Source organism: Pteronotus mesoamericanus, unplaced genomic scaffold (genome assembly GCF_021234165.1).
Source record: "Pteronotus mesoamericanus isolate MK-2021 breed Mesoamerican mustached bat unplaced genomic scaffold, CSHL_Meso_final contig_202, whole genome shotgun sequence".
NCBI lineage: Eukaryota > Metazoa > Chordata > Mammalia > Chiroptera > Mormoopidae > Pteronotus > Pteronotus mesoamericanus.
In genome coordinates this window covers 6665696-6808166 of record NW_026555086.1, presented here as the reverse complement: position 1 = coordinate 6808166, position 142471 = coordinate 6665696, and the positions used below count along the sequence as shown (strand labels likewise).

The 142471-nt window shown below is 49.8% G+C and overlaps 1 protein-coding gene, 1 long non-coding RNA gene and 1 pseudogene across 6 annotated transcripts; 2 read left to right on the top strand and 1 right to left on the bottom strand.

Moving 5' to 3' along the window:
• Nucleotides 1–50205: 50205 nt before the first annotated feature.
• Nucleotides 50206–118605, bottom strand: IRX5 (iroquois homeobox 5). 3 transcript variants are annotated; one of them, XM_054570244.1, is made up of 4 exons: nucleotides 118357–118605; nucleotides 116893–117298; nucleotides 115941–116720; nucleotides 50206–50324 (listed from the first exon to the last, which is right to left on the bottom strand). In XM_054570244.1, exons 1-4 carry the CDS (start codon nucleotides 118603–118605, stop codon nucleotides 50236–50238), a joined length of 1524 nt encoding a protein of 507 aa, XP_054426219.1. In that variant the 3' UTR covers nucleotides 50206–50235. The 3 variants fall into 3 exon arrangements, with proteins under 3 accessions (XP_054426219.1, XP_054426218.1, XP_054426220.1); XM_054570243.1 differs by lacking the exon at nucleotides 50206–50324 and adding an exon at nucleotides 101156–101283; XM_054570245.1 differs by lacking the exon at nucleotides 50206–50324 and having other exon boundaries at nucleotides 115572–116717.
• Nucleotides 50417–50530, top strand: LOC129068239 (uncharacterized; annotated as a pseudogene).
• A 2320-nt stretch (nucleotides 118606–120925) lies between the features above and the next one.
• On the top strand, nucleotides 120926–132436 carry LOC129068218 (uncharacterized). 3 transcript variants are annotated; one of them, XR_008528916.1, is made up of 5 exons: nucleotides 120926–121036; nucleotides 124540–124662; nucleotides 126055–126120; nucleotides 130348–130562; nucleotides 130775–132436. It is a non-coding gene; the product is annotated as an uncharacterized LOC129068218 (long non-coding RNA). The 3 variants fall into 3 exon arrangements; XR_008528914.1 differs by lacking the exon at nucleotides 130348–130562; XR_008528915.1 differs by lacking the exons at nucleotides 120926–121036; nucleotides 130348–130562 and adding an exon at nucleotides 121081–121175.
• The last annotated feature ends 10035 nt before the right edge of the window (nucleotides 132437–142471 follow it).

Below are 142471 nucleotides of genomic sequence, written 5' to 3'. Positions count from 1 at the left end.
AGGGACCAATAATGCAATCTGCCCCTTTGGGATTCTGGCTCTGCTGCTTGCTAGCTGTGTGACCTTGAGCAAGTCCCTTACCCTCTCTGAGTCTCAGTTTTGCGTGGTTGTGAGCATCCATTTAGAGCAGGAGAGGTAGGTAAGTAATCATTCTGTGAGGCTGTCTCAGTACCAGCAAGTCCCATTGCCCTGAGGAAACCACGCCTGGGGCAGAGCCCACTCTGGAGCAAAAGAGCAGAGGCAAAGGAATCTAATCCTTGAAATCACAGAACTGCCGGACCAAGTGACCAAAGCCCCCAGCACTAGATTTCAGTAAACGCATAAATTCTCTTACTGTTTAGACCAGTGCGGGCTACATTTTCATTGTTTGTAGCCAAAGACTTCCTTCCTGACGTGGATGTCTTGGTCCATTTGGGCTGCTATGATAGAATACCACCGACTGGGCAGCTTATTATCAACAGACATGTTTTTCTTACAGCTCTGGAGGCTGGAAGTCCAAGATCAGGGTGTCAGCGTGCTCAGGCTACCGCCTGCTGACGTCTCACTGTGCCCGTACGTCATGGAAGGAGGGCGGGCGTTCTCTCAGGCCTCTGCTGTAAGGGCACTAATTCCATTCATGAGAGCTTCACCCTCACGACCCAATCACTCCCCTAAAGCCTCAACTCCTAATACTATCGCATACAAATTTGGGGGTGAGAGGCACATTCAGACCATAGCAGTAGACCTGCCATTCAACATTTTTACAATCTTTCATCCTTAAACTTTGATTCTTTTAGGAGGGAATAGCCCTTGAAACATTCAGCAATGTTTTTCGCTTCACAAGTTTATTTTTCTTCTATGACCTTTAAGTCAAACATATTCAACAGCTTTTTATTTTTTAAAGGAATGTGTATAATAGGAGCCCATTCGATACCTTGTTTCTGTTTTGCTCCATCTGTCCATCCACCTTTCCAGCGACCTACCTGTTGTCCCATCAGGTACATGTGATGGGGCAGCAGGAGAAATATGTGCTCATGTGAGCAATGACTATTTCTTCGTAGTAGGATTTAGAATGATTTCCCTTTTTGCTTTCATGTTGCATATTTTTAAAATTCCTTGTACCTTTTAAAATGAGCAGGCACCTTTTATTTTATGAAAGAATAAAGATATCACATATTTCCTTCACAAAACCGAAACTGCTGATTAAATAACAACAATGATCACCATTAAGCAAGTGCCTGCTACATTCTAGGTGAGTCTCTCTCAAGGCAGAATAAAGATTGCGTGTCTTCTGCCTTCTTCCGCTTCCTCTTCCGCTTCTGCTTCCTCTTCCTTCCCTTAAGACCAAGTTTATCTCCTCAAAGGCCTTTTGTATTCCTTGTCTTATGGTCTCAAGACTCGCCTGTGAGACAGCAGATCAGAGTGGTGTTCGCTGGTCCTATTCGGCAGAAGAGCAAGTGGATTCCAGGGGCCACGTGGCTTGGCCGAAATGCCCCAGCCAGAACCCACGCTGCAGGTTCCCAGCCGGGGGCCTCCTGCATTAGAGACTTTTGGGTGCAAGGCCAAGAATTCCACCTCCTCAGTCTAGGACTTGGCACGCTAGCTTTCTCTCTTCTGTTAGACTCTTGTTTGAGCTCAGCCTGATCTCTCCGGCCATCTAAATGAGACCCCCGTTCGAATGCCCAGAGAGCCTCTTATGAATAACAATCAGCATTGGAGACTTTTTTTTTTTTAAAGTTGCTAATATTAATTTTACAGAAATAAAGTCTAATTGAATCCCTCCTGGCTTTCCCCATTAACTTAATGTTATGGACTTTTAACGGATGTTTTAATTAGACGCTCCTAGTAATGGGAATAAGGCTCAATTTTCAAATGAGGGTCTAAGCTGCCAATATTCCCATTTGGACTTTTAATTGAGGGAAGAAAACATTAACCAATTACACTGGGTTATTGCCTGGGCTCTCTGTAGGATGGTGAGGTCACAGCAGATCCGGCTTGCAAGGGCCTGGGCCTGGGACACCGGTTACAGGGAGGATAAGAGGAGGTGGAGACAGCGGGGGAAGGCAAGCCAAGACCCCACACATTTGGAGAAGGGCGACCCCATATCAACTCTCTCCCCTTGTGAAGGCGCTGGTTCTGAACACTTATCCGCATTTCTCTCTGACTTCTCCAGGTTCATGGAATGCTCAGCTGGCAAGAATACTCAGTTCACTTTCGCTGTGCAACAAAACATCTCCAAATTTAATGACTTTATAAACCACCATTTACGATGTCACAATTCTGTGTGAGGATTTGGGCTGAGCTTAGCTGGGCATTTTGTCTTGGTCTAGGCTGCATTTGCCTCATCCTGGCTTGGCTTGTTTGTGTGCCTGGGGTCCACTAGCGGGCAGCTGGGGCTGGCTGGGTGACAATGGTCTCAGCTGGGGTACCTGGGATTGATGGGGCTCCTTGCCATCTGGCGCTCCGCTCCCGGGAGGCTAGCCCAAGGTTACAGGGTTTTAAGAACTGCAAGAGGGCAAGCCCTCATGCTCAAATGCTTTTAAAATCTCTGTTTACATCACATTTGCCACTGTCCCGTTGGCCAAACAAGTCCTGTGGAGGGCATTATGGAAGAATGAAGATACAGGAGGTGGCAACAAATTAGGCCATTCCTGCAATTAACCCACCATGGCGGGCTAGGTGAGAAGCAGGTGCAGCCCAGAGGTAGGCGTGGCTGATTCAGCCTGCAGGCTCTACATCAGAGGCCCCAATACAAAGGCCTGAGTGGCACAGCCCACGCGTGAATGGAGCAGGCCTGCCAGGGGGCACTGGGGAATGCTGATGGCCCACACCATGACAGAGGGACTCTCCACCCCTCAGCCCCAGCCAACTGGTCCACTGCGGGGACACCGGCCTTGGGTGGCCAGAGAGCCTATTTTCTCTGTCATAGCCAGATATCTGTATTTTAGTACAGCGTCTCACATTTTCTTTTAAAGCTTGGAAACAAATTAAAAGGTTTAAATACTATACAACTAGTAGAGAAATGGAAAGAAAGTTTGCATCGATATTTCACAGAAGAGGAAAGCCAAATGATCAATATACACTTGAAGAGATAAAAAGCAAACCCAAGACATGGTACCGTTCACACCACAATCTGACACTGTTCTGAGAACGAACGCTGGAGGAAGACACTCTCTCTCTAGAAGAGTTGAGGGTACAAAGAGACTGTGCACAGAAATTCTACTCCATGGCACATGCTAGGAATGTAGGCCCGTATCCACCAAGGGACACAGTCAAGAATAAGCATGGTGACATCGCCCAACCTTGGAAACCTCCCAAATGCCTGTTACCAAGAGAACTGATAAATACATGGTTGTGCTGCAATGCAATGGAATTCTATACCTCAATGAACATGACCCAAAATACCGATAGAGGCCACAACGCGAGTGAGCCTCTCAGATGTGATGCTGATCAAAAGAAGTAGGACACAAAAGAATGCATACTGTAGGGTTCTCTTTACAGAAAGTTCGAGAAAGTATTATACTAAGTGAAAGAAGTCAGATGGGAAAGGACAAGAACTGTATGATTTCACTCATGTCGGCTATAAAACAAAAAGCAACAAACCAACCAACTGACCAAACAATAAAACAAAATCATAGATACAGACAACAGAATGGTGGTTACCAGAAGAGAGGGGGGGTAGGGGAGGACAGAGAGGGTAAAGGGGGTCAAACAAATACAAGGAGGTGGAAGGAGACCAAGCTTTGAGTAGTGGGCACACAACGGAGTATACCGATGCTGTATTAGAAAGCTGTACACCTGAAATTTACATGTTAGTAATCAATGTTACCCCAATAGACTTAATAATAAAAAAGAAAAAAATCCACGCATAAGTGGACCCATGCAGTTCAAATCTGTGTTGTTCAAGGGTCAACTGTATACACACACGCACATTGTACAATGCTGAATAAAACACTTTTAGACTCTTGTCTGTACCTTGCTTTCTTGCTGTAACTCCGTGTGAAGATGTTTGGCAGCGTGCAGACTCGGGGGCAGAGCCCTAGTGCAGAAGTCCAGGACACTCTTGGTCCGTAGGGAGGAGGCCCGAGGAAGAGAATGCCCTTTAGGAGGTGTTGTTCAAATCCTTCCTACCAGGAAGGGAGTTCCTGGCCCTGCTATGGCCTCTAAATGTTTTGTCCCAAATCGCTGTATAGTTGCAGAAAGTCCCTTCCCTCCGGCCTCGGTTTTCTCATCTGTTAAGTGGGTACTGCACAAGGTTTGTCTCCAAGTCCTTCTGAAGCAGGACCCTCCACTAGAGCTTGGAAGATACAAGAGGGCTCCAGCCTCGGCCAGACCCAAGGCTTCAAGGTTCCAGCCTTCTGTTGCAGCTTAGGATTCCCCTGGCCCCATTGCACACAGGCTCTGGGGAGGGGCTGGGGGACTCGTGTCCCTGAGGACAGGGCAACAGGGCTAGAGCAGGAAGGAGGCAACTGTCCTGGGGCTGCCTGAACCGAACCCGGGGCGTCCGGAGACGCCAGGCGGGCAGCCTCGGTTTGTGTTGGACGCCACACAACCCGCCCGTGGTAACCGAACCGGCTTTTGTTTGTTTGTCTAAATAGGAAGACAGAGAGAGGCTCGGGGCTGCCTGGGATGGCTCCACAAACAGCCCCGCGGCAAGAGGAGGCGGTTGGGCCAAGTGGGCAGCCGGGAGGCCTCGGGGGTTGAGCATGAGGCACCAGGAGGCCAGAGTAACCCAGCCTGGAGGGGGACTGGACCCGTGCGGAGGGCGGGCAGGACTGGAGGCAGCTGGCGGTCCCCTTGAGCTCCCCTTGCAGAAGCAGGAGGACAGGAAGGGAGAGGCTGGACAGGCCGGAGCAGGCCCTGGAGTAGGTCTCCCACCCTCCGCCTGGACTCCGCCCTGGCTCTGCCCTGTAGCCAGTGACCTCACCGAAGGGGATGCGGCCCTGCGGCTCAGACCCTGTGCATGCCCACCTCTGCCCTGCCCATCAACAGCAGCTCAGCGTCAAACGGTCCATTGATCTCTCCCTCCTGGGGTGGAGGGGGCAGTGGTCAGTTAATTAGAGCCTTCCCGGCCAGCAGGGGCAGTGAAGGGAAACCCTTGACCCTAGGGTCCCCAAGGCCTTGCTTCCTCTCCATCTGAGGCCAGCCAGGCTGCTGCTGGGGTTAGGGATGGGGGCAGGGTGCCTCCCAGCTTCTTATTAGAAGTATCTGTTTTTTATGGAAGAATGGCGATACAGATATAGACAAGATATAGATTAGGTGTAATTATAGACATAGAGTGGAACCATTTGAAAGCCATTTTTATAGATCAGAAATGGTCTAAGACTGTCAATCTCAAGCAACTCAAACCAATAATTGTAGTTATAATGACGTAAGCGTCATGATGGCGTCCATACAGGTGTGAACACATATACACAGACATGTACATATGTGAACACATTTTTAAATGCTACACAAGTCATTGAATTTATCAGTTTTTCTGAACTGGCCCAGACTATTCTCAGTGACCTGTGCTCTGCCTCTGTGTCCCCCATCCCCACCCCGCAAGCACAGACACCTTGATACAGTCTAGGGGTCCCCATTGTGTCAGGGCGCCCCTCAACAGTGATCAGCCCCCTAGGGGGTTGTGATCAGAACGTCACCTCATTCACCTGCTGCAGAGCTGTGCAGCAGAAAGGACGCTTTGGCATCAGAAAACTCTGGAGTTGAATCCCCACCTTGCAATTTACTGCTGGCGTGACCTCGGTAAGATGTCATCTCCCAGAGCCTCCAGTGTCTCATCTGCGAACAAGGGGATATGGACAGGAGCTACTTGGCTGGGCCTTGTGAATATGAAATGAGACGAGGAACGCCAGGACGGGACAGAGTGGCACGCCGATGGCCTTCACAGGAGCCTGGTCTTCTCACCCCCTTACGTTTTTCTTACTGGGCCTGTCCTGGCTGTGAGGAGGGAAACATGGCTTTGGACCCTGTGCATGGCAGAGACACATGCATATTTTTCAAATTTTTATTACAAAGGTAACCCAAGTTTACATGATAAAATCCAGAGAAGTAAAAGAAAAGGAAAAACAAAGAGCCCTCTAACCTCACCCCCTGGGCCTCCCAGTGTTAATAGTTTATAGTTGTGGGAAATTCTTCATTCGCAATTTGCAAGTGGAGCTTGGCTCAACCCAGCTGAAGGCAAGAAGGAACTGATGAGCACCTATATCTGGAATGTTCAGGGGAAGCTTGTCAGGTGTCAGGCACAGCTGGCCCAGGTGGTGAGTGAGGTCATCCGGTGCATCAGTCAGCGCTGGCCACTACTACGAACAGCACGGACTGGGTGGCATACACAATAAACATTTATTTTCTTATAGCCCTGGAGTATGAAAGTCTAAGATCCAGGTGCTGGCAGAGTGGTGTCCCCTGAGCGGTCTCTCCCTGGCTTGCAGATGGCCAGGCCACCTTCCCTCTGTGCCCCGATGTGGCCTCGACCTCAGGGAATGCTCATTCCTGCTGTGTCTCCCTCTTCTTCTACGGATATTCCTGTCGGATTAGGGCCCCACCCTTAAGACTTCATTTAACTTTGCCTTTTTAAAGGTCCCTTCTCCAAATATAGTCATATTGGCGGTTAGGGCTTCAGCATAGGAATGTCAGGGGTCACAATTTAGTCCATAACATCAAGGACCTATCACTTTCCATCTTTAAATCAGCTTCCCTCTGCGTGGCTTTCTCCTCTGGCAGGAACAGTGACCACACGCAACACTTGGTTAACTCAGTCTCCTGAAGTCAACCTCCTGCCGTCCTTTGGAGAATGACCCCTCTCCCTCGTTTGGGTAGAATAACAAATGCAGGTGCAGGCCATGCTGCGTGGAAGCCGCCAGGACAAGAGCAGCGGGGGCCAGGGGTGGGACCGAGGTGGGCCCATCAGGCGCTCTCACTGCAACCAGTGACGCCAGGTTGAAGACATGGGTGAACTGCCACCTAGGCATTCAGAGCAGCCCCGTCATATCCCAAGCTGGTGATTCCTCAACATCCTGCCAATAAGGGAATTCCTAATAAAATTCTCTGTTGTTTACAGTCATGGGACATGAACCAATCAGTGCTGTCGGGGCTCTTTCAATTCTAAAGTTGTCTGAGAAAATAGCTATGAGAGACGCTGCTCCTGAACACGCATATCCTCCTGGTTGCACCACTAGACGGTATTTCCCAGCCTCCCTTGCAGCTAAATGGGATCATGTGACTAAGTTCTGGGCAATGGAATGTGGGTATTTCATGACATGTACCCTCAGACCTCAGTGCAGTTCTCTAGGAAAAGAATGCTGAGGTCCCAATGGCTGGCCGGGCCAAAAGACAATGAACATTTGCATTACGCTCATCCCCATCCCCACCTCCTGCGACCATTTTGGATTTCACATGAGTGAGAAATAGAGTTTCACTGCCTTAAGCCATAGAGACTTTGAGGTTTACTTGTCACGGCAGCAGGTGCTCTAGGCCCTATACATACAGTAATTCTCCCAGTAAAGGTCCCACGCCTTCGTGTTGGCAAAGAAGATGCCTATCAAAGCCACAGAGTGACCACCAGCTGCGGCTGCCCTTGTCAGCCAGAGGGGAGAGCTCCCGGACCGGGGGTTGACCACGCCTCCTGTAGCACAAAAGAGGCTTGATCATGAAGGAGGCACAGCTTGAGATGGGCCACGCTGGGACTGCTCCTTCATTGCTCCTTCTGGTATAACCTCCAATTACATGAAGAATGAATTTTCATCAGGAACCCAGGGGTTTTGAAGCGACTTTTGGATGTTCTGGAGCCTTCCCTTCAGAGTTGGCTGGGCTGGGCCCCTTTCCACAGAGCACTCTGGGAAGATCCTTCCCTGAGTAGAGGAGCAGATGTTGATTTGCATATATGCATGTTTCTGGCCTCTGATGAGATTAGGAGGTGCATTTTTAATCAAAGCCTCCAGCGAGGCTGGGCCCTAGGAGGCAGACTGGTGGGGGCCGGAGGCCGGGGAGGAAATGTCACAGCAAAGAGGGAGTGGGCCTGGGAGAAAGAGACTCTCCGAGCTGAGCCCTGTTTACAAAGTTGGAGTGGGGCTGGCGGGCTCTGTGGCTGGCAACCAGGGCTAATAAGTGGGGTGAACTGGGAAGTGAGGAGGGCTGAACTATCTGTTTACAAACACTTGGGCAGGTCCTGGCTTCTCCCTGCAGCTCAGTTACCCCTAATAAATGGACAGTTGGGGTGATGCCATTGGACCTGCTAACCTTTCCAGGTTATTATGAGATGAAAAGAAATATATGGTGGACATGGAAGCTTCGCACCTATTTGGCCCTCATTATGCAGGTGGAGAGGATTACCTCCTGGCAGGCTCATGAACACGAGGCCTACCCTCCCTCATCCTGGGCTCCTGGTCCTGCAGAAGGGGCTGCAGATCCACATCCAAGGGGTTGAGGGTCTGTCCTAGAAGAAGTACCCTCTTCCCGTCAAGCTGCCCGCTTGGAGGCAGGTGTGAATGGGCAGTCTTCCGCGGCCCTTCTGGTGAAGAGGGTCACCTTGATTTTTGGGGAAGAGGATGTTTAGCAATGACTTCAGAGTGAAATCCATGTCCCTTGAGGTCTCTAATTCCTAGACTGGAACACTCTGAGTCTTTAAAAAGGATGAGCTTTGTCTCCACGGATTCCTTGAACACATCGTACTTTGCCCCACTGGAACCTTTGCACTGGCTGTTCCTTGTGTCTCAAATGCTCTTCTTCATAGTTTGCCCCCACTTTCATTCACGTCTCTGCTGAAATGTTACCTCCTCGAATGGCCTTCCCTGACCATCCTGGCTTCGATAGCTCTTCTTCGTCAGGGTCACTGTTTTCCTTCTGCCCTAGAGCTTCTCAATCTTGGCCTGAGTGACATTTGGGGCCAGATAATTCTTTCTTTGGAGAGGATGCTGTTCTATGCATTGTAGGAGGTTTAGCAGTACATCTGGCCTCTACATACTGGATGCCAGCAGCACCCACCCTCCAAAGGTTATGATGATTAAAAATGTCTCCAAACATTGTCAATGTGACCTGGGGGTGAAGTCTTCCCATTTGAGAACCACCAGTCCGACCTGTTTTATTTTTCTGTACAGGACTTGGCACTGCCCGAAGTATATATCTACACGTTTTCCTGATCATTTGTTTACCCTCCGTTTTCCCCGTGGGAACGTGAGGCCTGCTCAGGCAGGCACCCGGTCTTGCCTCGCTCACCAGGGTGCCCCCAGGCCCAGAGAAGCACCTGACATGTCAAGGAGCCCAAGGAATGTTCATTGAATAAATAAGTGAGTGAGAGAAGGAGAGAGAGAGAGACAGAGAGAAAGAGAAAGCAGCTTTAGCAAGCATGTGTCCTATGATTCCTTTAACGCCTGTGTGCACATACATGCGACAAGATGCAGAGAAATGCAATATTGTGGCAGCTGGTGCAGTGAGCCTTTGAGAGGGTGGCCAGTCTCCAGCTGAGCAAGGCCATCCTGCACAAGGACACTTGGAGCAGGGCGCCCTGGTATCCTCACAAGGCCAGTTCCTCTCAGGCTTTTGAATGGGGTTGAAATTGCTCTGCACAAGACAGAGACACAGAACCCTCCACGGGTTCCCACTACACTCAGAATAAGAGCCACCATATGTACAGTGGAGCGGAGGGACACTGCAGAGCCCACATCCCGTAACTCTCTGGCCCTTGTCTCCTTATTCTCCCCCTTATACACTTGACCTCTGCCACAGGGGCCTCCTTGATAATCCTTGAACATTCCAAACATACCCTGAGTTGGGGCCTTTGCACTGGCTCTTGTCTCTCCCTGGAACACCCTTAATTTCTTACATGGGTTATTTTTATGGCTTGCACTCTCCGCAGCTTCTCCACAGTCTACTCAAAAGTCACCTTTTCAGGGGGGCCTTTTAGACCGCATCACTTTCATTTAATGTTTGCACTGTTTCTCTTTCTCATGAGCACATCAGCTCCTTAAGGCAGGGGGCTCTGGCGGTTTCATCCGCAGCTGCATCCCCAGCAACCAGATTATTGCTTGGCACATTCTTGGTGGCGTACGGGTGTGCGTGAGTGTGTGTCCGTGACTTACTGAGCACTGCACTGCCCAGGTGGAAGACAATGGCTGGCACACAGTGGGTGTTCAGGCTGGTTCCCCAAGGCAGATCTTGAGACAGAGTCAGGTGACAGCGATGCATTAGGAAGCATTTGTGGGAAATGCCCATGGGAGTGGGGAAGTGCAATGGAGGAGGGCGGGAGGTCAGAGGGTGCAGATCTAGCAAAGTCCTACAGAGGGCGCCTTGAGCGGGAGGTTGCATGAGTCACATGCCTGAGTTGTCCTGCTCAGGGGCAGGGGAGGTGAAGCGTTTATATCGCACACCCATCAAGATGCTCTAGAAGACTGTACATCCTCAGGCCCTTCCGTTCGCGGTGCATGCAGGTGAAACATGTTCCAGCAACTCAAGAGCAGCTGCTGACAAAAGACTCAGGTGCTGGCCTTTGGGAGAGACAGCTCACCCAGAACTGAGCCTGGTGTGCAGCAAGATAGGTCAGGGTCACGGGGTTTGCAGGGGGGACTCTGACAGTGTCGCCTACAGGAGGCATGCTCCGTATTTGTTGGATAAATAAATACTCCAGCCTAGCTCAGTGGCAACTGCAACATTCTTGTAGCTAAAGAAGTGACGTCATTTCATGCGACCCTGTTACCATCCCCCGCAACTCATGATTCCCACTGAAATGACACACTGGCACCTGCCTGGAGAGTTTGGCATGGGCTAAATGATGAGCGCATGCGGGTGCACCCCGATCCCTGTTCCCCTCAAGGCTCAGGCAGAGCTGCTCCAGCTCAAGGCTGGCTCATCTGCTTTGCATCCGGAGGTTGAGCCCGTGGGGACCCTTCACTGGAGCAGATCTCATTCTCAGCTGCTTCCTCTGCTGCAGCTCAAGTGGATTTTGGATTTGTCCTCTCGCATACCCAGCCCTTCGCAGAGGCTGTGCCCTGCTTACCACTCTTGACCTTGAAATACCTGGCCCATCCTCCCTCCCTCTCTCCCTCCCTCCCTCTCTCCCTCCTTTCCTTCTGCTCAGATTTTGCTTCTGGAGTGAAATCTCGCTCCAGCTTTTGTCACACGGGGCTGCTTCTTGCCGGTCTCCCCACTTGGGCAGCAACTCTGGCCCTGTGTCCCTCTGTCCGTCTGGTCTCCCAGTTGGTAGTAGGCATCTGGTTTCTAGGACATGTGCGTCCCATGCTTAATAAATGAGCCTGTCAACCAATCCCACAAAAAGGCAAGAGGAAGGAGGACGCCACTTTAAACGGGAAGGGGCTTCTCCGAGGCTTCTTCTCCCACCCTGCGTGGATCTGGGAAGGAGCATTCAAAGACTGTTCTGGCCTTTGAGGGCACCATCGGGGCTCTCCTTTCTCCTCCCTGCTTCTCCAGCGGCCCTGCCTTCCAGGCCTGGCTTCCCCCCAGTCCCTACGGCCTCAGTGACTTCTCCCCACTTGATTTCCTGCCCCAGAAACTTCTGGAGCCAGATCAGACTCCAGGGCCCCAAGAGTTAACCACTGCAACCTCAGCTCAAACTGTTCCTTGTCAAATGGATTTCTTGGACCAGCCCGAGTGCCGGGAGCCCAGGCCGAGCTGGGTTGAGGGGAGGTTTGTTTCTGCTGACTAGCATCTCCCAGTTGAGGATCTTTCCCAGGACAAATCTCCGGCCCCGTTTTCCCTGGCTCTCTCTCCCGTATAAAAACAACTTTATCTCTAAAGAGCAAATAACACCCAGCGCTCATAACAGATGCCAAGAACTGTTTCTGTTTTGATTTTTGAAAATAAAAATTCAACTGTGTTCAATAAAATTCAGAAGCCGCTTCCCTCTGTGGAAATTAAAGGCCTCCAAGACGCCCGAGAAGCCACCGACCTTCCTAATTAAAGCCGCAGCAACGGCGGGGATCCGCTTCCTACAACCAGCCCGCTCTTGCTGCGCAGAGAACAAAGCCAGCCCCCATCAATATTTCATTCCCTCTTTTCTTCCACGATAACAATGCTGTGTGTTCTGTGTGCGCCCCCCAAAAAGACATGCAGAGCTATGTTAATGAGGGTTTAAATAATTGACGCCCCAGATCTTGCTGTGATTCCGGAAGTGTGCAGGGTGGGTTGTTGGCTCCGCTCATAATTGCATCTGTTCCTTGTCACAGCCTCTGTCTGCCTGTCTTTCTGTCTGTCCAGTTTGGCAGGTCTGGGCTTAGGAAAAGACGAGTCCCAGTTCCCAGGAATCGCTTTCATCCTGAGGTTTTAGGTGGTGGTTTTGGCTTCGCGTTGTAGACTGGGGTCTGCTAAGATGTGTTAACTTGGGGCCTGCTCAGTGGGAGTGAGCTTTGCACTTTTTCCTGCCGCCCCCCAGGACTCTGACCTGGTTCTGGGCAACGCTCTGGATGGCTGGTCTGCAGGAATGGCATAGCAAATAGTCTTTCAATGGAAGGAAGGAAGGAAGGAAGGAAGGAAGGAAGGAAGGAAGGAAGGAAGGAAGGAAGGAAGGAAGGAAGGAAGGAAGGAAGGAAGGAAGGAGGGAAGGAGGGAGAGAAGGGAGGGAGGGAGGGAGAATGGGTGGGTGGATGGAGGGCATGGATGGTTGGGCTTGTCCGGTGCACCCACAGAGATTTATCTCCTCCTATGTGGGAAGTTACAAACAGGGTGGGAAGTTATAAACAGGGTAGGTTAGGCCCATATGCGCAGATAGTCTCTCAGTGCCTTGCTTTCTATACAGCAGTGAGAGGAGCCGGGGTGCGGAGGTGACGATCATGAGCTCTGGCCGGACTACCGACGTTCGTATCCCAGCTCTGCCACTTACCAGCTGCATAACCTCGGACAAGGCACGTGGCCTCTCTGTTTCCCACTTTCCTCATCTGCAAAGCGAGACTAGTCACCTACCTCAAAGGTTGCGGTGAGGATTAGATGTGTTTACTTCACCCGTAGGCCACTACCACCAGCTTTGTTCCTTGTACAGAGCTGAGTTTCAGGCAGTACAGCCAAGAGGGTGGGGAAGGGACCTCTGGGGGAACTTCCAGGCATTTCAATGCATAAAGGCATAAAAGCCGCTGAGGCGGAGTTCTGGGGAGGGGAGGGGGCTAAGGCCACAAGTCACTGTACCGCAGATGCATTCAGCAAGCCTCCTTTGGCTGCTGGGAGAATTAGCGATAGCCCACGGCGGGATGGCTGTTCTTTGTGGGGCTCCGCACCCATTCCCTCTTGCTAACTCCTTTCTCACTTTCTTTTGAAGAAATACCCACCCTATCCCATCTTCATGCGGTCCTTGTTAGGTTGACACCTGTCTCCATCTGGGTCACGTGACCCCTATGAGGTTGTTGACGTGACTCAGTTTCTTGAAGCTGTAGGCCGGCTGTCCTTCCTTTCTTGCTGGCTGTCCACTGGGTGAGGGAGAGACGGGCCGAGGGGTTGGGGGGTGGGCCGCACATAGTCTCAGTTCCATGTCATGTGACCTTTCGCCGGCCCTCTCACACATGGCAGCTTGCTTCTTCAAAGCCAGAGGAGAAATTCTCTCTTTAAGGAAGGCCCCGTCTGTCTTCGAAAGGTTTTCCACCTGGAGAGCTCACCTAGGGTGATCTCCCCTTTAATGAACTCAAAATTAACCCACAATCAACTGATTTGAGACCTCAGTTACATCTGCAAAATCCCTTCACCTTTGCTTTATATGTAACCAAGTCACAGAGTGAGACCCCATTATGTTCCCAAGGCCTGTGCATGCATTACGCATACAGCACATGTGCCCAGTGGGATGGGGGGATCCCGGGGGTGCTCTTAGAATTCTACCTCCTGCAGAGGGGGACTTGTCTGCCTTATCAGTGCCATGCTTCCAGCCCCTGGCACAAGGCAGGTCCTCGTAAACTTTTATTGAATATGTGAATGAATGAATGAGTGAGTGAATGAATGATTCGAATGGCTGTATAGCTCGTACCTTCCTACTTGGCAGGGAAGGGTGGAGTTACAGGTAATCCGGGAAGTGACCCCTTATTCACCATCCAAACAACTCCTTGGAAGGCACCTTCAGTTGCCACCCTTCCTGGTGCAGCCTGGACACATAAAGAGCACAATCAATGTCATGCCTCAGGGGTCACTTGATGTGATGAGCTGGGTGGATGTCCCTTGAGTGTAGGACCCCGTGGAGCAAAAGCTCCACAGTGTCCCCCTGGCCACCCCAAAGTGAGAAGTTACCTCCCCTTTGCAAGGACCCAGTTCTTTACGCCTCCACATCGGCACACCCTATGTCCGGTTAGAGCCAGTGGAGGCTCCCAGGGGACACCCTGACTTTGGGCAGGAATCAGGGACAGACCCTGAGTGCAGTGAGCTGCGAAGAGTCACTCTCTGGGAGGCCCATGGCATCCTTTATTTATTTGCATTGAAATATTTATTGGGATGCGATGCATCTATAATAGATATGTCAGCCGCTCGGGCAGGCCTGCTAGGGGAGAAATCTGGGTGGCCTCTCCCCGAGGCATCGCTACAGTCACTCAGTGAATAACTATCTGGAAATATTTCCTGGTGACTCACTGTAGACGAGACACTGCTGTGGAATGAGATTTGGTCCCTGCTCTTTGGGAGCATAGGAAGACGAAGAGGGGGCAGGGGTGAAACTGGAGACTATTCAGCGCCTACTGTGTGTTAAGCATTTTATACATACTATCTCACTTAATTCTCACAACAGCCCCCTGAGGTAGGTGGTATAATCACATCTCCCATACAGATGAAGGAAGTGAGGCTCAGAGAGGTTGAGTCACTTGCCAAAGGTCACACAGTCTCTTAATCTAAAGTCAAGGTCTTCCCACCATACCATGCTTCCTGAGACCTGAATTAAAAGCTCTTCATAAATCTCAACCACTGCAGTAAGTGTGGGTACGTAAGGATAGGCAGCAGACTTGGCGTGGAGTGTGGGGGGCAGCGCATTGTGGCCAATCCCAGAGGAGAGGCTGATGATGAGAAAGCCAGTGTGGTCCTCTGTTGCTGACCCCTTACTTTGTGCCAACCGCTGGTCAAAGCCCCGTAGCTCATTCCCCTCCCCAGTGACCCTCCAGGGTAGCTGTTGTAACCGTCATTTTATGGGTATGAAAATAGGGCCTCAAGATGAGGAAGCAACTTGCCCAAGCTCACCAAGGACAACAGGGCTGAGCTGGGATTGGAACCCAGGCTCCAGCTGCCGCGGGCATCTCAGAAAAGATTCAAAGGAACAGCGACACGTCCTGGGCCCTGACTCAGACCTGGCAGCTGTTCAGGGGCCTGCTCCGTCCGCATCGCCTCGTCAGTCCTCACAAGCACCCCTGTGAGTCATGCACTGTCAGCAGCCCCATCTTCTACAGCGGAAGCAAAACCACAGAGAAGTCAAGTCCATCACACATCTGGGGAGGAACAGAGCTGGGATTTAACGTCCAGACAGTTTGAGGCCTAGAGCCAGTCTAATCCTTGTGACTTACCGCCTCTCCGCTAAGTGCCTGGGGCTGGTCATTGGCCTGCAGACTGGGCAAGCACCCCTAGAGGAGAGGGGACTTTTCCACAGGCTAAGGCCACATCTGCTGCGTAGGATCCCTGCCTTGATCTAATGGCTTCCTGTCTTTGCTTTCCCTGCTGCCCTGCTGTCTAAGATCCCATTGTATCTATTTTGCTCTTGACTTGCCTTGGGAAGCCTCTACTGCAGGACTCTGCAGGGTCCAAGAGAGATCCTTCTAGCCTCCTGCTCCCCATCCAATGCCAAGCCTCTGACCCTTAGCATCATCTCCACTGTCCAGAGGCTGGTGGACAGTGATCTGGATAGAATGTGTCACTCAGAGGCAAACAAACATGGTTACAGCTGCAAAAGGCCCAGAGGAGACACATCTGATGCTTAACCTCTTCTGGGAGGCTGCCTGCTTCAGAAGGGAAGGGGTATATAAGCGTTCAGCCACAAGTCTTGGTATGAACATGGGTTTTTATTTCTCTTGGATAAATATTCAGAAGTGGAATAATTCAATCATATGATATCTATGTATGTGTAGAACTTTTTAAGGAAACTTCCAAAGTGTTTTCCAAGTGGTTGAACCAAGTTGTTCCACACCCTCGTTGGGATGCTCCGTATTTTTACTTGTAACCATTCTGGTAGGTGTGTAGTGGTGTCTCATTGCATTTACCTAATGACTGAGGATGTTTAGCATGTTTTTGTGTGCTCATTTGCCATCTGTGTATTTTCTTTGGTGAAGTGTCTATTTAAATCTTTGGTTCTTTTTTTTTTTTAATTTCACTGTTCACTTTCTTATTAGTAAGTCTCGAGAGTTCTTTCTATATTCTAGATACAAGTTCTTTAACAGAGAGATGATTTGCAAATATGTTTTCATTGTCTGTAGCTTGTCTTTTCATTCTCTGAACAGTGCCTTTCAAAAAACTTAAGTTCTGAATTTTGATGATGCTCAATTTGATCAATTTTTATCTCTTATGAAGCATGTTTTTTGTCTTTTCTAACAAGTCTATGACCTAATTGAAGATCATGAAGATTTTTCTCTTTTTTTTCCCTAGAATTCTACAGTTCCAGGTTTTACCTTTTAGGCCTATGATCCATTTTGAGGCCTATGATTAATTTTTGCCTATAGGGAGAAGTACAAATTGAGGCTCATTCGTTTGCCTATGAGTATCCAATTATTCTCCATCATTTATTGAAAAGAATTTCATTTATTTATTTTTAACTTTTAAGTCATTTTCACTCTATTACAGTTGTCTCAGCTTTTCCCCCTTTGCCTTCCTCCACCCATCCCACCCCCACCCCCCGCTCCCACAGTCCATTCCCACTCTGTTGTCCATGTCCATGGGGCATTCATACATGTTCTTTGTCCAGTCCCTTCTCCTTTCCACCATTGTCCTCCTCTCCCATCCCCTCTGGTCACTGTCAGTCTGCTCCATGTTCCCATGTTGTGGTTTATGTTGTTCGTTAGTTTATTTTGTTGAATAGATTCCACTTACAGGTGAGGTCATATGGTATTTGTCCGACTGGTTTATTTCACTTAGCATAATATTCTCCAGTTCTATCCAAGTTGTCGCAAAAGATAGGAGTTCCTTCTTTCTTTCTTTTTTTTTAAAATGAAGATTGACTTTATTTATTTATTTTTTTAAATGTCAAAAATCCATTATAAAATATTAAAAAATTTAAATCCATTATAAAGTCTCAGCAATTAAGACAACATGGCACCAGCCAGAAATAATTAAGTAGATCAATGAAATAAAATGGGCATTCTAGAAACAAACATATGTATCTGCCTAACAATGTAATATATGATTAAATTGATATTTCAAATCAATGGGGAAAATAAAGCTTATTCAACAAATAAGGTGCATGATCCACTATGACTTGAAATAAAACAAATATAGAGTCCTAGTTCACACATTATACAAAAAAAATCTCCAGGTGATTTAAAAATATGTAAAATCTAAGGAGTTTTAGGAGAAAATACAAAATAATAGTTTTCTTATCCTGAAGTAAAATATTCAAACCCAGAAGCTATAAAGTAAAATATTGACAATGTGACTACATTAAACATTTAATACTATACAGTAATATACATATTGAAAAAGTTAAAGGACAAATAATAGAATAGGAAAGTATTTACAACACATCTAAAAAAGGGTTAATCATGTTCTTTTTGTTTTTTAGGGAAAAATACTACAAACATTTAATCAAAAAATGGATAAAGAATACAAAAAAGTCATTTAAAGCTTTTTTAAAATAACAGAAATGGGCAAGAAATTTATAAAAACATGTTTAGTTTCAACAAATAATAAAGTAACAATTAAAATAACACATCATTGTCGCAATCAGATTAATAAGTATTAAAAATATTGGTAATATCAACTATTGGTGACTGTGAAAGGAACTGGGTATTCCTAGACTCTTTTTCTTCATCTTCTTAAAGTAGTCCCTTTAGCATATTTTGCAATGCTGGTTTGGTGGAGATGTATTTTTTTAGCCTTCTTTTGTCTGGGGAACTCCTTATTTCACCTTCCATTTTAATTGAGAGCTTTGCTGGGTAGGGCAGTCTTGGACACAGGCTTTTGCTTTTCATGACTTGGAATATTTCTTACCATTCCCTTCTGGCTTGTAGTGTTTCTGTTGAGAAGTCAGCTGCTAGATGTACCAGGGCTCCCTTATATGTTACTACCTCTTTCTCCCTTGCTGCCTTTAGGCTTCTCTGTTTGTCTTTGATATTTGCCATTTTAATTTATGATGTGTCTTGGAGTGGGTCTCATTGGGTTCCTCTTGAATGGGACCCTTTGTGCTTCCTGGACTTGTGTGACCTTTTCTCTCCTCCAAATAGGGAAGTTTTCCATCATTACTTTTTCAAACAGGTTTTCTATCTCTTACTCCTCTTCTTCTCGTTCCGGTATCCCTATTATACAGATATTATTACGTTTCAGGTTCTCCTGCATTTCCCTAAATGCCTCTTCAATCTTTTTGAGCGTTTTTTTCATTTTCTTGCTCTTTCTGGAAGCTTTTCTCTACCTTATCCTCCAGCTTGCTGATTTGGTCCTCAGCTGCATCTAGCCTGCTTTTGATTATTTCTACTGTGTTCTTCAATTCAGAAATTGTATTCTTCATTTCCTCTTGTCTCTTATTGATAGTTTCTATGTCCTTTTTCATGCTGATATGGTTTGCAGTAAGTTTCTCATAGTTTTCCTGCAGTTTTTGTAATTCTCTCTGAGCTCACTGAGCTCATTGAGCTTCCTTAGAACTGTTGTTTGGAATTCAGTATCTGATAGTTTACTTGCCTCTATTTCATTTAGTTCTCTTTCTGGGGATTCCTCCTTTCCCTTCAACTGGAGGGTGTCTCTTTGTCTTCTCATTATTTGTGAGACTCTTCTTGTTTGCTTCTGCTTCTTAAATTGACCTGTCTTGATTCCCTGACTTTGTGGTGTGAACTTCTATGGTAGGAGACAGCCATTTTTTCTTTCTGGATCTGCCTCTGATGATGTCAGATGTTGACCCTGTCTGACCTTAGGCAGTCTGTTTGAGACTTCAAGGAATCTACTGTCTGTGGCTGTCTCCTTCAGCTGTTAATGTAGTCACTCTGCACTCAGTAGGCCAGCTTAGACACCCAGGGTGGGGCTATTGGGTCCTCTCATGCTCCTGCTGTGTGGGGGATGAGTCAGCACTGGGATCCCACTGGCTTCTCTCTCAGTTCTCTCCCCAAAGCCTCCGTCCCCAGTCTCTCCTCAAGTGTCTCTAGACCTCTCTGTGCCCCTTTTAGCCAGGGATCTACTCTCTGTGGCTGCCACTCTGCACTCAGCAAGCAGCTTAGACAGCACAGGGCAGGGTAGAATCTCACCTGGGGGTGGGGCTATTATGTCCTCTGATGTTGGTGCTACTCAAGGAAAGTGGTCTCTGCCTGACCAAGATGGCTGCTGCTGTGTGGGGGATGAGTGAGCACTGAGATCCCGCCAGCTACTCTCTCAGCTCTCTCCCCAAAGCCTCCTTCTCCAGTCTCTCCTCAGGCGTCTCCAGCCCACTTTGCCCCTACCTTTGCCGGAGACCAGGGTAAGTGGCTACAAAATTAAAATGTATGCGTTGGCCCTTTTAAAGGCTCTTTGCATCTCCAGCTGCCTGTCCTTGGGAGAGAGCAACCCTGCTGCTTTTCACAGGTGTCTGTTATCTGTGTACTTTTGGGGCTCTGGTGCTGTAGGCTGGAGATCCCCGCTTATGATTAGACCCTGCTCTTCTCAGGGGGACCCAACTGGCCATTCCAATATCCTTCTGGTGCTGCAGCCTGTGGTTGCCCCACCCTCCTTCTTGAGTCTCTACCACACTCCTTACCAGTTAGGTTGCATTAAAGCTGATTCTTCTGTCTGTCCGAGGTTATAAGGCTCCTCTCTCACTAATGTTCAGTTGTTTGTTACAGGTGATTTTTCCACAATTTAAGTGTAATTCCAGGTTGGTCCTGGGAGGAGGTCAGTGTGACTTCCATTCAGTCCTCCACCATCTTGATTTTTCTGAAAAGAATTTCTTCATTGAATTCTCTTGGCACTTTTGTTGAAAATTGGTTGTCCATATATGAGTATTTCTATTTATGTACTCTCTGTTCTGTTTCATTAATATATTTGTCTCTCTTAAAACCAATACCACACTGTATTGATTATTGTATTGATGACTTGATTTCAGGTAAAGGTAGTCTTTCATCTTTCATCTTCCTTTTCAAAAGCATTTTGGCTACTCCCGGTCCTTCACATTTCTATGTGAATTTGGGAATTAGCTTGTCAATTGCCACAAAACTTGCTTTCTGATTGGGAGTGTATTGAATTTAGAGGCCACTTGGGGAATAATTGAGTCTTTAGCAATATTAAACCTTCTGATTCATAAATATGATACATCTCTCCATTTATTTGGGTCTTATCGAACACCTTTCATTAATGTTTTGTAGTTTTCAGTGCACAGATCTTGTACATCTTTTGTCAAATTTATCCTTCAAGTATTTCATTTTTTCTAGTGCATGGCACAGTTTATTCTAATTTTCAATTATGCAATGATAATATGTAGAAATACAGTTGATTTTGGTATATTCATTTTGAATGCTGCAACCTTATTACATTCACTTATCAATTCTGGTAGCTTTTTTGTAGATGCCAGTGGATTTTCTACATAGATAATCATGTCATCTGTGAATAAAGGCATTTCTATTTGTTACTTTCCAATATGAATGTTTTTTGGTTGTTTTTCTTGCCTTATCACACTGGCTAGACCCTCCAAAGCAATATTGAATAGAAATAGAGAGAGTAGACATACATGCCTTGTTCTTCAACTTAGAGGGAAAGCAACCTGTGTTTCACCACAAAATATGATGTTAACTGTGAGTTTTCATACATGCCCTTATCAAGTTGAAGAAGTTTCTTTTTATTCAGTTTGTTGCAATTTTTTAAAGTTAGGAATTAATATTTGACTTCATTGAATGTTTTGCATGCATCTATTGAAATATTCAGATGGTTTTTCTTCATCAATTTGTTAATATAGTGAATTGCATAATTGATTCTTAAATCTTAAACCAACCTTGCATTCCTTGGATAAATCCTACTTGGTCATAATGTAGTATCCTATTTATTTATTGTTGGATTCAAATTGCTAAAATGTTAAGAATTTTTGCTTTTATGTTCATGAGGAATACTGGTATGTGATTTAATATCCCTGTCAAATTTTGGTATCAGAGTGATTCTGGTCTGTGAGAGTTGGGAAATAGTCTCTCATTAATTTTCTGGAATAGCTTTTTGCAAAATTGGTATTATTTATTTATTAAATATTTAGTATAGTTAATCAGTGAAGTCTGCTTGATCTGCAGTTTTCTTTATGAGGAAGATTTTTTTTTACTATAATTTTATTTAATAAATATGGCTATTCAGAATATCCATTTGTTTTTGCATGAGTTTTGGTGGTGGTGTGCTTTTTTAAGGAATTTGTTGATTTCATAAAAGCTGTTGAATTTATTGGCATAAAGCTGTCATAATAGCAGATTATTATCTTGCAAATATCTGTAGAATCTGTAGTGATTTCAGCTTTCTCATTGCTGGTAGTGATAATTTGTGTCTTTGTTTCCTCCAGATCAACCTGGCTAAAAATTTACCAATTTTATTGATCCTATAATATCAGCTTTTGGCATTAATGACTTTCTCTATTGTTTTTCTGTTTTCTCTTCACTAATTTCCACTTTGATCTCTATCGTTCGATTTTTCCTGTTTACTTCCTGTTTAATTTGTTTCTTTAATTTTTTTTTTAAGTTTCTTAAGGCAGAAGTGAATGTCATTGATTTGACATTTCTATTCTTTTGTAATATACATGTTCAGTGCTACCAATTTCCCTTTATACTCTTCTAGATGCATCTCACACACTTTAATATTTTGTATTTTTTATAATTATTTCAAAAATCTAATTTGCCTTTGATTTGTTTTCTTTGATTCATGGTTTATTTAGAATTGTGTCACATAGCTTCCAAATATTTGGAGATTTTCCATATTTTTTTTTCTGTAATTGAGTTCTAACTTAATTTTATGCAGTCAGTAAACATACTTTGAATCTTTTTAAATTTATTGAGACTTGTTTTATGACCCAGAATATGGTCTATCCTGGTGAATATTCTGTGTGCACTTGTGAAGAATGTATGTGCTGCTGCTGTTGGTAGAGCGTTCTATAAATGTCCATCAGGGCAAGTTGATTGATACTGCTGTTTGAGTCTTATATAGCCTTACTGATTTTCTGTCTACTTCTTCTCTCAATTATTGAGAGAAGGGCATTGAAATTTCCAGCTGTAATTGTGGATTTATCTATTTCTCCTTGCAGTTCCATCAGGTTATGCTTCATATATTTTGGAGCTCTATTATTAAGTGCATAAATGTTTAGGGTTACTATGTCCTCTTGACGAATGGTCCCCGTTATCACTAAAAAATGAACTTCTTTGTCTCTGGCCTGCCACAGTGGTGTTTGGTCTAGGGCTAATTATTCCCTGCTTTTGAGGCTAGGCCCTTCTGAGTACTCTGCTCCATGTTCCATGGATTGCAAGGGGTCTCCACTCTGCCTGATGGAAATGGGCACCATTGCTGACCTTGTGTGAGCTCCAAACACTATTCTCTTAATCCTTCTGGGTGGTTCTTTGCCCACCTCAGAAGCTTCCTCACGCGCATGTGCTGATCAGCCCTCTACAGAATATTTCAGGGAGCCTTCTGCAGATCCATGTGCAGCTCCTTCCTCTCCCACACTCTTTCCTAAGCACCATAGCTCCCGACCTTTCCTGGGCTCTTCGTTCCATCTCCTAAACTCAGAGACTCCACGGGGTCCTCCCTGGGTTTCCTCTACCTGTGTCATGGCCCAGGAACTCTCTCAAGGCAGTGAGCTCGGGTTACTGTGGGCTTCGCGCATTTGTTTCCTGTTCTCAGGGGTCTGTGCCCCTACTTACCTCATGTGCAATGTCTCAAAAACCATTGCTTCATATATTTTGCCTTGTTTAATTATTGTTTCAGGTGGGGCATAACTCCAGTTCTTGCTATTCTATTTTGGTTAGAAATGGAAGTCTTTAGCTATTTTATAAGTTGTTTGTTTTTAGGTACTTGTGTTGACCTGTGGCTATGAAACCTAAGGGCTTAGAGGTCTAACAGAAGATCCTCCACGCTTCTATCCCCCACACCTTTCTTGCCCCATCCCCCAATATAGATTTAATTAAAATAGCATTAAAAATTCACATAATTACAACTTCGAAAATATTAGTCACAGCTGAGTCATATGGTGTACAGGGACTGATATCCTTTCTTTTATATCTTTTAGTTGTTAGTAGAGTTAATATTTGCCTTTTAAAAGGCTTGCTTTCCTGCCTAATGGTTAACTCTTTTAATTTAAGACTTTCATACTCAAATAACATGAAAGTCAGCAGTGTCCGGAGGAGAAAGTTTACTGAGGGGCCTGGGTTATATGAGCTGGGGCTGTTTTTGTGTCCCTAGCATGACAGAGGGGCAGGGCGGGGACTCTGGCTTTGACACACAGCTCCTGGTCCTCTGCACACAGTCTACATATCCCAGCATATCCTGGGAAGAAAGAAAAACATGGGGATTTGAGTGACTAGAGAAGGTAAGACGCATGAGTGCAGAACAAGATGCAGGATTCTAGTCATACCTTTATTGCTATTGTTCTGTGTGCTCTCAAGCAAGTTTCTTCTCTTGTGAGGCCCTCAATTACTTATTGGTGACATGAGGTTAGTGATTGCAAAAGTGTCTTCTAGATCACCAAGATGATGCAGGGGTGAGGTGGTCAGAGACATTGTGGGGCACTGAGAAGTTTCCCTGGCCCCTGCCTCAGTTCCACCAAGATCTAGGCAGTTTTTTTATTTGTTTGTTTGTTTGCATGTAAAGGAAGTAGACATGGTTACCTGGGGCCATCAACAGATCTAACGATGAGAACCAAAGGAAACAGGTTTCAGACCAAATATGGTGATGGGTTGAAGAAAGTTAAAGCCTCTGTAGATAAGGAGCTTCCCGTAACCGGAGAGTGTGAGCAGAGCCTGGACCCGTTTTAGGCTGCATTCCCCTAGTACCGTCATCACACTGCACCCTCATTGGCTATTTCCTTCACGGCCTCCCTGACTGGACAGGGAGATCCTAAGTGTGTAACTCAGTGGTTCTCAGCCAAGGCAATTTTCCTCCCAGGCGTTGTTTGGCAATAACTATCGATTTTTGTTGTTGTCACAACTTAAGGTGGGGGTAGGAGAGGTACCACTGGAATCTCGTGGACAGAGGCCAAGGATGCTGCTAAACTCCCTAGAAAGTACAGGCCACCCCACACAACAAAGAATGATCCAGTTCAAAATATCTGTGGTGCCAAGGTTGAGGAGCCTGGAATAGCCTACCACCTTGACCCAGCACTCTGCACATAGGAGACGACCAGCATACATGTAGGGGCAAGAGACTACAATGCTGGGAAGGGATCTGCTTGCCCAATTGTCCCCCATGCCTACCCAGGGCCCCCTAGGGGAGAGTGCCCAACATGGCTTAGAGGAGGGTCCCCCAACCCAAAGCAGGCAAAGTGGGTGGTCTCACCAGGTCCTCTTTGGCGCTGTGACCCTTCCTGACCAGACAGGTGCTGGGCTGGAGCCCCAATGCTTCCTTGATCCTTTGCACCAGCTGTTTCACGGTCAGCTGAATGAGGCCAGGCTCCGGAGGTCAAATCTCCAGGATAGCCTGCCACCTCTGTGTGCTGTGCCCAGAGCACACCCTCTGCCAAGCTGCAAGAGGTGCAATGCTCACTTAAGGGAATGTTAGACCTGCTCTAGTCCCCTATGGGTGGGTCCACTGGATGGGTCATCCAGGCCCTCCCCTCTCCGAACCACAGGCATGTTTAGACTATGGTCCCCTGAGGCATGGTGGAATTTCAGGCCTGGTGGCAATGCAAAGGGAACACGATTATGGCTGCGGAGACTCCCCTGGCCTTGAGAAGTGGACGCGGACCACCTGGGATGCTGGGGTCCCTCCAGCCCACACCAAGGTTTGGCCCTGACGTTCCTTAGTCCTGGTATAGAGTGGCTTAGGAGAAGGCATGGAGGTGTAGCCTCAGTGGACTCAGGTTCAAATCCCAGCACCTCCTCTTGCTAGCTCTGTCACTTATTTTTTATGAGTTAGGTCTCCCACTTTCTCTATGCAATTGCTCTGAGGGTGAAAAAAATCGGCAAGTCCCAGCAGGTGCCTGGCACACAGAAAGCTCCCCTAAGCCTTCCTACTTTGGCCTGTTTTCTTACCCATCCGGAGACCCTGTCTTCTCTGCAGCAAGAGAGAGAGTAGCCAGACATGCCTGCCCATCCTCTCTCCAGATCAGCCTCTCTGCATTTGAAAACTTCCAAAACAGGAAAACTTTTCTTCCTAGGGCAGCTCCGTCTTGCTCACTGCCACCATGAAAGCTCCTCGCCTTCCCCCACGGGCCTGCGCCGCCTTAAGAGAAACGTCAACTCCTCTGCTGGGGCGAGCGAAGCTGCTTCACCAGGAAAGGAGGGAGCTGAGGGGGACGCACTAATGGGGGACGCTTGGCAGAGGAGGAGACACAATGGATAAAAGAAGAGAGCGCATCCAAACACGGGTTCTTGTTCTCGAGAAGAAGGGCCAAGTCTGACTTGATCGCAACAGCTTTGAGAGCAGCAGCGGTGGGATTTCATGGCAGAGGTTCCGCGAGAAAATCAATAAGCGCGGCCGCTGTTTGGAGAGGCAGCAAGAAAGGCCACTAACGAGGCCAGATTGTAACAGTTCTGCGAGCAGCCACAATGCTCACCTAACACGGCGCGGCCGCGCGGGTGTAAATAATAAATCACAGCGGCCGGCGGGCGGCGGCGCCGGACAGAACGCAGTGCGTTTGACTGCAAAGCAGACCCGGGGCCATGAATAATTCACCGCCGCGCCAAGATAAAACACGGCGGCGGGAGGAGGCGCAGCCCCGCAAACAGGTGCCCGGCGCGGAAATCTGCCTTTTGATTACGAGCCTGGGCTGGGGCTGGGCCGGCCGGGCGGCAGTTCAGCGCAGCGGAGCTTGGGGCGCGGGAAAAGCTGGGATTAATCAGAGGTGGCCGCTGACGCCCCGCAAGAGCTATTTGCCAGGCTCCAGGGCTGGGAGCAATTACAGGCGGGCCGCCAAAGCAGGCGGCTAGGGCCTGAGAAGGCAGGAGCCTGTGCGCGGTGTGCGCGTGCGCGCACTCGGGCTTGCCTGACTGCACGCCTGCTCTGCGTGGGTAAGCGTGCCTCTGTGAGTTCGTACACGATGCACTTGTATGGTGTGTGTGGTTACACATACATATGGGTCCCATGTGTGTTTACACATATTGCACTTGTGGTATATCCCGTGGTCTGTGTGCGTGTGTGCACGTGTGATGTGGCATGTACCTATGTGAATGCTTACGTGTATCTACAATGTGAGTGTGCAAACACTCGCATGCACGAGTGTGTGTATGTGTGTTGCATTTGCCCGCACACACCTGGTGTGTGTGGGTACATGTGAGGTTACATGTTCACAAGGGCATATATAGTGTGTGTGCGTTGCATGTGGTGTATGTGTGTGCATAAGCACAGATGTGTGCTTCCCTCTGCACAGACAACAAATGCAGACATGCATGTGGGTGTATGCAGGGTGCGTGCTTGTGTAATGTTCGCGTGCATACACAGTGCCCGTGGGCACGGCAGGCATATGATTAAACAAATGTGGCACATGCATGCATATGTGAATGTGTGTGGCTATGCGTGCATTTGTGCATATGTGGCCATTATGTGCATTCCTCCACATTTTGCGACAATTTAAAGGTTCATGGTGTGCATACATTGCACATGTGTGTGCTTGTGGATAGTTGTGCACAGATGCATAGGTGTATGGCAGCGTGTGTGTAAAGGCACTGTAGGTGCTTATATGATGTGGTCTTGCTAGTACCAGTGCATATGGTCACGGCTGTGCACATGGTTCTGTGCACATATGTGTTCACGCCAGTGTGCAGTGTGCAGATGGGCACATGGATCTCAGTGTCACATACATCTCACTGTCGCTGGGCTGGCCATGTTTCCCCTCAGTGCTCTTCTGAAAGCAAGTCCTCAGTGTCATTGCAGCCATAAAAACAAAGCATGACATATTCAAGCTCCGGAACGCGGATGAACGATACGCATTTCACCAAAGGTTTCCTGGAAGGTCATGGGGGGCTCCATGCCCTATGCCGCTCTCCAGGAATTCTGTGGCAGCCACTTCCAATGCCTGTCTTTTCCCCAGTGCTCCATGGAGCTGCCGTGTCGCTTCCTTCCCTCGCTGCCCTCTCCTAGCAGCTCGCCTCCACGTCTTCCTTCCTGCATCCCCTTCACCGAGACGCCCCCTAACACTCACCATCCTTTTATGAGGCAGAGTTTGCCCCCCTCTGGGTTTCTTCAACCTGTGGTTTCATCCATTCCATCAGCAAAACCAAGGCTTCTTCTCAAGGTCCTCTGTCTTCAAAAAGCAAGAGCGGGGAGATGAGAAAATGTACATGAAATATAAAATGGTTCTTTGAGTTGTGTGTTCACGTGGGTTACGGGTGCATGCACATCTGCTCGTGCATGGTAGTGTGGGCGCTGAATCCCTTCCACCTGTGCCTAGCAGGTGACAGAGGACATGGAACAAGAGCACCCTGATGCCTGGGACAGGGAAGTGAAGTTTGAGGACCATTTTAATTTTCTCAAAGTTACTTTGGGGCAAAGTTTGGCTGAGTTTACAAGTTGTTCTTCATTTACTCAGCAAACATTTACTGAACACCCACTCTGAGCCCAGCATGGTGCTAGACACTGGGAGATGCAAAAAAATAAAAAAATTAAAAAACAAAACAACAACAACAAGGCAGACTCGCAGACTCAATGAGCCCAGGAGAATAGCATAGGTGAGACCCATACCAGCCATTTACACATGCAGCAGGAAGTGGTTGGTGCCCTAAGACAAAGAAAGTGTCAGAGAATTCAGAGCAGGAAGAGAGAGACACACCTCATGGCTGGAGAGCCCAGAGGTCTTCCTGGAGGAAGTGGCACTGAGGTTGGGCTCAGAAGAGGGGGGAGGATTTGGCCATACCAAGACAGAGACATGAACTGCTCTGGAGGAGCAGGGAAAGGAAAGGCCCGGGGCTGTGTCTCAGAGAGAGAAACCACTCCAGGTATTCGAATAGAGAGGATCTAATGATAACATAGAAAATTGTTAATTAGAGACTGAAAAGGTAAAAAGATGACTTAGGTTTTCATGGACTTTGCAGCTACAGGAAGTGGTGCCCCACACTAGAGTTAGGAGAATGGAGGGCGGCGGTTGGGACTACTAAAATTGAGAATCCTAGAGGCGGACCCCTCAGGCCTGGGATCCAGACCTCTGAGGAGGGGCGGCGAGTAGGCTGGTGCCCGTATCCCCGGGCTTCAAGGAGGGGCTCCATGGGTCGAGGACCCAGGCTGCTGGGAAGGGGGCACTGTCACCTGGTGCTGGTATCTCTGAGGAGCATCATAAAGCTTGTTCTACAAAAATGCGCCAAACGGCAGGCTGAGCTCAGCCACTGCCTTGGGAGGGGAGCGCAGCTTCTGCGTGAAGGTGCGTCGCTGGGGTGACGTGCAGGGAGGGCTGCAGCAGACAGGGAGGAGCAAGTCCCTTCGCCCTCCCCCGGCCTGGCAGCAGCCCTCTAGTGGCCCTGCTGGCAGAGCCTTGCACGGAGCCGGAAGAGTGGCTTGCACAGCCCCAGCCCCCGCATCACGACGCTGAGGGAAGGGCAGCTTTGGAGCTGAGAGACGATGACTTCATCAACTGTCACAGTCTGCCCCTCCGGCCACTTGGCATTGGCAGCCATCTCTATACCGGTTTGAAACTTCATCCAACAACAAAACAGCTCTGTGTCTGCCTTCTGTGTTTTATTCGTACCAATAGAAACATCTTCACCTTCTCCCAAAATGAGGAGACACATTCTCAGCTGGCACCGTATCCATCCCTGAGACGCAGCGACAGGGTTGGAAAAGCGGGGCCACTGTGGGAACAATGAGAAATCCAGGCTGACTTTCCTGACTGGACGCCCACAGAAAGCCCTTGGGGGGTGGTCAACAGGTGGCTCAGAGAGTGGCCTGTCCACCCGCTGGAACAGACAGCTGATGTCACTGGCCTCTGCCCCTTGAAGTCAGCTCCGTGGACCCCAGAGCCTGCAAATGTTTTGGGTCCCCCAAGGTTTGTCAAGCCACATCCGCACTCGGACCCTTGGTTTTGTCTTCTGTCAAGAGGACTGTCCACCCGCACTGAGAGCCCGAGGAGGGTGTCAGGTTGTAAGAACAGACTGTGGGTAGGTAGCAGGATGGGGGGTTCAAAGCCGGGCTCCCTGTTCACCCCGCACCTTGGATGGCTTGCGCTCTGACCCCAACGGCTCTAACTGAGAATGCGCTTAGCGAGTGTGACCGCGGGTTTCGCTGTGGCGGGCCGCACAGGCCTGAGAGGCGGGGACCCTGAGCCAGGAGGGGTCTGAGCCAGCCCACCCGGGCCCTGCAGGAGGAAGGCAGAGAGAGCCAGCCTCCTCCTGGCTGGGTTGGGAAGAGGCTCCGGCCATGTCCCCAGGGCTGGGGCACGGACGCAGGACAGGCCCGCAGGGAGCGGGAGCGCTCTCCCTCGCAGCCTCCTCCCTCGGCCCTGCTCATGCCCAGCTTCATTCTAATGATGCCCCTCAGGGTGCAGGGTTGGATCTGTAGTGCCCCCCTGCACCTCCAGGACGACTGCTTTCTCGGGGCCCCACAGGGGCCGGCCATGCCCGCCCAGAAGATGAGGCTGAGGGAGGAATGCCAGGGTCCGCGAGGCTGCTCCGTGCACTGCGCACGGCCGGCCCTACGGCTCCTGGCCCAGGAAGCAAGCGGGGGCTGAAAAGCAACCTGCGATCCTCCCCGAAGGTAGAGGGCGCTACCAAGTTCTTACAGAAGCACCATCTCGACTAGCACTGGAGCTGGGTACCGTCGCACCCAGGACGAAGAACATCACCAGAGGGATTCTGCACGTGACTGAGCTCCCAGGGACTGAGCTGCCCTCGCCCACCGGAAGGTCTCTGAGCAGGAATGAGCCTCAGCTCTCCTCACGCCCAGCACCCTGTCCGTCTACCAGCCCGCAGCACCAGTGGGGCCTTAAGACTCAGAAAGTAAAAGAGTGAACCTCAGGCTGAGGGCAGTGATGCTCCCTGGAGCCAGAGCTGAGACAGGACCCCCGTTGGGAGCCCTGTTCAGTCCCTGGGCCCCCAGATGACCCCGAGCTCTGCAAGGAGGAGAGGCTGTCCTATCTTCACAGGATGCTGGCGGGCCTGGCGTCGAGCCTGGCCTCCTCGGTGTAACTTTGAGCGAATGGCCTGACCGCTCAGTGCCTCCATTTTCCCCTCTGTGAAATAGGAATAAGAAGAGCTTATATAAAGTGAGAACAAAAACGGCTGCCCCTCTGTGAAGTAGTCCCAGTGCTTCACATGCACGGACTCATTCAACCCTCAGAGACCCCTTTGGAGCAGAAACTATCGATAGTCCCATTTTAGAGGTGAGATATCTGAGGCTCAGGGGGTGCAGGAGCTGACTCAAGGCCACAGCTGCTGCGGGGCTGGGATCTGAACCCAGGCAGGCTCTCACTGCCGAGCCACACTGCCGCTCCCTGAGAGGGAACAGGTAGGAAGCTGCCGGCACCATGCCTGGCACATGGTAACAAGTCAATAACTGGAGCTTTCGTTGTATTTCTTGAATTACAATAGGTCCTGCCTGACTCGGGGTCACCTCTGTAAGTCAGGATGTCAGCTGTGGCTGTGGGTGCCCGGCCAAGGCCTGGTCTCATTCTTCCCAAGGCCGGCCCCTGGGTCTCCAGGAACTCCAGGCGCTGACGCCCCAGCTCTCAGACCCGGGGGCCTGGACCCATCCCCGCCTCCTCCCTCCTGGCAGGCAGCTGTAGGTCTGCAGCTGACATGCACTTAATTAACTCCCCCACCTGCTGTGCCCTGGCGAGAGCATTATCAGTCTCTCTCTGTCTCAGGCAGTGATGGGCTCCCCACAAGCAGCTTTGGAGGGAGATGGTGGAGAGATCTGAGGAGCAGAAACACATTTTCTCCCTCTTGCTCGCAGATAAAGCAGCAAGTGACCAAGCAAGCAGCCTCCCTTCTGGAAGGAGGGCCCCGGGCTGCATGGCAGCGCCTAGAAACGACTCATTTGCAGCCAGGCGCTTTGGGCCTGCAGGGCAAGCTCCTAATCCCCGGCCTGTGGTTGCCGAGTGCCACCCTTGTGCAAGGAGCCTTGGCTGGAGGACAGAGCCCCGGAGGGCAGTGATGCACCGTGGCCCTGGCTACAAACGGCCCTGCGGTTGGAGGGTGTGCTGTGCGGCCCTAACCCTCGGAGCTGTCCCCCCTCAGTCAGGGGGCAGGTGTGTTCCGTCAGCCGGGCCCTCCCAGGCCGCCCTGAGCTGTAGGCAGGTGCGTTGTCTCATCAGTGAGGACAGGCTGCGAAGCTCCATCACTCTGGCTTCGCATCCGGTTCCATTGCTGACTCGCTGTGCGCCCTGCCACCAGTGATGTGACCTCTCTGTGCCCCAGTTTTCCAGTTTATAAAACGACGATGAACGCGATGAGGGTTGTGAGAAGGATTCAATATGTTATTCCACGTGCAGCATCTAGAACAGGGGCAGGGGTAATGCTCGATGCCTATGAGTTGTCGTGGTTACGCTGGCTTTTCGCACTGTATGCTACAGGATACAGGACCATTTGCCGTAAAGTGTGTTGCTATGTGATATTTCCCTCAGTGGTGGCACGGGTACCGCGTCTGGGCAGCGACTGCCATGGAACCCATGGGAGGAGGTCCAGGGACAGAATGTTTGGCATTAGGGTCCATTGTTGCAAGGATCATTCATCATGGCTGCCCAGAGCTTGTACCGGGAAGAATTCAGAATATTTGAGCCTAGGAGAAACAAGTGAGGTGCTTGATTGATGTCCGCCCAGGCACGAGGAAGGCAGCAGAGGGATGAGTGTGGCTTCCTCAGACAGGAGCCTGAGACAAGTTGGGTGCAAGGAGTTTATTTGGGGAGTAAAGGCAGGAGGCCCCTGAGTTAGCGGGGCGTGAGACAGGGAAGGCAGAAATCCAACAAAGGGGGCCGGCTGTACTGAGAGGGCTCCTGCTGGGGCAATTGCCCCATCCTTCCGGAACCTTCTGGAGACTGTAACACACACCATAGAGCCACCCTGCTCGGGGGCGGGGCAGCTGGAGGATTCTGCCACCAGTCCTCATGGCTCCTTCCTGGTGAGTGGCGCTCTGGCACCGACTCCTTGGCACTAGCGGCAGGACCAGAGTGTGTCCTGAGCAAGCTCCCGCCGCCAGGAAATCGTCCTCACGTGGAAAGTTCAGTAAGCTGGGAGACAGGCCCAGAAGGTCTGCGTGACCTTTGTGGGGGCTGGGGGCGGGGCGGGGTAACCTGGTACCCAGGCCATGAGTGCTTTGTGTATGTCAGCCCATGGCAAAAGGCCAGAAGAGCTGTCCCCCCTCCGTCCTCCCTGCCCCTTCTCCCTGCTTCCCTTCTCTCTGTGCACCTTCCTCCATTTTGCTTTTTCCCTCCCCCACCTCCTTCCTGCCTTCCTTCTGCAAACAGCTTCCTTGCATCTTTGACTTGCCAGGCCTCATGCTAGGAACCAGGAAGAACAGAATAAATAACAGCTCTCCTCTGCCCTTAGCAGTTCATTCTGGTGGAGAAGTCAGAGACCACCCCCCTCTCCCTAGAGGGGGAAGAAGACACCCAGAGCAGCTAATAAATGGTTTCAAGTGGTTCCTTTTCAGGCACTTTTATTTTTAAAAGCAGGGCCCAGGGGCTGAGCTGGGACTGGCAATTAGAGACGGCATCTGTGTGTGTGCTGGGGGTGGGGAGGTGGCGGGGCAGTGGGGAGGGATCTGGACACCTTGGAAAAAGTAAACTTATTAGGCAGAGGAGGATCTTACAGAGTATGAAATTTAGAAAAGCTCCATCCGCAGTAACACTAATGATGGCCACTTTATTGATGTTTAATTCAAAAACAGAAGCTAATGCAAGCGCGTTAGACTCCCTTCCTTATAATTTACTTAAACTGAATTTCATATTGAAAATTAATTTGCCTGGAGTAAGAAAGTAAGACATCACTCCAGAAGTGAGAAGTCACCTTGGATGAGCCTGTCCTTCCGAGGACAGTTCCCTGCCCTCCCAGGTCGGAATGTTCCTTCCAGGAAGCAAGCCAGGGGCAAAACTCTGCTGTATTTGGGGGTCCTTGGGGGTTGCACTAGTTTCCTGTAGCTGTGTAACAAATCACCACCATTTAGAAGTTTAAAACAACACAAACTGCTTCTCTCATTGTTTCCAAGAGTGAGGAGCCTGCGTTCGGGTCAGCTCAGGTCTCGTAAAACGGCCAACAAGGGGTTGGCTAAGGCTGGATCTCATCGGATGCTCTGGGTCCCTTTCCCAGCTCATTCAGGTCGTTGCCAGGACTCAGAGCCTTGAAGCTATAGCACTCACAGCGGCTTTCCTTCTGGTTCAAGCCCAGCCAGAGAACTGTCCCATGGACCGGCCTCTTCACCTGATTAGGCCAGACCCACCCAGGATAACACCCCTTTGGATAACTCAGAGCACATTGATTAGAAACATCATCGCAGGACTGAAATCTCAGGCTCTTCCCCCACCCCACTCTCGGGGTGGGGGACTGGACAGGGTGTGTACCCCAGCGGGCTGGAGTCTTGGGGACCATCTCAGAATTGCTTATCCCACAGGGGCAGAGGCGCTGGGTCCAGCTGGACCTTCACCAGCTCTGAGACTCTGGACAAGCCATTTCTGTGTTGCCGCCTGTGCAGCAGGTTGGCAGTTCTCGCCTCGCTGACCCGAAGAGGTATGCATCTGAACCGATTAGCGGGGTGATTGCTCCAGTCATCAAAAATGGCAGGGTAAAACCATTAGAAATGATATATATTTACCTATGCAAGGATTTTATCTTAACTTAAATTTGATAAACCAAAGAGCAGCCGCCGATGGTTTTTTTTTTTTTCATCTGGGACCAAGGCAATTTTTTTTGAGTGTGACCCTCCTCTCCACTGGAGTTCTAGGCAATCATTCTTACATGAGTCAAACCCATAACATTCCATCTATATAACTTCTAATTTTATTTGATGTGGGTGAGGGCTGAAGTTTCCATGCAAACCAATGCAAATGCAGAAATCGTCTAGGTATTTATAACTTTCATGGCCTTTTCTAGTTATTTTGTTCCCTCCTTATTTGACAAGACATTATCTGAGCTAATTGCCTTTACTGAGACTTTCCAAGGCATTTACCTCCTTGGTTTTGCACTCCCACTCCATCGGTTTATTTCATATTTTATGTAATTATGCAATTACAAGAACAAGCCTAACTAGTCTATAGCCAGGTTTGGGAATAAAATCAACGAAGTCGGGACAAATTCTCCTCATTCTACCGTGGAGCACATGTGCATGGGCACATAGAGAATGACGTACCACCTGGGACACCTCTCCTGCAGCGGGTAACAACCAGGCTACTGGGAGAAGGCATAGGTACTACTGGCCAATTGCCAAGCTGGTTAGAAGAAGTTTGGTTGGGAGAGTTCCTACTGAACTCTGAAAAAAGGAAATGCTGTGGCAAGTGTGCAGTTCGGGGTGAGCCTGAATGAGGCTGGAGGCTGGCTCTGCTGTCGGTGCCTCTTATTTATTTGATGGCCTTGAGGCCGGGCCTCCTGCTGGATGTCACGAGGGTGGGGGTGAGGCACCCCAGAGAAGGAGAGGCCCCGTAGGGGGTTCTGTGGGCTTAGTCCAGGCTTCCTGTGACCAGAACTGTAACTGCCCTGTGGGGATTGTCGGGATAGGATGAGTGGCTGAGTCCCTGATCCAGCAAAAAGCACTTGGTCACTCTGTCTGCATCCAAAAGGCGCAGGGACGGGCCGATAGCCTTGCTCCCATTGTACGTAAGGGCAAACTGACGCCAAAGAGATCCATGAAAGCCACTCAGTGAACAGGAAGTATCAGAGGCAGAAATCAAACACAGGACCCGCGAGATAGGAGCCATAGCTGAGAGTTTGGAAAGAACTCAGAGGGCTCCCAATCTGATTGGTCAGTGTCCAGGCCTTACTGACTATTAATAATAGTAATTACTATTACTAATATAGTAATACATATACAACATGATACAATACACACTATATTGTATAATATATTGATATGATTATAGTCAATATGATTAATAATAATAAAATTAATGATGCCTGACAATTAAGTTCTCAACCTGGCCCCAGCTGGGTACAGCTGGGGGATGGCAGAGATGGGGCAGCGAGAAGCTGCAGGTCTGTCTGCCACAGAACCCATCACCGAGAACACTACTGGGGTTTGGCTTAGCTGATGAGGTTGGGGGCACCCCAGCCGAACTTCCAAATGGGTTTCCTCATTTGGGGTGCCCACCAGCGGAGAAGACACGTGCCCCTCCACTTCCTATTTTCAGTCCTTAAAGCTAAATGCATCACCGGACTCCTTGGGCCTCTCTCCAGGCGACCTCCCCGTCTGATCTGTACCTTGGCCTCTGATGGATTTACAAGTCCAGCTTTGGCCCCAGATTTTCAATGCCTTCCCATGGGCTGCTCCGCACGGATGTCTTAATACGCCAGCTGAGACTTCTTAAATCCACATTGAAACAACTGTTGGGTTTTTATACCGTTGTAAAACTCTTTGTAGGGTATTCATAGAAAATGTTTTATTAATTGCCATATGTTTATTGATTTCTCTTTCATGTCGGTTCTTTTGTTCTTTCTTTGTAGTGGCAAAAGATCTCTCTGCATCATCATTTGCAAGTTATCTAAAATGTCAAAGGTGTTCTTTTGAAGTTTATTACAGATCACATGCCATAAGGCCCGGACCCCGGGTATTTACAGCGAGGGGGGAATTCCTGCGCGGACTTTCAAAGCTCACGAAAGAATTGAGATCATATTGGTTTAAAACAAGACACACACACAAAACCCCAATTTATCATGTTTTACAATTTTTCCCATTTTGCCGGGTGGGGGTGGGCACGGCAAAGAAATTTCAACACGGAGAAATGAACAAATGTGTCGGCCTATTTATATCGTGGGTCCCTGCTCTGTCTTGCAATTTCATCATGGGCCAGGCATGGGATTTCTCGGGCATCTTCCACCTGCAGCCTCCCAAACCTCCAGCAGGAGATCCCCTTGGCCACCTCAGCACAGCCTGATCCTGATGAGGTGCTCAGGGGAGACCCTGGGAAGAGGAAACTCCCCCGCAGAGCGGAGGTCCTAGAGGTTCTGCCCCCGGGACCCTGGGGGGTAAGGATTGGATAAGGTTCAGTAAAAAGGAAAAAAAAAAAAAAAACGTTAATAGTGCAATTACCCAAGTTTTAAGTGAGTTATTATTGATGTCTAAGTCAGCAGAGCATCTTCTTTTGAAAACCCAAAAGTCATTTTTTAAAAAGCCTAAGCAGGGGGAAGTTGCACTTTGATCTAGATGGGCTTCGAAGGAGATGCACACGCTTATCACGAAGTCATGAGGCATTGTTGTCCACGCTGCCCGCTTTCCCAAGGGAAGGGCGGCCCCAGCGGCCTGGGACGCAGCCCAGGCTTGAACTCCACCATACGGGCTCCCTGGCGTGGCCCACGGTCTTCACGGGATCTCCAATTTCCCCGTCTGTTAAATGGGCATAGTGGTCCCTAGCTGACCTTGGTCTCCAAGAACATGTGAAGGTCCACTGGGGCCTCGGAACACGCTGTGCTGTGTGGAGTTCCTGCCTCGCTAGTCTCCCACTGATTGTCAGTGTTCTCCCAGGTCCCAGTTCCCACTGCTGGGCTGGGAGTTGGGGCTCTGCGCAGGGTGGGGCTGGGGTATTGGGGTTGAAAAGTCAGTATTTTGTTTCCATCTTTATCCATCTGTGCCTCCCTTCTTGGGGGTGGGCACCTGGGTCATAGCTGAAATGTGGCAAGAGGGGCTGGAGGGAACAGTGCCTTTTCCTTGGCCACACCCCTGAGTGTTGTGGTCTGATGGACTGGTTACTGGCTGTGACTGTGTATGGGCATGAGTGTGTGTGTGCGGAGGTTGTATCCAGGCTCTGGGACCAGATTCTGGCCCTACCACTTTCTAACGGTGTGACTTGGGCAACTTACTTAACCCTTCTGATCCTCGATTTCTTTGTCCCTGTAAAAGCAGTATTATTCATTTCTTCTTTATGAGTGTGTGGAGGGGTTTAAATAAGCTAATAGAGGCAAAGTGCTCACGGCAGTGCCTGCAGAACCCGCTTAAGTGCCAGCTGTTGTATCTTCTTCTGCTCCCTTGGCTGCTGGGGGCTGCTGGGGGCCTCCAGTCCTCCCACCCCCTCCTCTCTTTTTGCCACAAGGAAGGCTTTCCCAAGACCCTTTGCCCACCCTCTCTGGGCATTATGAATGGGGCTGTGCCTACCTCCTCGCTGCCCAGGCTGAGGAAGTGGGGTGAAAGCAGCTTTGAAAGGTTTCTGGGTCTCCACCCTGAGCCTCAGGGCAGGCAGAGGAGCCTGGGAGGAGAAGGGTCTCTAGCTCTAACCCGGCTACTCCTTCCAGCCCCCCGCACGGCACACACCGCTCCATGTCTCCCCCAACTCCAGGAGCGGTCTGGAGACCCAGAAAACCAAGCTTCCTGTGTTTAGTACATTTGGCCACTAAGCAGCCCAGGCCCGGTCTGCCACAGGGGAGCCAGGCATGACGCCTGCCCTCCGGGGACTCCCAGTCTGGACCAGAACGTCTCCCAGTGACACCCCGGGTGGGCCGTGAGCCTCAGGGTGGGTGCAGTCGTGGGTGCAGAAGTAGCAGCATTAGGGACACTTTCCAGAAGGATGGCCTTTGAGCAGGGCCTTGACTGGGCTGTGCCGGGGAAGGGGAGGGCATTCCTGCCAGAGGCATCACCTGCATGAAGGTTTGGGGGCAGGAGAGGGGCCGGGACTGTTGGGGCAGTTCAATGCAGCAGGGGCAGAGGGTCCCAGCTAGGGCCGCGCAGAGCAGGGCAGGGGCCCAGGGTGGGTGATCAGGGCAGGGCAGCGTCTTCGGGGCCTGGGGCCTGCCTGCCTTCTGAGTTAGTGCCTGGCTTTGTCCACGTTTCACCTCTCCCACGCTTCACGATGGGGAAGCCGTTTCCAAGGCCCCAAGGGCAGGGTCCTCCTTCATCTGGCCATTCATGGGCACCACAGGCAGCGCAAGCTCCGAAGAAGTACCAGGTCCAGTCTCCCTGTCGGTGGGCTCTTTCTCACCACTAGGAAGCAAGGGGGTGGGGCTGATCCTTTAGTAGGACCCCCTTGGAGATGTTCTGGGGGCTGTAGCTCCGGGCAGAGCTCAGTCTCAAAAGGGGTCCACTCGACGTATTTCTAGGTCTCCAAGGGACAAGGTGGTCCCTGGGAGCTCGCCAGGGCTTCCTGAGCTCTGGAGATGGGTCATGGGGTTTGAACGGCAAGATGTGTGGGGAGGTGGCCAGGGCCAAAGTCCTAGGCTAGAGCTCTGGCTGTCACTCCTTCCCTGCTCCTTCTCTGTCACCTTCGGAGGGGGAGCCACTGGCTGACAGATGCAAAGCCAAGTTCCAGCCTCACCTCCACACTTTTCAGCTGTGTTGGCTTTGGGCAAGTTAGTTAATTTATCAGAAGAGAAGCTACAAGCCTCTTTTTTTTGTTCATTACTCTATCCCCAAAACCAGTGTGGCCCATAGAGGTCTTGAAGTCTTAAATGCTTTAGTTTTCTCATGTGTTATCATGGGCAAAATCCTAGCACCCACCTCCAAGGTTAGCTGTGAGAGTTATATAAACCCGTTAAAAATGCTAAGCCCAGTTCATCGAGCACAGTAGGCGCTCAGTAACTGAGATAAAGCACGTAGACGTCTCGGTCCAATGATGACAGAGACGACTACAGGTTGAGTGCTCTCTCCTTTTGTTTGTTGCTGGGACATGATGACCTTGCGGTGTGAGACAGAGGTTAGCAAGATTTCTCTGCAAAGGTCCAAACCACAAGTATCTGGGGCTTCGTGGACCACATCCAGTCTCTGTCTCAATCACTCAACACAAAACTACGAGGTACAAAAACCGCCCTAGACAATACCGGATGGGTACGGTTGCTTCCAATAAAACTTTACTGACAAAACAGTCAGTAGGCTGAATTTGGCCCACAGCGCATGTTTTGCCAACTCGATGTAAGAAAACAAGTCTTATCCAACAGTTTAAAATGGGTCTGGTTTCATCTTACTTATTCCCTCCCTTTGGGCCTCAGTTTCCCTGTTAGCACAATGAGAGCATTGAACTAGACCTGGAATCTCACACCGAAATTCTCCCAAGGACTGGTTAATGGTATAGATGTGTGATGTGGTGGGGTAGGAGTGAGACCAGCTGGAGGCCACCTCTGTCCCCTGGGGCAGCTATGACTTATCTCCCCTGGATGGTGACCAGATCATCTAAGAATCTGAGTGAGCAGGAGTGTGTATGAACCACTGTGATTTTTAAAAACTTTTTTTTAAGGTATAACACACATATAGGAAATGCACACATCTTAAGTACCCAGCTTGATGAACCTTTTTAAAGTGCACACACCGTGTAACTGACACGCAAATCAAGAACAGGTGATCCGCACACACTTCTTGTCCCGCCTTCAGTAACCAGCCCCAAGGGAACCATTTTCCTGACTTTGTTCCAATCTTTAATGCTGTACCTAGTTCACTTTTTTTTTTAAGCTCTGTGTAGACTAGAGGCATCGGTGGCTCTGACCCTCCCACACTCTGTGGCTTGTTACTGGTGACACTTCCAGGCACATGAAACCCAAGGCGGGCGCTGAGACAGGCCATGCCCAGCAGACAGCAGCCTGTGCAGGGGCAGGTGGGCAGGGCTTGGCGAGTGAGTGGGCGGTGGTTTTGTTCCCCTGGAGGCGTGTGCAGTGAGCAATCAGAGTGACAATGTGGCCCAAGGGGCGTCCTAAGTGCCTTCTGAGGAGGGCAGGCCGGGCAGGCTCACTCGGCTGGCTTATTAAAACGACTTTGATCCCTGGCCGCTTTGATATCCTGGGTCTTATAAAGAATTCACTTTCAGGGGTAAATATAGGTAGTTCAGAGAGATTTTATGACATACTGTACAGGCTCCTCTTCCAGAGACTTGTTTAATTACTGGGATGGGGAGGGCTGGGGGCGCTGGCAGCGAGGGGCTGGGCCCCAGCGTCTGCTGCCCACCCGCGGCACAGCCAGCCCTGCCCCAAGGCTCGGGCCCAGGCTTCCTCCCACACCCCAGCCTCAGGAGCGACCATCTGCACTGGCCTCTCCGCCACCCCTGCCCAGGAGGTGGGGACCCCGCTGTTGCACTTCCGATGCTGCTGGTTGGCCGTCCCTTGTGCCTTTCCCCAAAGGTGACATGCACGTTCCTGGCTGGGTCACTCACAGGCTCCTCAATCCAGAATGATTCCCAAGCTCTCCAAGTTTCCAGGACTTGACTCATACAGAGAGACAACGCGCATGCGCAGAAACGGCACTTGAAATGATTATCATACTGGATCGTGTCTCAGGACAGAGACTCGGCATCGTGTGCATCTATAAAGGCTTCTCTTTATTGGCTGCCTCTGCATATTGGATCCTGTAGGAGAAAATCACGGGCATAATAAGGTGTCCACATAAAACCTTATTATCGTTAGCACTACTTTATGGATACGAAAACCAAAGATCGGAGAGACGAGAGGACATGGGCCAGGTCCCAAAGCTGATCAGTGACTCAACCAGGATGGAAGTCAGATAAGGCTGCTGTCAAACCCAGTGCTTTCTGCCACAGCCTGTCCTGTCCGATGTCTCCCCTCTGTAACACACACACACACACACACACACACACACACACACACAGAGGTGGGATCTGCCACTGCACTAGGCACATAGGACTCATTTGTCCTTTATCACCTGGTAGAGTTATTTTGCTCTCATGTCAAATCTCCCATCAGCTATAAGCTTTTGGCAGGCAAGAATCACCTCTTACTCATGGTTCACTCTCCGGGGTCTAGCACAGGTGCTGGTATACAGTGGTGCTCCATAAGTGTCCGCAAAATGAATGAATGACTAAGACAAGTAATGGGCCCGTGTGCTAAGTGTCCTTTGAGAGGGTCAGCGATGTGGCTGCTTTTCCTGGTGAGCCGGCCCTACAGGTCCCCCCACCCGAGCTTCTTGCTGTTGTCTGTGCTGCGACTGCCACGTTGTGGATGGTGGACTAATCAGAGGAAAACAATAGTTTCAGTCTAGACAGCACCCCCTTTATCTCTCATGGCCTGTTACCTAATCCCCTGATTGGATGAAAATAAGGGTTAAGTGAAAACCAAATTTCAAAGTAGAAATGACCGCAGGACAGAGGACAAGAGCCATGTTGCCTTCATCCCAGGTGACCTGCTGTGCCAAGGCACACAGTAGGTGCTCAGATGAATAAATGAGTCCGTGTTGGCTTTTCAAGCAGGGGAGCCAGACAACTGCCCCCAGGTTCCCTCATCCCAGCCACATACACCGCCCCCCACACACACACTCATACACACAGGGCAAGGACCCTGCTGGGGTTTAAGGGACCCTGGCATCCACCTGCCTGGGGACAGGAGCCCTCTGCTGTTTTTTATCCTCCTCCTTCTCTTGGCTCCTCTCCTTGCCCTGGAGCTGAAGCAGTAACTAATATTGTTTCCTGGCCTAAATAGATAATTGCCCTTCTGGCTGGATAAAAGATGTCTCACAGAGCTGAGTGAACTATCATTAATAAAGGAGACGGATTTACTCAGGAATTCCTCCAGAAGTGAGATTAATAAGCCATCCCCTGGTGTTAGATATAATCTTCAGTTCTCTCCTCACCGCATGACTTATTTTTGCAACAATTGCACTATTCTGTCATTAATCATTACAGGAGGCCAACAGTTTATCTGGGCTAATGGGCCCAGTACACAAACACAACAACTTTCTCCTCCCATTCAAAGAGGGAGAAATTCAGGGGGAGAAAATTAATCAATTGTGTGTTTCTTGTTAAGGAAATAAACTACCGCTTTAGCCAGAAATGAGAGCGTAGACACACTGTGGTGTAAGTGAATGTGCTATGACTGCAGATGGCCACGCAGAGACGGGATACGACGTCGAGCTCAGGCACGCCTCGGGGCGGTCCGGCGCCAGGCCACGGCGATGCCGCCGGCATCGCCACACGCATGGGTAAAAATGTCCCAGTGCATATACAAGTTATGCTTACACTCTACTGTAGTCTGTGAAGTGTTAATAGCATTATGGCTAAACAACAACATACATACCTTAATTAAAAGAGGGATAAATGGTGATGGAAGGAGACATGACCTAGGGTGGTGAACACACAATACAGTGTACAGGTGATGTGTTATAGAATCATACACCTGACACCGATCTAATTTTATTAACCAATAGCACCCCAATCAATTCAGTAAAATTTTAAAAATTAATAAAAACAAAAACAAAAAGCCCCACTGTATTGCTCCCCTGGGTGGGGTGGCTCAGTTGATTGGGCATCGTCCCCCAAACTGAAAGGTCACTGGTTTGATTCCTGGTCAGGGCACATGCCTGAATTGCAGGCCAGGTCCCCAGTTGGGAGGCCAGGTCCCCAGTTGGAGGCTTGTATCTCTCGCACACTGACATTTCTCTCCCTCTCATTCTCCCTCCCTTCCCCTCTTTCTAAAAGTAAATAAATACAAATCTGAAAAAAAAGAAAAAAACCGCAGTATCTGTGAAGTATAATAAAAAGAGTTCTGCCTGTATACAAAATGAGGTCTGCCTGTATATAAATATGTATGAAGTGTGACTGTGTGTGCATGTGTGTCATGAGATTTTGTATGAGCATAATTGTGTATAAGGCATGTCTGTGTGTGAAACACACATATATGAAATATCAGAGTTTATGGATATATGGCATGGAATTATGTGCTAAACTTTACCTGTAAGTGGACATGTGGCATGAACCTGTGTATGTGGAAATGTGCATGGCATATGACTGTGTAATATGTATGTATATATTTGATGCTGCATGTACATATGTGATGGATGATTATAGCATGTATGTCACAACTAATGACTGTATGCTCAATAAAGGTTTACTACACTAAATTGAAAGACAAATTCTTCAATTTGAAAAACAATCATTAGCAAACTTTTAACTTCATTTCCATTTCCCAGAATTTCCTTCCTTCCTTCCTTCCTTCCTTCCTTCCTTCCTTCCTTCCTTCCTTCCTTCTCCCATCCCTCCCTCCCTTCCTTGCTTACTTTTTCCTTCCTTCCTTCCTTCCCTCCCTCCCCCTCTTCCTGTCTCCTTCCTGTTTGTCTGTCCGTCTACTGTCTTAGGCTGGGCATCCTAGAGGCAGAACCAAGACAGGGCTCCCATCGAGTGGTGCAGGGGCTGCCGGAGAGGCTGGCCGGCCCGCGTTTCGGCAGAGGGCAACATCTGAAGAAAGCGGCCGCTGTGAGCCACTAGCCGCCAGCACTCAGAGCAGGTGGGCCCGGTGCAGCTGCCCAGTACAGGGGACCAAGGCGTGGCACCTTAGCATCTTACGTACCTTCAGGTCATGACCTGGAATTTCTTGGACTTAGGTTTGTGGGGAGAGGGGAACTGATGGGCTTCAAGAGCCCCGAGATCAGCGCTGGGCTCAGAACAGTAGGCCTGGGGACATGCTGACGGGACTGGAGAAGGCCGGGCGGTGACGGTGGGACACCGGGGGCCTGCGTGGAGTCGGAGCCAGGGCAGTGAAGAGGACAGCACACGTTGCTGGGGTCCTAGGCCCTGCTGCCTCCACCCTGGTCCTCCAGGAGCCTAAAGGGCCTCTGTGCCCGGCAGGGCCCCGCGCACACGGGCATGCAGCCCACAGCCATCCCTGCCGCCCCCTCCCGCAGCACGTGGGCAGTGCTGGCCACCGTCAATGGCCGCATTCAGCCAGATGGGTTCCTGTCCCGTGGCCACAGAAATGCCTGGTCCCAGCGGGCAGGTGAGAGGCCGGCTGGGCGCATATTTATAAACTGGCCTCCCTGTCCTTGCGGTGGCAGCAAGGCAGGGCCTGCATGGGCAACTGGCCCTGGGCCGCAGCTCCGACAGAGCCAGGGCTTGTCTGGGGCAGCGAAGGGCCGCCACCCGGCTCGTCTCGAGCGGGAACAGAGCCGCAGCCCGCAGCTTGGGTTGCCCCCTTGCCCCCTCCCCGTGCCGCGGAGGAGTCAGGTGGTTGCAGAGGCATTTCTGATGTTGTCTCAGGAAACCTGAGTCCTGAATCCTGAATTATGGCCACGCTCTGGCTGCTCCACTTGGTGACTCGAAGGAATGTGAAATGGGGCGATTCTGGCCGCTGCTGCCAATTGTAGCTCAGAGAATGTGGTATTTGTAGATGGGATTAGAGGCAGCTTTCATGTTAACAAACTGAAATGAGCAGGGTTTGGTTTTGCAAAATAAACTCCTCTCCGCCTGAGCGGCCTGGTGGTGGCCCGGGCTGCAGACACCCCGATGTGACTCGCTCTGGCACCAGCACCCACATGCACATTCCCAAATCCACGCCACTCACAAGAGGGCTGCGTGTGTGTCCCTCTGAAGAGTGGCAGGTCTGTCCCCGTGGTTAAGAACTCAAATCCCAGCTCCGCTGCTTAATACACAGAAACTAATGAAGAAACTGAACCACCAAGGAAAATGGGGACAGACTCCTACGTGGAGAGCAGGGTGACAGTTAGTCAGGGGTGGAGTGGGGAAGGGGAGAGAAAGAGGGGATTGAGCAAAGAGGAAAAAGGACTCATGGATGTGGAAAAAAAACACAATGAAGATTAAATTAAAAATTAAAAATAAATAAATAAGCTGAAGGACCTCAAGCTAGGTTCTCAGCCTGACCTGTACGTGGGCTACTAATAGCCCTTAACTCGTAGTACCTAACTACTAGAGTACAGAAGTCGCTCTTCAGTTACCTGTGGTCCACTGTGGTCTGAAAACATTAAATGGAAAATTCCAGAAATAAACAATAAGTTTTCAATTTTGTGTCATCCTGAGTATCATGAGCATATCTGTACTGCAGGCTGCCCTGCTCCGTCTCACCTGGGGCATGAATCACTGCTTTACCCAGAGGGTTTGCCCCGTCGACGCTACCAACACCTTAGTCACTTAGGAGTCACCCAACGGTTATCAGATTGACTGTCTGCTTTCAGACAGACAGCGCTTGTGTTCAAGTCATCTTTATTTTACTTAATAATGACCCAAAGCACCAGGGTAGCGATGTTGGCAATTTGGATATGCCAAAAAATAAAAATAAAATAAAAAGCCGTAAGTTACTTCTATAGATAAAAAAGGTTATGCGTACATAAGAAAACACATAGTCTATCTAGGGTGCAGTACTGCCTGTGGTCTTAGGCAACCTCTGGGGGCTTGACTCGCATCCCCATGGGTAGAGGGCGACCACTGTACTTAACCAGGCAAGGAACAGATGAGTTAATTCTTGTGTAAATGCTTAGAAGGGGATTTGTGTAAGTGAACCTCTCGAGTCTGAGCGGGAAGCGTCTCCCCCCAACCCCCATCTCTGGCCTCTCTCACCTGTAAAAGGGCAGTTGGTGAATGTATAAAAGAGAGTGATTTCTATTTGCTTGCAACATCCTTCCCTGTCCCTGGCCCGAGACAGGGAAGGTCTCATGACTCCCCTGCCCAGTCAGCTCAGTGTCACATGGAGCTCCTCATTAAGCCTGGGCTTCAAATATTGGAACGCACTCAAAACCCAACTTCTGCCCAAGTCGTCTGACCACCAGTTGAAGGCTGGCCGCGTGCTGCGTGCCAGCTTCTTTGCATAGTACTTTCCACCCGTTCCCTTCGCTTCTCCTCAGAGTTCCATTTCACCTCCAGTTCGGGGACAGGAGACCAACCTCAGGGTCCAGGCGACCCTCCCAGTGCGGCTCGGCAGCGGCCTGATTTCAAAGCCCAGCGGTGTCACCACTCAGCAGTGCCACCTGTGGGCATAGCGATGATTGGGGTGGCCCCTGCATAGGACATTAAATGCATCCATCACGCGGAGGGCATTGACGAGGTTTCCTTTCTGGGTGGCCTCAGAAGGGAAGTCACTGGTGCGACAATGCCTAGATACTTTGTTTGCTAGAGTTTCTATTCCATAAACAGAGAGGCCAGTCTTGAACTTGGACCTTGAACAGCCCAAGCATAGCTGGCCGACATTTAAAACCGCCTTCTGTTTTCATGGTGCTCATTTTTATCATTATCTGCCATTCCTGCCAAGCAGCATTGATTTTTCCATTTCTGGTAGCAATCAAAGGTTTCATTTAAAAGTAAACTTAAGTTAAAAAATGAGTGGATTTAATGAGAAATATTATAGTAAGGAATGGTCAAAGAGTGTGTGGCTGTGAGGCAACAGGAAGGAAGGAAGGAAGGAAGGAGGGCCGCCAATGACTTAAACAAGGAAGAGGCTGCATGTCGCTTTTCTGCTTCTCCACACCTGGGCAACCTGAACCTCTGGCCTCGCTGTGGAGCTGAGCGCTGGGCAGCCCGAAGTGGGTGTCTCCAGGACAGTCGGTGGGGCCTGCCCCTACCTGCCCTTGGCCCTTGTAGGGTGGAGAGGCTCCTTCCCTGCGCCCGCTGATTGGAGTCCCCATTCAAGCAGCCAGCCCAGCCTCCAGCCCTGAGCTGGAATTCTGGAAATTTAATGGGACCTCTATCTAGCTGGAGGGCAGGACCATGTTCAAGGGCCCCAGTGGATACAGGGAGCTGCAGAAGCTTCCTGAGATGGGATTCCAAGCGTGGGAAGAAAGAGCAAGGGAGGAGCAGAGGGAGACACCCCTATACACACACATACCACATACACATAATCATATACACCGTGCACGCACATACATGCCACCTATGCACACACGTCACATACCACATGCACTCCCACGCAGTGCTTACTCCCTCTGAGGACCAGACCCCGAACCTGGTGGAGGCCGGTGCAGTGAGAAGACCAGCTCTTCCTAAGGTCCACGGCCTCTGGTCCTTCCCACCTCCCAAAATGGAAGTCGCGAGTAACTGACAGAAAAGGTATTTGGCGTAATTACAGGGGCCATGCCGGGCACGGCCTGGCCAGCCCGGCCTGTCGCTTCTCCCTGCCCATCTCCCTTCCCATGGGCTGGGCATCTCTGGCCAAGCCGTTTCCCGGACTCGGTGTCCATTTGGCCTCAATTACCTGGCAGGACCGTGGCCTTTGAAGTGGCTGCAGAGCCCGCCTGGGAGGCTATTTTTCTCTCACCTGTCACCAGTTATTTTCCCGGGCTGCTGGCCTGTGGCCCGGCCATTTTTAACTAATGGGGATTAAATAATCCAGCTGTAACACGCAGGCCCAGGCCTGGCCCCCGGGTCTACATCGGCGTCATTAAGCCCCCCCCCCCCCCCCCCCCCCCCCCCGTGCTGGCAGGGCTGCCCATGGAAGGGGCGAGGAGGCAGGGCAGCGCATTCTGGATTTTTTTTATTGCCTCCTCATTATAGCCATTATCCACAAACACCACCGCTAATGAGAGGCCTGAGGAATCTGGGAGAGGAACGGTTTCATTTGGGCTGTAGAAGGAAGCCATCGTCTGCCCTGAAATAGCAACACCATGTCTCAGGCCACCTCTCCCCCAACGCCCCGCATCCCAGGGCGTGAGCGGTGGGACCATAGAGGCGGGGGCGGAAGAGGCCTGCTGTCTGGGGTCTGGATGTCTGTAGAGAAAGGGGTGTCCACGTCTCACCTGTGGGGTGGCAAAATCGACTGCCACTGCCTCGTGCCCGGGTCTGCGTTGGTGCTGTGGGGTGACCGTGTCATTTGTCATACAAACCAGGACACTTCTGAGGGTAAGAGGGGATTAGCGGTCTCCAGACAACAGGCACAAACCAGGACTGTCCTAGGTTAAGAAAAGTGAGGAGCTCACCTCGGTGCAAAGTTTCACAATCTGCCAAAATAGCGCGATAAATATTTTAACACCCTATTTTTAAAAAAATCAAAGTAAAAGCAAAAACATCCATGAAGAGCAGACTATCATAACTTTAAATAAAGGCACTTTCAATAAATGTCTGGGGTTAAGGGTGAGGAAAGTGATGTCTAATCATGCAAGTGCAGGGTCAGATCTGGCCTTTAAAACGTTAATTTTTGTTTATCATGGGTTTTTTTTTTTTTACTTAATTTTGATGTTTTAAAATATTACATTAATATTATTTATCTAGCTCTGGCTGGTGTGGTTCAGTGGGTTGAGCACCAGCTTGTGAACCAAAGGATTGCCAGTTTGATTCCCAGTCAGGGCACAGGCCTGGGTTGCAGGCCAGGTCCCCAGTAGGGGGCGTGCAAGAGGCAACCACGCACAGATGTTTCTCTCCCTCTCTTTCTCCCTCCCTTCCCCTCTCTCTAAAAATAACTAAATAAAATCTTTTTTTTTTTAAAAAGAATATTATTTATCTTAATTACCGAGTCCTTTTATGTTTTGCACCCAAAGTTCATGTCTCCCTTGCGTCACCCTCCATCCGGCCCTGCCCAGCCAGGTTTAGAAAATTATAAAGTTGTGTCTGACCCCAGCTCTTGGCTCTGCCTCTCCAGCCCTCTGTGCCGGGCTATCCCTTGTGTTCTGTCTCTCACCTCTGAGCCTCTTACTCCCTCATCCTTGAACGCTCTTGTCCCCACTAAGTGCTCAGAGACTATGAAGGCGAGAAGACCATAGAATCCCATCTTCAAAGTGCTGGGGGGAAGAAAAGCCAATCCACAATTCTATATGTAATGAAACTATCCTTTAATAATGAAGATGGAAGAAAGACGTTTTCAGACAAAAGAAAGTTTCAAAACCGTGTCCCTCTCAGGTCTATCCTACTGAAAATTCTAAAGGCCGTTCTTTGAACTGAAGGGAAATGATACCAGATATAAACTCAGATCATCACAAAGAATGAAGAGCATCAGAAATGGTAAACAGCCAGGGCAATGTAAAAGACTGGTTTCCCTCCTAATTTCTTTAACACACAGAGAATTGTATAAATTTTTTAAAAAGTGTCACATCGTAGTGTGGGGCTTGTACTACATGTAGATGTAATTCCTGTAACCGTTAGAGCACCAGGGATGGGCGGGGACAGTGGGGGAGGGGCAGCGAAGGGGCCTGTAGGGCTGCAAGGGTTTCATGTTTCCCGTCGCGTGGGGCGCTGTTGCCCTCGGTGTGCTGTGGAGAGGGGAGGGTGGACGCTGAAGTTCTTGGAACGGCCATTAAAAAATGTAGTTCATCGGGCATAGCTAAAAAGACGGTTGATAAATAAAAATCAAATTCCACAAATATAGTCAAATAATTCAAAGGGCAGCAGAAGGCGGGACAAGGAAACAAAACCTGAGGGTAGACATAATAAAGTAATGAAAATAATTTTAAAACCTAATAACGGAATGAGAGGAAATAATAACAGAAGAATAATAAAGCGGTAGACCTGAGTTCAACCATACCCATGGTTTCATTAGATGTTTATGGGCTAAACACTCTAATGAAAAGGCAGAGATTGTCAATAAAGTTAAATGTCATCATCAGACCAGAGAATGGGGACGGATGTAGGCCTGATAATTATGGTAAAGGGGCTGAAACAGCTTACTGGTTGTTAAAACATCAGAATACTTCCATACCACTTGCTAACTAGCCTGAGTGCCCGCTCCATCTCAAACCCGGGCGCCGTTCCCAAGAGCCTGCACCCCTACCACCTCGCTTCTCAAAGGCTCATGCCTGAGGCAGGACAGGGACCCACGGAGACCACTGTCCCTGGTGATCCGGCATTTCCAGCGCGGTACTGAGTGGCACTATTTCAAACATCAACCCCTGGAATGAAGGCCACAGTTTGAAACCAGGGATTACAATAGCGTCGCTCAGGCTCACTCCAGCCTCAGTACGCGATTCACTTCGGTAGTTCGCTTCCTGCGCGTGTTTGGAAGAGTGTCCTAATTCACACTGGAAAAGAGTTGGAAACAATAACAATTTTGTTTTCCATGAACCATCCACTTTGCAATGCCGGGATATACTTCAATTCAACAAAGGCATGTGGAGAAATGTTATTCTGAGGCTTACACACACACGCACACAAATTTTAAATTAAACAAGTAATAATTTGACAGCACGAAGAAATGCAGCAATGATCTCCAGCAGGTTTGAATTGGGGAACAAAGGGCTGACCGGCGTGGCTCAGTTGATTGGGCATCATCTTGCAAAGCAAAAGGTCACTGGTTTGCTTCCCGGTCAGGGCACATTGCCTGGGTTGTGGGTTCAGTCCCTGGTCAGGACACGTACAAGAAGCAATCGATAGGTGTTTCTCTTATACAGAGATGTTTCTCTCCTTTTCTTTCTTCCGTCCTCTAAAAATAAATAAATAAAATATTTAAAAATAAATACATAAGCTGGGGAGTATACCTTGACATGTCTTTTGATTTAAAACATTTTCTGTAATAGCTTTGCGCAGTGGCAGTATCGTAGCCAATGAGGTTCATCCGAGGCATGATTATTGCTAATTAAAAATGTTCCTATAATACTGTTTGCATTACAGCTTTTTAAATACTTAAGACCATATAAAAACTTAATTAAACGTGTGAAATGCTGAGGGCCGTACAGACTATAACTGTGTGCTCCACGAGCGAGTGTGTTGCAGGTGTGTGCACGTGCGTGTGTGTTTGTGCTGTGAGTGAGCACGCATGGAGCGCCTGGCTCTTTTACACGTGTCGTCTTGTAAGTCCTCACTCCCGTTGGTAGGGGGAAGGGACACAGATGACGGCCTCGTGTCCCAGCCTGTGCTCTCTGCCGGGGCCCCGTCGGTTCAGCCTGCCAGCCAGGCCCACACCCCGCTCCCAGTGACTCTGGAGGCCCCTGTATCTGAGCACAGAAAGGTCAGAGACAGGGCTTTAGAGACACCCGTGGGTACCTCCTGGGTGACCGCAGAGACCAGCCGGTTTGGGGCTGACACCTTTCTAAACATAGCATGGGGCAAGGACTGACATCCCGTTCGTCACCAAAGCCACTTACTTATCCACCCAGACGGACCCACACGCCAACGGGAGCCGCATATAGCCACCTTCAAAGGTCCCAGAGTGGCTGCAGTGCCCAGGGGGAGGGAGGGCGTGACCCTGTGGCCTGAGGCCTCTTGACCAGAGAGGGATCTCTGGAGTGCGACATTTAGAGGCCGCGGGCTCTGGGTTCAAACCGCTCGCACTCCTCTGAGCCTCTTTTGTTCCCTTTGGAAAAAGGGAGCTAGCACTGTCCTGTTTCTAAGAAGTGGGGCCCGCTGCGGGGGCTGAGACCTGGAACTGCCCCTCCCCAGCCCACCCGTGGCCTCTCAAGCTTCGCAGAGGGTCTTGGCGGAGGCCGGGGTGGGGGGGGCATGTGCAAAACTGCGGGAGCGCTGAGACGTGGTTCCCATTAAACTCCCCACGTGCTGTGGGTCTTGAGGCGAGTCACTCCCCTTTTCTGAGCCTCATTTCTGGGGGCCACCACTTGTCCTCCCAGATCTACTTGAGCCACTGGTCCCTAGTGCCCAAACAAAACAGGCTTCCTCGTGAGCCTGGTTGGTCTTTATTGTGGTCTAATCACCGCAGAGTCCACCCAGTCCGGGGTCCCCCGAAGGGCTGGGAGCCTCCTCTGCAGGGCGACACAGAGAAAGCCCTGCCTCTCGTTTCCACCAGAGGCCCAGCAGCCCCCATGCTGCCCTGAGGCTCCTGTCAATGCAAATTAGCTCGATCCAGGTGGCACAGAATAAATGCTTCTCCAGACTTCTCGCTTTTTCAAAGAGAAGCCGAAAAGGGCAGTGCTTAATCCGGCACTGTGACTTGGCATTGGTGGCACCTCGGGGCCCCCAGGGAAGATGTCTAGGGGCAGAAGCCCCTTCCTAGAGCTCCTTCAGTCAGAGGGCAGAGCTAACAGCCATGTCCCCCAAGGCTTCCTACCTGTCTGTCCCAGTGCCACCAGGATGCAGAGAGAGGGGATACAGCATTTTGGATACAGGGGGACCCCCGGCCCCACCCTCCTTAGGCAACAGTGCTGGGGCTGGGGGGTAGTTCAGGGCGAGCACAGGTCCTTTTGGTCCTGAACAGGCCCTGTGTGCTGTGCTCAGCTGCCGAGACTTTGTACCCTGAGGTGATGCGCCGCCCTTAGGGGCCGCGCACGCGGCTTTGGAGTCAGAGATGCCTATATTTGCATTGTATCTCCGTCTGCCATTAGTGTGCGACTTGGGTCGAGTGTGCCTCTCCCCAGCCTCAGTTTCTGCATCTGTGAAATGGGAGGATACTTCCTACTGTACGGGGTTGTTGGGAGGCTTGAATAAATGATTCGTGGAAGACTCCTGGGGCACGTCCAAGCTCTCAACAAATGGCAGCCTCAATGGTGAGGGTGACAATGAGGAAGAGGAAGGTGGCGATGTTCCTCTGGAGGTGGTTTGGGAAGCTGGCCCTCCTCTGTCCGCGGGAGCCGTGGGGGCCGCCTCTCCTCTCCCTGCCAACGCTGCTCTTTGCCATCAGCGACATCTGGCTCTCTGCCCTGGATGTGTATTAGGAGTGATTATGTGTCCCTTTAAATTCTGGGAGCTGTCGCTAACGGGTGCCGAGGCTTATTTGCTCTGCGGATTTCAGCTCCGGCGCAGCTCCTACCTCTCTCTCCTGAGAGGGCCAGGGAGGCAGAGACACCTGCTCAGTGTTTAATTTCCATGGAAAGCGTGCTTCCTGGGAAGGAGCCTGTTTGAAGTGCTCTGGATTGGATGGAAATGAGTCCCACGAGGCAGCCCCCAACATAGACCCTGGGCTCTCCCTACCCAGAGACCAGGAGAAAGAGAAGTCCTTTCTGAAGCATAATCAAATTGGTTGGAAATTAGGGTGGAGAAAAAAAGAGGATGAGCTCGACCTGGGGGTGAGGACAGCGTGGGGCTCCCGTCACACGCGGGTCACGTTCTGGTTGAATACTGGGGGTACGTTTCCTAACCTCTCTGTAAAAGGAGAAGCCGAGTACCTCACTGCATCCCCAGCGCACACACGAGCTGGGGAGATTAGATGTGCTAGAAAATGTTGGACCCAAAATGCAATGGTGGATGATGTCACAACCACCTGGAACAACTATGAAGCTAAGGACAAGACGCCCTCTTCTTGGCACTCCTCTCCCAACTCCGTGGCTTGCTGTGGGGGTCCCTCGCAGCTGTGTGTGCACTCTCCAGCCCGGCCTCCCAGCTCTGTCCTGGGGCAGCTGTCCCCTGACCATCCGCAGGACCAGGGATACACATACCAGGTGTGGAGCTCACCTGCGCAGGGATAGACTCAAACAAGGGACAGACGCCAGCCCTCAATGGCCATTTGGGCAAGACTTCAGGAGTCCCAGGTACCCAGAGCACCCCTAGAAATGGGGTGCAGGCTCTGGGTAGGCACTGCTCCCTGACCGCACGGACGCCTGCAGGCTCCTCACCTGGTGGGGTGGGTGCGGCTGCAGGGCGCACAGAGCCAGGCCCTCTGAGTGGCCAATACAAGGGAGTCCTCTTGCCCAGGTCTCTGCGTAATACTGTATCGGGAGCTGGGGAGGAGACAGGTAAATGGCTGCTGTCAGTTCCTACCAGGGCAGGGGCAGAAGGCATAGCTATTTTGGAGGGTAATTTTGCAGTAGCTACTGAAATTTCAAGTGCACATGGATCCTACGACCTAGAAATTACACCTCTTCATGGCTACCCCAGGAAAAAATGCCACTGTACCTAAAGAGGTGCATGCAGAGATGGTTGTACAATGTGACTTATGCATGTTGAAAAACTAGAAACACCCTAAATGTCCATGGGGGGGGGGTCTAATTAAATCACAGCATGACCCTACCATAGGACACAGCACAGCCATTGAAAAGAATAACGTAGTTCTCTATGTTCTCACAAGGGACAATCATGGAGAACATTGATGGGCAGAAAGAAACATGGTACTTTGAGTCGATTTTATAGCAAATCAAAACAAAATGTCAGCATATATATATTTCTATAGGTACCTGCACATGTGTGTGAACACCCAGGGACTTACTGGATTAATTTACAACATGCGATGCCAGAGATTGTCTCTGAGAGTGGAGTAGGGGACAAGACTGGGGGACAGTGGTCCAAGGAGCTTCGATCTAATCTCTAACAAGCGTATCTGCATATACCTACAGGTAGTCGCACGCTCCTTGTGTAATTCAAATTTAATCTGTATTTTAGCTAAGTGGACGCTTCATTGAAACCCATCTTTGTTCCCTACCCTTTCCTCTTTGGAGGATGTGACAAGTTTCAGAAGCATTTCTCACCCACTCTTGTAAGTCAGGAGAGACAAAAAAAGCCCCATTTTACAGAAGGGAAAAACGAGGTTCAGTACACGTTCTGATTGAGCGTCTCCAGACCCCTCCTGGGGAGGACTCTACAGGAGCATTAGCGAGTGGTAAGAAAAACATCTAACTTCTTTAATGAGGTAGAAAAAGAGAAACTCATATTCTCCTTATGATCTCTCCTTCGCTGATGAAATAGGAGAATCTGTGGGGTGATTGTGGAGTCATAGGGTGTGCAGGTAGAAGAGGGTATGGGGAAATAAATGGTAATGGAAGAAAGGCAATCAAAAGGAGCTATATTTTAAAAATAAATATGATCACCTGAGTGTCCTGCCTCTGCTCAGGTCTCTACCTGGAATCCCTGCTTCACTCCACTTGTTTTCGTCCTTCCCAGCTTGGCTCAATCTCACCTCCTCCAGGAAGCCCTCCCTAACTGCCTGCACCCAATCCACCTCTCCTTCCTTTCCTTCTTCTAGTTTAGCTACAACTAGCCCTTTGTATCCATGACGGGGTGGGGGCGGTGGCGGGGAGGGTTTATTATGCACCTATGGTATGCTAACAGTATAAGAAAGAAGTTTAAAAGGCACATGAAATATTTAGGAAACGGCTAAATGTTAAACTACATTGTACTGAGAGCAAGTGAGTCAAAGCCCATTTGGAAACCTCACCAGTCCAAAGCACAACTCTGAGGCATGGTTGCCTTATCCATACATTTTTACTGAGCAGAGGGTCCCACGCAATCTGACTTAGGGCTTAATTTCTCTCACTTGACAAACAGTTCTAACAATCTCCACGATGTGGTTTCCAAATCTAGAGAAGCAACACAAATTAGAACGAGGACAGAGGTGGCGTTGCAGCAGGGTGTACATCAGGAAACAGAAATGACAGCCCACATCCTGACAGGAAAATGAGAGAGAAACACTAAAAAGCAGACAGGAGGCTTGCAAAAAACAAACAAAAAAAAAATCAGAGCGCCTTGGGACATTCAGTGCAAGGACAGACAGTCCTCGCTACCTCGGTAGGTCTTGAACACAGTCTCGATGCATTAAGCACAGAACAGTAATAAATATTCATATTTAAGCCAATCTTTATAAAAGGTTAAATAATGCTTAGAGTGCTTGAAGAAAATAAGGACGCATATGATCTGTTTTAGAAAAATCTCCCATGGAAAATAAATTTAGATAAGAAAACGTTGTGTACAGAAAGCCGAACCTTCAATTACTGAAAAATTTAAACGTGCGGAAAAGTTCTGTTGTCCCATGATTCTGGGTAACTGAGGCGGGACCGGTTACAGTTTATTGCTCTGTGAGTGCCAGTCTATTTCTGACCTGTGTGGGCTTACTCCCTCTCTGATTGGACATCCAAGCTTTGTGCTCATCCTAATGGCCCGATGGCCCGATGGCCCTAGCACAGGCTTGGCCCAGTGGCAGACGATGCCGGCCTGACTGCAGGCTCACAGCGGACTTCACACTCCTGGCTCCTGTCCGGCCCTGAACCTTGCACGCAGATCTAAGACTCTGTTGGGACAGGAGCTGGGGAAAAGCATCGGAAATAGGTGAGGATAAACCCAAGTGTTAGGCATCTGTGGTCTGAATTACCAAGCCTGAGAAGAGGCAGGAGGTGGTGTGTAGACATGAAAGAGATGCGGTGGCAGAAACCCAGACCCCAGACCGTTGAATGTCAGACAGCCACAAGCCCGTGGTGAACAGTAGATTTGATGTGGCAAAGAGGGTTCATTTGGTTTGTGAACTGCAATCATTGGCTAATGTCTGTTGGCGTACGAAGATTCAGAGGTCGGGTCCAGACTCAGGGAGAAAGATTGTTGTGAGTGATTGGCTATCCATTATTGATGTCTGCCACAGGTGCAGAATGAGAAAGGGGCAGTGAGCATGCCAAAGGTTTGCTGTCCCTGCCCCCGTCCTATGCCCTCATTACACAGATGAGATGGTGGCGGTCCAGAGAAGAGGGGAATGTGCCCAAAGTCACCCAGCAAGAAGGGAGGAGGTGGTTTAGAACTGTGCTGTCAGAGTGCTAGCTGCCAGTCACTTGTCTGCTGAGCACTCGAAATGTCCTCGGTCCAAGTTAAGATATACGTATAATTATAACACACGCATTAGATTTTGAAGACTTAACATGAAAAAAGAATCTAAGATTTCATTAACACTTATACTGATTACATGTTGAAATGATAGTCATTTGGACATACTGACTTGGAAAAAAATTATATTACCAAGCTAATTTCACCTGTTTCATTTTACTTTTTAAAAATGTGGCTGCTAGAGAATTGAAAATCATGTACATGGCTCACATGACACTTCTATTAAACAGGGCAGTTTAGAACGAAACAAAGGTAGTCTGCCGGGCAGAGCGGGGCAAGCGACGAGGGACTCATTATCCTAATCTAGAAGGTTGTCCTGGGGGAGGGCAAGACCCCAAAATGTTTTGGTAAATTCATGGGTCTTGGTCCAATTTTGTCTTCTTAAGATGATAAAAAATACTGGAACAAATTGATAGACCACCTTAGAAGTTAAAGCCGCTCCCATGTCTCCACCTCACATGGTCCCACCTACTACGGCACCTTCTTGCCCTCAGCCCTCTGTGCTTGCTCACCTCCACACCTCAACTCAGAGCAAGCAGGGTGGCCCCTCACAGCCCCATCCTACGGCGGCACCGAGAGGCTAGGTTACGTCCCGCGCTCACCGAAGGCCGGAGTCTGTGTTCCTTCTGCCATGTGGGTGGGAGGGAGAAAGACCCCCTCAGCCGGTGCCTATTTTGAGGGCCAGGCTAGGCCAAAAGAATTGGAATTGTTCTCCTGAAAGACTCTGAATGGAATGCAGCCTTGCAGTAAACCATAATCAAAACCTGACTTGGCAAGGCAGCGGGGAAGGGCCCCTCCTGCTAGTCCTTAATTCGAACTTCCCTTGGGAGGGAGCTGGGGCATGGCCGGGCCTGCATGCGGCTGCTGGTGCTGCCGGGCGCAAGCCCTGGGTGGCTTTCTCTGGGCCTCAGTGTCCCTGCCTCTGCAGGGAGGAGGGTTGAGGTGACTTTATTCAGCCTGTCCAGCCTCTCCAGTCCCCAAAACCTGCTCTGTTTCAAAGCCACTGACCCCTGAACACTTGATAGGCTCCCATCTAAGGCTAATGGAAGGGAGGTAGTAGAGATCTGGGAAGAGTGGGGGTGACAGTACTCGGCTGCCCTGGCTCTGGGGCCGCTGTGCGTGGTTGTGCGGGCTGTGCCCTGCACCACAGCAGCCCTGGCAAAGCTCCTGTGAGGAGAGACGCAGCCTCCACTCCCTTCTCCCAGCTGAACGCCTGGTGTGAAACCGCATTTGCCCTGACAAAGCTTCGCCTCTGCTAACGGCACACAGACACTCCACGAGCCAGCAAGGGCTCCTTGTGTTCCCCTCTCATGGCACACTCCCTCCCGAAATGATTCCACCTGACATTTCTTGTCAACATGCAAACGATCGGCCCCAACGTAGCGTGCACTTACGGAATCGGTACATCTCGTGACTCGCAGCAAGAGAAAGCGTGCGCGCCGGCTCTGACCGTGGAGCCACAGGCAGCCAGGGACCAGGGGCACGTGTGGCTGCATGCAGGAGCCCAGAAACCAGGCCGGTGACCACGGGGCCATCTCTGGACCGGGCTTGGACAGTTTCATGGTCCAGAAGCCACTCTACCACCAGCTCCCTGTGTAACTTAGGATAAGAAGTGACTGTGCCTGTCCAGGCACTTTCTCTCCCTGAGCCTCCGTTTCCTCATCCATAAGTGGGGGTCCCAGGCAGGTGGACGTGACGGCACAAGGGGGGCCACAGAGCACTGCCATGGTAACTGACGTGCACAACAGGGCACGCAGGAGCTCAGCTCTTCCCTGCCCTGTCCCCTGGCCTTGCACACGCGGCCACCTTCATTTTTGCCCTGGGGACCTCCCCACTCCACGGAAGCCCTGCAATGCTGTCCACCTGTGAAGCTCAGCTTCCTGATGATAAGACGCAGGGGTGGAGGGTGGCGAGACACACGCTCCAAGTTGTCTAAGGAACTGTCTGCCCCATTTACGCTGAACGTGAGGGCCTCCTGCTGTGGCCCAGATGCAGCGAGGGAGTTTGAAGAGGCTGAAGCTTGTCCTTGCTGCTTGGGAACCGGCCCAGCTGAGGGGACAGAGAACAGGCCTCAGAACCCTGAAGAGAAGATGGCCTGGCCAGATGCGGGGAGGGCTCCCCCAGCCAAGGCTCCCTGCCTCGGCCACACCCTGGCCCTGCTCTGGTGTCACCAGGTGTCACCAGGCCAGGATGTTTCTTCATGTCTCAGCCCTGTGGACATGTCCATGATCTTCAGGCTCTACCATGGTCATCGAGCCCTTGGTTCACTCCAGTGGCCCCTTGTCTGCGGTGCCAGGGCTGATGAGGGGCAGCTGTGCCCATTCAGGCACAATTGGAGGCCCGGGAGGGTCCTGGCTCTCAGATTCAAGGCCAAGGCCAAGCGAGCGCTTGTCTGAGTTTTAATCAGCTGCCATCTGAGGCGCTCGGATCATGTGGATCATGCAAGGTGACGGCTGACCCAGCCACTTTCTGTAATTGGGATCACGTACCCTGTTGGTGTCTGCGGAGGAGGCGCCGGGGCACAAAAGCCCTGCCAAGGCCTGGCCCCTCGACTCCCCAGGAGTATAGGGGGCCTGGGCTACCTCCACTTACTAGCCGGGACCCCCGCCCCTCCCCTACCTGTAGCCCAGTGTAGCCTCCTGGCCTTAGCTGCCAGGCCCACGTGCTGGTGAGGGGGGGTGGGTGGGGCCGAGCTGGAACCCCACTCCTCCCCCGCCCAACGCAGTCCTCTCTCTTCCTTGGCCCCTCCTCCCACCCCTGGCACTCTTAGCACAGACACCGGCAAGAGTCGGATATGCCTGGGACTCTAACCCTACTGTACCACTTACTGGCTGAAGGCAAGTCCCAAGCCTCCCTGAGCCTCAGCACCTGCATCTGAAAAATAGGCATCTTTAGACCCCCCAGCCAGTGTGGCTGAGAAGATTGAAAGAGATGACGGGTCCTGGCTGATGTGGCTCAGTTGGTTGGAGCGTCATCCTCTAAACCAAAAGGTTTCAGGTTCAATCCCCAGTCTAAGGCTCATGTCTAGGGTGCAAGTTCGATCCCTGGACGGGGCACGTATGGGAGACAACTGACAGATGTTTTCTTGTCACATCACTGTTTCTCTCTCTCCCCCATCCTCTCTCTCTAAAACCAATAAACATTTTAAAACATTTTTAAAAAGAGATGATGGATATACATTATCTGTCTGGCTCGAGAAATGTCCCTGCTCCACACTCGCTCCTGCATAAAATGGGGAAAATAATGCCAACCCACCCAACTCCCTAACTTAGAAACCAGTGTTCATGTTCTCTGTATGCGAATGTCTCATTATGTCAATAATGAACATTGACGTTCATAACGTTAGTCAGGGTCCTGTGAGAGCTGAACACACCGTGTCCGGCACTGTGCTAAATAAACACCTTTCCTTGCGTTGTCTGCTTGAATCCTCCCGTGAGCTCGATCCAGGGGGCGCACCTGTAATCAGGAGACGGCGGCACAGACAAGGTGAGGAACGCGCTCAGGATCGCGAGGACAGAGCGGCCTAGGGCTGAAGCCGGGCCTGACCCAGGACCTGCACTCTTGACCGCCGAGTCCCGCTGCCCTCGTGGGCAGTGCGCTATTTTTACGGAGGCCCCGGGACCCAGCCTCATGCCCTGTCCTCTGCCTTGCCCCTGAGGTCCTGGTTCAGCCCAGATGTCAACCACGGTTGCCCATGATGCCCATCTCAGAGCCAGTGCACCGAGGTGCTGGCAGAGGGCAAGGCGGACACTCTTGGGACGGCCACAGCGATCCACCAGCACGCCCTCCGCTGACCCCTGCCTCTCCCCCCAACATATCCCACGGGTCCCAACAAAGGCTCACTCCGGCACCCCGCACGAGGGCGGGGAGCCAGCCACAGCCACCCTGCACCCTGCCTCTCCCCATCACAGGGGGCGCTGCTGGGTCCAGCCGTGCTGGGCAAGGTCCGGGGAGGGGATGTGTCTTGTTCCCATAGATACCACACTACTCTGCCTGGCATCCACTGCGCCTGAAAGGACGGGAAGGATTTTAGCATTTTACAGATGCTGAAAACTTAGTGGAGGGAAAAAAATTCAGGTGAGTGAGGAAGCCCAGGGCATTCCTGGAGATCGGTGAAGTCTGGAGAGGGATGTAATATGAATGAGGCTGGTACCTAACAGCCCAGAATGCTAAACACCTCACCTGCACCACAAAGGCGTCTCGACTTCACTCCGTGCAGAACCGTGGGGACTGTGCCACGGGAGACTGACACCCGCAGTGATGACTTGTAGGAAGGGAACGTGGCTTGCTGGGAGGGGGGTTCGTTCACCGCTTGCACAGACTTTTATTGAGCACCTACTATGTTTGGTGAAGACTGACGATGTCTTCACACCAGAGGAGCCTGCATTCAAAGGGGAAAACGCACCCCGAACTGGGGTGGCTGGGAGGGTCAGATGGGCTCTCCAGAGGGTTCGATTGTCTTTCTCCCACTTTCCAGTTCCTCCTCAGCTCATGCAAAGTCGTCCTCCACCTGGCCCTACTGGTTGCAGACACTGCCCCGGGAACAGGTCGCCTTCTACCTTGGCAGCTCCAAGACCCTCTGAGCCACAGAGGACCCCCACCCGCCTTCAGGGTTCTGGCTGCTTCCCTCTGCCTCCGGGCTCCTTTGCGAATACGCTGGTTCCTTGCCTGTTGCCTGTGCCCAGTTCCTACTTGCCAGTATCTTTTTCTTAATTGTGGTAAAATACATGTAACATAAAATTTACCACTTTGACAGTTATTAAGGACACAGTCCGGCGATGTTAAGTGTACTCACGTTGCTGTGTAACCCATCTCCAGAACTCTTTCATATGCTCTAAACGACAACTCCCCATTTCCCTCCCTCCCCGACCCTCAGCCCCTGGCAACCACCATTCTCCTTTCTGTCTCTGAGTTTGATGGCTCTGGGGACCTCATAGCAGTGGAATCGTACAGTATCTGTCTCTGTGTGACTGGCCAAGTTTCATCTATGTTGTAGCATGTGTCAGAATCCCCTTGCTTTGTAAGAGCGAACAACCTAATATCCCATGGATGGAAATACCACAGTCTGTTTATCCCTTCCTCCCTCAATAGACACTTGGGTGGTTCACACCTGTTAGCTACGATGAATAACGCTGCTATCTCTCCGAGGGTCTGCTTTCAATTCTTTTGGATTTATGTCTAGAAATGGTATTTGTATTTCTAATTTTTTCATGAATGCTTGCCAGCATTTTAAGTTGAACCAATTTAGTATAAAAATGCACAATTTACCATCTCCAAAGAGCACGTGCAACAGGTTGAAGATCCACCCCTCCCCTGTGGACCAAACGAACAGGTCAGACAAGTCGGAGGCTTTGCTTTTCAGGCTAAAGCCCCCAGGAGGAGCTGCTGCCTGCCCCTAACAGGGAAGGACAATTTGCAAACAATGGTTAAAGCCTCTGCTCACTCAACCAGTGACAAGGACAATCATTTGTTGCTTCAGGCAGCATTGACTGGTGATGTCTGTATGTGAAGACTGGGGAAGTTTCAGGAGCAATTCAACTGGATGGACCTGAATCAAAGTTAACCGGCTCTAATGACCAGCAAATAAATAGCACTCGATTAACCTTGTCAGGGTCCTGTAGCCCAGTGTTTCCCCACTGTTGACATTTGGGGGCCAGGTAACATTTATCAGGGGTCCGGGGAAATGCTGTCCTCGCACTGAATGATGCTGAGTGGCATCCCTGGCCTCTGCCTTTTTGATCCCAACAACTCTCCGGTTGATTCCAGTAAGACCTTTCTTCTGATGTTACAACCAAAGATGTCTCCAGATAGCGCCAGTGTCCTCCGGGGCTGGCGGTGCAGAATGGCCCTTGATTGAGACCCACTGCTGTGTCCAGAGCACCCTTTGTCATGGGCTGCAGTGGGCACTGTGATGGCTGGGTGACAGTAAGACCACATACGTCTGAACTAAATCCAGCTGGTTATGGCCTGCTCACAACACTCACAGAGAGAACGCTGACAAGGGCCGCAACGGTCGGGGCGGGGGCGAGGCCGGGGGCGGGGGGTATCCGCTGAAGTTTCCTCTGGGGCTGCACTTGAAAATGGACTTGAGAGCCAAACCCATGCACAAGACTGCAGGGGGCAGATTTGGCCTTCAGAACAAAACCAGCTTTCCAGAGGCTGTGCATGCAAATTGCCACTGCTAAGCGCTAGTTAGAAACGATAGCAAATTCTTCTTTGCTGCTCCTGAGAGCAGGTCTTCATCACAGCCTCCTTTGCTCCCTATGTGAATTGAAATAAATAAGCCTGGATTTCAGTTACACCCCAGGAAGGGTGCTGTCCCCGCTATGGGGTGCAGGAGGCCATGCTGACCCTCCCATCAATCTTCCATGTACCCGCCCTGGCCTCAGCACACACGCTAACAGGGGAGCAGTGGGGCTCTCAGAGGGGCCTCTCTATTCTCATTTCAGCCCATGTTCTCAGCACTGAGAAATCTCTACAGCTGTTCAAACCCACTACCTGAGGTTTAGCTGCGCCAGGTCCCAAGTTTGTGGCTAGTCCTGGCTTGGTCTACGCTGCAGACCACGGGGCGTCGCCCTTAATGCTGAACCCTGTGCCACCCAACTGCCAGAGCTGGGTGCTCTGGGCTGGGCCACCACCGCTGACAGTACCATGGCCTCAGTTCCCGCGGGGGACAGCACAGAGAGTCCTGTCTCCCATTCACACCAGCCACCAGCTGCTGGGTGGGCCAGCAGTTGGACTCCAGTAGACGAAGCCACTTTATAAAGTCCTCAGGAGAGGCGGGCACCCTCCCCGACCCGGGACATGGGGTCGGGTGGAAGGGGCACTGGAGTGGGGAGGCTGGAGTCGGACGCCAAAGGGACCGTTCGTTAAACTTGCATCTGCACAGGCGTTAAGAGCACAGACTCTGCCCTGCCAGGCTCTAAGCTCAAAACCTAGTATGGCCACTGTGCCTCCTTGCGCAGGTCACTTCACCCTCCACACCTCAGATTCTTCACCTGTAAGTGGGGCTGATGATAGACCCGATCCCATAGGATTTTGTGAGGACTCGGTCTGCATAGGGAAAGCACTAGAAAGCTCTCCGGCATTCAAGACGCAGCATGTAAGTCTTTCTTACTGCAATGTAGCCTCCAGCAAGGCATTTGAAGTTCCCCGAGCCTCAGTTTCCCACTGTGTCAGGCAGAAGCAATAATGTCTTCTGAAGAGGGAAAATCAAATAAGAAAATGCATCCGACACATGGAGTCCAGTGCCTGGCACATAGCAGGTGTTCGGTAATTGGCAGGAGTTATTGTTATTGACAAAATCATGTCCCCAGCTTCTAATGCCTCTTCCTTGTCACTGCGTTGTTTCCTCTCGCTCTTCTGTGTTGGCGGAGCCGAGGGGTGCTTTCAGTCGCCGTTACTCCTTTCCATCAAAGAGGCCATGCAAGGGGACAGCTGTCTGTCAGATCAGTATGCTGTGTGAGCCCAGAGGTTGTTGATACTTCCCCCCCAACCTCCTTGGCACTTCCTATCCGGTGACAATTTCCATGAAAAGCAATTATGGCCGCTGAGCAGTTAATTAGAGAATGGCTCCATTTTCCTCTTCCAGCTGTGCAAATGTCGCAGCTGGTTTCCCATCCCTGAACACAGCGAATTCTCAGGAGGCAATCTGCCCATTGCTGGGGCGGGGACGGTACCTTCTGTCAACGTTGAGAGGCTTCCAGCCGCTCCCTCCCGCGGGGGCATGGCTCGGTCTCTAACTTGCTGGGTGACCCTGGGCCAACACTTAATCTCTCTGAGCTTCAATTTCTTTAGAGAAAGACTAATAACATGAGATCTGCAACACTCTGTTAGGACTTACAGGAGCCAAAACAAAGCAAGGGCATGGCCCCTCTGCTGTTACTCAGAGGAGGGTGAACCGGCCTGGAATTCAAGGGATGTGGGTTCTCACCCAGGCTGTGTGACCTCAGACAAGCCACCCCACCTGCCCAGAACTTGTATTGCACGTCTGTAAAATAGGCATTACACACATGAATCAGTTGTTTGTGTTCCTAGCTATTTATACCCTGCCTGCTTCCAAAAAGGATTTGAGACAGCTTGTAATCAGATGCTGTGAAAATAGACATGGAAAATCAAAGACCATGAGGAAGGAGGAGGAAGAGGCCAATATACCAGCCACATGGACCAACATAGTTTCTGTGGTTAATCTGACCCTTTTTGCCTTGGATCCCAGGAAGCTCGGGGCTAAATTTATTACTCCGGAATTGCACAATCCAGACAATTACCTGTTTAAAAGAAAATCCACTCTTACCCGTTGTTCAAGGGACACAACCTTTTTCCTGGAATTAAATTCTGAAAATAATCAACAAAGATACCAAGCCTTGGAAAATGGTCTATAAATGTTAGTCTCTACACTGATTCACTCAATAACTATTTCTTGTGCAGATGCCAGGCGTTGAGAATGTTGGGGACAAGGGGTGGACAAGCTAACAAAGTAGCTGCCCTCACAAAGTATATTTTGGTGAATGAAAACACATGATATGTAATAAACAACACCAAGTAAACAAGAAAAGATGAGAAAATGTGTAGCTCTGAAAATGGCAGGGTAGGGGGTAGAGAAGGTGATGATGCTACCTTGGAAGGTCAAAGAAGTGTCTTTGTGAAAGTAACTTGGAGCCGAGAGCTAAATGGCAAGAAAACAGAAGCCTTGACCAAGTTTCAGGAGAGACAATATTGCAAGCAGAACAAACAGCAAGTGCCAATGTCCTGGGCACAGGGGAGAACTTGGCACATTAGGGAAAATGCAAGAAGTGTGACAAGGCATAAGATAAGGGTATGTGACAAGAGCTGAGAAGCTAGATTGTGGAAATCAGAAGGTTTCACTCTGGGCTTTGCACTCCGATCACATAGGGGGCTCTTCGAATCATACCGCGCTCCAGGCCCATCCCTAGTGCTTCTGATGTAACTGGTCCAAGGTGGGCTCTAGACCACAGCATGTTTCCAAAGCTCCCCAAGTGATTCTGCAGAGCACCAGGGTGAGACCAGTGGGGAGCCATCAAGAAATCTACCCGATGTGATGGAATCCACAGAAGGATTTTTAAAGTCTTCTTTGCTGTTGGGTAGAGTATGGATCTAAGTAGGGCCAGAGTGGAAGAAGGGGCAAGGTATGCTTAGGGATCCAAGAATATGCAGGGCAAGTAGTTTTGGGGGACCTCCACTTATATAAGTAATTTGAGTCATGCCAAATCAATGAGTTGGCACCATTCAAGTGGCCAGAAGTAACAAGATCGTATGACAGAAATACAGCACCAGCTGGCATGAGTAACCTGCTTGCCACGCAGCTCTCCTGGAGCTGCAGCCAGGCCACGGGCCCCAGGAGGAGCCACAGATGTGAGTTCAGGAGCTCCCTGGGGTGTCTGGTCCACCCAATATGTGGGATGGTTAGGAGTAGAGGATTGGATCTTTGTCTAAAAAAGTCCCTGTCTAGATTCAGAGTGTCTAGTGGCACTGCTGGCCCTAGGTGCTTCCAGACACCAGGAGAGGACTTAACTTTACAAACTGGCAAGAAAATGACTCTGAAGTGTAGGACCCACTGAGGCCTAGGGCCCGAAACAGGTGTAAGGATGGCATCGGGAGGGGAGAGATGAAGGCAGACGGGGCAAAGGTAGTGGCAGAGCATGGGAAAAAGTGGCTTCACCCAGGGACCTAGAATACACTATGGAGGCAGAGCGGTTCTTGCGAGCAGAATTTACGACCACAGTAGTCACCAGGGCTGTTGACAAATACTTGGCTTCCTAGTTTGGGGGACTCATGATACAATCCCACTCCTTGCTTTGGCCAGTATAATAGGAGGGAAGTGACATGTCATTTTGAACAGATGCTTTGAGATGACTCATAGGTTGCAATGCTTTCCTCTTTACCTCTGTGAGATGGAGCCTCCATGAAGGGGTCCCCAGGGTGGCCATGTTGAACAGATGCATCCCCACCCCTCTGTGGACATGGCACATGGGTGGAAAAACCAGCTTTGTTGTTGGAAGTCTCTGAGACTTGCGGCTGGGTAGATATTTGTTACTGCAGCATAACCAAGCTCATCCTGACTGATGCTGTGACTTTTGAGCACCAGAGGCTGGGGTTTCAGCTATAGTTTCCTCCTGTCCTTGGCCCACTGAGGGGGAAGCCTTCCCAGCCTTACCTGGGACAGAGATAAGGACATTGGGCAGCCATGTTCTGGGCCTTCGGTGGTCCCTGGAAAGGAAGCAGACCAGTAGAAAACACGTGCATGGCCCCCTGCAAGCTGGCCAGCCCCAGGCTCCCCAGCCCCACCCTGGCTGTGGGTTCATTAGATGAAAGTGCTATCACCTGTCAGACAAACTGCTAGAACTGTGATAAATTAATGATCAAATGGTACAGTCGGCGCAGCTACTGTACTGGCTCGGCTAGTTACAAGCGCTTAAAAAATGCAGCCAGCATTAAAAAAAAATCAAGTGTTAAAGGAAAATGTCACCAGCTTTTCAAAAAGGATCTCTTTTAAAATGACCACAGACGGCTTGGTTTCAGGGTCTGTATTTGATTCCTGTTGCTTATATTTTGTTTTATTGTTCACAAGGAAAAAGGGGTAGGGAGTGGAGTGCAGAGAGGGCAAAGGGGGGCTTGGAATCTCTGGTGATTTTTACCAGCCTCCGGCCCTGCGGAGCCTCTGACAGGGAATTCGCCCCTTTGATAAACACGGGGAGGTTCTTCCCAGAGCCTGGCTGGAGTGATGTCTGGGCAGCAATTACTATACAAATATAGTAGTGTCAGTTATTTTGTACCGACATCCTTGCTTTCCTCTTTCATTTATTCATCCTGATAGCTCCAGAAGATGGATGTCAACGTCCCCATTTGTCAGACAAGAAAACCTCCGAAACTTACCGTGGTTAATATTCTTCGCATGCTGGCTACATATTCTTTACATTTACATACCAATGCCACCAAAGCCCTGAATAGATTCCAGTGCGACTTCCCTTTTAGAGGAGAGAAAAGGGAGGACCAGAGAGGTTAAACGACTTGCCCACAATCACACAGCCGATAAACGGTAATAGGAGGAACTCCACTGCGGCTTCTGGCTCCTGGGACCCCAGAATCTCATTCCTGAGGGCTTCTGTGGTGGGGAGAGGGGGAAATTTCCAAAAAAGAAAGAGGAAAAAGACTGATTTTGACTTAAGATCCAAAGCTGGATTCCCAGTCATGGTGGGTTCTTGTTACATAAATGTATATAGGTTTCCTCTGTGAGTGAATCAGCCCCGCCTGGCCCTTCCACCTACGGTTTTATGAGCTTAATTTATTCTTTTTAATATAAAATCTCATTACCTGAACATGATACCACCACTTCCACTTTATCTTTGATATAAGAACAGAGAGAAACCTAAATCAAACCTTTAAATAAAGTCTATAATCATGCTGCACTTCCACTTGCTTTTCAAATTTCTAAACAAAATTAAGCTGGAATACCTTGAGGAGAGGAGTGCGGAGAGGGAAGTGGAGTCCGAGGGGGGAGACCGCGCACGTGGCTTTCCTGGGCGGCCACGGGGGATGTGATTACTCAGGAAGAAGAACTCGATCTGCCTGATGCTTGGCTCCTGCTATTCTCTGGCTCCCCGGCCCGGGTTTGGAGAGGAAATCAGAAGAAATCCGCCCCCAAACCTGTGTGTGCCTGGGATTGATCTCAAAAAGCCATTTGCCTCACCTTGATGTAGTTTTCAAGGCATTTCCTATCCAGCCGTTAATTTTCATAAAGGGGAAATCGACGATTAGTTTAAAGAAACATAGTCGGGGGTTTTTAGTCCCCAGGAGCCTGGGGTGGGCAAGTCGAGACTGGGGCGCAGCGGGAGGGAGTATCTTGGCCGCTACAGGTGGCAGGGGTTCCCGGGAGAAGGGAACTTCCCAGGCTCGGGAGGCAAAGAAGGGGTTAGTTGCCCACTGAAAAGAGCCATAGCCTGAGTGTCTGAGGGGTGGAAGGGAAGAGGCAGCGAGTCCCACTGAGGTCCACAGCTGCTTGGAAGGGCCAGTGGGGACAAGCTTGCTCCTGGGAAGGCAGTGGTGCTTCTTAGCAGGTCACCTGGCCCCCCGGCTCACTTTGTTGGGAGGAAGGCCCAGCCTCCCGAAAGTTGGCCTCTAGTCTACAGTCACACAAGTTCTACCTGAGTGTTGGTCCCAGGAGCAGAAAAATGTCACGGAGGAGGGTGCAGTTTGGGCTAGAAGTTGGCCTGGGCACCAGAACCCAGAGGTTTGAGTTTCAACTCTGCTGCTTGCCTGTCAGGTAACCCTGGGCAAGGCCAAGGCAGTGCTCTGGGCCTCCCTCAGTTTCCCCATCTGTAAAATGGAGATGAACTGTCCCCACTGCACATAAAATTAAAACAGCCTATGGGAAAGTGCCCGGCCCTGTTCAATCTGAGCACAGAACAGCTGGATCCCTTCTTTTCTTTCTTTAGAACATCACTGATCCTGACACTTGGCCACAGTCTCTCCTCCTCCAGGAAGACTTTCTTGATTCTTGATAATGGACCTAACACATTCCTGGTTTGAACACATAGCACATTGCGATAAGGGTAACTAAGAATAGTATCGATATCATTAGTGCCATTCTCCAAGCAGCTCAGATGCCAACGACGGTGTGTGCACATGTGTGTTTATGTTAGTCTCATGCAGGTGATGTTTTTCATTGAAGTATGGTAGACAAACAGAAACATAAACATATGAAAATGCACAACTCCAAGGATTTTCCCAAAGCAAACACGCCTGTGTCATCAGCTTCCAGATAAGACACAGAGCACGACTGGTCCCTCGGAAGAGTCCCCTGGGCCCCTCCCCAGAAGCAGCGTCTCTTGGAGGACTCACTAGAGTGGATGAAACGCAGGAAGATGCCAGTAGGACTGTCAGTTGTACCTGCGCGGGTGGGGTAGATGGATGAGGCCGGAGAGACTGTAATGACAAGCCGCACTGATGTTCCCCAGGGACATGCCCACACATTGAGGCTGCGAGGCGCCCCCTTTCTGTCTCCGGGCCTTGATTTCCCCTTCCACACGGGGTTGCAGTTGGCTGAGATAACCTCTTGCAGCTCTAAGGATGGATTTAGTCATTCATTGACTTAAGTATTTGTTGAGCACCTACTATGTGCCAGGCCCTGTTCTAGGGACTTGAGATACAGTGGTAAACAAAAGAGATACCCTGGCACGCTCTTGCAAATTCTACATTCTAGCAGGGAGGAATGGACAATAAGCAATGCAAAGAATAAGTAAGTAATTACGTACGATTCTGTGATTCCGGGGGAGTGCCCCAGCCAGAAGAGACGTGGCAGCCGCCCCGTACCACGGTTGTCTCCCTTCTCCACGGCCCACTGCTCTGCATCACGCCAGGCACAAGTGGCTTCAGATCTGATTTTCCTGAACCCTGTTCCCTGGAACGTGTGTGTCAGAGCCTTTCCCGAAGGAAATGAAGGTGCCAAGAGAGATTTGGCCATCTATATCATTTTTTCCAATTTGTCCTAATGAGGACAAAATATTTTCGACACACAAAAGGGAGAGAAATAGAAATGAACAAGCCGAGCTTGCAAGATAGACTTGAAGCTCTCCCGACCCGGCCCCGACTGCCCCGAGGTTTGGTTTCTTCTGTGGGGAGCTCTGGCCCTGCCGCCCCCCAGCCATACTCCGTGAATTCGAAGGAACCAGTTCCCCTTGCCCCTCGCACCTGTCATTTTCCTGACAATGAGCACTTTGCCTTAGGGGTCCCCTGCTTTCTGCCCAGGGAATGAGCTCATCAAATGCACGGAGGCCTTGGAGGAGGCTCTGTCTGCAGGATGACAGCCCTACCGCCTGCCCCTCTGCAGGCGGGGAGGCGCGAACGCGGGCTGAGCTGGGCGGGTGCGGCCTCGGCGCAGACCCCGCCTGGGCGGGGGAGGAGGGAAGGGAAGGTGGACAGAGGTCAGGGGAACCCAGGGCAAGGCTGACCTTAACTACCTTAGGGGGGAGCCAGCTGACAAAAATGGTCCTTGAGTAACAGGATCGGGGTAATACTCCAAATAGTTACTGAGCGCATCTCACGGACCCCCACGGGCTTTCTGGAGCACACTCCGGTGGCCCACGCTGCGTCAGGCTTTCCCTTTAATGGGCCAAATTGTGGAAAACAAGGATCCTAAGCAGGGCCTGGGGCCTTGAGGCGGGGAGGTACTCAGGGCGTTCCGATAACAGCTAACTGCCCGCTGGTTGAATACACTTTACTATTCTAACAGACAATGTGTCCTGGGCTGGAGCAGCAGAGACACGGGCCTTGCTGGCAAAGAGCCAACAATGGGCTTGGAGAAAGAACGTTAATGCAGGGCGCATGCCTGCGTCAAGAAACTTCTAGTCCATTCTGAGTTGTGAGGGTCCAGCTCTACTCAAAGAACAGGAAGAAAGGCAGTTTGTCGACCTACAAAGTGAAGTCAGGTGGCGAATGGGCATTGGTTAGGCGAAGGCCACTGTACTCCACACACGGATTTGTTGGAAACAGAGTGTTCTCTTAAAAAACTCTCATGAGCTGGCAAGATTTTTAAATGGCGGAATTTCCCATAGAAATCTGAGCGTCCAGTTTCTTTTAGAAAAACAGAATATGGGTCGGCAGTGAGCCCAGCGCCAGCCTCCCACGGTGCCTTGCGCAGTGTGGATGCTGCTCCCCACGATGGTGTGTGCCCTCAGGTCCCCGCAGGTCCTCTGCAACCCACTTTCCTCGTTTTCATCTCCTGCATGACCCTGAGTTTGCCACTCGCAAAAGTATGGAAAGAGCAGAGCATTTGAAGCCAGAAGATCTGGGCTAATATCTTAATCCTGTGCTTTTCAAGCTCAGATAATTTCTTGGAATTTCAGCCACTCCATCTGTAAAATGCTGATCATAATAATTTCTTCTTCAAGAGATCGTGCAAATCACTGAGAGGCAGGACCACAGAGGGGTAAAGAGCAGAGGCATCAGAATCAGACTGCATTTAAGTCCTGGATATGCCACCGCCTGACTGCATGACCTTGGACAAATCCCTTGACCTTCCTGTGCCTCATTTTTCTCATCTGTCAAATGGGTAAGATAAACGGTCAACTTGATAGGCTGTTCAAAGGATCCTGAGACAGCACGGATGGACCTGGGGAGTATTGTGTTAAGTGAAATAAGCCAGTCAGAGAAAGACAAATACCATAGGATCTCACTTACGCAAGTGGAATCTGATAGACAAAATAAACTAACAAAGTAGAAACAGACTCAAAGGTAGAGAGAACAGACTGATGGTCGCCTGAGGGGAGCGGGGCCGGGCGGCTGGGTGAAAATGGTGACGGGATTAAGAAGTACAGATTGGCAGTGACAGAAGAGCCGTGGGGATGTGACGTACAGCCTAGGGAATGTAGTCAACGATATTGTAATAACTAGGTACGGTGCCACGTGGGTGCTTAAAATATTGGGGGGATCCCTTTGTAAAGGAAAGGATTGTCTTACTACTTGACTATATACCTGACACTCATAGAAAATAATATGGAGTGTAAACGGTACCTAGAAAATAAAATAAAAAAAAAAATGAAATAAAGCAGTGGGTACTTGAGTAATTATCATTTGCTAAGACTGTGTGTGTGTGTGTGTGTGTGTGCGCGCGCGTGCGCGGGCGCACTGGAGGCCAAGATAGGGGCCCTGCCCTGGGCACCACCCCACCCCCCGCCATCCCCCCTCAGGGCAATCCTTTTGTAAGACCTTTGCCTGCTCCCTGGCTGCCTCCTCGTCCAGACCAGGGTTTCTCTAAGGCGTGAAGAGCCTGTGTCTCCTCTCCAGCTGCAGCCACAAAGCCGGTGCCGGGGAGTGCCTACTGGCTCCCCCTGATCAAGGTCTCTCAATCCTCACCCCGCCTGCTCTGTGGGCAGCTGAGAGGGGCCCTCTCTGTGGACACCAGGTGAGAATGACGGTCCCACATGGCCTTCCCCACACGGGATTCTCCCCAGTGATCTCCCCGTATGGGTCCGGGGGTTATGGCCTGGGGGGCTGGCGGAGACAGCCTTTTCCTACAGTGCTTTGCGGGGCCTGCCCTGTCTGATGGCTTCCACCCCAGCTCCTTCCAGGGTGCCTCTGAGTCATCTAGGAACCCAGAGCCGTAGTCCAGATGTGACGGAAGCCTATTTTTATCCGCTATTGATCTCTCCTGCCCAGAAGCCATCATTACCCTGGTGTAAAATGGCAGTTCCCAATGGCAGCAGCCTCCTGGCCTTTCTGGCCGATGGCTGCCAAGCAAATTGCTCCAAGCCACCAGGCGGGAAAACCAAAATAACTTTACGAGACAGCCGTCCGGGCACGGCCCTGCTGGGGCTCTCGGAAAAAAGCTAACTTTGAGTCTTTCTAACATTATCTGCAGCTTTTCTTGACTTGTCTTTTTTGAAACAAAGATGAAGCTAGTCTCTAATTGATCTGCGTCTGCAGTTCTCGGCCCTGCCTGGACGCTGGACCAAAACGTGGGGCCTTTGCCAGGGTTGGGCCTGGCGGGTGCTCCTTTCTCATGGGGCCCTTGGTGGCCCAGGGCTCTGGGCTCACAAAGGAGTCGCAGGGGTCTCTGTAGACCAGAGGGCAGCCGGGACTAAGGAAGAGGGGTGGCTTTTTCCCTCCACATTAAAGCCAACCCCCTTCTCCCTAATTCCCTGAAATCAACCCCGCTCTTCTCAGTGGGCAGAGGAACCACTCACCTCTCATGCACCCAGCACCGCCCTGCGGTGGGGGAGTCAGCAGGGCAGGCGCACAAACCCCCTTTCCCACGATGCAGGCAGCACAGCCGTGGAAGCAGGACAGCGTGAGTCCAGTCCCGCATGTGCTTGTAAATGGTTGACAGCCCACTTTCTGGGGGAGAGGATTAACCCTTATTCCGGGCATTTGCTGATTCCCATGGTGTAAATATTACTGCCACGGCTGATTTCAAGGCATCTGCAAGACTAAATGCTGCGCTGGGGAAAGAGGCGAGGAGCACACGACCAGCTCACAAGCTGTTACACACCAGCTCTGGCTGACCGCTGGCTCCAGCTGTACCACGTGCTCCTTGGCGGCCTCAGACAAGCTACTTAACCTCTCAGTGTCTCAGTTTCCTCAAGTGTAAAACAGGAATAATAGTAGTGCTGAGTTCTTAGGGTTAGTGCAAGATTTAAAAGGTAAATTCCTGGAAAACTCATAGAGCTGTGCCCGGTACATGGTAAGCAGTCAGTAAGCGTTGGGTGGAATTGCTTTTATGGGATTGTTATTACTATTATTATGAAGCTCATAACTGAGTGGGCAGAGTAACACTCACGTGCACACATACATACACGCACATGGACACAGGTACAACGTAGTGAGTCACTAACTTGTGAAAGGCCAGGCAAGGAGAGAGAAGCATTGAGTGGAGCAGTTCCCAGAGGAGGCTTCTTGGAGGAGGTGAGAGGAAGAAAAGAAGGGAGCAGAAGGTTGGGGACCAGGACGCAGAGAGATGGGCACGTGAGGGCTCAGACATAGATGGTGGGAGCCAAGGAAATGAGGGGTCAGCGCAGAATGCAGGCCCAATCCCGCCACAGGCATGGGCTCGCTGGTGCACGAGGGCTGAGCCGCTCGAGGCTCCCAGAAGCCGGGCCCAGAGTAGAAGTCCAGGTCAGGGGGGCCTGGAACAGGACAGCCACGCCCCTCTGGGCTCCTCTGGTAGGCGATGTCCTAGGCAATTGGCCTAAGGAGCAGACACTGTACCCCCGATGCCCAGACTTGGCTGCCCCAGCACAGCCCGGCTGCCCTGACTCGGTAATTGCGAGTGATAATTATTGAGTGCGCACAAAGGCCTGGCTTGTTTTCGCGTGCGGGTGGGGGCCTGGGTGGCTTTGTTTGGGCCGGGAATTGTCGTGGGGCCTCTGTTTAGCCGGTGCTGTCTCCTCTTTGTTAACATTCCTCACAGGCCGTGGCTCCTCCAGGGCTGGAGAAGAGGGAGGAGAGGCAGCCCGGTGCCCTCCGCTTCCGCGGCCCCGCTCCCAGCCCCTCCCACCCCTGGGAAACCTTGGCCCTGCTTCCTCCTCGCCGGGCCCACCCCGCGGGGGGACAGGAACGTGAAGCAGGCGGAGGACAGGCCCAGAAATAACCCTGCTCACCTGGCAGGTGCAAGCCCCACATCTCGGGCAATTGCCTTAAACACGGGGCCTTTCCCGTTAGCCATTGTGGGCTGAAAACAGTCATTAGGTGTCACTTTCTATGGAGGCCTTCTCTCTCTTTTGGGGGGTAGGGGGGATAATTACACACCTGGGCCCTTCACCACCTTGCACAGCCCCCAGGACAAATGCTACCTAGGTCCTCTCGGCACTGGGAGCCCATTCCCACCCAGCACTTACACGGCCGACAAATGACTGTTTTTGCCTGTCCTCGGTTCACATAAATAGCCACAAATTCCTATAATTAACTACAGTAAGCTAGGCTGGGATTAAAACAAAGACGGGCTTGTTTATGGGATGTTCTGAAACAAGCAATTTTCAACATTACAGTGTTAACTGCTGTCTCTGTCTTTGTTAAGCAAGGCATGGGGACGGGGGTGGGCAGGCATGGATGGTGAGGGGCCCCAGCTGGACGCTGGGAAGGGGGTGGGGACCATCGCTCCCGATGTTTCCGCCGAACTCCCTTTGTCCGTGGGTCGTTGGGCCCCAAAGACCCCAAGGCCCACTCAACCTCCCGTGGAGCGCAGGGGCGCCGGACGTAGTCCAGGAGGCACCCTCTGCTCTTCCTAGATGCTGGGGTGTGAGGGTCCCCCCAGAGCTATTTCTCTCATTCCTGGCAAAAGTGTGTCGCTCCACCCACCCAGCAAAGTTCCTGAAACTTCCACCCTTGGGTGGTAAAGCGGGCCAGGGCTCTGCAGGCCATGCGGCCTAGGCCTTCCTGTCCCAGCCAGGGAAACTGAGCCCCAGGGAGGCCGGCGCAGCCAACCGCCCAGGGTCACTCCCTCAGTGCGTGGATGAAAGAGCAGGCCTTGAGCCCAAAGGCCGGCGAACTTGAGCCTGGTCCTGCCTGCCGCCTGTTTTTTTTTTTTTTGCTTACGGCTGGAGAGTCAAGAAGAGTGTTTACATTTTTTTAATGGTTGAAAAAAAATTAAAAGGAGAACAATATGATATGAAAATTATATGAAAGTCAAGCGTCCATAAGAAGAGAAAGAAAAAGCCTCGCTGGAACACCCCCCGACCCCGTTTCCATGTTCTCTCTGGAGGCTTCTGAGCTCCGAAGGCGCAGCTGAGGGCTTGCCGGCGACTCTCGGGCCCACGGAACCTGAAATATTTCCGGTCTGACCCCTCACAGAAGTAGTTTGCTGATCCCTGTCCTAGTGCATTATATGCTAGTTTCTTTTTTAAACTTTTTAAAAAGCAGAGTTTTTTTTTCAAGTTTGTTGTCTGCCCAATGAGATTCTTTCTTCACACCAAACCTGGGGCAGATCCTCCACGTGTGAACCTCCGCGCGGGCCCGTTCGGCTCCGTCAAGCCGGGTCAGGATGGGGCAGCTGCGACCCCTGACGAGGCCTTGTGGGCACCCCGAGTGGGTGGAGGAGCGCCTGGAACCCCCAGGCGTAAACAGCATCTCCTGCCAAGGCCTCCCCGTCACACCGGCCGCGGGGTGTCCCCGTGGCCTGCGTGACAGTCCCAAAGGAGGAGCCGGGTCCCTGGCAGAGCCGAGAAAGGAAGTTGCCAGGAGGCCTTTCTGACGGGGTGGTCTTGCTGCGCATGGGTGGAGCAAGTGAATGTAACATTCAACAAATATTCCCTGAGCCCCTCCCCTGTGCCAGGAGCTGTGCTGGGCTCGGCGGTACTGAGGTGGACAGATGACACTCAAGGTCACGGCCCTCGTGGGGCTGACACTCTAGCAGGAGAGGCGGAGAGTGAAGACGTATGTAATCAATGTCCAGTAGCTACTCTATAACGAAGAAAAGTAAAGTAGAGTAAGGGTATAATACTAGATAAAGGAGTAAAGGAAGGACTCTAAGGAGCAACATTTGAGCAGATGAATGAATGAATGAATGAATGAGTGGGAAAGAAAAGGGTAGAGAAAAATCCAGAGTTTGGACAGGGCCAGAGCAGGCTGGCCCATATAAGTCACTAAATAGACGGACGCTTCAGGTAACCTGGAGAGAGGTAGATCGCACATGGAAAAATGACCTTGAAAATACAGAGATCTGTGCTGGGGGAGAGGTGGGAGGCGATCGCTGCTGCAGACACAACCTTGAACCCTCGCCACCCTACCTAGACCCCTGGAGAAGACCCCCAAAGCCCAGATGCTTGTCCCCGCCAGCAAGATCAGACAGCCGGAGGCACAAAGAAGTCCGTGAAGAGGACCCTGGAACCCAGGTCCCTTGCTCCCGGGGAGGCCCTCGGGGGAGGCGGGCTGCTGGAGGCCACGGGCAGCACAGCGTCCTGGGCCTGTGGCCTGTGCTCCCGAATGGAATTCTCCCGCGCACCACCGCTTCTACTTGTACTTGTTAATCTTGATGATTTGCCATAATGGTGCCTCTGTAAAGGCCACTCGGCGCGTGGCAGGGTGACAATGCTCATAAAAAGTCAAGAAGGTGTTTAACAGCCACCGGGTGGGAAAGAGGGCTCCTGCCAGGGCTGCCTGCTGGGCCAAGAGGCCAAGTGGCTGCAAGCACATTCTCCTGGGCCCAGGTCAGAGCCGGGGAGGGGCTCGGAGGGCGAGGAAGGGGGGTCAGGCGGGCACGCTCTGCGAAAGCCGAGACGTCAGGAGGTTCCACCCAAAGTGGCCGCTCTGGTCCTCTGTTGCCACCTCTGAAAAATGGGGCTGGATGGAGAGATGACGTTACGGCCTCTCGGAGTTGTCAAGAGGAGCGGAGGGGGTGACATGCATGGAGCTCTTTAAGGGGCATTGCAGGCATCGGCCGCGAAATGGGTGACAGAGGCAGGGCAGCAAGGGTCCAGCCTGGCAAAGCGGCTGCCATGACCTATCTGAGCATCAGGGGTCTCATCAAACAACACGCTGGATGTGCAGAAATGAAGGCAGGGATGCTGGGGCCAGGCCGCCTGAGTGCACGTTCCAGGCCACGCTCAACCCCCAGCACTGATGCCCGGGGGCCGCGCAGTTTGGGCCCAGCTGCTTCATTCCTCAGGATCTCAGTTTCATCGCCTATAACATGGAGATAAGAATGGGACAGACTGTTCAGGATCTCTGCCAGAATCGCCTGTGTGCGTTGCATAAATAGAGCAGTTACAAAGCGCTCAGTTCAAGGTCACTGAAGGGAGCATCTCAGCTGTGGGTTCTGAAATCAGGAGGTAGCTGGGCACATGGGAGGGCTGTTCTCACTGGTGCCCAAGGCTTCTTGGGGAACCAGGGGCTGGTGGGGGCCTTGCTTCTTGCTTTCCCCTCTTCTGGCTTTTCCCCACCGGCAGAAGCGGAAAACTGGCCAGGTCTGCTCCATGTCATGGTTTGCTTCATCATCCAGTTATTTGCTAATGTTGTGTGTCTCAAGCTCCAGGTATGAGTTTAGGTGCCGAGGATATGGCAGGGACAGACAGACCAGGACCCCTGCCTGTTTAGTGGAGGGAGGACAAGAAATATGTCTGCAAACAGACACGTGATGTCATGCAGGGCTGTGGGTGACCAGTGCTATGAAGGAAAGGAAGGCAGCTAAGGAGCTGGTGGCAGGACAGGGTGGTCAGCGAGGGTCTCTCTGGGGATGTAAGGCCTGAGCACATGCATCCTCTCTGGCCCTCGGTCTCCCGATAGTCATGACGTGTGACAGGGAGACTTGAGTGAGACGTTCTCTGTGGGCACTTTACCCACCGTGCTGCTTGCTACCTTCTGGGGGACAGCCCCACTCTGGACCCTGAGGCGTCGGTCCGCAGCAAGCCCAGGGGGCGGCCAGACGCAGGCACCTGGCTCCTCAGAAACACGGCTACAATCAGCCCTGAGGAGAAGTATTTTTTTATTCGGACCAAAGGTGCAATTAACAGCCTCCGCTTGGGCCTCGCCCAGCCCCAGGGCCTCTGCTCACGCCTGACTGACCGGCAGGAGGGAGGGAGGGAGGGGACTCTCCCAGTACCCCTCAGTCAATGCCAGGGCTATTTTGGTGACTGTTATTTGGGCAAGGAGTGGGCTAGTGGCTTGTGGGAAGGAGGAAAGGAGGGAAGATGCTAAAAATACTGAGGCCAGACTGAGGGGACTGGCCTCTACCCTGTCCTGGGCCTGGCCTCCCTTCCTGGGTGAGCCCTGGGTGAGCCAGACTGCCCCGGGCCCAAACCCACCCAGGGGCCCTTGAGTTCTGGCTAATGTGATCCATGGCCACCATTAGTTGGGTGGTTCCAGGGGGGTTAAGTGACCTGCCAAGGTCACACAGGTGGTAGGTGAAGGATGGATATCCGGGATGTTGAGAAGCAGCTGTAAGCGAAGCAAAGCCCAGCCCAGTCCGTGTGGCATCCTCTCAGAATATGGTCTGGGAGAAATCTGCATGATGACGTCACTCCCCACACCGGCCAGCCCTTCCCTGCCTCTGCCCCTTCTCCACACATCGAAATCCCGTGAGCCAAGACGACCGCCTCCAGGACGGCCGACGTGAGGGCCCCGGTCATCTGTGGCCTCTCTCTGCTCTCTGTTCTCTCCTCTGCTAGCCAGGGGAGGCTCAGGGCACCAGGGACAGGCGCACTTTTCTGCACCTTCCATCACACCTCAATCTAGAGTGATCTCAGATGTATCACCCAACTTCCAAGCCTCAGCTCCTTGGCTCTGACCCCCTTGCAGAAAGCCACCTGGGTGACACCCTGTGGCTTCTGCCAGAGGGATGCTCCAACTGAACAGGTCTGTGGTTTATTCAGCTTGACGGTCAAAGTCTACGGCACGAGGGAGCCCACCTCTACCGGAGAAGATGGGAAACATCAGGGGAGGGACGCTAAGAGGCCCTTAATCTTGAGATCCTGTCATTCGTTCACCCCCTCACTCGTTCCTTTGGTCAGTCACTCCTTAAATACCTTCTGAGCGCGCACCATCTATGTCTGGCCGTGCAGTGGAGAACAAACCAAAGCCCCACCAGCGCGTGCGTGGAACGTATGTTGTAGGAGGAATAGACAGGCAGGCAGGAATAAATGAAGCCGTGTGGTTGGAGGTGACAGGTGCCATGCAGACGGAAGAAGCAGGGTTAGAGACAGGGGTGTGGTATGTAGGTGTGTGTGCACGCGCGCGTGTGCTTGTATATGCATGCATGTGTATGTGTTGAAGTGCCTCTGTGAGTTGCATGTGTGTCTGTGCGCGTGTGTGTGAGATTGTGCAGGGGGCTGGCAGTGGTGATGTGGAAAGGTCATATTTGAACCAAGACTCTAAGGAAGTGAGGATAAGAGCCATTCAAATACCTGGGGAAGAGCGTTCTGGAGGAGGGCATGAGGTACAGCGTGCTGAGGGGCAGCGTGCTTGGGAGAAAGAGGAGGAAAGACCTTGGCAGCCTCCCTGCACCCGTCTGCCCCTGCAGGTCCTGGGGGCCGAGGCAGTCCCTGCCCTCTGTGTCACCCGTCCCAGCCCCTGCCCCTAGGGCAGCCCTCTCTCTCTCTCTCTCTCTCTCTCTCTTGTCTGAGCCCCTGGTGAACCTTCACCCTACAATTACCATCCTCTGCCCAGGGCTATTTCCTGAAGCCTTGTAAATAGAACCTCTTTCAGCTCCACACACATTATGGTTTGTCTAAAACGGTGTCAAAGGAGCCAATTTTCCTGAACGGGGACTATTGACAAGAGGTAAAGTTTGCAGAGGGTTCCCGCAGGACCTGGGCCTGCAGGAGTCCAAAACAAGGGCCGGGTGATGCAAGCGCCAGGCCAAGCCAGCTCGACAGGGGGGCAGACCTGGGGCTTCTCTCTCGTGGCTTTTGTTTGGGACATGGGAACAAATAAGATGGTGGGGCCCCAGCCTGACAAGCATTATGAGGGAGGGGGCCCAGCTTAGGCCCAGGGAGGGGCGGCGCCCGGTGCCAGGCCGGCTTCCAAGCTCTCTCCCTCTCTCTGGACCTTTGTGAGCAGACACCAGACATCCTTGACCTGCCAGCTGTGACAAGTGGCAGCCATCTTGCAGAAGTGAAGGAAGTTTATAATCGGAGAGAGGAAAGAGGTGGGAGGAAAAGCTGAGGTGGTCCCAAGGCTTCCCCATCCTCCGTGGCAGCCCTTAGCGGCTGCCCAGGCCCATGTGACATTTGTCAATGGAGAAAGTGGCATGGGGAGTGGTTGAGTGGCAGGTAGGTCGGACTGTGGTCCCCCTTTGGGGTTGAGGTTATTATCTCCGTCCTACAGATAAAGAAACTGAAGCCCAGAGAGATGTCACCCATTTAGTCCTCCAAGTCACACGTTTGATAAATGGCAGAGGTGGGATTTGACCCAGGCCTGCCTGACCCCACAGCCCATGAGCCTTCCACACTCCGGACACCTCCCAGTCCTGCTGCTGTTTTGCCTTCGCAAGTCTGGGCAGGGCCCTCTCGGCAGGAACCTCTGCGACCTTGACCTTCCAGCGGCCCCAGAGGAGCAGCCCGTGCCAGCTCCGCAGCTCCGGCCCTTTCCAGGGACCAGGCCTGACCCCTGCAAGGCAGAAGCTGCCCGCCTTGGCCCAGCTCCTTGCCTCACTTATGCTTCTATGAATAAAGGTTCAGAGAGCATTTTAGGAACTGAAACCACCTAGTAATCTTCCCTGCCTTTTTGTTTTTTCTAACAAGACAAAAGCTAGAACAGATGTTCACAGAACAACCCTTCTAGCTAGAAAAGGGCATTCGGTTGGATTGTATGAAGGTGAACCGGGCAGCAGAGGCCCAGGATCAGATGCTGGACCTGTATTTACCTCAAAGCCATTTAACTCCTCTCGGCCTCAGTTGCCTCATTCGCCCGAATGGAACAGGCCTTGCTATCTGCCCTGTTAATGTCCCATTTGCCCCAAGGAAGAACTGGATAGAAACAAGACACAGAGGTCAAAAGCACAGGTTTTAGGATCCAACAGGCCTGGGTTTGGGTTTGAATCCTCAGCTCCACCATTTCTTGCTGTGTGATCTTCGGGGTGTGACCGCCGGCCCCCTCTCTGGGTCTCGGTTTCCTTAGTGACAAAACGGAAGGAGCAGCCCTTGCCTGCTTCTCTCCCAGGAGGGGTATCAGGGGGCTGAGGAGAGTATAATGTATCACAGGGTTTTCTTCCTCCCTCTGGGGCCTTGTAGTTGTTAAAAGATTTTTTAAATATATACAAAAGATAAAAATCGTGTCAAATATTTTATTTAACCGAACTAATGAGGCCACTAGTAAGATAAGACCACTGTCCTAAAGAGAAGTCAAAGGACCCACGGACACAGGCCATTGAGAAAGCGAAGATGAACTTACAAACCGATGCAAAATAACCTATGCACGTGGCATGAGTCAACTGCATTCCCACTGAACAAAATTCATTTCATTCCTACAAACAAGAACCGTTGGAATTATTATTAGTTTTCTACAACTTCCTGAGGTGTTCAATAGCTCAGCGACTGACCAATGTGGAGGGAAACCAGACGATGAGTTCGACAGGACCACAGCGATTTTTTTTTCCTGCCCATTTCAGAGTCGTTTGCGATTTTTCCCTGTACAACTATGGTGCCCTCCTTTTGCCTCCACCTCCCCAACAGAGTCACAAAGACACATGTGCTGTCTGAGCCACTCCGATCAAGGTGGTAGAAAAGGTTCATCTCAGACACCCGCTTCAGTTCACCAGCAGCGACTGCCTCGAGCTGGGCGTGGAGAAGATTCCCCAGGGGCTCAGCATCCACGGCGATGGCTGTGGCCTGGGGCTGAGCGGGGCACAGAGCTCTCCTAGAAACTCCCAACACTCCTGACAGTCTGTGCTCTTTCCCCTCTGAATGGCTGGCCTAGAAGGGACCCCAGGCTGGCCTTGGGGGTCAAGGGCCACAAAGGATGGCACCCACCTTCGCCCTCACTCCTGGGACGTGATAGCATCCCTCACTCCCTTGTGGGGCTTGCCTTGGCTGAGCTGGGAGAGCCCTACATGGAGGGACTGTTAGGGTCACCGGAAACACACTGCAGTGGAACCCCATTCTCTTTGTCCTGTAGGAAGCAGTTTCTTTAGGGTCACCATCTTGCAGAACTTGAAAGTGCCTGTGTATGGAGAAGTGTGGAAATGGGGTGGCGGGAGAGGGGCTGGGGAGAGGAGGCATCAGGAAGGCAAAATCATCCAGGGAGGGGTGGGGAGGAAGGATTAGGGACCCACCCCAGCGAAGGTCTGAGTGTACGAGGGCTTTTCCAGAGCAAGGGAATGACTAAGCTGCATATTGTTCTGTTTTTATTCCTGCCTCCTTGTCCTTTCTGAGAAATAGCTGACCCTTCACTAAGGAACTCCAGAGGTTTCCACTGAAGCCCTGAGCCTTCGGTCCAACAGAGACCAGCTGCAGCGGTGGCGTGCAAGCGGCAGGGAAGTGGCCACCTTCTCCTCCTCTCTTTCTTTGGGGGCTCTAGCACAGAGGAGCCTGCAGGGGAATCCGCCCTTCCTGAGTGACCACGGGTAGTCGCCACTCATTACCAGCAACCAAATGAGACTCCGAGCAGGCAGACAAGACCTTGAGGTATAAAAGAGCCAGACTGGTCGCCCGCTCTCCACCCTGCCACGGCCGAGGACAGGTGCGGAAGGGCCTGGTGCCCAGCGGAGGGGAGGGGGATGGCACATATATGCTCAAGGGCTGGCCCGACCGTAAAACTAACAAGTGGCAGGACATCAGTTCCCCTGAATGTGAGCACAGGATGCTTAGACAGCTGCATAATAGCTTGGGGAGGGAGCGCTGGCCTTGCACGGCCAGACCCCATCTGGGCGCTGCGTTGGCATCAGGAGCACCAGGAAGCCCGGAGTGAGCATTCTCAGCCCCGGAGCATGAGCGTTTCCAGGTCCACGATGTACAGAACGAAATGGCAATTCCCTCCATGGTGAGCGGTAGGAGTGTAATGAGCGGAAGCCGAATAAAGAGGAGAGAAATCTGGGTTCCAGTCCTCACTGCTACAAACATTCTCTGTCTGCATCTCAGCTTCTATATCTGTAAAATGAAACCACAAAATCTCTACTTCCCAGGGCTCTTCTAACAGTGCAATGCACACATGTATAGCAGAGGCCTGAAAAGATGTTAGCTGCTATCATTATTATTATTCTTATCAAATATTATTACTCACCAGAGAGTCCACGAGTTAGAGTTGGAGCTGGGAGCTTGGAGACATCAGAAGTGGAAATCTTTGTGTGAGGTCATGGCACATGGGACTTTCCTTTATTGTTCATGGACTTGCCTCCTCGCAATGCATGTTCTTGAGATTAATCCTGGTGTGATGGTTAATTTTATGTGCCCATTTGGCTGGACTATGGTGACCCATTGTTTGGACAAACGCTAATCCAGTTGTTGCTGTAAAGATGTTTTTTAGATGTGATTAACATTTATACTCAAGTGACTTTAAATCTACTTTAAATAAAGTAGATTTTATCCTTCATAACACGATGGGCTTCAACAAATCAGTGGAAGACCTTAAGAACAAAGACTGACATTCCTAAAAGAAGGAATTCTGCCTCCAGAATACAATACAGAAATTCCGTCTGTGTTTTCAGCCTTTGGATCAGCTCCTCCCCGAGTCTCCAGCTTACCTGCCTACCCTGTGAGCGTGGGACTTGCCAACCTCCACAATATGTGAGACAGGTCCGTAAAATAAAGCTCTCTGTAGATAGATAGATAGATAGATACATGATAAATCAATCTTCATAAAGCAAGGGATATAGATTGGTATAGATGATATAGATATATAGATATAGACTAATCTGTATAGTATTAGTATAGACAGTGATATATATCTATACTAATATACTTGATTTCAGCCTAGATGTCTTGGCAAGGAACCCCAAGTTGGAAATGTTCAGAAACCTCTAGAAAACACTTGTTTCTCAAATGTAAGTCCAGAATTGAGCTTTGAGTGCCCAATGAATGCAGTTTCATTTGGAAAAATGTTGATTATACAGCCCCTGTCTACTTCCAGGCACAGCCCCCTAATATCCTGCGGGGAGCAACCGTGCACCTTGCAGCACATGCCGGTGTTTTCCAGAGCCGCCTGTCCTATGAGCCATGCTATCCGTCTCCAGACGAGATGCTTGCTTCTCAAGGGCAGGTAGGTGGAGCCCACAAGGCAAAGAGTAGAGTCCCTTGCCTGCAAACTGTGTGGCCACCCACAGACACGGGGACACACATCACTCTTGTAAACAGGTTTACGGCCTGAGACTGCCCCTTGGAATGGAAACTCAACGGCCCCCAGCACATCTATCATCTTGTCGACCTCCCTGGCTGTTGGAGGGAATTTGAGAACTGTGACTTTTTCAATTTAAATATTCAGAATGCTTCACTGTTAAAGTGGGGAAACTCTGAAGTGGAAATGCACTTGGCACTCAGAACAGCCTCTCTCTTAGGCGGCTCTGAAAACTGGTGCTCCAGCCACCACGACATGCCATGTTTTCTATCAGCCTTGCCGGCTGGTTGCAGAGCCTCTGCCTTCTTCGCTGTGTGAGTCACTGGGAAAGCGTGGGATTCGGGATGACTAGACTGGGAGTTGAGTCCTACATCTGAGTTTTTCTCTCTGTCTGATTTTGAGTAAGAACCTCAAGTTCTCTGTGCCAGAGTTCTTTGTTGTGTAAAAAGGAGGTAACAGTCAAGCAGGACAGGCTGGGTCATGCTGCATAACAAACAACTTCAGAAGTGCAGCCGTTGGGAAGAACAAAGGCTTACTTGCTCATTCGTACCACGTGTCCACCAAACGTTGGCACAGAGCGCTGCTCCTTGCCATCTTCAGCCACAGAGGCTGACGGGGGCCCCATCTGGGAGACCACTGGTCCGTCATGACAGGGCGAAGGGAAAGTGACAAACTGTGAATTAACTCTGAAGTGTTTCCACCCAGATGCGGCACTTTCATTGGTCTGAGCAAGTCATAAAGTCACACCTAACTTTAAAGGGAGAAGGAAGTCTAACACCTCTGTGTGTCTGGAAGACAGGGGAAGGGAGACTGAAAATTTTGTCAGACAAGACCAGGGTCTACGACACCCTGTGAGAAAATCCCTCAGATTACTGCAGACCCTGGAGGCTGTAGAGTTTTCACATTTGTAACTATGCTCAGACTAGTCTGCCCACTGGGATGACCACCTTATAAGTAAGAACTGTCACACATTCCAATGTCATGTCTACTTTTGTGTTTATAATCACACTGGTGTCAAGAAGTCCAGCTGTGATCACTGAGAAAAAAGAGAAAGAAACAGAGATAAACTTAATGTGAAAAGATACATTAGTGCCAAATGAGAACCAACTGACAGATGTATTATGGACTGTTTCCAGAACTCCAAAGAACTTCAGTGTAGCAGTCAGAGGCATAATCTTATTTCAGGCAGTGATGTGGTTTTGGTAAAACAATATTATTCTCCAGCTTAAATACTTGTATTTTAAATTTTGATTATTAATATTTTAAAATTTGAATGTTACTATTTTTTAGCTAAGTTTATATTTGATTCATCAATGTGTTTGCATTATATAGCTGTATAAGGGCTATGAGCTAGTTTTATATTTTTATTTTGCCAGGGGCACTTGCTGACCTCTTTGTCACCCAGAATTAAGGCCCTCTTCCTATGACAGTGGAATCCCCATTTTATGAATCAAGGTCTACTTCCAAATGGAGAAGCTAAAAATGCAAGCAATATGCTTTCCTAGCCTCCCTTGCAGCTAGAGAAAAATCACATGACCTGTGTCCACCAATCAAGTGCCCTCTCACCCGACTAATCAGAAGACTGTGATGGAGAAAAGGAGAAAGACTCCGTGGAACACTTTCAGGGGAGGCTGGCGGCTGTAGTGGCCTCCATGCCAGCTGTGGCCCCACATCAGGCTCTGCAGGACCAGCTCTGTCATTCGATGTGGTGTTATGGGGCCTCCATCCTTGGTCTGCAGTCTTCAGGGAGAGTCTGTTAGCCATTCTATAGCGATTCATGAATATATTTTCTGCTTACATTAGCCACCATTGCGGTGAAATAATATTAAAATAAAAATAATCCATGCCAAACCTCAGCATCCACAAGAAGCAGCCCCTCCCAAAAGAACTGGTACGTAACCTAAATTTGATAAGCATTAATACAGTGGGACTTATGTTATAATGGAAAGATTGAGGATGTGGAGGGAAAAACACCTGCCAGGGGCCCACAGTGGGTGAATAATAGAGTCCAGACCAGGACCCAGGTGGCCTGCATTCAGTCTCCAAGTGCCTTCCAAAGATGCGGACAGGCTGGGCTTCTGCTGGTCTTCTTGGGCCTTGGCGGGCGGGGAGGCCTTGAGCCATGAACCAGGAGCTAGGAATGGACTGTAATGAAGGGTCTGTACCCCCTCAGCCATTCCCCCGAGCATACTGGCAAGGGGCCCCCGAGGACTGAGAGTTAGGATAGTGGCCGGGCCCGAGAGCAAGTAGGAGGAGGTACCAGACAATCGGCCTGCAGCCCACAGCCCTCCTGTAAACAAGCGGCTGCGCCTGAGAGAACGTGATAATAGCAGGCCCTGCCATCCTGCCCTCTCTCTGTGTCGGGGACAGTCTGCAATTACCGTCTTAACCGACACAGATATGGCTCACAAAGGGCATACATTTTGTGGAGCTGTATACAATTTCTGCAAAGTCTCTCCTCCTCTCCCTATTCGAGGCCTGGGGCTTGGGCTCTCTCCCCCCAGCCCCGCCCCTCAAACTTCTGCAAGGTCACGGGCGAGGCGTGCTTAGGGGAACCTAACCGCTGAGCATCCTCACTCATAACTGACATCCACGGCTGCCAGCTTAGTTAGGCTGGGGCCTGGGAGTTGCGGTGGGAAGATGGTGCCGAAAGGCCCCTGTCAAATGGTTCTTGCCGGACCGTCTCTGTGCCTGGAATTTTTCCATCCAAGAGCCAGTCCTTTGGTAAATCGTGGTTCTCATCAGGTACCTGCTTGACAATGATTATCTCTGGGGACACCAGGGACAATGTTTATCTCAGGGGACTTTTTTGGATGCCTAAATAAAGAGTGTATTATACAGTATATCTGCACAGACATGAGCTGGCTGCAGGGGTGGTGAGCGGTCTGAACAGGCCGTCCCTGAGTCTTGAAAAGCAGTTCCTGGCACCCACCATTCACTGTGACCCCAAGGCTCAGAAACTGGTGTCAGGGAGTTGCCACGAAGAGGCTGGGAAATAGAAGGAGCAGGAGCCAAGGGGACTTCTGGGCTGTAGAAAACTCTGCTGAGAGTGACTGAACTGGACACAGCATGAGCCACTTCTTCTCTGTGCCCTCTAGCTTCCTCGTCTGTTTAATGGGGGCAATGATTCTACCAACTGGGACAAGCTAGGTGATGCTGCAGTAACAAACAAGCCCCAAAGCTCAATGGCTTCCAATGACACTGATTAATCTCTCCTTCATGCTGCAAGGCTATCATGGGTTAACTAGAGGTTTCTGCTCATTAAATTCATGAGCAGCTGCCAACTCAAATGTTACTGGTTGATGAACGGGAGGGGGAAAAATAATGGAGATCTTGAACCAGTTATCATGCTTTGGCATATAAATAATTTACATCATTTCTGCCCACAATTATTGGCCAGAATTTTTCTCCCAATCCATTCAACCACAGGGGCTGGGAAGTACAGTCCTAGCATGTGTCCTGGAAGAACAGACCTGGAAATACTTGGTGAACAACACTAGTACCTTCCACAATAATCATGGACTGTACTTTTAGGGCTGTTGAGACAATGAAATGAATTAAATGTGTCATAGGTTTGATGTAAGTATAGGTTGTTCCTATTATAATGACAATGATGGTGATGTTCATTATTGGTAAGAATATTAAAATAGGACCCAGGGAACCCTCTCAGTGAAGGGACAGTCACTGTTTTAAATTGCTATTAAAATGATAGAAAATGTGATGTAATGTCAAAAAGGGCCAGCCGGATCCTGGCTCTGCCTCTAATTGCTGTGTGATCTTAGGAAAGATGCTGCCTGTCTCTGAGCTTCAGTTGCTCTTTTGTACAATAGAAGTCTTGGGCTCAATATCTGGGAATGAGTTTGAGGGAGTGGGTAGAGTATAAATAAAAGGAGTCACGGGGCTGCCTTTGGCTCACCCCTACTAGTTGGGGTAGAGTGCACCCCTTGGTGCTGAGCCCAGGAAAATCTTTGACATCGGAGCTGTGCATACCAGGCTTATGAATCTCAACCCCTAAATTATGGGTGACAGTGGCTTCTTAAAGAGGAAATGAATTGTTGCAACACAATCCATCCATGTTGTATCGATATGATTAGCTAGTTATCCATGGAGTGCAGTAATTTGCTTTGATTTTTAAGTATCCGTTAGCAGCCAAGTCCTAATGAGGCGGCTCTAAATTGATTAGATACTCCAAGATACAGCACGGTTCGCAGATTGTTTCAGAAAACTGTCAAGATCTCGAGACTGGCATTTCATTGGATTTAATGATTGCTGGAGAAGGTGTGCATCCCAGCCAGATACAATCACATTTGTCAGCATGATCCTTTTAAGCACAATTCAATTAAAGTGTTATTCTCTAATTTTATTAGAACCGGAGCCCAGAGCTAATGCAAGCTCCCAATATTGCGTCAGGAGGGAAGTGTGCACAATTTAATTTCCCTAATTGGAGTTTAGTGATCTAACATGCTTTTCATATCTTAATTCTTGGGATAATCTCCGGTTTTTGCACCTGCTACAATTCCTTTAATGGAAATAAGAAATCAGATGCAACTGTTATGCCTGGCATGGGGTCACATCTGTCTCGTTGAAGGGAACTTGCACATCTGGATCCTTTGCTTTGACCTGATCCTTGCCCACTGATCTTGGCTTTGACTTAGATAAGGAGCACCTCTAGCCTGGATATGATCAGCTTTTTCAACCAGGCAGGCGGTCTGGGAATGAAGGTGGCGGAAAGAACTTGGGCTAGTTTTGGATTTCAGCTCCATCTTGCGTCCACCCATCTACTCAATCAATACTGAGCAGGTGACAATTATATGCCAGGCACTGTGTTAGGTGTTGAGCGTACAAACACGAGCAAATCAGATGTGGCCTTTGACATCAGGGAACTTAGAGAGTGCTGGGGGAGAGGATCATAAAATCATGCAAATAGTAGAACAATTACCGTTGGAATAAAAGACATGAAGGGAAAGACTATGTGAAAGAAACCTTTACCTACTCCAGTTGTAGGGAGGCCCTCTGAGGTTCAAAGCCAAGGCTTTAAGGAGTTTTCACGGCCTGAAGACCTTGGACGAGGACCAAGGGAAGCCCTCGTGCAAGATTCAGCCCCCTCCCCCAGATGAACCTTGTCACCCAGCTCTTGGGCAGAGCCCCAAGATTTAGACAAGCCTCTCATCTTTCAGAAAAATAAGCTGAAGTCCTAAGACCAGAATATACTCATCCAAGTCTGGAGACCTGTGTTATAGGATTGCCTTTGAATATGAACAAAACAAAAACAAAAAAGTGTTACATAACTAGAAGAGGCCAAACCGGTAAAGTAGGAAGAGCACTGGACTGGGAGTCAAGCCATTTTGCCAAATGGACTCTTGTACCCATTCGGATATCCAGCCTCATATTCCTCAGTCATCTTGGTTCTGTCCCAGGTGACAACACCTAACCTTGGCCTCTTGGCCAAAGGAAGGCACCTGACCCAAAAGCAGCGAATCCATTGCATTGTCACTGGTGTGGCTTAAAGACATGAGCTGTCTGATCCTATTCCCTGTCTTAGGGTCTGACCTAGGAAATACCAAGGGGAGGAAGCAGTGGTAGAAACACCAAGTCATGACAAAGAACAGAGGTGCAGACTGGAGCCGGTGGACTTGCTTTATTCAGACTTCAGAATACAAGCTTAAAGCTTGAAGTAGTTGCTAACATCGCATGAAAACCCAGGTACCTGCCTTTGCCTGAGAGATCAAATCAGGCAACGCTGGGCCCACACGTCTCTTGGGCAACAGTTGGCTCCCAGAGCACCCAGGAAAATAAAACCCACTCTAGGAATCTAACAGGAGAGATTTAATGCAGCTTCCTAGCTACCAAGTTATTATTAGAGGGGAGAAGGAGGTTGTATTATAGACAGGAGAAATATCCGAGGCACAGGGAGTAACTTGTCCAAGGACACACAGATAGTAAGTGGTGGTGCTTGGATTTGGACACACAAGACCTTGTTTTGGAAACTTTGCTCTTAACACGCATTAGCTCATTTAGCTTCCCAACACTCTTGTGATGGAAGTACTATCAGCACCTGCATGGTAGGGATAGAAGAGCTGAGATGTAAGGAGGAAATGTGATTTGCCCATGGTTTCAGGCTTTTCTTGTCAGCAGCCAGCTCACGGGCTTGTTCTATTTGGGTCCAGGCCATATGTCACATCCACACCAGCATGATAAACACGCTAGATGACAAATACCGGTGATAACTCATGTGTACTTGTGATGTGTCAGCCCCTCTTGCAGATGCTTTGCAAGTATTAACACATCCTTACGTAAACCCTATAAAAGAGAGAAAACTTACCCCCATTACCCATATGGGGAAACTGAGGCCCAGAGAAGTTAGGTAATTGGCCCAACGTCACACTGCTGACAAATGGTCCAGTCTGGCTGCAGAGCCCTTCTGCTCCGCTGCCTTGTCTCCCAGACAGGGGCCCCCCATAGGTCTTGGGGGCTCTGAACACTGTGCAAACTCAGCACCAAAGTAGGGGAGAAGGTACCTGGGAGACGCCTGCCTCCCTGACTCAAAACAGCCCTGAGGGAATAGCTGACAGCTTCCTGATAGAGACCAGAGTGGGGTGGGGGGGGGCACCCGCAGCCAGAACAGCTAGGACCCAAGAACCAGACGCTCCTGTCTGAGGCTCCCCGGGGCTGGGCTCTCTCTGAGGGACACCCACAGGGTGTGCCCAGGAGGAGATGTTGCTGATATGGGGAAGGTGGGCTCCTGGCTCTGCACCCGGGTGAGCGCGCTGTCGGAAGCGATCAGGGGTCAAGTTTGTCAGCGAGCCTGGCTCCAGGCCAAGGTGGGGGAGTGGGAAGATGAGAGGGAGGCTATTAAAACAGAAAGAGAAGCAGACAGAGAGAGGGGAAGGCAGTGAGTGAGATTGAGAGAGAGGGGGAAAAGAGGAGAGAGACATATTGAAGCAATTGGAAAAAAAGAAGTAAAAGGAGAGAGAATAAATCTGAGTGAGCCCTTTTTAATCTCCCCTCTCCTCCCTGTATGCCTCACCCCATCCCTGTCTCCCGCCTCCCTCCAGCTTGGTGATTAAGTCATCCTGTAAATAACAAATAGAATGAGACCTGGGGCTTGGAAAATGATTTAGGAAAACAGTGAAATAATTGTCTTTGTGAACAGGGGCCAGATGAAATGATTTTCCCCAACCTCTTCTTTCCCAGGTGGGGTCCGGGGCGGGGGGTGCGGGGGGGCGGGGGAGGGAAGGGGACCAGGTCACCGGCCTGCCGGTGGAATTACCTCTCTGTCTCACTCACGGGTGGTGAAGATTCATTTCATCTCATCATCGTGCCTGACTGTCCTGGCCAGGTAAGTGCTCACGACAGTGAAAAATGACACGTGGCTTCCGAAAGGGCACCAGAGAGATAAAAGCAGGCCTCCAGCCTCCACCCTGAAGTGAGAGCCCAGAAGCCAGCACCCATGGCATTGGGGAGGGAGCCCGGAACCGTCCCGAGGCTCCAGCGAAATCTTCAGCCTTCTGCTCCACAGTGCTAGGGCGGGAGCCTCTGCTACCCTCCCTGCCCCCAGGGAGAGGGGGTTCACCTGTGGTTACGGGTAGGCTTAGGGTGCTGCTGCAATTTCATTGATTCAGGCAGAAAGACGCTTGTCTCCTGAAAGAGCACCTTTGATAACATGATTTTCTCAATCATTTTAAATCCTAGTTTCCAGATAGAAGGCCTCGCTATGATGAGCCAACTCTGTGAAAGGCTTTGCGGGGCATCGCTGGTGAGTTCCTTTCTGTGTTTGTGTTTTACAGAAAGAGCACTGATAGCGGCATCGCTGAGTAGTGGTTTCCCACTTGGGTGGGGCTCCTTCCTTCCTTTCCTCTTCCCCCCTCTTTCCTTCCTTCCTTCCCTCCCTCTCTCGCTCCCTGTTTCCCTTATTTGAACAAACATTTACTGAGCACCTACTCTGCCAAACCCTCCGTTCTGGGGCTATAGCAGTGACCAAGACAAACAAGGTCCCTGCCCTCATGGAGTTCGCATTCTGTAAAACAATTACTGACAACACACAAGCCCAAAACAGCAATGCTATAAATAGGGTTGAGAGCTATAAAAAAAAGTGTGCACGCAAGAGTCACGGAATGGGGCAGGGGAACCGGAAGTTGGACAGTCAGGGGGGTCTGTGAGCAAACGGAAGAGTGGGAGCAGGTGAGGTCGGGACAGAGGATGGGTCTGATCACGCACGACCCAGATTTCCTCTGGGTGGGATGGGAGGCCATAGCCCAGGGGAGGGGTGGGCCAGGTGCAAACAGTGCAAATGGTAAAACTGGGGGGATCCTGGATGCATTTTGCAGGCAAGCTGGTTGGAACCGCTCAGGGATTGGAGAAAGAGTGGAATCGCCCCTGGATGATGACGAGATAGCCCCCAGCTACCCTGGGGAGCTCTTCTGCGGCAGGGCAAGCTGAGGCAGGCCCCTCGACCTTCCTCCCGGAGCTCTCTGGTGGCCGTCAGAGGAGAAGGCCCTCCTCACAGAACATTCACTCTCGTCACCCCTGCCGTCCGCCTCTCTGCAGTGTTATTACCCTCTTTTTGCACAGGGAAAAAATATATGTGCCCCGATTTCTATTGATCCATTCTGAATCAATGCTTTTAAAAAATCTCATGCACATTTGGCTTAAGAGCCAAAGCATGCATTTTATGTTTTGACACGGTGTCATCGATCGGAAGCACGCATGTGTGCCCCACCTGCCGGAGCCCCCTGCCCACCCTGGCGGCCGGCCTGGTCGCAGTGCGTCCTTAATGGCCTCACCCCTGCCTGCACCTTCGATACTTCTCCTGGCCCTCGGCACGGAGCCCTTTCTCGGGTTTTTGAAAAGATCGATAGGTGCCGAGGCCTCCCGCTGCTGCCTGTCACTCACACTCTGCCACACCATAAATTATGAATCTGCCTCTCTCTCTCTCCCCGGCTCTGTCTAATTTCTATTGCAGTCATCAATGGCTCTGCAACGGCTGACGCTTCTCGGCCTCCAAGGCAGGGGGGCAGTTGAACTTTAGTGAGGACACCGGCAGGCTTAGGGAGAGGGGCTGTCCTGGGGGAGAGGGCGGCTGCAGCGCTGGTGTGAACAGAGAGCGGGGAGAGAGGAGCGGCTGGGGCTGGGCCGCAGCGGGCCAAGAGCTTCCCGTGGTCCTGTGACCTTCTCGGTGGGCGGGGTTGGCTCAGAACCCACCCTCTCAGCCTAGGAAGAAAGAACAAATTTCTGGGATAGAAGGGAGAGATCAAAGGTGGCGTAAAATGTCATCTCCTGCTGGGTGTCCCACCCTGGCTTTTAGGCCAGCCAGGGATTTTGCTAAGACCGGGACAAGCCGAGGGTAGCGAAGGCAGTGGGCACAGCATCAGTCAGGAGGGGAGTGAGCTTTCCTCTTGCAGGGGCCTTCAGATTACCCGCCCAGAATGCTGAGTGACGATTTAGAAGAGCAGAGGCTGCAAGGCAGGAGGCCCAGTCTCCGTTCCTCATCCACCGTGTGACAGGCCAGCTTGCCCCTTTCCCTTGGAGCCACGGCCAGGAGATCAGAGTAGTTGACGCTCGCCACAGCTACCAGCCACCGAGCCCTTACTATGTACTGTCCCAGTTCGCCTGCATAACCACGTGGGGACAATCATAATCCCTGTTTGCAGATGGGCAAACTGAGGCCGGAGAATTAAGTCAGTTGCCCAAGATCACACAGCGAGAAGTGAGGGAGACTTGAACCCAAGCCTATCCGGCTCCAGAGCCTAGATTCTAGTCACTCTGCCCTGCTCCCCTTACGGTTCCCAAGGCCCCTCCCTGCTGGCTTCCTCTTTGATTCTTTTAGAAACTGTTCCCACGGCCTCTGTCCTCTCTGTCACTGGTACTATCACTCTCACCTCCCCAGCCCTCAGGGCCTTCCCCAGCTACACAATAGCCAGACCTCTCCTCCCTGTACCTTTTCCCCCCACCCACAATCTACATAACCACCGTGCCCTCTGTTCTGTTGCTATGACAACAGTGGCTAATGGATTGGTATGTTTTCTCCACCCAGTATATTTTTGCAATGAATAATAGAAAAAGACTTGAGTCAGAAGTCCAAGTTATAATCTCTGCCTTGCAGTATGACCCAGAGAAAATCCATTCCTCCATTTTGACCTCAGTTTCCTCGTCTGTAAAACGGGTATAAGATAATGCATGTTTGACATGCCTTATGGTGGAGGCGGCGGAGAGGGGAGACACATGATGTCCTCCTTCAAGACCGAAGTAGAATGTAAAACAGTTCGGTGCAAATATTTGTGCAAACATAGTGTTTTATTCTCCCCCCCCCCCCCCCCCCCCCCCCCAGGGAATAAGGCTCTAACAGATGCTCTGGGTGACATTGGAGGGGCAACTAAGAAGATAACCCAGCCCTGTCTACTCATCTCAGGGTCCAGCTGAGGCCTGGGGCAGCTCTTTGGACAATAAGCAAGGTTTCCAGGTTGCAACGATCACAGTCTCCCCTGTCCCCCTTCTAGTGATGTGACCAAGACCAAGCACTAGCACTGGAACAGAGCCCCCAAACCTACCAGTCTCACTGCTGGTCTCCCAGACAGGAGGGATCTCCAGCTCTGAGCTGGGAGCCAAACAGAAGGACCCATTCATTTGATAGTTATTCATATATATTCATTCATGTGATGAGTAAGTTAGTATCTGTAAAGTACTCGGTGCAGCGCCTGGCACACGGCAGCTGCTGTAGAAGTGCAGGACTTGGTCATTCATTCCTCCTTCCATTCAGTCTCAGGGCCGGTGTGCACAGCTCCGGGGGTGCTGCTCGTGTGTATGCAGAGGCCCTGCTTTTCCCTCTAGGACACCAGACGCTGGGCCAGGGGCTTTGGGCTTCACAGATGAACAGAAGAGAGTCCCTCCTCCCCAAGGACTTCACAGTCTGTAGCAGAGCAGGTGAAGATGTCTATAAACATAATTCCAACATAAGAGAGGAAGCAAGAATAGTCTCTACAAGAAAAAAAAATAGGAAGAGGAGGAAGAGGAGTGTGAGGAAGAGGGAGAGGAGAATGAGGAGGGGGAAGAAGGGATGATGATGATCTCAGGGCTCAGGCAGGCAAAGTCCCGCAGGGAGGCACCAGAGGCGGAGAAATCTAGACAGGCCTGCCCCACCTGCAGGGGGCAGCAGTGACCTATCTCCAGATCATTGCTTTTGTCCAGAAAGTGGGGCCAGAAGCACCAGGTCTTCTGATTTATTTTAGAGAAGCAGGAAATTCCAGAACTTTTTGCCATATTTTCTGATTTTTAAAAATATAGTTCAGGTCAATCAACAAGACCACCAGTTTGCAGCTCTTGTTTGAGATTTACAAGAAGAAATCACGTCCTTCCCAGGGAAGGCTTCGTGGTGGCAACTGAGCGGGACCTTGAGGACCTAGTAAGACAGCCATTCAAGATGCGAAGGAAGGATGTATAGGGGCCTTAGAGGGAATCCAGTTCACCTATCCCATGTTACAGATTAGGAAACTAAGGCCTAGGAGACTTAGTCTTTTGGGTTCATTGGGGACATAAAAATGGGGAATAACTTGGAAAAGTAGGTTGAGAACAAAGTGTGGAGGACCTTGAATGTCGGGCTTAGGAAGTGAGTGCTTTCTATGTGCCAGGCTCTGTGCACCATCTTACTTAATCTTTAAAATACAATCGTTATCATTCCCCTTTTACAGATGAGAAAGCTGAGGCTTAGCAAGTCTCAGAAACTTGCCAAGTTCACACAGCTGGTAAATGGCAGAGCAGGTACTCAGACGAAGGCCTTTCTGACTCCCAAATTGGCTGCCAGAGTATGGTGCAAGGGGAAAACGAAGCGGTGGATTTTGGAGAGATGGTCCATATTTTTAAATTCTCTAACTCATTTACTCCTGTTTTGTTTTTTGGTTTGTTTTTTTTTTTTTTCACTTGAAGATTAGGTTTCCACATTTCCTGAGAAGTCTCTCCCCTCCCCTTTTTAAACACAGCTGTCTTTGAGGGTAGGGAGGAGGAGTGTTTTAAACAGGAGTTGTTTAACTAATTGCCAATTATCTCTGAATAGGGTATGGTTTCCAACAGCTGTAAGGGATTTTGGTCCCCATCCATTGCCTACTGTTGCTGGTACTTGGAGTGTGTTGAGATATTCTTGGCCTCTTGCTTCAAAGAGACAAACCAGCGCCTCACCCCCTTCTCTGCTCTCGCAGACCGAGTCAGCACCGCTTTTGTGAGAACTGGCTGACTTGGGGGGCCACTGGCCGCTTCTGACTACGAGAAGGTGGGTACAGACTCTCTCATTTTCTCTCCCTCTCTCTCTCTCAGGGGGTGGTTTGTGACTTGGTATTTGTGGGGGCAGAATTCTCCCCCAGGCCCGGGTCCTCATGCTCTCATTTTCCCATGTGTTTTCACATCCTCCTTGTGTATGGAAGGAGCTCATTCAAATATGAGACCAGACTTTGCCTCCTCCATCCCGAACCTTAGCAGAAAGCTCAAACATGAGATGCCAGAAGACCCCAGCGCAGATGGGTGATGTTAATTGTCCCTTCTGGCTCTGTCTGCTGGATTCCTGGGAACAGGCCGAGGGGTAAACCTTTGTAAATGTTAATCTCCTTATGTTTAAGATATCACACTGTCTTTGATGTTCCCAAACATGTTGACTCCTATCTTGGTTGAGGGTGTGTGGCCCAGACAGGCCAAATGCTTGTTTTGTCTTTTGTCTTTTTCCAGGAGGGCTCGATGATGATATGTTCACCTCCAGCTGAAATATGAATAAGTCCCTCTTCAAAGCCAGGTTTGGGGTGGGTGTCAGGGGACAAGATGCAGTGACACTCAGGGCCAATCAACCCCCATCCCCAGGAACGACGCTTAATGTGACTTATTTTCTCACCCAAGTCCCACTGGATTCAGGTAGATGACCCTGTCCATTACGAACGCCTCCCACTGAAATAGAAAGGGGGAGAAAGATTTTTAAAAAATCCATTCATATTTCTAAGACTAAGGTCATGCTAGTTGCTGTAACAAAACGAAACATGTGTAATGGCTCAAATGCAATGGAAATTTGTTTCTCCCTGATGTCAAGTCCAAAATGAATGCTCCTGATTGGAGGTGAATTTCCTCCAAATGATGATTTAGAAACTCAGATTCATTGCCTTGTGTTCCTATAATCTTCAGCAATGTTGTCAAGGTTGCTGTGTTCACCTGTAACAAATGGTGGAAGGAGAAAGAGAGGGTAGGGAAGGCACACTGTTTCTTAAATGCTGGTGCCTGGAGATAATGCACATCACTTCCTCTCAGATTCCATTGGCAAGAACTAGTCACATGACTTCACCTAGAGGGGAGGCTGGGAAATGTAGTCCTGGCAGCTGCTTCCCAGGGAAAACCTATCCTAGAGAAGTGGAAGCAGGAATCTGGGGTGGACAGTTAGCCTCTTGGCCACACCCTTGAGCAGCCAGGAGACAGCTGGGATATAGGAGGAAGAAAAAGCAGTAGAGCTGGAGTCTGACGGGATGCATTTGAGTTTCAGGGTCTGACTGTGTCCTGTTGGGTGAGGCAGTCACTTCACCTTTCTGAGCCTTGGTTCCCTAACCTGTGAAATGGAAATAATGCAGAGTGCAAAGAGATAATAAGGGTGACCTCATTATATACTATCAAACATTCTGCCTGTGGCTGCTCACTAAGCCGGCACGTCACAGTATTTTAGGGGGAATGTGATACAGTGACAATTTCATGAATTTAAGTTTTTCCTGAAAACAATTGGAAAGAACTAGAAACACTGGGCCTGCATTCCAGTATGGCGACTGTGAGCAAGAGCTGACTGTAGGTGACGTATCCCTGTGTGGTGGTTCACTGCAGTCCCCACCACGCCCAGAAGGCCTGCCGTGTGCCTATTGACATGGCCTGTCTGGCCTTGTCAGCAGGCAAGTGTGAGACACCAGAGCTATACAAGTGTCCTCTATGCTAATGGTGATGATCACATCCCAGCTTCAGGAATGTTCGACTTCTACTTTTCTGCTTTCCAAAGAACGTGGTCACTGCCAAGCTTCCACCTAGCTGCAGAATTTTGAGCATTGGCCTAATTAACTGGTCAGCTCTAGAAATTGCTTATTACCCTATAGGCCAATGTGACTTTTTTTAATGGTCAATTTTTTTCTCTCCCCTGGGAAGCGTGCTAGGTTATGAATATCATAGCATAACCTTTGGGATCTTGTTAATTTTCATAAGATAATGAATGGGAATTCCTGGAGAAGGTTTTATCCCAGAACTCAGAGCCCTGTGAGCCCAGTAATATGATTAGGAAGTTAGCCAGCGCTGGGAAGGATGACTGACTGACAGTTGCTGGGGGCATGGCTTTGGAGGGGGAGGGACGTTATCTCTGCCAGTGTCCCCTTGGTGGGGAAGGAGGAGAGGGAGAAGAGGAGAAAGAAGTGTGGGAAGAGGAAAAGAAGAATTCTGAGTCAATTATTCAGGATAGACTAAGGTATGCTGTTGTGACAAAGGACCCAAAATCTCAATGGCTTAAAACAACAAAGGTTTATTTCTTGCTCACAGTACATATGCCTTGAGAGTCAGCAGGGGTCTCGGCTCCACGTTGTCCTCAGTCTGGGACCCAGGCTGATGGAACCTCCACCTCCACCTTCTGGAACATCATTGTGGAAGGGAAAGAGAGAGAGTGGTGAATCATGCACTGATTTTTGAAGAGCCCACCTGGAAGCAACTTATATCATTTCTAGTCACATTTCATTGTCAAAGAAAGTCATATGCCATGCCTCCCTTACAGTGAGTGGGAAGTTCAATATAATCCTACCACTTGCCCAGGAGGGGAACAACTAGAAGTTTGTGAATAGCCTTCACATCTACCTTTCAGAAGACCCCAGGATTCTGGGTCTGGAAAGGATCTGTACTAATTGGGACTCTTTGGGTTGCAAAAATAGAAGGTAAAACTCCAACTACTGAATCCAAAGGGAATTTATTGCCTCACAAAACCAAAAATCCAGTGGTAGCTCTGTCTGTCTTCAGGAAAAACTTAATCCAACAGCCCAAAATCTCTAAGGTCTGGTCTCTTTCCATCTCTCAACTCTGTTCCCTTCCATGTACACTTTGTTCTGAGGTTTCATAGTCCCAGGATTCAAGTTGAATGGGCAAAGAAAGCCTCTACTGCTCTTCAATTTTAATAACATCTTAGATTTCAATCTTATTGAACCGAACTGTGTCATGTGCATATCCCTGAACCAATCACTGTATCCAGGGGGCCAGACTATTGGTCAGGCCTAAATAATATGTCTAGCCCTAGAATCAGAATTGAATTAACTTCATCCAAAGCATAGGAACCCAAAGGAAGGGAGAGATGGTTCCCGAGAAAAATTAAGCACACTAGACAAGAATAAGGGTTCAAATATGCACAAATAAAATCACAGAATGTCCACTATAGAATATATAGAGACTCCAACACAGCAGTTTTCCAAGTGTTGTTCTGTAGATGTGCTTCAGGGCTGCCTGTGAAGGTTTAGATAGGGTTCCTGCACTCCCCAATCTCTCTTTTAATTTCAGCCATTATGGTTTATTTGTTTTACAATTAGAGTTCCATGAAAGAGTTCTTTGAAACTAAAAAATAAAATTGAGGTCCTCTGCTTTTAAAAAGTGGGAGAGGAAGTAATTAAACATCACTGTTCTTTGATCCCACCTCCTCATTTTACAAAAGTATAGATTGACATTCAGAAAGTAGGTGTTTCCTCATGTTTCATTGGCCAGAATTGGTCACATGCCCACCTAGCTGCAAAGGATGCTGGAAAAGTGAGCATCTGGCAAAGGGAAACGGGTGTATCTCAGCTGGCCTAGACGTAAATGGTTCATCTGCTAGGGCTGGGCACATTACCATCCCAAGCAAAATTGAGGTTCCTTTATGAAAAAAAAGAAGGAAGCCAATGACTCTCAGAGAGCTGTGGGCCATGATGGTATGAATCTGATCTCATGGAAAGTTCCTTAAGACTAAGACCAGGTCTTATGCCTTACCTTTTTCTCCAATATTCAATAAAATCTGCCTGCAATGATCTCCCTCAATCCTCACAACAACCCCCTGAGACACTGAATCCTACATTGACTTTTAAAGTGTCCCCTGGAATGTACTCTTACCACCAGGATTGTGTCCCATTTTAAAGATGGAGAAACTGAACCTAGGAGGTGAATTAATTGCCCAAGATCACACAACTGGTTAACTGTGCTTATCCCTTGCTTTATAGCTTTAGCACAGAGAGGGGCAGAGCCCTGAGAGAACGGGGAGCTTTAAGCACAGATCTGTTGAGGCACGGACTGTAGAAAGGCGGAGGGAGAGAGTGAAACCCCAGGCATGCCAGGCAGAGGGAATAGCATGTCCAAAAGCCCAGAGGCAAAACAGAGCAGAGAAATGGCACCGTTTTTACAGGTTTAAAGTAAGGTACAGTGTGAAAATACACTCCTGATAACTTATTAACTTTATAATGTTTGAAGGAAAGTGGCACTTTGGGCCTTGTATGAGGGCAACAGTGAGCCGTTAAATATTTCAAGGATGGGAATGCAGTCTACCTTCAGCCGGAACATGAGCGAACTGCAGGGAGCCCGACCAGTGCTGGGAGGTCACTGAGGAGGTGAGAGATGGCAGCGGCCTGGATTCCGGTGAGGGCAGGAGGAGTGGAGGGAAGCAGGGACCCAGGACGTTGAATCCACCAAATCCCATCCAGATTTGGTAACTGGAGGTGACAATTTGGAGAAAACAGGAAAGGCTGAGACTGACTCTCAGGTTTCTAGATGGTAGTGTCATTTGCTGAGGCGGGGCAGGTAGCAGAGGGCATGGAAGGACAGGACCCCAGAGAACATGGTCCCAAGACTGAACACCTCTACTTGTCATTCACTAGGGAAGAGGCAGGACTCAGGACTGGGCCAGTGAAATGAAGGAAGCCCTGATCAAAGGGAAGAAACCCTCTTCGTTGAGTGTAGGTACATTGGAAGTCCCAAGTACTCATGAAGCCAGCTCCACAACATATAAAGAACACCAAGCACAGGCGAGTGCTTCTCTCTAGTCCCTGCCTCAGAGCCACATGGGCCTTTGCTCCTCCCTGGCACCCAAGGTAAGACACCTGGGCCCTCACGTCCACCTGAGCACCGACTACCAGGACTCCCCAGGTAGATCCTGCTAGAACTCTGTTGCGCACTTTACTCCTTTCTCAGCCTATATCCCCAGAGCATCACCTGGATGCTCTCAGCCCCTCTCCCCTGAAGCTAAGACTCTGTGCCTGGCTCTCTATGGAGAAATGGTTTATACTCTTTGTAAAGCCTATCAATAGAAATGATTTAAACACTCGATAAGCTCATCTAAAACTTTGGGCGGGAAAATTAATGCCCAGTCAATTAGTTTTGACGCAGAAAAGCAATAACTCGGGTCTGCCCTTCAGGCTTTAAGACACACGGCAAAACCACAGTAAGACAAACGGTATGGCACTGGCTTGAGACAAAGAGACCACGAGAGCTCAGAGCCAGATCTATGTGTTTATGGAACCATACGTGCAAAGATGAAAGGCCAGGTCAGAGCTCATAGAAATGTGTGCTTTTTAGAATCATCTGGGTTCCAGCCCTGTACACAGCCACTGAAAATGTCACTGGCTTTGTAGGCAGTGCTAGAATGAGTGGCTCCTAAAGCACTCCACAGATGTGCTCCCAAGACACAGCTATTATCACCATTCTATACTGCGGTGAAACTGAAGCTGCAAGAGGTGAAGCCACTTACCCAAGGTGACACAGCTGGTACGTGGCAGAGGTGTGTGATCCAAACCCAGCTTTCCCTGACTCCAGAGCCTGGGCATTCTGCTGCTCTTTCTCAGCAGCAGCCCCCCACGGAGAGAAAGCAGTATGAACAAGAGCGACCGAAAAAGCCATAGAAGCCTCCAGAAGCACTTGAGCTCAATCTCAGAAGTGTGAGTGGATTTAGACAAGTGATTGGGACAGGTAGCTGGGAGGCAGAGTGCCCAGCCTGGGAAGAGGGCTTGGGGGTGACTCTTGGGAGATGGGGTTGCACAGGACAGTGTGGTCAGACACAGGAAGGTCTTCAAATGTCATAGAGAGGAACTGGGACTTGAACCTTCTTGAGGTGCAGCTGCTCTGCCACCTCCCGTGGCTCCCCTGGCCACTGTCCCCTGGCTAACAGAGTGAACGTACATAGATGGAAAGATGCAGGGAGGGCCCGGAGGCAGACAGACCCATTCAGAGGCTGGTGTCACAGTCTAAGGGGGCAGACAAGGAGCTGGAAGGGAGGGGCTGAAGGAAGAGCAAGCACTCTGGGGAAGGGTCTGTGAAATGCACCCACCACACCCCACCCCGCCTCCTACTCCTCCCACCAAATGGAGGACCACCGCCTCCCTGGAGCATCAGATAACATTTCAAGCTCTGAAAATAGCCGGCACCTTGTTCTAGTTGCAGTAGAATTGAGACACAAATAGCCAGGAAAACAGCTAATGCCTAAAGCGGCAAAGAGCAACTAGCAACTCCCTCCGGGCTCCATCTAGGCCCAGAAAAGGAGAGTCAGACCTTCCTAGGTTCATATCCTGTTTTGACATCTTCTTATGCAAGTAAACCTTTCAGTGCCTCAGTTTCTCCATCTGTAAAATGGGGATAATATAATAGCACCTACTCCATAGCTTCGATGAGGCTCTATGGAGATCATGTATGTAAAAACTTTGGGACAATAAATGGCATATATTAAGAGCTCAATAGGGTAGCTATTGTTACTGACAACAAAATGTTTCGGTAATATGTTAACCCTTGAACTATCTGATTAGCAACTGTTAGCAAAGGATTTGGTGTTGGAAATTCTCAAATGTCATTAATTTTATCCCCAAGGTGGAGGCATGAGCCTTTTGACACAGAAATATCAAATGAAACAAGTTTCATTCAGTTCAATTCAAGAAGTTATGAGTTGTCACTCCTGCTGTGGAGACTGCTAATTATAAATTGGTAGAGACAGAGGAATAGATAGTAAATCATGAAAGCTAAACGTATTTTCCCAGTTTGAAGTACTGATGGCTATTTTATAAAAAAAAAAATAAAGAAAGAAAGAAAAGGGGAGAAAAACCTGTTCTCCCTCCACAAGCCCCCGCTTATGTGACACAAGTCCATGGTGTCACCTCTAGGAGTTTTCATTATTCAGCAGATTTTGGAATGAGTGATTGATGTAATTAAAGTTATTGGTAAAGAAAGACTCAGTTACCAAGGAACAGATGAGTCAGCAGAAAGTTTAAGTAATGAAATAATGTTCCAAGGAGTCTTAAAGTAAGCTTCTTTTTTTTTTTTTTTTTAAACTCTAGACATCTTAACCATTGCTGGTCAGCAAAAAGATGTAAAGCCATTAAGAACTAGGGAAAATGCACAACACAATTTCAGAAATTCTCAGATAGAGTCAGATGAAACCATACGTGTTGGGTAATAACGGTTAAGTAGTGGAGAGTTAGCCATGTGCTTTGGTGGGCTTTGCTCCCATTATCTCATTTAATGCTCACTCTCTGAGGTAGGTCCTGGTATTTGTCCTGCTCTGTAGATAAGGACACTGAACTTCGGAGAGGCTGAGGAACTTGCCCTGGGTTGCACAGCAGGTACATGGCACCGACGAGGCGGAATCCAGGCAGTGTGGCACCTCAGCTCACCTTCTCAGTCTGCGCAGGTCCTGGGCCTCTCTGTCTAGAGTTCTCGGTCCTTTAATGTCTCATTAATACACTCAGGATAACGGAGTGCAGTCAGGATTTGAACTTACATCTGTGTGACCCCAGAGCTATTTCAAACTTCATATCTTTACGGGAAAATACAAACAGGTACATTGCCTTGGGGCCCATCCATTTGATTTCACCCCCACCAACAGGTACTCAAGACTCAAGAGGCTCCAGGCTCTGGACGTCCTGTTGGAGCTGTGAAGGTGAGCGGGGTGGGCCGGTCAGGAGGGTGAGCTGCAGTCCAAACAACAGAGGACAAAGGCTCAGAGGAGAGCAGCCAAGGGGAGGCAGTTGGACGCCATGTCTCAGAAGGATCTATGGGACTTGGGGAGCAGAAGGCTGTGAGGCGTGGGGGGAGGGGCGGGATCAGCGTGTTTCTCAGGTCCTTCGGGGTCGGGGGTGGGGCACGGGGAGGTTGGCCATGTGTGAAGGAAGGCGACAGAAGCTGGTCTGGGGTTGAGGGGAGGGGAGGAATTGTGGAGGGAGGCGACTTGGGTTTGGGACCTTTCGCATTTGGTTTGCTTGAGGCCCTGCGGGCTGGAGACCCGCTTCCAGTGGTCGGAAGTGTGGCCTGGGGCAGCCGGGGGCGTTGGGGCTGGGTGCCGAGGCGGGGCGCTGTGGGCCGCGGAGGGCGGCGGCAGGTGGGGGCGGTCCTACCTGTCAGCTATGCCAAGGTCCTTGTCCAGGGAGAACAGAAAGGGGCAAGGAGGGTGGGGTCTTGACTTTGAGTGACCTTCGGGCCAGGAACCCAACAGCCCCCCATTCACTAGCACTAAAAGAAGTTCCCCTATGTCATGGTGGGTGGCTTAGGAGGAAGGCATGTAGGATGGGAGCCTCTCACTGGTGAGCATCTGAAGAGAGGGTCTGAGGGACTGACGACCCCCCAGAGGGAGGTGGCACCCAGCCCTGAGGCCACCAACACTTCCTCCAGGCTTTGTTCAGTGCTGGGACCCCAGCCCCTACTTCTTCCCCTGCAGAGGGAAGGAGAAGTGCCAGAGTCCTTTGTGGTGCCAAAGAACATACTGGGTTGCGAATCTTAGCCTCTTACCACCGCCGCCCACCGCCCCCCAACCCCAAGAGTGATGTGGACATGAAAAGGGGAGAGACCTTGCAGAACCAGTGGGATGGGAGGAACGCCAGCTTAGCAGGTTTGTAACGCGCTCCTACCTTCCCAGAAGCGCGCCCCCACAATGAGGATTAGTGGGCAAAGGAGTATTAAGGAAGGGGCAATGCAGGGAGCAGGGTGGGGACAGGGAGCAGCCATCCCTGGCCTTGTACTCGACCAGGTGTGTGATCTTCAGCAAGTTGCTTCACCTTTGAGGGCCTCCGTTGCCATATGTGGGCAATGAGCAGTTACTGTTTTCCAAAGTGTGGCAAACAGGACATGGGATATGCGATGATTTTAGGGTGCGGGGAGGGGGAGGTAAAGAGCTGCTCACGTGGTCCCCAGAACGTTGAGGGCAGCCTGCAAAGCAGAAGGAAGGGGGTTGGGGAAACCTCTAGAACAACCAGAGAGGCTGCAAGATGCCAGTTGCTTTCAAAGCTAGGGGGGGCCATGCCCTGGGGGGAGGGTGGCTCAGTGGATTGAGTGCCAGCCTGCAAACCAAGAGGTCGCTGGTCTGACTCCCTGTCAGGGCACATGCCTGAGTTACGGGCCAGGTTCCTTGTTGGGGGCGTGCCAGAGACAAGCAACTTTTGTTTCTCTTGCACGTTGATGTTTTTCTCTCTCTCTTTCTTCCTCCCTTCCCCTCTCTCTGAAAATAAATAAATAAAATCTTAAAACAACAACAACCACAACAAACAAAGCTCAGGGGGCCGAAAACTTCATCTAATTAATTAGTTTTTTATATTTGTCTTCCGTTGATGGCAAGTGATACTAGTTTCTGTTACAGTTGCAGTATCAATATTCCTTTCAAAATAAGTAAATAATGAAAAAATGTGAAGGCAATTATTCTGTAAATGGTAGTTTGAACAGTCAGAGTCTAAGACAAGTATCTGGAAGGTGGGGCTTGGATGGGTCCATTTTGAGCGGCACTGAGCAAACTGTGGGCTCATTCCTTGCCGTCTCTATTTCTATGGAGCCTTCTCAGCCATTCCAACATGTTCTAGGAAGCAACAAAAAAAAAATCTGGGCAGAAAAACACCACCAACCAAAATAAACCAGGCTGACGATTTTTTCTACCACACTCTTCAAGAGAGCAAAGAGGTGGTGTTTATTCCAAATGATCCCTTTTCTCTAAGTTGCCACTAATCCACTCTTTTATGTCATCCAGGAAAATCGGTCCTCAACGACCAAAGAACATCTGCACATATGAGTCTTTGGAAAAAAGAGCCACAGGGTTTGGATTTAGATGCTGGCTACAAATAGAGGGCAAACAAAACTAACAAACAAACAAAAAAAAAACCCCTTGTGGTTTGGATCTTTAAAAAAAAAAGTCTCAGAAATGACAACTGTGTGGTTAGTCTGATGTCAAACCATGTTAGCTGGGAAGGTGTCAGGGGTGCTCTGGAGCTGCGGGGTATGTGGGATCGAGGGCTAGCAGATGTCTCACTCTGCTTGAAAGATGTCAAGATGCTGCTCCTGAGGGCCTGTGTGTTCCCTGGGGGACAGAGCCACTGATAGTTTTACAGAACAAAAAAATCCCCAAGCTGACGACCATAGAGACGACGCAAGCAGTCAAGACAAGGACTGAGGGGAAAAAAACAGTCGAGTTGAGACATGAGAATAAAGAAAAGAAAGAGAAGAAAATTCGAATAAATGCAGGAAAGGCCCATAACTCAGGAACTCGCCCCCCAACTCAGATCTTTGTTTGATAGCAATGGTTCTGTAAAATGAGGGGCAAAGGAACATTAATTTTTGCTTGCACCGTGTGAGATCATTGTGGGCAGGCGGAGAATCACTTCCAACAAGGGAAGTAATTTCCCTTGTTGGGACAGCAATTATTTGGGGAAGGACGCCTTCCTGGCAGGGGCGACAGTTGACAGTCTCTGCTCCTCCTCGCCATTGAGTGGTTGGGGAGGGATGGCCCTTTCCTAGCTTCTCCTTCATCCGCACTTCATGCACAGTGTCCCGAGGAGGCAGGGTGCCGCAGCAGGGCCCAGGGGGCCTAAGATGGTTCTCAGCCCGGCCTAAAAATATCTCCCTTGACAGCCTGTCACAGTGTCTGAGACTCCGCCATTATAAATTCACTCCTCTCTGTTAAGGCATTTTGTTTCCAGGAGTTCTCTGTGAAAATAGAGATATCCCAGAGAGCTGAGATGGGCTGAGGCAGAGGAGGGGAAGCCTAAGAGTTGGGAGGCCTAGGTTCCCCATTCGGTTCTGCCTGTAATCTCACTGTGTGAGCTTGGGCAAGTCATGTTCACTCCCTGAACCTCAGTTTCCCCACTGAGAAAAAAGAAAAAGAGAGGCGTGATGGGCAAAAGCTCTGAGATCTCTGGTGTCAAGAGGGAGGATGTGTTTACTGTAGGGTTTGCCCTGAACCTGTGAACTTAGCAAATACCAACCCCCTCCCCAACCCCCTGGGTGCTGAGGCCCAAATCCTTGGGGGCATCCAGAATGCCCGTCCTTTCATCCCACGCACTCAATCCGTCAGCAAAGCCTGTTGACTCTGTCTTCAAAATCCAGATGAAATCTGACCACTTGTTCCGACCTCTCTGGCCACCTTCCTGGTGCGAGGCAGAATTCCCTGCACCTGGACTCTCCGTCCGCCTCCTCACTGGCCCCGGCTCCCACTCTTGCCCTCCAAAAGTCTTAGCTTCTCACACTTGAGTTTAAACCATAAATTAGATCCTGCCACTCCTCTCAAACCAACCCCCTCCTCCCACTTTTTCCCTGTGTGTCTCTCATCATAACACCCGAAGGTCTCACCAGGACCAACCAGGGCCTGTCACCGGAACCCGGCTTTGCCTTGGCTTCATCGCCTCCCGTGAAGGCCTCCTCGCTGCTCTCTGAACCTGCTCCCACCTCAGGATCTTGGCACTTGCTGGGCCTTCTGCCCAGAACTCTTTCCCCTCCCCACAATTCTTCAGGGCCCAGTCCCTAACTTTTTCAGGTCTCTGATCACAGGCTACCTCCTGAGGGACCGTTCCCGGGCTGCCCTCACAGAACGAGCATATTCCCTTCCACAGCCTCGCCCTCCTTGATTCTTCTGCTCACACTCATCACCTGGGCATGATGATAAACCATCAGCACAGTCCTGTGTTTACCTTCTGTCTCCTCTAAAATGTAAGCTTCAGCGGGGCACGGGCTGTGTGGCTCCTGTCTGCATTTTGGGCACACAGAGCCCTGCATCTGGGATCTTACAGGTGCTCAGTTAGTGTGTGTTGGAGGCGGGGGGGGGGGGGCGTTCAGGTGGAACTACACTAAATAAGTGGAGGCCAGCCTCAGCATTCCAATGGGGAGGTCAATGCCAAGGTCTCTCCTGGGGCTGTTTCATCAGGGCAGCAGGTGCCAGGGACTCAAAGGCAGGCCGATTGTCGGGAGACCTGGGTGGGCCTGTGGGGGGAGGCTGGTGTGAGGGAGGCAGCGTGGGTAAAGAATCCCAGCTGAATTTATAAGTTCATAAGGCTGCCAGTTCTTGACCAGAGGAAGCAGCTAAAAGGCCCTTGTGGACAGATTTCAAAAGATAGGCGCCTGAGGACCCAAGATGGGTTATAAATAGGAGCCCTTGAATTGTCCTGGGAACGAACCTGAAATGCAATTCTACCCCAAGTCAGGTCCAAGCAGCTCCCCAAAGTTCAGCTCTAATCAGGTCACTCCCCTGTCTAACCACCTTTCAGACTCTCCAGTGTCCCCCCACCCGCACGCCCCAGGGAGGTGGCCAGAGGAGGTGGGGAGGGGGCGGGGAGCCATCCCGGCAGGATCCTCCCCAAGTCAGAACCCAAAGCCTCTGTTCCCCGATCCCTCCCACTTTCCTTGGGCTTTGGCGAGCCTGTCTCCAGGGAAGCGAAGTCTTAAGACAGTGTGACCCCAATAATTTTATTGAACGACAACTATATGCCACCCATAGACTCCTCACAAAACCAGGCCCCCTTTTTACAGATGAAGCCATGGGGTCTCAGAGAGGTTGTTTGGTCTGCCCAGGACACACAGCTTAGTAAGCTGCAGAGGTAGGCATGAGGCACCAAGGCCCAAGCACCCAACCAGTAAGCCCTCGCGTCCCTGGACCACAGCCCGCGTCTCCACCTTCACACTGCCTGAGGCACCCTGGACCCACTAAGTCCCCTCTTCTATGAGGCCACCGTCCCCTACCCGGGCCTGCAGCCCCAGGAGCCCTGGCCTCTCCCCCGAGTCTGAGCAGCCAACCCGTAGGGGGCGGTGGTGTCACAGGTAGACCCCGCGCCCCCATTCCGGACAGAAAGCAGCTATGGTCAACGAAAGCACCCAGCGCCCCGGCCCGGCGCTAGGGGAAGCCCTCGCGGGCGCTCAGCCCGGGGAGGCCAAGCCCAGCTGTGTTGAGCGCCGCCGCCAGGCCGCCTGGGCGAATCGGAGTTCTCCAGCCCTTGTTTGATGAGCAGCGGCCAATAAATTCATTAATCATCATTTTATGCCTCATCAAACCCCCTCCAAGCCCCTCCATGGGAGTTACACAAATTAGCCCCCTGAAAAGACAGTAATTTCAGTTTAGCGAGGTAAGTGCTTTCTGATGGGCTCGGCGCACAGAGCTCTCCTGACAAGCCAATCCATCAGCACGTTGGGGATGGGGCGCGGCCAGGCTCGCCCAGCCCAGCCCTGCCCCGCCCCGCCCACCGTCGCCACCCGAGGCTACTGGGCGAGGGTCTCCGCCGAGGGTGCCCCCTGTGCCCGGCTCCTTTGCACCCATCCTCCGGTTGTTTCCTTTGGCCCTTGCCCTCACCCACACCGACCTCCTCCCTAGCCCTTCTGAGCAGAAGAAAAACTTTTGGGGGGAAACCGAGGCCCAAAAACTGGGGAACGAACTTGAGGGTGGCGGAGGAGGACGCTCTAGCGCTGAAGTTCTGAACTGCAGTCCCTGGGAGGGAAGCGTCAGGAGCCCTCTCTCCTGGTGTCTGGACGTCGGGGTTCCGCGCCCCCTTGAAATTACTGCAGGGCTGTATGTATTGAATGCGTACGTGATTGGGGGTAGGGGATAATCCATGGTTTCCTGCCGATTCTGAAAGAAATCCCAGGCTCCGAAGGAGTGTCATCTGGGAACAGAGAAGGGGGTCCTTTCGTCTAAGCGGCGGCTTCACGGGCTCCTGGTGGCCAGGAGGGGGTACACGCCTGGTCTTTTTCGTGGCCCTCGCGTCCTTCTCTCGCGAAACGCCACCTGGAGTGAAAGACGACGCCTGGGGTCTTCTATACCCGGGCCCGGCCGCTTGGACTCCTGAGCGCGGAGCTGGGTAAGAATGGACAGGGGAACAAGCCGGAGAACGTTGTCGAAGGGAGAGGTGTTTGCGTGCGCGAAGCCGACGCCGCGCCTTCTCTTTCCCGTCCTGGTGCACAGAAGGTCCCACGGGGACTCTATCCGGCGGCAGGGCTCATGCAAAGGGGATCGACGAGAAGCCACGGCTCCAGCCGAGGGGACGGGCCAGGGCTCTGCCGCAGCCGAGAGCTCGAGCGCCGAGTGCCGCGCAGCGCCTTCATTAGCTTCTCCTCCACGCGGCGCTGCATGCCTCGGAAAATAAGTTAGCAAACGGGGAGCCGTTTATCTCTTTTATCTTGGGGCCTGATCCAATTAAATAAGTGCACATTTACATTTGCATCCATCAGGCGGGAGCGCTGAGAGCCCGGGGTTTGCTCGGAGCAAATAAAAGCAGATTTCACTGGGAAAAGTGGCGTCTGGGCCCGCCGGGCTCCTCCGGGCGCTGGAAACGAGCGCGGCCTGGCCGGCGGCCTTGAGGATCGCAGGGCTGGAGCCTGCGGCCGACAGGAGACTAGAGACCCCAATAGCCCTAAAGGGCAGGGCAGAGCAAAGGGTGCGGGGCAGAACAAGAGGTGCAGCCAGAGCTGCGGCACGGCCGTTAGTCCACAGCCTGGGCCACGCCTTGACCCCGGGATTCAAGTCGCCTGTAGCGCGCAAACGAAAAGGAGACCAGCTCTAGCCTGGTCACAAAGGGGGACCCGCGGGGTGGGCCTAGGGGTCGTCCCGCAACTTTAGCCAGTTTGCGGGGCGGGCAGGCGGCAAGGTGGTGGTCAGGCCCGATTTTCCTCCAGTTCGGTGGCCGTGCGTTGATGGGCTGCTAAGAGCCACGCCGAGGGGGCGCCTTCATTTCCCCCCTATACCTGCACCAAGGGGAGGCCAGTTGATACCACCCGTTAGCTCTTTTGGAGGGGACCGCCCAGTACGCACCTCCTGCGTCGCCACCTCGACCTCATTTAAAGGTCCTTTCGAAATGGGAGAGTTCGAAGCACTGGAGGGCTGTTTTGTTTTGTTTTGTTTTGTTTTGTTTTGTTTTTTTCTTTTCCAACCCACAGGCCAAAGGACAGAAACGGCCTTTGGGGCAAGGTTACACGGTAAACCCAAGATACGCCGAACCTCAAATTAAACAAAACTGCGCGGGGTCTAGAGCCCTGGCCAGCAGAAACCCAAGTGCAGGCACCTGAAGCAGCGAGGGAGCACCAGGGAGCACCACGCAGCACCGCCAAGCACGCGCGCAGCCGCGGCCCCCGCCCGCAGGCTATTTCAGCCGCGGGCGTAGTTCTCACTAGCCTGCCTCCTGGGTTTCCAGACTGTGCCCAAGCTGTGGAGGGAATTCGTAGGATTAAAACAGTTGTAGTCGCAGGCCCTGCTCCAAATCCCCAGTGCTACGTGGGTCCTGGATCCGAGGCCGCAGCGAGTAGAGTGGTGGAGCAGTTAAAGATTGACCCGCTTGGGATTCAGAACTAAGGTACAGCTCTAAGAAGGGGCACAGCCTGGCGTCGCCTAACTCCTCCTTTCTGCTAACCGCGCGGCGCCGGGGGACCAGTAGGCGGCGCCCTTCCTAAACTGAATCCGCGTCCGGCTCTCTCTTGAGAGCGCAATCACATTCCTTTCACTTCGGGCGCTTTGCAAAGCGCTATTCTGTGCCTCCCCGACTTGGCAGCTAGTTGCGGGGCGGGGGGGGGGAGGTGAGCTGGGAGGCACCGCCCGTTTTGAAACCGCACGCACGACGACCCCCTACCCACACACCTTCCATGCTGCAAGAGCTGCGCACATCACCGGTAATGAGAGGCCCCCGAGGGCTTTGCAAACTAGGAGTCCTCGATACAGGCCCCGCACCCAGGCTGAGGAACATTTCAGGCCCTGGCACTCCGAGCCGAAGAGCTAGGGATGGAAAGGTCCCCTTCCGCAGCCTCTCAGTGCCCTCATAGGCGCCCTCGGAGCTTGACTGGGCCGTTTGCTCCCCGCAGCTAAGTCCCAGGGACGGATTCCTTCCCGCGCAAGAGGGTAGAGGAAGGAACCCAGCCCACTCCCCTCTTGGCGCTGCCTCCAGGGGGACTGACTGCATAGACCCCACTCAGTGACCCCCGCGGCTTCTACTGCCCGGGATTCAGCGCCTCTAATTCCTAAGTGCCAACCTCGTCTCTCCTAGGGGGCTGGTGCCAGTGCAGCCGAGAGCAGGTGGCAAATGCCCGCGCAGTCCCAGAACGGAGGTGTCTTATGTGCTGCCTCGCTCCGCTTCCGCGTCCTAGTCCACGCCTGCGAGCGACCCCCGATCCTGGTACTCGCCGGAAGTTTTCTTCCAGCTCCTCCAAGGCGCATCGCCTTTGACACTGCCCAAGACGCGGCCAGCTGGAGGCTCGAGGAGACGTGGGACGTACAGACTAGCAACTACTTCTGGGATTAAACGCCGGAGACATTTTCTAAATGCTCGAACCTCGAACTGCCAGGCAGGGCGCCCCAAACTGGAAAGACTCCAGACACCAGAGAAACCACTAGCCACTGAAAACCCAGCTCTGCGAAGGAGAAAACCCTAAACTTAATTGAAGACGAAGTACGCAAAGAAAACTGTAGACCCTGCAGAGGCCAAGGGCAGGAGGGATGCAAGTGGAGGCAGCGACTAGGGCACAAGCCGTCCAGTCCCTGGCGGTTTCGCTCCCCAGCCGGGAGGCTCGTCGCGCAGCCCCCCACGGGGTTGAGAAGCGCCGCGGGCTCCCGAGTGCGCGGCTCCCGTTCCCAGGCAGCCCCGCGGGCGTTCGCCTCCCATCCCCCGAATCTCGGCAACCAGACTGGGGAGGCCCGCGTTGCGCTATTTACATATTCCCGGGAACACAGGAGGCCTGTAATTTTCTCTTTAAAATCTTTGGGTAGAGTTTAGGGCCAGGGCTTCCAAAACCCCGCAGAGTTGATGGCTCCTTAAACTCTCTCTTAAGAGTCGAGGACTGGCCTATTCTTCTGACTTTTTTAGAAGACAAGGTGACTCCTGGGGCTGTATATTCAACAGGGGGGGAAAAAAGCTGATTGTGAACCAGGCTGTGGGGGGGCGGGTGGGTTGGGGTGGGTGGAGGGGGCAGGGGAGCGAGGGGGGAGGGCGAGTCATCTCTGGAATTCAATTGTTTAAAAAATCATTTATAATTAAAGGGACAAAATAAAATACGATCGCCTCATGCATATTTAATCATTCACACTTTCCGCTTTGAAACCACTTCCCCTGTGTGAATTTTCTCACTAATTTAAACTCTAAAGTCGACTGCTGTTTGGGGGTGGGGGGCACATCTGGACAATGCTTTCAAACTCCTTTAAATTCGAATGAGCTACAGGAGCCTTGTTTCAGCTTTTAAAAAAAATAGAAAAAATCAAAACTCCAGTGAAAGTTTGGGGAGTGTTTATAAAAGCAAATAAGGTTAAAGTAATCTTGAGTAGAAATGCAAATAAGTGCATTTTGATTTAGCCTAATGAAACCGGCGTTATGTGCAAACACATTCTCTCTACACTCAGGCTTCAGTTTAATAGAGCAAATTAATTCCCCTCTCTGGAGTATGTTTTTTCAGTAAGCCCTCCCCTCCCCCGACCCCCGAAAATTTCCCACGAAGTAAAACACGTCCGCGGTTCCACCTCTTCTGCGCAAAATGGAGACGCGAGCACCGACAGTGTGGGCTGGTCTAGCACGCAGGGCCGTATCTCCTCATTTGGGATTGAGACGCCTTCTGACGTTTCATTTTGAGATGAAATATGTGGGATTAAAACGAGAATATAAAACCTCGCGAACACTTCTGTAGCTATTCGAACTCTTGAATCTGAGAGGCAAAAGTGCTAAAGCGACGACAAGCCCGATCGAGTGCGCAGAGGCCTCATTATCTAGGCAAATTGCCTCGCACTTTTGAAGGCGACTTGTCCAAAGGGGGTGCCCTCCGGGTCGGTGCGGGGCTCCCCTTCCTTCCCTCGAGCTCCGGTGGCGCTCCCTCCCCCACTTCCGCCCACGCGCTCCGGTCTCCGACTCTGCAAAGTGCAGACTTGAAATTCAGGACAAGTGTGACACCTACCTGTGAAAGGGGGGAACCGTCCCCTCGCCGGCCCCGCGGCCCGAGACCCGCAGCGGCACGGAGATCTGCGAGCCGCCTGCCATCCACACCATCGCGGATAGGACATTTACTAATTTAATCAAATCCAGCGAAGAGATCAATGCCCAATTTTGAAGGGGTAGAGAAGACAGTGACTTGGGTGGGTCCTCTCCTTGGCCCACCCGAACGCTTCCCGCCCGCATTCGCCCACAGCACCTTTGAAATAGTAATAAGGGCTAAATCCGGCATAAAATCGAACTCATTAGCAAAGTTCACCAGCTGATTGCTTTGCATAAAACACGACACTGATTGAAAGTAATTAGGTTAAGCGATGGAGCTCGGGCGGTGCGTGTCTCTAAGCTGACTTTGCCATCTTTTCTCCCTTCTGGGCATACACTTGAGTCTCTCTCCTCCTTCCTCCTGGGTCCCATCTCCCAAAAGCAGCCCCGCGTCAGTGACCCAAACCCGCATTGCAGGGCAGGGCCACGTTCCCCGGGGCTTGTAGCCTAATTAGGAACCCCTGGAACACCGAGGCTCCGTGGAACCTTCCATTCCCCAGTTGGAAAAAAAAAAGTTGCAGTTTGCACCTTTTGTCCAAGGCAATGGACAGTTTATTGAGGCTTCTAAAAAGTAATGAGTGGCTCTGATTATCTTAAAATCTCTTTTAATTAAATATTTTGCATTTTACAAAGGCGGCTGCAGTGTCTTTTACTTTTTAAATCTAAGAGTATAACCTGTTTCCTTTCTGTAATAATATTTTAGCTCATACCCAGAAAAATCAATAGGTGTAAAAAATTAAATTAAACTTGTATTTTTAAACTATGAAACAGTTTTGGGGGAAAACACAAATGTATATACTTATATTACAAAAAAAACATTAAATGCCTGTACAGGTGTCTTAATTTCATAATTTACTTCAAAGATATTGAATTATCAATTTAAATACAAAATGCTACATTAAATATACAGAATAAGATTTAATACAAATCCTTTTTTAATTTTTCTTTTCGGTTGGTTAAGACATTTTTGTGTGTGTGGAGAGGTTTACATTTTTATGTCATCCATCTCCATGAACTATAAACTTTTTAATAGGAGGGGTAGTTTTTTTTTTCTCTCTCTTGTTGATGGAAAAATAACTGCCAAGGCCATGGTTTTTAATAAATTACGAAAGTCCGGGACCGACGCAGCCCGCGTTAAATGTCGGACATACCTTTCTTCAGTTCATAGGGAGAGTCTTTGCACAGGTCTAGCTGAGACTGGCTCCGCAACATTTTCGGGTCTTTAGCCAAAGCGTCCGCTCGGTTCAACACCGTCTGGTTTAATCCATTGAAATGCGAGCCCGGACCGGTTGTGGGGCCTGGCCCGGGCCCCGGATGGCCATGAAGGTGTCCGAAGGAGCCATAGTTCGTGTAGCCAGGATAGAAGGGCGCCGTGTAGTAGAGAGGCCGGGACAGTACCGTCCCGCCTGGAAAGGGACACTGCGCTGAGGGGGAGCGCGATGGCGCCGGGGCCGGCGACGCGCGGCTGCCTCCAAGGGCTTGCCCGGCTACTGGCCCGGGGCACGGTGGGCACGGAGAGCCCTCGCTCCCGCCGCCCCCGTCCTTGACTTTGTCCGAGGATGTGGCGATCTCTGCCAGAGACCACAGTTTGGGCTTGGCGAGCACCGCCTGCGGCGGCGGCGGTGGCGGCGAGTGTATGACCGAGGGCCCGCCGGGGCCGGGGGGCAGCTCTCCCGCGGCTGGGTGAGGGCCCGCAGCCGGCGCGCCCGAGGGGTAGTGAGGACCTTGGTCCTCGGCCAGCCGCGCCGCCGCTGGCCCGGCCGGGGAGGGCCCGCTGGCGCGGGGGGGCCCAGGCAGCGCGTCGAGGCGGCCCTCGGATGGCGGCTCCTTAAAATCCGAGTCGCTGAGGCTCCCCTCGGTCTCCTTGCCGGCAGGAGTGGACGGCCCCTGCAGCCTTTCGCAGCCCGAAGCCGCTTTCGGCTCCGCTCCTCCTGCAGGCGAAACCCAGGCCGTCAGAGGTGCAGAGGGCGAGTGGCGGGGGCCATGTCGCCGCCCGCAAAGGCAAGGACCCCAGACCCACCCATAGGCCCTGTGCGCCCCCTCTCTAGAACCCCCTTCGCCATCTTACTTCTTCTCAACACACCCTTTCCCGCGTCCACCAACCTGCTTCGGGGCCCTCGGGGTCGCCCTTGTCCTCAGGCTTCTGAGGCTCATCCTCGTCGTTCTTCTCCAGATCAATGTTCTCTTCCTCCTCCTCGTCCTCGCTTCGGTTCCTCGGAGTCCATGTCATCTTGTTCTCCTTCTTGAGGCGCCGGCGCGCGTTGGCGAACCAGGTGGACACCTGGGTGAGGGTCATCTTGGTGATGATGGCCAGCATGATCTTCTCGCCCTTGGTGGGGTAGGGGTTCTTGCGGTGCTCGTTGAGCCAGGCCTTGAGGGTAGCGGTGGCGTCTCGAGTGGCGTTCTTTCGGTACGCCGGGTCCCCGTAAGGGTATGAGCCCAGGGGCGCCGCGTAAGGGTGGTACCCCAAGGATCCTGCCATGCCCGGTGTATGGTCATAGGGAGAGCCCTGCAGGGAACAGGCAGAAAGAAGGTGAGAGTGGTCCGTGGTCCCCACTGCCACCTGGGCGACCGAAGCACGCTGTCCCTGGGACCCGCGGTCTGAGGACGACGAGGCCCGAACTCCGCTGGGGTAGGGCTCACGGGCTCAGACCCAAGGGCAACCCCTCCCCCTCCTTGGAACGCAGCGGGAGCGCCAACTCCTGAGTCCGGTTCTTCCGGGGCCTTTGAAGCCGTCCTGGTCTCGGCAGGACCCGGTAGGCCCCCGTCTCCAGGGCCATGTTCCTCCCCTGTGCGCAGATCCAACCACCGCGGCCAGGCCCTCCACCCAGAAAGAGGCCCGGGCAGCGCTGGCGACTCTGCTCAAAGCCCGGGTGGCTGCGCGCTAGGCGCAAGAGAGGAGAGCAAGAGAAGCACAGGCATTTCCCCCTTCCAAAGAAAGACAAACGAAAGGCCAAGCCTCGTCCCGGCACCCCCACCCCTCCAAAAATGTTACCCCAAACTGAAGCCAAGGCGCTTTTCCAGAAAGTGCACCCGGCCGAAAAATCCCGGATGCACCGCAGCTCGGCCGACTTTTCAGAAATTTAATACCTCCAAATCGGATTGCGAAGATAGGATTACGGATTTGCAACATTTTGGAGGACTAATTAAAGGCGAGGCCAAACACATTTACATACACTAAGCATGCTTCTGCTAGGATTTCGGGTCTATTTCTTTTGAGCTAGTTTTCCAAAATTGCAAAACTTAAAAAAAAAACAAAAGATAAAAATTGTAGGGCGGCCTGGAGCTCACATTTGAACCAAATGCTGCTCTTTAATTGCAGCGACCTCTCCTCTCTAAACACTTTCCGCCAGCTCAGCGATTCGAGCAAGACGCTGTTCTCCTTTCCGGGCAACTCCGGAGCCCGAGGCCCGGCCGAAGCAGAGCGAGACAATCGCCCAAGTTTGTAGGGGCCGTGAAGCTTGGCGGGGGCGGTCCGCGGTGGCGCTGAGGCCCGAGTCCCCGCAGCCCCCACCCACCCCGCGCGGGCCCAGCTGCCCTCGCCCGCCGCGGCTCCCGCTCACTCACCACATACGAAGAGAAGGCGGCTGCCGCGGCCGCGGCTGGGTCGGCGCCGTACTGGAGGTGCGAGTTGTAGCCCGGCGAGGGCGCCGTGAAGGCGGTGGAGCCGGCGTAGGGCGAGAACGCGGAGCCCGACGACGAGCGGCCGAGCTCATCCGTGCGGGGCCCCGAGATGACGCTGGTGCTGTACGCGGGGCACGAGTAAAGGGCTAGCGAGGCGGACGGCTGGTACAAGTAGCCCTGCGGGTAGGACATGGCCACACACGGGCATGGGGCGCTCCGCGCCGCTGCCGCCAACGAGCCGGGCGGCGCCCTGCGAGGGCGAGCGGGCCGGCACCTGGCCTCCGGCTGCCCCGGGCCGCCGCTCCTCGGGCCCCGGCTCCCGGGCTCCGGCTCGCAGCACCTCCTCGCTGGCTTCCCGCGCGCCTCCGGCTGCGACCGCCGAGCCCGCTCCTCTGCGCGCCTTGCTTGCCCCGGCTGGATTCTCCCCCCCTCCCTCACTGCTTTCTCTTTTCCCCCCTCGCTCTTTGCACTGGGGGGCTCTGCTTTTGGCTTCGCAAAGGTCCTGCCAAGATGCTAAGTTGGAAATTGAGGATTCTGACGCCTTGTGCGCGCCTGAAGCTCCTCCTTCCCGGGGTGTATTCGGTGGTTGGACTGGCAGGAGCCTCTGGGCGGCCGCAGCCAACCCGGCCGCCAGGCGCGCCTCGCCCTCTCCCTCTTCCTCCCCGGCTCTCTCTCCCGCTTGCTGGCGCTCCCCTCGCCCCTCCCTCGCGCCCGCCTCTCCTCCGAAGCCCTCGCCTCCACCCCCCTTTTCTTCTCCCCCCTCCTTTGCCTGGTCTCTCCCTCTCTCTCTCTCTGACTCTCGAGCGCCGGCCCCAGGATGACAATCACATCCCAGGCGCACCGCTCTCTTCCAACTTTCCTCCTTGGCTAAGTCCGGGTGGAGCGGCCGTTCCGACGCTCCGCGGGCTCTGGTGGCAAGTCTGGCTGCCCCAAAGCACAAAGGGGACGAGGAGGAGGACTGCGCGTAGGCGAATGCTCTGCTCTCACCTCGCCACAGTAAACCGCCGAGTTAGCGGATTTCTTGTTGGCCAGGAGGCTGGGCTCCGAGGCGGATCGCCATCCCGCCGCCCCTGGTTTCTCCCCCACAGCAGGGGCCCTGAGAGCGAGTTGAAGATCCGGAATGAAGGTCCCTGGGAGAGCCCGATGAATGCCCTAGTCCAAGGCGCAGGGAGTCCGGATGGCCGTCTTTCTTCGCCAGCAGCAGCAGCAGCAGCAGTAGCAGCAGGTGGGCGAGGGACAGGCCTGGGACATCTGCAAGTATCGGATCCGGCCTGTCTTCCACCAACGGCCCTCCAGACTGCAAGGGAGAAGGCACTGGGGGCCTGGGACGTCTGATGGTGGCGTTTCTCTACAGGGGAGGCAGCGAGCAAGAGCTGCTGGACGGAGAAGCAGCTACGCCGGAATAGGTCTCCGGACCCCACTCCTCCTCCCCACCCGGCCCAAACCTCGCTGCTTCGTTCTCTGCGTTTTCCATCCGCAGCTCGCCCAGCCAAGGCCGGTGGTGGTGGTGGATGCGCGTCCCCTTCCCCCTCGCACGCGCTCTCACACCCACCCATGCTGCACTGTAAACACTCCGCACAGCAGTGCCCAACCCGGCCGCTGTTTGTTCAGCGAGGCGCTGGCAAGGCAAACACACCACTGAGTCAGAGGCAGAGCCCTTGCCCACGACGGCCACACAGTGAAAGTACAAAACAGACCATCTGTCGGTCTCTCCGCCCCGCGCTGCCACAAGCCACAGACGCTTTCGATCTCGGGGACAGACAGGGGCGCTGGTGAACCAGGACAGGGGCGGGCACATGGTTGGGCACTCCGCAGGCGCTCGATATATTAGGGAATTTGTGGCCTTTTATAATGGGGTCACACGCAAGCCGAAGCACGCCTATACACAAAGTGCCCCGCAATGATTTTGATGGGCAGGACACACTTATTTCTTGACCTCCAGCCCCGGCACTCAAACCCACTCGGCACACACGCACACTCTCCGAGGGGCGACTTAGCGCACGCGCGCTGGCTCCTCCCCTCCGTCAGCTTCCTCAGGCTCCGCCCCTCGAGCGCTATTCTCCGGGACCTTTTCGATCCCCGCGGCCCTTTCTCCCTGCCTTCACCTCTAATTGGACGGTGGCCTCCACTGACACCATCCCCGAAGACGTGAGCCCGCCTCCCTCCGAGTCGCAGCGCCGAGGGGGCGGGGCGGGGCGGGGCGTCAGCGCCCTATTGTCATGGAGACGGGAAGCCGTTCGCGTCGGTGGCGGGCTCAGCCCGGCTGAGGTGGCTGCCAGCCAGCCAAGACTGAGGCTAGGCCGAGCGGCCCGGACAGCCTGACGAGGAGGGAGCGTGGAACCGGCCAGCGGCGGCCTCTCGGGCAGCCAAGGGGCAGCGTCCTTCCGGGAGCAGCTAGGCCCAGGTGGTCGCAGGGAGGGCCTCGGAGCGTCCCCGCCCTGCTCTCTTCGCCCCCGCCTCTCGCGGCCCCTCCGCCCCTGAGCGACCGCCCCCGGCTCCGCCCGCCGCCGTCTCAGCCCCTCGCGGTAACGGTCGGTAGCGGCCCGCGCGCGCCGCCCGCCGGGGGCTCGCGTCGGCCACGAGGGAGCGTCCTCGGCCCGCGCTCCCGCGACGCGAAGGAGAGGTGAGCCTGCGCCCCCATCCCGCCTGTTCCCCCACCCCGTCGCGCCCGGGCTTTCCGCCCCTGGAGCCGCATCCGCGTCCCCTCTTGCGCCGGCTAGACGCGGCGGAGCGCCGCCGAGCACCCCGCGGGCCGGGGCCGCGTGAGTTGGGGGCGGGCCTCCCCTGGTGTCACAGACCCCGGGCGGGCGCGCGTGGGTCCCCTCCCTCCACGCGCGGCGGCTGCGCCCTCTCGGCTCTCGTCCGGGATGCCGACTTCCGAAACGGAGCCACGGAGGTTTGTGCCGCCGAGAATCTGAGTCTGTCACACAGACGTCCTCATTACATCCTGCTGCTACTTCGGGCCGCTAGGCTCGCCCCCTCCCCCACCCCCTCCCGCTCTTCTTTTACTGTCTCCTTCAGGGTGTCAGGGCCTGGAGAGAATCCCGAAAGATATGGAAGCATTTAGAATTTATGGTTCTGCTGCTGTGGTTGTCACCTCCGCTCTACGTCAAATTTAAGACTCATTTCTTAAGGATGTCTCTATTTTCTGCTTTATTGGCACACGGATGGCTCCGCGGCTCGGCTGGCCGCGGCCGCGCGGCGCCGGCCGTGGACCGGGGCTCGTGCACGGAAGGGAAGAGCGGGTCATTAGCAGGCGGAAGGGATTCGGGTAGCATCTGGCGGGTGTCTCCGTCTTCGGGCGAAAGCTTGCACGTTGTTTGCCGGTAAACACGAGGTTTTCACTTTTTATCTTGGTAGGGGTGACAGTACGTTACCCTCCCCCGTTCCCGGTTTCCCCCATTTATTCATCAGCTTTTCCGTGGTGGGACCCTGCGTACTTGTTAGTAGTAGTTTCCTTGGGCTGTTGTCACGGAAGCTTCCTCCCCCAGCAGAGGTGGGAGCTACTTCCCCCTTATTTCATGTTACCAGGATGACTTATTTGGAGGGTGGTGGTAGGGGAGCTGACTATTGCATTTTATTTTTCTGAACATTTTAAACTTAATTAGGCATCGCTAGGAATGTCCTGATCGTTTTTCACGCCGGACTTTAAACGTCCTCATTTTGCAGCTCCCTGAGGATTTACTGGTTCTTCATGTCTGCACCGATCCAGTTAGGCATACGAAACTCTTCAGATTTAAAGCTGTTAAAAATAAGATCCATAATTGTGTGGCTCAGACATGGCCGTAGAGCTTGCTCTTCGAGTTTTGGCTGTACAGTTGTCATTGTTTAAGTCAGGCGCAAAAAGAGGTTATTCCTGTTTATTTAGCGTAATAACTGTTTACAGTGAAAACTTTGAAGACTCGTGAAAGTAGGTCTGCTGTCTTTTGAAGATCTCATCATTCTTGAGGGAGACACAACAGCGGCGCTGGCAGAGGCAACAGATTGCTTCCGTCGTATCACTTCGCTGTTTCGGAGTGTACTTAAGGGATTATGATTGATAAGGCTGTCCTTCCAGCGAATGTGGACACAGGTGTGCCTCGTTATCTTAATTACGATCCTGAGAAAGTGTTGTCTATAAAATGGTGACACAAGAAGGGCCACATATTTTTGTATAGTTTTGCTTTTGGAGAATGTAATTGCACTCGAAAACTGTCTTGGAGCGTTCAGATTTTGTGAGCACTTTGGCAACAGAAGTTTTAGCGAGAAATGGGAGTTTAATGTGAAGTGTTCTGGCATGTGCTAATGCTACTTGTGGCTTTTGGGAGTGCCTTTATCGGCCTTCTTTGTGCTCTATCTCGGTGGAATAATGGGTACTAATTTTGAAATAAAAGCTTAGAGCAGTGTATTAGGCAAATGTTTATTAGTGTTTGGAATAAATCTGTAGAGGAAAGTGTGCTTAATGCGTAGAGACAGGAATAAAAAAGTAAATATATCAGACATTTATGCCGCTTCATTTTTTGGGAAAACATTGTTTTAATGATCTAAAGCCATTTCTTTTTTTCATATCATCAGGTACTTAGGTACATTGCTTATGGAATGCCTTGTTTTTATTTCCAGAGAGAGAAAACAAACGATCTTGTTTTCTCCAAAATATTATCCTGTAGATTTGAATTGATGAGCAAGTAAAGATAGTACATTTAGCCTCTTAATAGTTTAAGGATCTGAAACATAAACTGAGGGTGACCACTAAATTAATGTTACTGTCCTTGACTTGAAATCTCTGAATGCAAAAACAATAGCAAGACGGATGCTGTTGATCATATTACCCTTGGCTTACCCAGAACCTAATACCCTTTAACATAAGTATTGCATTAAGACTTCCCCCCTCTCTTTGTAGATCATGATTTCCTGGAAGCTGGCTGTCTATCAGTGTGTATGTAAGATGTGTGAGTGTTTTTGTTTAATGTGAAAACTCATTGGAGAAAGAGGAAATGAAAGTGGAGGAGGCCATGGGCATACATGATCGGAGAAGCCAGGTGTAGAGTCACAGCTCATTCGTGACTCCAAGGGTAATTAGCTGGCTAGAATTACATGGTAAACTGAAATCAAAGAAAGACTTATTTAGATTTGTTTGCTGAAATTAAAACAAGAGTATTAATTTTAAGGATAATTGCTTTACTTGTCCCCCAACTCCCCCATCGGAATTTTTTTCTGGCAGCTAAGACCAGCCTCCCCATGCTGTTTCCATGTATTATTTTAAAACGGGATATGCCGTGTTAAAAGGAATGAGAAAGGAGCACATGAGCTAATTACCTATCCTTCATTTTTATTACTAACAAATAGTTATTAATTTATTTTTACATTATAGAAATCTTAGGAAAGATTTAAATGTTCTTTAGTTGATAACATGCAAGTAAATGAATTGTGTAATCCTGAGTGAATTGTAGATTATGAAAATAGTATTATATTTTGGAATAATGTTTTAACTCTGAGATAGCCCAGCCTGTTTTGTGTGGTAATATCTCAATGTCTTTGTATATTTCCCTTCAGTTTCTACATTTTGTTGGCTCCTGAATTTTTAACATTTTTGGGTACAATTATTAGCTGTTTTATAGAGGGTAATTGTTCTTAATAGAATAGCAGTTGATGCAATGCTAAGAAGATGTAAAATCTTGGAATTTTTTTTCTTATTCAGTAATGACCCTGGTTTGCTTTTATAGCACTATTCCAAAGTGTGATTCTTATGACTTATTTCTGCATAAATCTGCAGTATTTTTATAGCCAGAGTATACCTAACCACCAATTTAGCTTGACAAATTAACTTAGATGCTTCAAAATTGAAAACCAGTATATTCTAATGGAGTTTGAATTTAAGTCTTTATTAGTAAGGATGCACTTAACATTTGTTCAGGAGAAGGGAATATAATTTTCTCTTGCAGTTGTCATTTACCTAATTCATTTTTCCAGCCTTTTCTCGAGCTAATGATATTCCACACCTTGATAGGGCCTTTATTTGTTTATTTGCCATAATACGAAGTGATTCTTTGGAGAAAATTAGATTCGATATTCATATCTAATATCCCAAAAGTATTTAACTAGTCTTCTGTGTTTCCCTAAACAGAACCATCTCTGTTTTCTGTGCAGGTGATAAGTATGATGCTTCCATAATACATTTGGATGTTTTCAGCTAAGTTGACTCTCGAATTATGGGGTTCCACCAAATGCTGGCTGAACCTTGTCCTTGCACATCCCGGGACTGATCCGCAAGTGAGTGTCTACACAGTGTGCTTGTGTGTGGAGTAAACCCCAGATAGCATCAGTGTTGGATTTACCAAAGTACTTCTATTGCTATTAGAGACTAAGTACAGAATATCACTTGAGGCCTTTGATTATATAATTGTACTAATGCATTAAACAAAGGTTCAGTGAGTAGCAAAATTTTTGATTCATGGAAATACTCTGAATAATTTATTTTTAATATCATTAGATAGTGACATATATAAAAGTGCTTTTCATAAAAAGACTAAGGTTATATTTTATAAAAAATAGAATTATACCAAATTACAGTTTTTGATTATTTTCATTACCCAGTTCTTTTCAGAATTAATTTAATGGGTGTATCAGCTCCTGTCGTGAGTACCAAACTCTTTAAAAAACAAAGCATACACAGTTGTGTGTAAAACTTACCATTTTTCATCAAAATAGGGGCTGCTGAATGCAAGCAGATTAGAAAAGCTATGAGAAGAAATTATTTTGCAAAATATTTGTGTCATGTAGTGAGGAGAGCAGAGAACTGGATTTGGTGATAGAGAACATTTTGTTAAGTAAAAAGAGGTGGTTGTGTGACCAAAAAAAAGCTGATTTTACAGAAGGCTTCTATAGTTAGTAGAGCCTGCAATAGAACAAATGCTTCTCTGTGAATACTTTCAAAGGCATGAAAGTGATTTTTTACGTAGTACAAAGTAATATATAATTGTATTTAAAAAACACACTTGTGTTCCCCTGTCAGTGCTTAGGTCTGATGGAGGTGGGGTTTCATATATGACCAAGAGTTGATGCATTACAACAAGTTAGAAAATGCACAACACAAATATATAAAGAAAATGTTAAGCAGTGAGAATTCTTGATTTCTCTTTGTTTGCCTTTAAGGTTAGTTTTTTGTTTTGTTTTGTTTTCTGTATTGTTTTAGCCAAGTGTGAAATTGTAGAATTTAAAAGATAAAAGGATTGGGTTTTTTTTCCTCCTAAGGATAAATATAGGAAAAATCTAAACGTGTATGTGAATTGGCTGAGTTTTATATTTGCCATCAGCCAAAATGTATTATAAAGTTTAATACATCACGTATATTAATGATATTCAAACATATTAAAACTAAGACTCCTTTTATATAAAAGGGTGTGTGTGTGTGGTAGGCGGGAGGTTCCCCACTCTTTTGACAATATGAAGAAAACATGTGCTTTCAGCAGTAATAAGTTATGGTTGATTAATTGAGAAGGTTGTACTAAATGTTCTCTAGTGGAAACAGCTAGAGTATACTCTTTGAGAAATGTAGAATTCAGGAATAAAATCAATTGAAGTATTGGTAATTAAATTGTAATTCCATGAAGGATGGAAGTGGTAGGAAAGATGAAGCTAACTATTGCTGTTTTTCTTTTTAAGACTCTACAGTTCATAATGGAGCTACTGTACTGGCTCTTGGAAGGAGGAGATTCTGAAGATAGGGAGGTAATACTATCTTTTTCTTTTTTTCCAAGAATACTTTCCTCTATAATCCTAAGCCCTTATTACATATAAGAACTTTATCTAGTAGACAGCAATTTCTTTACATTTGAGATATGAAAATGACCTGATTTTTTTCTGTGCTGAGTTTTGAGCCGCTTCTCCCAGGGCCGTGGGTTGTGTTGGGAGAGCCGAGAAGTCTCATCGAGGCCTACTCAGCACCCTTAAAATAGCGTCTTTCTGAGAGTCCGAACTGTGGTGGCGGCCTGCACAGCTCTGGTAGCTGCCCTTTTAGTTTGTCATTGATGTGGGCGCTTACAGCAGGGTGCTTGTGTGCCTCCATTTCCCTCCCCGCCTTTGTCGCCTTATCTGCGGGAAGGCTCTCTCTGCGCTGGTTGCCTGCTGCCGCCACCACACTCTGAGTGGGAGACTGGGTGCTTGACAGCTGGTTCCAGAGCTGTGCCAAGGAGTCAGCCGCCCTGCCTGGGCTGCTCTAGTGCCCTGCGGGCGAGGAGCGCACGCCCATGGGTTCTTGCCCTAGTTCGCAGCTCTAAGCCCCTTTCCATATTTTGCGTAATCCCAGGCTACGGGTAACACTTTCCTTTTCCTCTCACTAGGTTGGCCTGCTGCTTACTTTGCAGCTGTTGCAGGGATTCACAGGGAATGCAGAACTCTGTATTATTCTGGATGATATCTTTGATAATTTATTCGCATGCTCTTTCATTTTCAAGAACCTAATGCTGGTGTTAAAGAATGAGTCTGAGATTCCTGAAGAACAAATACCGTGTTCAATTTGTATCCATAGGGAAAGCTCCTGTCTTCTCATACTATGTTACCATACTGAATATACAGGTTAATTTGAAAACATAAAACCCTTTTATAAAGGACTAGGTACTACATCTAAAAATGTTCATGAAGGGTTAAATTGAGTGATGGTGTTTATATATTTTTTCACTTTTAAGAAAAATGATATACTTTTCTGGTCATCAAAAATACCTACTCCCTGTCTTATGTCTATGGAAAGATATTAGTAGAACAATAAAGGGCGTCGTGATGTCTAATTACATAATGAGGAAATTGGTAAGCAATGTAACTAAAATCAATTTCTTCCATTAAAGGAGCTAGTATACATTTAAAAACAAAAACCTTCAGGAAATCCTCTTTGATCTTTGAATGAAATGATGTTTTTGGTTAACACAACAGGAAAGGGGAAATACACCAATCTCAGATTCTTTTATTCATGCCTAGGTAGAGGTTGTAAGAGCTGAGAGTGCCATTAAAATGTAGCCTAAAAAAAATGGTTATATCACAGTGATTACTTAGAAAGCAGTTTACATTTGCAAAGCAATTCAGTATTATGACCTTGACCAACTTTTACACTTCATGTACTTGGGTTATTACTCCCGTTTGTAAAATACCAGTGTATGGAATAGCTTTATATAGAATGCAAGGGTCTTTTTGAATTGGCTAGTAGGTCTTGCTGGTCACCTTAAAATATGCTGCAATATTACAAAGTTGAAATGTAATATTTATTAATAGAAGGAAAATATAAAATTTAATAACTGGGCAACTGAAACCTTTAAACCTATTTTAAAAGTATAATCTTGACATCTATGACACTGTTTTTGTCTTTGTTATGTAGATAGAATTATGGCTATTCTACATGTCAAATGTTTTATTTATTAATTCCAAATTTTATTCTCCATATTGGACTTTTAAAATGAAAGACGTACGTGCTTTAGAGGGTAAGATTTTGAGTCATGGGCTAATTTATTAAGCACTAGTACATAGAAAAGCAGCCTTGATTAATTCAGAACTCGGGAAGCGGGCAGGTAAAACTGTTTACAGCTGAAATTTCCTAATGCAGCAACCATTTAAATTAAATGTTTGTTGCCATAATAGTGATGGCATTTTCTCCTCCCCCTCCTTGTGGTTTTGTCCAACTAGATGTTACAGTGGCAGTTGCACTGACTGTTAAGTGTTTAAATGATGACACCATTATGTGAAGCGATTTTGAAATGAGAGATTCCAGCCAAGAGTTACATCTGCTCCCGTCTCCTTCACATCACACTCTCTGGCAGTACAGATTATGATTGATTTGTTTGTGACAGATTGCAGGAAACAGCCATTGATTTTTCAATATTTTACCTTAAAATTATTTACAGTTGTAACCATGGGGAGGTATTTCCATGGGCTGTCAGCCCCTGAAAGACTAGGATAATATTCCCTGCTCTCTGACAAGACAAATTACCTGTAATGAGTGCAGTAGCTGAAGGGTATACTTTTATTTTAAAATATGTCAATAACCCCAGTGACTAAACGAATATTGATTTAGCATAATGAAGCCTGAGTAATGTGAAAATGAGCTTTTTCAAGGAGCATGGTAAAGACTTTCTTTTTAGCTGGTTGCAAGAACCTTTTCATTCTTTTCCACTAGCTGGTGGAGATAACGAGTGTTATATGCCGACCATCAGGAGTGATAGTGTCGTTTGTGAGAACCAGGGTCCCAATATTTCGCCCTTGCTTTTAGTGATTCTTTTTCAAATCTTATTTGGACCGGTACTTTTAAGTCATAGGATAGCTACTGATTTGCTCGATCTGATCTGTAACCCACTTAATATTTTTACAATTTCAACACATTTTGCCTAAGACCTTCAGTGATGAATATTAAAATATAACTATATGTACAGTCATTGGTAGATGACATCATAATTACCTTAAGACATTTCAGATGGGTTATTGTGGTATTTAATGTGCCGTATTTTATGGTAGAATAATTCCCCGTCCCTGGACATCAGATTGCTTTCAGTGGGAATGAAGATTAATTTACTTAAGTCCTGATATTGTATGTGTCAGTATGTGTTTTCATTTTTGTCAGACTTCTTCTCCCCCTTTTAAAAATGTAATTCTCTCCTTTTTATGGATTAAGATCTCAATACATAAGGCTGTTCAAACAGGAATGATAGCAAAAAAGGATATAGCTTTATTTTATAGTCCATCAAGAAGCCTCAAGATTTTATGCCTGAATAAGTATCTCCGTATCTAACTTGATAAGAAGAAATAGGGTAAACAATACCAGTAATATATAGCAGAAAAGTAAGTATTTGAACAAGATGTCAAACTGATATTTCATGAGAACCTGGCATGTTTTATGATAACTAATAATAATAAAATCTTATTAAAAAGCACTAGGTAAAATCCCTTTAGAAATTAAATAGTAGTTATAATTGCAAGAAAATTCAGACGGCTCTTTATGAGCGCTCGTTCTCGTGTAGCTTTGGCATTGGAAGGGTTGCAATAAAGTGAAAAATATAAACACATCCTTCAGTGGAAAATGAGATGGCCTCTAGAACAAAAATTTGCCATTTTATTTTTTCCCAAGTATTTGCCTAACGCTGGGACATAGAGGGTTGCTGTCACTTGGCTTAGTTGTGTCCTGCAGTAAACCAGATGGTTTATAAAATCCTGGTTTCATGGTTTTCAGTGCTGTAAGATTTCATTTCTGCAGCACCCAGCCCCCAAATTCTTTCCCGTCTTCTATAAAAGAACCTTCGAAAATAGAAATATGAGGGATGTACCACCATCGTATATAAAACTGACAGTCTAAATTCTTAAACCATTAATTTGCTTTATAATTTTTTAAGTCGATGTAGTACCCATAGAATTTATCTATGAATAAGGCATATATATATGCCTTCCGGGAAAAAAATGGAGATAGAGTTTTTAATAGTTTTTTAAAATAAAGCATAGCTTCTTCAGACAAACCTATGCTAAGGAAAACATCTATATTGTTGTACTTAGTTTATTTTGGAGTAAAATAATAAATATATTGCAGTCAGTACCTCTTGACCCCAGCATTTAGTTTAAACCTATGTGTTCATTTCATAGTACATGTATAGGAGTATTTATGTGAATTAAATTTAATGAATACATAGATACAGTGAAGCTTTTTTCTGGACAAATTATTCTTTTTTGGATACTATACCATTCTCCATTTCTTTTTTCTTCCTGAAAAAAAAAAATCTGCCCTTGTTTTCCTTTAGGGAAAAACTATGTAAATGTTTTTAAATCATGCAAGTCATTGCCTTGGGTTGGTTAAGACATTGATATTTTGAAAAGGAGAAAATGTCCATTTGAAAAATATTTATTGTATTTATTATCTATTAAGATAAACAGTTTACTCTGCAGTGGTACATACCAATCTACTTAATTATTATTATTTTTTTTTTGCAGAATTCATTTTACTGTGTTTAGTCGGACTTCCTGTGATAACTTAATATAGGAACAAATTAGCATCTAATTCTATTTTCCATGTGACCTCAACCAGTTGAAGAATAATACCACCACTGTGGAGGGGCGGCTATTTGATAGTTTATGTAGACTCTAGCATCAAGTGTTTGCAGATGCTCAGTGCATCCTGGCTAATGTGTTATCGAAGATGTTTTAAAGTAAGCAGTTAGAAGAAATACCTCTGGTACTAAGTTATTAAAATGCCTCCTAAAGGTAGCATTTTTAATTAGTGTACATAATCGATCAGTGATTTGTCTTCTCCCAAGCATAAAGCACCATGGCAAAGTTAAGTGCGGTTGGTAAAGTGTAGGATATTAGGGACTGATGGTGACAATGATCATGACAACTAAACGGATTTTTTTTCTTTTAGATTCAGCTCTCGGTCTGAAATTTCCTGTGGTCTGTTCAATCTAGATGCAAAGGACATGGAAAAATCAAGTGCTCAAGTGGTTTAAATATGTTTTGGATGTTCCTATTTATAGACTGAAGTATTTTTCCAATTAAAATTCTCAGTTGTCATTCAGAAGAAGGTTATGCATTTCTCGATCATCAATTTTAAATGCTTAGTATTGTGGAGTATTACCAAACATTTTCTGTTTTAATCAAAATATGGAAAAAAATGAATCTTATGTATTGATTTTTTTCCCCTAAAATGTCTTTGTTGGGTTGGATGAATGTTTATACCTGAAAGAGAGGTCTCCAGAAAAATCCCCTTCTTCTGGCAATTCAGTATCATTTGAGTAGATTTAACGTCACTTTCTAATGTGACCATATTATAGTCTGGGAAGAGAAAAGACTTGAAATGTATACACACGCACGCACACACACACATTTTAACTCTCTATATTTAGTACCTCTGGAATAGAACATTTTCTCCTCAACGAATCTATTACCTCAACTCGCAAACAAAAAACAATCACCTTAACTGGCAGAGCATTTGTTAGGTGTTTAAACATTTGATTTATGTAAAGGAAGCTGACACCCAGTTTTCTCAGATGCCTTCCATGGGAGTGGACTGAACCGTGTGAGGTGCCTTGCCATCGTGAAATCCTGTCCTGTGGCCTTTGCGGCAGCCGTGGGAAAGCAGGAGAGTTCTTCTGCGAACACTGTGACGGGGTGTGTCTGACCGGAGGTGGCCCTCAGCAAGGGACGTGGGGCGGGGGGGCATGGTTCACAGACGCTGGTGCCACTGCGCAAACTGATGTGCGTTACAGTGTTGTGAGGAATCCAGTTTGTACTTCTTCCACTTCTATAGTATTTACAGAGAATCAAAATAATGGGATGAGTTCTTAAGCAGTGTGGTGAAATCAAATTATTAGAGGAGAGTATTTCTTTTTAATTTTTAATTAAACTCTGTATTTTGCAGTAATTATATATTTCACATGCAGTTGTACTAAATAAAGGATAGATCCCTTGTACCTTTCACCCAGTTTCTCCCAATAGTAACAGCTTGCAATATAGAGGACAGTAGCACAGCCGGGACGTCGACACAGGCGCAGAACATTTCTTCGGTCACCACAAGGACTCCTCGCCCTGGCCAGGTAGCTCAGTTGGTTAGAGCATTGTCCCGATGCTGCAAGGTTGTGGGTTCGATCCCCAGTCAGGGCACATGCAAGAGTGTACCAAAGAATGTGTAAGTTAGTGGTACAACAAATCAATGTGTCCCTCTCTCTCCCCTCACCCCCTAAGAAGAATCAGTACAAAAAATTTTTTTCAACAATGAAGTCCTCATGTCGCCCTTCTACACCCATAGTCACTCGTTGCCCACCCCTCCACCTGACCCTCGCAGCCACTAGTCTGCACTCCAGTTCTATAATTTTGTGTTTTCAAGAATGTTACATAAATGGCATCATATAGTATGTAACCATATGGGGTTGGCTTTTCTCATTCAGTGTAATTGTATAGAGATTCAACTTGCATTTACAGTACTTTGGGTTTTTTTATATTTGGGTAGTATCCCATGGTATGATTGGCCCGTGGTTTGTTTAACTATTTACCAGTTGGGACATGATTGTTTCTAGTTGTTGATTATTACAAATAAAACTGCTATAAACATTCGTGTACAGGTTTTTGTGTGAATATAAGTTTTCATTTTCCTGGGATAAATGCCCAGGAATGCAATTGTGGTTCATATGATAATTACATAGAGTGTTTTTTTTAAGGCTAGAATTGATTTTTGTGTGTGTGGAAGGGAACACAGAGGACATCGACATTTTTGTGGTGTTTTTGCTTTAACTGGATTTGTTTAGGATTTTAAAGCATGCAGACTATTGTAAATAGCTTGTAGCCAACTATCAAAAACCAATTTTCCACAACCTAGATATTTTCTTATTTTTAGGGAACTGTGTCTTCAAAAATTGCTGCTTTTTGGGGGTGAGGAGGTGGCAAACAATTTCTATGTAAAGGAATCAGTGTAAACATATACTATAGAAAAGATGTCGCAAAGCTAACAGGTTCCTTGGAGAAATTTTTGGAGCATTTTCCAAGTGTTAATAAAGACTGGACACTCAAGGATATGTTCTGATCGTTTCCGAATTGAGAGACGAGCTTTTGTTGCCATCATCTTCCCTGCAGTTTTTACTTGTAGAATGAATTTATTATCTTCACAATTTGTGTTCGGTGCTGTTGCGTTTACCGCTCACTTAATTCAACTATATACCCTTAGTAGGAACAGGAAAAAAAAAATTAAGTATTTTTTTCCCTAGAACATGGCCCCTAAAAAAATACAACTACTTCACAGGATGTTTAATGGCAGAAACAGCTCTGTTCCAAATCCTGGTGGAAATCATACTGTTACGTTATACTTACTGAGACATAGTGAAGTATGTACAAAAACCACGTATGCTGTATTTTGGGGGAGACCCACTGAAAGGATACTCAAGGATAATTTTTACTTTCATTTTTCACCATATATATTGACTTTAGAACTCTCACAGAAAATGTAGCTCCATTTTTTATTTAAGAAACATTGCATGTGGCTAACTGGTTAAATGACCCTTCCAATAAAGTCAATGTTATCAATCTTTAACTTGTTTGAATGAGGCACTAAGCTCAGGGGATCCCCATCTTTCAGTGCTTCTAAATATTGTTTCATCTTTAGCCCATTATGGTCGTGACCCTAGTGATATAAATGACATAAGATAATAAAAATCCTTGCCCTTAAAAACGACCTGAGGAGAAGACAGAATATACACATGGAGGCTTTCTCTACCGGTCGTCATTTATCATTAAGCAGCCCTTGAAGCCCGCCAGTATCCACTTCCAGGCACTGGGAACCTAAGAGTAAGGAAGAGCAGTTCCATCGGTCTTAGCACAGCCCTCGTAGCGCTTTGCTTGGGCCGTTGGGCCTGCAAAAGTAAAAAGAAACGATTAGGGACTACGATGACTCTGCCTGGCCAGAAAGCGAGAACCTTCAGAATTCAGGGGAGAGACTCATAGGACAAGGCAGACGTGAACCTCGAAAGAGCACATCGGAGCCGCGGAGGACGACACCTGCTGGGAAGGGGGCGGGGGGCTGGGGATGGCTTGTTGCAGGGGGCCTGGAATCTGGCGTGGCTGGAATTGCCTAGGGCCGCAAAGGGACATGTCACTGCCCCAGGGCGTCCTTAGCAGCTTCCTTGGTTTTAGGAAGTCACCATAAATGAGGCTTGCTGTTCTCGGGAGTAATATTTGGATTTAAATATGTGGGTTTGAGGGAAAGAATAAATGGATGCTCTTCTAGTAGTAGGGCTTGGAGTTAGGTGAAGAGGCACAGGGTGTGTGTGTGTGTGTGTGTGTGTGTGTGTGTGTGTGCGCGCGCGCACAACAGAATACTACTGTCTTATTTTTATGTTTAGTAAGGAATATGATATTTTATACTTTTCTGGTATCCTAAATACATAATCTGTAAGATTATCATATTTTATAAAATTTTAGTTTATTTTAGCCTGAAAATAACAGAAGAACTTAAAGGTCTTTTGCAGAACTTCAAAGTTAAAATTACAAGATCACATATAGATAAAAAGTTACATAAAGCACACATTTGTAAGATTATATATAGATCTGATGGCCGTAACTAAAAAACTATTTTGAGCAGCCTAAGAAAGTACAAATATTGCTGTGCCTTATTTTTTTTTTAAGCTGTTCAAGGTAGTAGGAGAGCTAAGAGCCTTTGTAAATATGCATCTAATTTTAGGTGGCTAAAATAGGAAGCTGTAATATGACTGAGGCCCCTTTAACTTGGGAACTTGGAAAAGGGTCTTACATAGGGTCTCTTATAGTTCCTTTAATTGTATATAAATCATAGAGTGATCAAACTGGTAACAAAGACGGTAAAGTTAAGATACTCAGCATTTTATATGTAGTAATACTGATTCCAGTACCCCCAGCTCTGTGGCCTTGCCAATGTGGAAGCCAACACGAAATGTGTTTTGTGGAAGAGCTACATTAGGTCGGTGACTTAAAAAGTTCTGAGTACATATCATGATCAAGCAGAGTGGAATCATCTTGTAATACTGTTTAGCAGTTAAAAAATAAAAAGAAAGCGGTGCAATTTTAGACAGTTTTTTTTTTAAATGTGTACAAATACTGCAAATCATAGGTTGGTTACAACTAGACTTCCTGACTCGGCCGTGAGCGCTGTACTCTATGTATGTGCTTTCAAAGTACTGGCCTTTATAATTTTGTCCATAATTGTTTAGATATATTTTCTCCATAAAATGTTTTTAGAACAACTCAGTGCTCAATTTCCTTCACCCACGTGTCATCTATAAACTTTATGTGTGAGCATACTAAAGAGTCAGTTGCAAGACACATTAGCAGACTATTTTTTCCAGGAGCCTTATTATTCAAAACACCTTTCAAACCCAATGCATAAAAATAGCAGGCCACTTCCACTTGCAGCCTTTTGAAGCTGGAGAAGACTTGCTTTTCACATGAAGCAGCCAAGTCGCAGGAAGATGAAATGACTTGCTCATAAGCGATAATGAGGATCTTTTGACTCCAAAGCACACACTGCCAACTTGAAGATGCATGTCCCCAGTTCTGGAAATTCAATTTACAGATCCTGGTATCACAACCCTATTCTTAGCAATGTATTTTTTCTACATATGGTAGAAATAGATGTCTACTGTCATCTGTAAATGTCACGTGAACATTTTGGCACCGAACATGGCTATAAGTAGCAAGTTTAAGGGTATTAATCTCAGAACTGGATTTTAACCAATAGAATGTTCCATTTTACTATTTGTGCATACCTACTGTGTTTAACATTGCAATAAATCCAAGGAAGCAAACACGAATATGACATATTCCTTGAATTTAACAAAGTGGGTGTTGGGCTCAGACCTGGAGAGAAAATGGTGAACAGCATGCAGTTGGCCTTTGTGGTGCTTGGCGCTTCGCATCTACTATACAGACCGAGGCATAAACAGACCCATTCATCACAGCGTGGCATGAGGGAAAGGCCAGGCGCTGTGGGACCACAGGGGAGCCACCCCTAACAGAGGTCTGGGCAAGGCCAAGGAAGGCTTCCCAGAGGAGAGGGACATTGGAGTTGAGCCCTGAAGGAAGAGTGTGCTGGACAGGGAGCAAAGACCAAAGACAAGGGCGGGCGCCGTGCGTTGGCGGTCGGCACGCAGACTGAGAGGAGAAGGAGTGTGTGCAGAGGTGGGGGAGAGCAAGCCAGGGGGCGCCAAGCTGCGGAGGGGCCTTTCGAATGCCTGGGAAGCCCACGCTGCATTTTACCTTCGCCCAATCAGGTCCACGTTTTAGGGATGTCCCTTTTGGTGGTGGCATGGGAGGTGCATTGGAGGCCAGCGAGATTGGACGGTGAGAGACGAGGAGGGTGATTTTTGCAAGTCATCGTCCAGGTGAGAGAGAAGAGGCACCTGACCCAAGAGAGAGGCCAGGGAAGAAGGGCTGTCAGTGGATTGATGGGAGATACTAAGGTGCTAGACGTGCAAGGACTTGGTGACAGGTTACGCATGAGGGTGACGGGAAAGCATGTCAACAGGAGTGTCCAGAGGGCCTCAACAATCAGGTCATGGCCGTGGTGTCCGGAGACAGGTCTAGTGGGGAGGAGACACATATAGTGTGGGTGCGCGGCACAGCTGGTTGCGAGGTGCCAGAAGGCTCTCGGGGGGTTTGGACCTCACAGGTTAGTAGCAGGCAGGGAACATAAGATTCTCTTACAGGGGTACATAGTTTATTCTCTTCAAGGGCAAATTTCCCCCCAAAATGTATTTTCTTTCACTAATACTAATTTTTTTCATTGCACGATACAGCTGTAATGGCCCCATGAAAAGCGAGCCTGAGGTGAACTGCTCCGTGTTATTGGGCAGCATTTCTTTGGAAAAAGATGGGGCTCAGATGATGTCAATAAGGGAAGTGAGAGTGGTCCTAACTGTCGTCCCCTAAACATTTCAGTGAGCGAAGTGTGCTAAATTTCAGCTGCGCACAGGAATTTAAGGGTAGAGAGGAGTAAAACATTGCCAAGAGAAAAAGCACTGGAGAATATTTTTGTTTTCAGAAATGTGATGAGTTTGGATTATACCATATGCTTAAGTAATTAGTATGCAATGTTATCTGGACCTTAATACCTCAGCCGTTCATTCCACAAGTACTTAATCAGCGCCTGCTCAATATTGGGTACCGGACAGCATTGGCCATAGAGTGGGAGCCACCTGCCCATGGGCTGGGTCCTTCCCTCACCAAGTTCATGGTCCAGCTGCCGGACTAGAAATCCTGAAGGTAGGTCTCTGTGACATTCCTGTCGGAGTCTGCTTAATACACTTGACATACATTGTGAGGACAACTGTGACTCTCAAATCCCATAGCAGTGAATATTTACACCTCAGAGGCACAACCATGTTCACAGGAGGCAAAAAAGAAAGGACTGACTTTCTCACTGTTGAGGTGGGCGTGGCGGAGTGGCTTCTCAAACCTGCAACCTGAGGCACATACAGAGGGATCTCCTGGCTGTTCCTGAGTGGCTTAGGAATAAACGCTTGTTTGCTTAAAGTGGTAAGGACACAAAAAAAAAAAAAAAAAAAAAAAGAAAAGAAAAAGAGTTGAGATTGTATACACAGGTTTTAGAGTTAGAAGGAAATTGCAGCCTAGTAATTCCTTGAAATTTTGGCTTTCAATTCTTGACATCTGCTGAGAAGCTGAACTAATACAGACTTTTTTTTAAATTTTAAAACCAAATGAGATTATTTTTTGAGCAAATCATAATACTGTGGTTTTTTCCACTGTCCCTCATTTTTTAGGGGAATGGGTGTCCTCCCATCTATATAACTTTTCTCTTTTCCTTTCCTTACCTCTCCTCTAGATCTTAAAATTCTCCCTCTTCACTTAATATCTTTTCCTCAGTTGCTCCCATTCTCACACCCCCCCTCTAGACCCAGTCTCTCCCTCTCAGCTCCACTGCGAACATTTCCCTCCTTAACTGCGGAGCTTATAGAACGGCTCGTTGGTGGACACGCGGCTTTATGTAGGTGCTCTGCACTCTCTCCCATTCACCCCCACGCAGCCTGGTTTTCTGGTCCTCGAAAGGCCCAGTCGCTGAGGGTTTTCAGTGCCATCTTACTCACCCTCCCTGTGCGTGTAACAGTGCCCTTGGCCTCCGAGCTGCCCACCCCTGGGTTCTCTGACCCCGGACTCCCGCTCTTGCTGGGGCCTCCCTGGAGGAAGCCCTCAAAGGCTGCTGCTCTCCGGGGTCTGCCCTCCACTCCGGTGTTGCTCCCTTGCCTGAGCCCCGCCTTGGATTTTTAGCTGTCTACGGGGACAGCTCCGGGTCTTCCCTCTGTTGTCCGCTCTGCGCTGAGCTTAGTTCTTTCTGCCGCCCTCCTCAACGTTCCGTCTTGGTTCGTGGCCTCGCCCCTGCCCTAGTTACCGAATTGGGTCAGGGCTACTCTCAGCTTCTCTCAAGTCAGGTCAGTTCTACCTCCTGAAACCTCCCAAATTCCACACTGTAGCCCGTTCCCACTGTCGGAGATGCTTGGGGATGCCAGGTTGAGGAGTCAAGGTCTTTGTACCTAAAAGACCACAGTCCACAGTACAACAATGAGTGTGGTCTACAAACTGTGACAGACCACAGACTTTAAAAAAAATTAGTCTATTTTTAAGCAGTTTTGGGCTTACAGTACAATTGAGCAGAAAGCACAGAGGTTTTCCACGTACCTCCTGGCGCCACACAGGCATAACCTCCTCCATTGCTAACGTCCCCAACCAGAGTGGTACATTTTTTACACTTGACGAACCTAAACTGACGGATCATTATCACCCAAAGACCATAGTCTACATCAGGGTTCCCTCTTGGTGGTGTACATTCCAGGGTTTGGACGAAGGTACAGTGACATGTCTCCACCAATATAGTGTCACAATATCATAAAGAACAGTGTCACTGCTCAAAAAAATCCTTTGTTCTCTGCCTACTCATCCCTCCCTCCTCACGAACCCCTGGCAACCAGTGAGTTTTTTTCACTTTCTCCATAGTTTTGCCTTTTCTAGAAGGTCATACAATTGGACTCACAGTATATAGACTTTTTCAGATTGGATTCTTTTACATGGTAGTATGCATTTGAGGTCACTCCATGTCTTTTCATGGCTTGATAGTCTGTTTCTTTTTAGGGCTGAAGAGTATTTCAGTGTCTGGATGAACCACAGTTTATCCATTCACCTAATGATGCGGGTCTTGGTCGCTTCCCAGCCTTGGCAGTTATAAAGCTGCTATAGACAGTGTTTGTGTGGAAGAAAGTTTTCAGCACATTTGGGTAAAAACCAAGGAGCACAATAGAGCATTGGGTAATTTAAACTTGGTTGCTCAGATAGTCAATATACATAATTACTTATTTTTTGTTTCCTTTTGTCAGTTGAGAGAGGTGTTAGAATCTTCCACTGCGATTATGGATTTATCACATCAGCAAAATTATTTTACCTTCACTTATTCCTTTACCCATCCTCATCCTTTCTTAGGTAGATAAGAGTTTCTGAACTGTATCATTTTTCTTTTCTCTAAAGAACTTTTAACATTTCTTGCATGACAAGTCTATTGTCAACAAGTTCTCTCAATTTTTGGTGTTTTAAGAAAGTATTTCTCCTTCATTTTTGATGGATAATTTTTTATGGTACAGAATTCTAGATTGGTGAGTTTTTTCCTCTCTCTACTCTAAATATTTCACTCCACTCTTCTGTGCTTGCATGATTCTAAGAAGTCAGATATAATCCTTATCTTTATTCTCTTATAGGTAAGGCTTTTTTCCTCTGGTTTCTTTCAGGATTATTTTGTTTATTTCTGCTTTTCAGCTATTTAAATATGATATGCCTAGGTATAGTTTTTGTGGGTTTCTTTTTTTCTTTTTCTTTTTGCATTTACTGTGCTTGCTGTTCTCAGTTTCCCGGATCTGTGGATTGACATCTGACATTAACTTTGGGAAATTCTCAGACATTATTGCTTCATATATTTCTCCCGTTCCTTTCTTCTGGTATTCTCCTTATGCATATGTACACCTTTTGTATTTACCCCACAGTTCTTAAATATTCTGTTCCAGGTTTTTTCAGTCTTTTTTCTCTTTTTAGTTTTAGAGGTTTCTACTGAGATACCTTCAAGCTCAGAGATTCTTTCCTCAGCCAATGTCCAGTCTGCTAATAAGCTCATCAGAGGCATCCTTAATTTCTGTTACAGTGTTTTTGAGCTCTAGCATTTATTATTTTATTTTTTTCTTAGAATTTCTCTCTCTCTGCTTATATTACCCACCTGTTCTTGCATGCTGTCTATTTTACCCATTAGAGTTTTTATCATTTAATCATAATTGTTTTAAATTTCTGGCCGGAGAATTCCAACACCCCAGTTATATTCGAGTCTGGCTCTGAAGCTTGCTCTGTCTCTTCAAACTCTGTTTTCTGCCTATTAGTATGTGTTGTGATTTTTTTGGTAGCCAGGCATGATGTCCTATATAAAAGGAACTGCTGTAAGTAGGCCTTCATTAATGTGGTGAGCAGGCGTGGTGGGTGGGGAAGCATTCATTAGCCCTGTGATTGGGTCTCAGTCCTTTAGTGAGCCTGTGCCTCTTGCCTGAACCTCAAAAGCCCTTCTCTGTCACCGCCGCGCCCCCCCTTAGCAGGGACAGAATGGCTGAAATTGCTCAGAGGTGCCTATTTCCTGTCCTCTATGTGGAGGCTAGTGCCAGCCAGGAGTGGGTCTTTCCTTTCCCTCGGTCACTTGGGCTCTGATAAAACCCCAGCAGTGTAGGCGCTATTAAAACAGCTTCTCCTGAGAGTGTATCTTGTTAAGAAGAACAGAATGCTCTGGCGCTTTTCAAAGGGATCCCTTTTCTTCTCCCCCTGTCTGAAGCTCAGGGGAATTTTTCTCTGCTATTCTCTGTGAGAAGCTGGTTGAACTCCTGGAGGGAAATCTCACAAACGTGTGGGGACGCCTTGTGACTGCATCCCCGGGAGATTTTACTCTCAGAGTTGTCTACACGGAGCCTCCAGCAATTCGTCAATTATAGCTTAGGTTCCCCTACCGCCCCCACCCCTGGCCTGGGTTCCCGTGGGGCCAAGTTGTGATTCTCTATACTCACCCGCCTGTCTCTACAATTTGGGTGAGGATTTGAGGGGCAGCGCTTTGCCCTGTGACCTCACTCTTCTTAGGGATCTGAGAAGATTTGCTGATTTTTCAGTTTGCTCACCTTTTGTTTTTTGGGTGGAGCGGTGGGCGACTCCCAAGCTCCTTATGTGTCACACCAGAAACTGGAAGTCTACAAGCTATTTTTAATTTTTTAATCAGCCTACGACAAGATAAAGACCAAAAATAAAAGAAAGCACTTAGAAACTCATAGAGCAAATTGATCTTTCCATGATATCCAGGTACACAAATTTATATTTTACAAAAATATTGGCCCACAGAAATCAGTTGCAGAGACGCCAAACGTGGAGGAGGCCAAGGAATAATGAGACCTTCACCACAGACGCACGGAAAAGCACGGGACTGGGAAGCAGTCGAGACAATGATGCTTTGGGATGGGAACTACACCATTTTTGTAGTTTTGCCGAAGCTTCTCTGAATTTCCTGGGTAAGAAGGCCAAACTGCCTGGAGTGCGTCGGGAAGGATGGAGCGGGGTTTCCCGAGTGGACATGGCTGGACGGGTAGAGCAGGGTATGGGGCAGCAGAGACGTCCCCGCCCCATCCACCTCGCCCCTGCTGTCAGAGTGACTTTCCTCAAACAGAGGTCAGGCATGTCACCCCCTTGCTAAGATCCCTGAGAGACACCCTCCTGCCTAACACCTCTCAACTTCTCAGCGCCACTCACACGGCCACTCACCAGCTGCCGCGGGTGGGACTCCCCCAGCCTCGCTGTCTCCTGCCGCGGCCCACGCGCCCTACCCTCATCGGAGCCGGGCTTCCCCGAGACCCAGCACGCATTGCCGCTCCCTTCCTGTGCCTCTCCCACCTCTCCTGTGCGCAAACCCTTCCCTCCTCTCACCCTTGTCTGGAGAAATCCCACGCATCCTTCTGCGCCGTCTTCCTCGAGGCTTTCCTGTACCTGACGCCAAACGCTCGGGTGGGGCGGGCCCAGGTGCTCAGTCGCTGCTGTGTGAGCGAGGAGCGGGAAAGGGAACTTAAATCCAGCCCCATCTCTGACCGTCCCACGGCCCCATGTCTTCACTGGGCACCTCACAACTGGAAAGGGGATACGCTTTAGGCCAGGCGGTAGGAGGGACGGCCGAGCAGCACTGCACGGGCATCTGGGCAGCTCAGGACTGGGGCAGGACAAGGCGGGGCGTAGGAGGGAGTCGCTTTCCAGGGTAGAGGCACATCCCTGGGGTGTCCATCCTCAGAGAGAGACCCTCTAAAGCCGGGCCTGGAAAACTTTTTCTCTAAAGGGCAGTGTCGTATTTTAGGCTTTGTGGGCCAGACAATGTTTGTTGGGACTATTTTGTTATTGCAACGCGAAAGCAGCCATGGACGAGTGAGGGTGGCTGTGCTCCAATGACACTTTTACAAAAGTGTTCCAAAAACATTTACAAAAACAGGCTGCAGGCTGGATTTAGCCCACAGGCTGTAGTTTGCCAAACCCGACTCAA

Coding starts and splice junctions, on each gene's coding strand:
- IRX5 (XM_054570243.1), bottom strand. CDS start 118,605: ATGTCCTACCCGCAGGGCTACTTGTACCAGCCGTCCGCCTCGCTAGCC. Junction 117,299..118,356: donor CCGCCTTCTCTTCGTATGTG/GTGAGTGAGCGG, acceptor TGTTCCCTGCAG/GGCTCTCCCTATGACCATAC. Junction 101,284..115,940: donor TCCCTATGAACTGAAGAAAG/GTATGTCCGACA, acceptor TGTCACCTCCAG/TTACCAAATCTGGATGGGAT.